The 144,179-nt window shown below is 35.9% G+C and overlaps 1 protein-coding gene across 1 annotated transcript; it reads left to right on the top strand.

Annotated features, from left to right (window-relative positions):
- Positions 1 to 33,354: 33,354 nt before the first annotated feature.
- On the top strand, positions 33,355 to 129,240 carry LOC149575007 (F-box/LRR-repeat protein 15-like). Its single transcript, XM_089814855.1, has 17 exons — positions 33,355 to 35,174; positions 73,449 to 73,695; positions 73,818 to 73,950; positions 74,027 to 74,126; positions 74,278 to 74,475; positions 74,595 to 74,865; positions 75,286 to 75,384; positions 75,476 to 75,564; positions 75,667 to 75,766; positions 75,912 to 76,082; positions 112,036 to 112,188; positions 126,773 to 126,933; positions 127,187 to 127,385; positions 127,503 to 127,999; positions 128,116 to 128,179; positions 128,368 to 128,454; positions 128,559 to 129,240. The coding sequence occupies exons 1-17, from the start codon at positions 34,039 to 34,041 to the stop codon at positions 128,634 to 128,636; spliced, it is 3,783 nt and encodes a 1,260-aa protein (XP_089670981.1). The 5' UTR covers positions 33,355 to 34,038; the 3' UTR covers positions 128,637 to 129,240.
- The last annotated feature ends 14,939 nt before the right edge of the window (positions 129,241 to 144,179 follow it).

Genomic DNA, 144,179 nt, shown 5'->3' with positions numbered 1-144,179 from the left:
AAGAATGAAAATCTAAGCTAAATGCGGAAATGAAATCTAACTTCTTCTTTTTTCTTTTCTTTTTAGGCCTCAAAATAATGCTTTAGAAACTACCCATTTACGAGCAAGGGAATAAATTCCCCCTATAAGGAACTAAGCCTAAAAGTATTTTCTCCCAAGATATCCGTGATTTGATAAGGACCTATCCACAAGCATTGAAACTTGGTATGATTTCCTAGCTTTTCTTTTACCTTATCCCATAATAGAACAAGGTCAAAAATCTTGAATGATTTGATTGTGACCCTCTTGTCGAACCATCTTTTTACAACCACTTGATGTTTAGCCATGTGCTCTAATGTGGTTGTTCGTTTCTTGTCCATTTCCAAGAGATTCATCAATCTGATTTGAACTTTGTTAGCATCTTCAACATACCTACTCATGAATTTCAAAACTAGAATTCTAAGATTGAGTGGAAACATTGGTTCTTGTCCATAAACAAACAAGTATGGAGAAGTCCCCAAGGCATTTTTGAATCTCACTCGATCTATCCATAGGGCATATTTCAGTTGTGTATGCCAATCCCTAGGATTCTCCTTCAAAAATCGTTTTATTGCTCTGATCAAGTTCTTGTTTGTAGATTCTGCTACCCCATTTCCTTGCAAGTAGTAATTTGAAGAGAACTTGATAATGACCTTGTTTTCAAATGCCCATTGGGTCAAGAATGTAGATGCAAAAGTAGGTCTATTATCACACACAAGGGTGAACAACATTCCAAATCTAGTAACAATGTGTTCTTCCAGAAAGTCAGTCACTACCTTAGCAGTGCAATTTTTGAATATGTCTACCTTTGTCCATCTTGTGCAGTTATCTATAGCTGTAAGAATGAATGCATGTCTACTTGATGATGATGGATTTATCGGACCAATGAAATCTAGTCCCTACTTTGTGAAGGGACGCACCTTGTACACCGGTTGTAATGGCATCGCTGGGTGCCTCTCTTTGTTAGCACTGGTTTGGCATATATGACAAGAACGGACATGCTCAAAAGTATCCTTGAATATTGATGGCCAAAAATAACCTGATCTCATAATCATGTGAGTTGTTGCTTCTGTTGAACCATATCCTGTACCATACTTGCCATGGAAATGTTCCAAGACATCCTTAGCTTCTTCACGTCCTAAGCATTTCAGATAGATCCCTTTGTAGTTCCTTTTATACAACTTGGTATAAAGTAACATGTAAGACTCGCATCTCATCTTAAGTCCCCTACGTTGTGAGCTATTCATCCATTTGGGGCATTGGTCTTGTAAGAGATAATAAACAATGTCTTGGTACCACACATCTATCATCACTCCTTGGTTGATATCAACTTGTGATACAAACATCTTCTTTTGATCATCTTCATCTGTTTCATCTTCAAACTTGAAATCCTTTTCATTTTCGTCTTCGTTATCAGCTATCATTTTTGACAACCCTTGACCTTTGTCTAATCTCATAAATTGAATTTCAAGATCAAATTCTTGAAGTATGGCCATCCATTTTCCTCTCCTTTCACCAAGTTCATTCTGCATCAAAAGCATCTTTATTGCTAGATCAGGTAGAATTGCATACACCTTACTTCTATGTACATAGTGATGAAACTTCTTTACCACCTTGATCAATGCAAAGGACTATTTATCAAGGTTTGAATATTTCAATTCTACATTTTTCAAAGGAAAACTCATGAAAGCAATTGGTTTCTCATCTTCCTTCTCTCTTTTTTGTGTTAGGATCCCTGTGCAAGAGTGTTTGGAAGCAAAGGAATAGATTTTGAAAGGTAACTCGTAATCCAGACTTACCAAAACTGGGGCCGTGGAAATGGCAACCTTAATATCTTTGAAAGATTTCTTTATTTCTAGTACCCATTTTGTCTTAGCCCCCTTTTTGAGTAAATCATTGAGGGGGCAAACTATCTCGGCAAATCCACTTATGAATTTTTGCACAAAGTTTATCTTTTCGAAGAAAGACTTCAATTCCTTCCAACTATGTGGAGGTGCTAACTTCAAAGTAGACTCAACTCTATATGGATCAATGGAGATTCTAGCTTTGGAAATAACATGTCCCAGGAGATTTCCTTTAGTAACATCGAATTAACATTTCTTGGGATTGAGGGATATGTCATATTTACGACATCTATTAAATAATTGCCTTAGATCAACAATATGTGTACTTCGATCTTTTGAAAAGATAGTCAAGTCATCCATGTAGATGACTATACACCTATTTATCAATCCTTTGAAAGCTTCATCCATTGCTCATTGAAACATAGCTCTTGCATTAATCAATCCGAAAGGCATCCTTCTGTAAGCAAACGTTCCCCACTTGGTTGTGAAAGTCATCTTTAACCTATCTTCTTCGTCAACCATCACCTAATTATATCCAGAATAACCATCCAAGAATGACATCATTTTTGAACCATTAACAATTTGAAATACCTCATCCAGTGAGGGTAGAGGATAGTTATCCTTTGAGATGCTAGATTTAAGTTACGAAAGTCAACACAAAGACAAATCTCTCTGGTCTTCTTCCGCATAGGAACCAAATTTTCCACCCATGTGGAATGACAAATAGGAAATATGATCTTAGCATCTAGTAGTTTCTTTACTTCTTTCATAATCAATGGTTTGATGATCAGACTTACTAGTCTCTGTCTTTGTCGAAATGGCTTTGCATCAGGTTTCAACAGGATGTCATGTGTGACAATCTTAGGATCATAAGTCTTCAACTCTTCATAGCTCCAGGCAATGACATCCTTATACTCGATGAGTAATTTGAGCATGTCCTCCCTTTCTTGTGAGGTACACGCTTTTCCTATCTGTACCATTCTTTGTTCTTCATCAATACCCAAATTGTACGAATCACATTCCTCGATTCCCTTTTCTTGAGTTTCCCTTCTATTGAGTGCAGATTCATCACGATCAAAGATGTGTTCAAGTTTTCAACCATCCCTTTCAGAATAGTGTTAATTTTTAAATTCAGAATCCCATCTTCATCCTCAAGCTCATCATTTTTAGGCTTGTCATCAGGTGTATCATCAATCTCTTGTCCCTAAAAATGGCGACTACACATAATAAACTCGAGTATATGTTGATCATCCTGAAAGACCTGAAAGTTTGTGATATTATCAGGGATGGATGGAATAGTGACCAATTCTACTAAAAATATTTTCAACTTGGTTCTTTCAACTAGCTACAATGCACTAGCTGAGATGGCAAGAGCATCTGCTACCATGTTCTTTCTCCTTGGAATGGATTTGATGTTTAAGGCCTCAAAGTCATCCAATATGTCCCATACCCTTTTCTTGTAAGCAAGTAATCTTTTATCATTGCAAGAATATATGGATTTTACTTGACATATGATCAATTGGGAATCCCCTTCAATTTTTAGAGCTGTGACTCCCTTTTCGAGTGCAAAGAGGAGTCCTAGGATTAACACCTCATATTCTGCACCATTGTTGGTACATTTGAATTGCAATCGATATGTGGCATAGAAAAATCTATCTTTTGGGTTGATTAATTCGATACCTTCACCAGCTCCCATCTTGCACCTAGAACCATTGAAGCAGAGTGTCCAAATTGCATTTTCCTTAGGTTTTCTAACTTTATGCTTATTCGTCCTTAATTTCTCTTTCACTTGAGCCTTAAATGATTATTTCTTGGGAACCCATTGTAACTTTCCTTGCGCAGGACTTGATGAGTCCCTTTCATAACCTATAGATAGAGGAAGTGTGCATTTTTCTTGTTTTTCTTGAATTTCCCCTATCAACTCTTTGATTTCCTCAAATTTATGTTCAGGATGAATGACTACTGAAGTCCATCCTTTACCTTTCACATATCATCTTCTTCTTTAGACTTTGATCATCCCTGGAAGAGAAGACAAACCTCCAACATCTGAAGAGGTATCACTGTACGATACATTTAGATCTTCACTTTCTTCTTTAGTCTTTTCAACAATGTGGGATGAGTTCACAAAGTCTTTACTTTCTATGAGTTCATTTGTTGAGGTCTTTGTATCCTTGTTTTTTATCATGTGGGTCAATACCTTTGCAACTGCTTCTTGACATGATGAACATTCAACTTCAGAGTGACTAACTTTAAATGTAATCGACAAAATCCCAGAAGGAGGAGGATTTTGGGGTCAACTTCTTCTCCTAAACATTGTAAATTAGTCACCATGCTTTCTATGAACTATGTCACGGTTTCACTTTTGGGTACGACACCTTAGGTTCTTCATTTTGATCTTGAGGTGTATTGTTTGGAACCATATCCAATACATCACATTATATGAACTCAAATCTGATTGTAAGAATGGTATCTCATTCAGGGCATTGTAATCTGTGATCATTGTTTTCAATTTGGGCTCAGCATCTGTCTTGATTTGATTGTTCAATCCTTTCCATGGCAACCACAATTGAGTGAAGTTTGTAGAAAACCATCCTCTCAAACATTTTGTCCATTCTCTACTTAAAAGTAATCCATATGTCTCTGGGATATCAACCACATGTATGTCAATAACATCCTAGATCCAAGGATCAACCGTTAACTATATTCACACATCTTTCAATACTCCAATGACTTTTACCTCTATTTTATCCAACTGTATCACCGCTCAGTTAGAGGGTTGAGGACTAACTCATAGCCTTTGGGCTATTGATAATGGCATTACATTACATGAAGCTCTTGAATCAATGAGGCAATTGTGAAGATTCTTCCCATATATCCTTATGCTCAGCAAAAATGGGGGTACCTCTACTTTGTCTTTGAACATAGTGGGCATCGCTTCTGCAACATTTACTTGTTGCGACACCATCTTTTGAGGGACAACATTTGTATTTTGGGAAACCTTTGTATTATCCAACGTCTTCATGAGCACTTCTCTTTGTTGTGGACAATTCTGCAACATGTCAAACATGGACATATTGGCTTTAGTTTTCTTCAGATCTTCTACTGCATTGTACTTTTTAGTAGACCAAGCGAGGTTCTTCAATATTTTTGTTATGTTCACTTGATTCTGATACTCTTGTCCTCTCTAGGCTAGTCTTACCGGTGGTGGATTGTTATTTGTTCTTGGATCAGGTGGAGTTGGTTGCAAACCAGGAGGAATTACATCTGTCAAGGGATCCTTTCTATTTCTAAGATTATATGTATTTCGATTGTCATTTCAAAAGGCAAACATCTCATCATGTTGAAGGTCAGGTTCTTGACTAAACAGGAATGAGAATTCCTCACTTGCTTGTTGTTATACTTGTGTATTTTGTGTAGAATCATAAGATTCCAATAACATCGCTTTGAATTGAACAGGAGGAGGATTGTCATTCGCTTGTGACCTTTGATTCACCTCCTGATTACCATTATAGTACGAACCATCGTTGCTAGGCACATTTTGGCTATTATCATACTGATTGATATCATCATATTGAATGTTGTTTTTGTTGTTATCAGCATGAATGCTTCCATTATTCAGTTGAGTGTTCCATTGTCAGTTTTGCTTTTGGAAGCCATTGCTGCGTTCAGGAGGATTGAAGTTGTTTCCTCCGCCATTATTTCCTGCATTGTTGTTACTATTATTGTTGAGTTCCTGTTGTAATTCTGACCAAAATTGTTGTTGTAGGGGCTAGCATTATTTCTTTGGAAGTTGTTATTTTGTCCTTGTGATAATCTAAGACATGTCAGCTCGTTGTTCATTTGTGACATGGTCTTCTTCATTTAACCAACTTTCGAAAGAAGATTGTTGCTTCTACAGGAACTGTTGCTTTCTATTCAAAGAAAGCTATATTTGGAGGCTCATACCTTGGATATGTTATCGCTTGAGTTTGTGGAGTGAATGCCCACTACAATGGAATTGGATTCATAGGTATGAACTGGCTAGGCACAATGGGTGCTCTGACGGGGTATGTTGGCATCGTAGGGACTGCTTGTGTCGGAAGCATCATTCCTCCTCCATTAGGATTGGCTTGCTTTGTGAACGTGATCACTTCTACAAAGACTTTGTCTAATGTGTTAATATTTGTTGTAGGAAGTCTTCTCTGAAAGATCATAGTAAGAGGGTCCATAGCATTCAAATAGATATGAATAGTGGCTTCAACCGGTATGGTATATGACGTTTCCAACTTGCGGTATGCCATATGAAAGCAATGATTGAAGTGTGACATTGTCTCAACTAGGTCCCTTTTAATTGATATGAATTGTTGATGTATCACAGCTGGATTGATGAATGTTTTGAATTGTTCCAAAAACAAATTTTCAAATGTATCCCAATCTCCGATGCATCCAGGTGGAAAATTGATGTACCAATTGAAGGCAATTTCCCCCAAAGAGTAGGGAGATAGATGAAGAACCATGTCCTCATTAGCCACTTGCTTTTGGTTGGAAATTTCTTTGAAAACTTTGACATGATCCTTGACAGTTCATGTTTCACCATAGATGAATCTTGGGCAAAACTTCTCAGGATTCTTTTGGAGGTCATGGAGTGCACCTCTCAAGTTTATTGGTGAGTCTACAGCATTTGTGAAAAAGGCCATGGGAGGATTTGGTGGACCTAACGGTGGTTGTCGGGGAGTAGCTATCGGAGTATGTGGTGGTTCACCAGGTGGTTGGAGTGGAGGTGGAGTTGAAGAAGATGATGAAAGTTCGAAAGGGAGTGGTTGAACTTGGGATGTTCCCTTGTCACTACGTGGTTTACAAAAGTGGGTAAGCTCAAGAAATTCGTGTGTACTTGGCATAGATCTTAATGCTCACTGGAATGGGGATTTTGGATCAATATCCTCTAGCTTGCATCAAATTTTGGAGAAAAGTACACCCCTACAGAAGTACACTCTCTCACTATTCTAGATTTTGCACACCACAGAGTTTTGCAGATCTGCAGACCTACATACCTGCGAAGCTGCGGATCTGCGAAGTTGCATACCTAAAATTTTGAAAATTTTAGGAGTATTTTCTAAACTTGTATGGAATGTAGTTTATTGCAAGGGTGCAAAAATTCCAAAACTTTGTCAAATTCTTCTTTGTTTTCGGGAGTATGTTCTTTGGTTTGTGGCCCTCCTTCTAGCTTCACTTCTGTTGAGCGTTCATTTTGCACAAGGTCAACGATAGGAATCCATTGTGTAATTCCTCTCTTAAAAAGCAAATGTTTTTAAGGATCCACTCCAAGGTTTAGTATTTGTCTTGCGATGTACCAAAATTCGCTCAGTAGAAGATAAATGTGAGTGTTCACAAGGAGGCCTTTGCTAGTTCTAAAAACTCTTTTATCTCAGAATCAAAGTAAATCTGTTTGCTGTCTCAAAATATCACACTAAAAGAGAACAATATTTTTATATTTTCTATTTTTCAATGAATGCAACTCTAACAATGTAGCTACTATGAGGTCCTATTCTAACAGGGGGTTAGTAAAGCAGATAACAAAATTGAAAGCAAATAAAATGAAATCAAATGTCTTGAAATTGAAATTCTTAAACAGACATAAGCTACAGAACACAACATGTTGCAAGTTAAACCTTCAAAGAAATTGGTAGGAAACCAATGAAAACAAGAGCAGCTCTTCCTAGAATCCACTGATGCAATCATCGGTGAGAATCTTTAACAAATCGAATGATATTTCACTCTTCATCAAATCACAAGGAAATGAAAGTGTGCTCATGTGAGACGAAAAGCTATGCAGACACAATTTTGTTGATCTCTTCTCAAGCTTGTTACATCAGCAAAATTCGTATACCTATAGCAAACACTAGAACTATAGAATCACACAACCAGAAATCATAGAACAAACTTTTGGCTCAATCACAATTTTGTGAATAAAATCCACAAAACAATGACACATTTAGGCAAGAATCACTACAATCCAAATGCGAGAACCAAAAGCATAATTTTATTGCATAATAATGGTAGCCCTTGTTACATTTTACAATGGGGTATTTATAAGAAATTATCTCCTCAATTTGGGTTGAGAGTGAGAGATATCTTCATGTAATAAAATGATTTTAAAACGTTAAAACAAATTAAATATATAGAAACTAATAATCTAATAGGTGCTTAGAGGGACTCCATCCATATTTTATTCATTAATTGGATGCATGAGCCCTTTAAATGTCAAAAACCAAGAAAGCATGAGAGAGAAAGTAGGAGGAAGCCATTAGTTGAAGTGGAAGTACATGGAGGCACCAAAAATAGAAGCTAGCCCTTCACTAGGCATGTGTCGGAGTTAACTCGCCATCAAAATGTGTTCCCAATGCATGGAAAGTGTTATTTTTGGAACTGGTAGTCAACTATCGGTGCACCTCTGAATTGCAGAGCTGCGGACTTGCAGACCTCGACTGGGTCAAAATCTCAAAATTTTACTAAGTGTCAAAATTGAAATTCTGGCATCTGGGTTTTGTTCATCTTCATCCCAAAACTATGTTTGGATGTTTGCCCTTGAATTTCTCTATCATCTCAATAATCATAACCGCATCTGGAAGATCTAAAGCCTCATAGTTGTCCTTGACCTTCTATCTGTAGTTGTCCACCTCAATTTGAGTCTCTGCAAAATCTCTGAGTTTGGTGTCCAACTCCAACAATGCTTCCTCTGTCCTGAAGGCTTGTCTGATGTCTTCATCACTGGATGCTTCCTCTAAAGTCTTCTTGAAATTCTCCACTACTACCTCAACTAGCAACAACTTCTCTCATTCTTCATCTTCAAAGATGTCCAAGCATGTATCACTATACAACTTTTCTGCTTCCAAAATTCGCTCTTAGGCTTGGTCCTTGAGCCTATGTATCTCATCATGCAATGTTTCCATCACTTTATTTCCATTGGCGATCTTCTCTATCCAATCATCTATCATGTCTAACTCTTCTTTGGTATATACATCAATCAAAATGCGATACCTTTTCCCTTTTATGGCTTGTAGAGTTTGTAAATCTTTGCTCCATGCCTGTAACTCATCCATTATACTAAAGTCTTGCCTCAAAACTACCACGATCTTATCCACATTCTCTTGTGTAGCATGCAACAACTTCAAACTTCCTGTGATTATAGTGACACCTTTATCCTCAAGGTTGTCTTGCCATTCCTGACAAGCTTTCAATAATGGATTGAGTCATTCACCTTCCCCTTCTCTAAGAATGGTATTCAAAGTCTCCTTGGGGCATCGAGGATCAAGAGGAGCAATAACTTCGGCTAGATATCCCTTTAGGATCTCAACTTGCCTACAAAGTGTTCTGATTTCAATCTCATCCTACTCCATGTGCCTAAGAACCTCTTTGACTCCCATAGTCATCATTTGTCAAGATGTATCTCGTGTAGGCTTTCCCAACATAATATCTTTCACTTCATAGTCCTCAAGACTAACAACTTCTACATTTGTACCTTCGAGAGGGTGAGCCACTTGTGCAAATAAGTCTTGGTTCCATATGGAAGTAATGAACACAAATGGCATTGCATCATCTAATGGAGACTTAGGCTTGTTCAAAATCTCTGTAATATCACAAATGTCATCCTCTAAAGCACAGAACTGATGCTTGGCACTTCTCATTATTTCTTTCTGAACCCATCTTGGGATGTGTCTCTCTACAACCTTGGCTCTAGATGATGAAGGGATGTGTTCAACTACCTCCTTCCCTTTATCACTCTTGCTCGGAGTCTCCTATTGTGAGGACTCTTCTTTTATAGTCTCAGTCTCTGTAGATCTTGTAGTTTGATCCTCAACTTCCTGAGAAGGTTGTTGAGCACATTCTACTATATGTGCCTCTTTTGATGGCTCATCAATAACCCTTGGTTCTAGTTGCTCTTGTAATGATGGTTCCTTTTGAACATGTTCCTCTTTTAAACTCGAAGGTGGAGGAGTTACTAGACCCTTATCTACCACCGTGACCTGTGGTGGAGATGGAGTGAAATTAGGACCTTGTGTCTCTGATAGCATATGCATCCAGTCTTGTTATTGAAGTTCACCTATAGGGGTGTCTCTGATCTTATCCCCAACTAACTCTGTACCCACAAGCATGAAATCAAAATTCGGGATGGCGAGAACATCTTCACCTTGCTCTCTTTGCTCATTCACCCATCGTTGCACTTCATCCTCTGAAGAAGAGAGTTCTACAGGTTCTGCTTGGGTGGGTGGTGGGGTACTCATGGCACTCTTCCTTCTCTCCAATTCGGTGGCTTTTGCCAACTGAGTTCTCCTTTATAGAGGCACTTGTTCCTCCTCCTCATCTGATTTTGTTTCTTCCTCCAAAATGGTTTTGGGAATAGATGGATTAGGCAGTAATCTCTTATTGACTCTTTGCCTCTTGTTCATCCTAACCTTGATCCTCTTTTGTCTATTTGGAGCCGTAAGAGAAGCAGACTCTTCTTGCATAGGAGGAATAAAGGTCTATGGAATTTCTCCCTCTTCTATTTGGCTTGGCAAAGCAGGAGGCAATTGAAGTTCAAACTGGATTTGGGTAGCTCCACCATCTTGGGGCTCTTGTGGACTTGGCTCCCATTGCTAGGAAGAGACTTGTTCTACGACATGCTCTGTTTGAAACCTCTAAGGAGAGGTTCTCTTCCTCTTTCCCTTCCTTTCAGGAGGGTGATAATATCCCACTAGGTGATCAAGCTGGTAGACTGTCTTTGGCCTAATAGGAGACTGGAGTGCAAAGATAGGAACTGTGACTTTCCTTCCCTTCCCCCTTTTTGGGCAAGCATGTGCATGAAAGATTATAGTATCAGGAATCAGATCAAGTGGAAAGGGTTTCATAATCCAACTCTTTGTCATTCGAATGACATGTCTCACTCGATGATTAAAGTCATCTCCTTCCTCTCTATCAACTTTTGCATTTAGAATGGGTCTCTCACCAACTTTATCTACATTGAATAGGGGATCCAGTAGTTCCTTAGAGTCCTGTAGCCTTATCTCATTAGGGATGGTCAAATGGAGAACCTTTTCTGCTAGATACAAAGTCATCCTACAATAGTCTTTGATGCAAACATCGTAGTCATTTGTGACATTCATCCAATGATCTTCAATGGCATCCTCATGATAGAACTCATTTCCTGCCAGGTTTTCCACTTTACCAACATTGTCGAAGAATGGCTGAAGAGTTTTGTACTCTTCAAGAGGGTAGTTCTCCCATTCCCACTCGAAAGTCGGGATATCCTATTTTTTGTTCACCTGATATGCTCCTACTACAAAAGGCCAATCCCAACAAGGTCTTTGTTGTCTTTTGATCCTCTCATAAGCTGAATCAATTTGTTGGGATATTTCCATTAGGACCAACTTGTCACTTAGGTACCTTGGGAGTTTCTTCAGATTGATAGATGTACCACCCACCCGAATGTATGTAAATGTCCTGAACTGGATGAAATATGCTCTAAGAGCTGTGATCTGTGCCTTGGCTTCCTCAGAAAATCTCTTCCCATAGTCTACCTTGATGAATCAAATGATGGCAGAGATGAAGGCATCATTTACAATCCTGTACTCTTTGCTCTGTGGTGAGAGCTTCTTCTTCACCAACTAAGGATAGACTATGTATGGCCAAGCATGGAGCAAGATGACCTGCTGCAGGTAAGCCCATGACTCTACTTGGGAGAAGAATAGAATATTTGATGTCATCCTTCATGTATCCCTGAGTCATATCCACTTTGCTGATTGTCTTTCCTCAAGGTGGCTTCTCAATGAAGTACAAAGAATGTATGATGTCGATGGCTTCTTGGTGATGATCTTTATACCATCTTTCAGCCACTTCATAGGAAAGTTTGATGAACTGATCGGCTCTAGGCAGATGAAAAACTCTCTCGATGTTGTCAGGTCACAAATCTAAGACCACTTCTCCGGTGACACTCTTAAGTACCCTCTCACCAGGAACAAAATGTAGAGATAGGGTCATGATCAACTCAGTTGACTGTACCGACACAGGATGTGACGCTACATTCACTAATCCAAATCGGATCAATGTAGACACCAAGGTTGACCTTTGTGTCAGATTATTGTATACTCTTAGGAATTCTCCTAAGTCTATGTGTCTGAGGTCAATATCTTTGATCTTAGTGTACTCATCATGTAATCTTGATTTTGGGGTCACACCTTGAAATTTGTAAACAACCAGTTTCGTTGTTGACCTGAATGTGGACGCCATCTGATTGTGTTACTTACACATCACTAGAAAAAGAAAACACAATCAGTTACTAGATAGTGAAAAACAACATAAGAAAGAAAAAAAAATTATTAAAAAAAAAAAGTCCCCCTTGGGGACCTATTCATTTTTTTTCATTTAAAAAAAAAAAAAAAAAAAAAATTAAATATATATATATATATAAAACATTTTAATCAAAACCAAAATGCAAAATAATAATTTAAAATGCACTGAAGCGCATACAGCGCTTCGCATATGGCGTCGGTGAAGGGAATGTGCATGTTGTGCTCATCGTACGAGTGGTGCAAAGGCTTTTTTTTCTTATGGGAGGTGCTTGCTATGTGAGCGGTGCCAAAATGTAGTCGTGCACAACACTCGCCTCTTGTGAGCGGTGCCAAAAAATGTTATGCCACATGCGCATGCGAAAATGTTATGCCAAGGTTTTAGTAAGTGCGGTGCCAGCTCATGTGAGAAGCGCAAAAAATGTTATATATCATGCAGCACCCGATGTGAGTGGCGCCCAAAAATGTTATACCGCGCGCAATGTCCGCGACGCCCAAAAAATGTTACACTGCGCGCGATGCCCACTCATGTGAGCAGTGCCCAAAAATGTTACACTGTGCGCATAAATGAGTTTTGAAAGAAGGGTGAGGGGTTTTTATAATCCCCACCGCGCACGGCCAGGTATGTGATGTGCCTCAATGCACGCGCTAGTACACGTCATGCACTCGGCCTGAGTGCGCTTGCGCATGTGTTTTGGACTTTATTTTTTATTTTATTTTTGACTTTAAGACGAACTTTCAAATGAAATTTTCCCTCTCCCAACTCTCAAATCGTGAGTCCAGGAATCACAAAAAAATTAGGGGGTCCCCATTCCTAGCGAGGAATGGGGCTTGTGTTGTGAATACCACAATAGGTTCCATGACTTTGAAGCACATACAAAGTTTTATTAAGATGAAATCTGATACATAACAAAATCCACATCATAGAATCACCATAAGTATGAATCAAATGAAATAATATACAAGTACATAAGATGCCACATGGAATAACTAAAATACATAATTATCCCCTGTACAAGTCATAGAGTATGCAATACTAAAAGAATATACACCATAAAAAGATACAACATCTCATAAGATCTCCAATAATCAAGTAGTGTAAATTTGAATATGACCATCGAGCATAAACACAAGATCACAAGAATAGAACAACTACACAAGTACATCTAGCTGTTGGATCTCAATGGTATAAGAAACACTACCAGCTGACCTCATGGAACCTAAATGACCCACTCTCACCGTGTTGAGGAGATAATCTCAAGTCCCATATAGATAATAATCCAACAATCATAACCATCATCTAGGGAAAGGAAATCTTGATAGCTAAGTATCTCAAAAGTACCAAGATGAAAGTAACGTCTAATCCCAAGAGCAACAAAGACACGTAGGAAACCTACTATGTAAGTGGGCAAGTGTCATCACATGAACCAACTCTAAGGTTACCCTGGTAGCCTCTCTAGACTTCACCCTTCTAGTGACTCTATACGGCATCAATATCCTTGCTTACAGAAAAGGCATACTAACAAGGCAAGGTCACAACCAAGCATCTTCTCTACTCCCATTGTAGCTTGTACTAGCACTTGAGGCATGGACTTGGTAATCCACTAACTCTTGTTATTTCATTTTAAACCCATTTAGTGAAATATTATCACTTATTAATACAACCTACAATGGGTTGCCCGAGCAGCCTCTTTAGGGCTTCGACCTCCACTGCAAGTCACTTCCCAACATACATAAAGATAACCTACCCTAAGCTCGTAACATAAAATCTCATAGGGTCACAATGACCACATTAGTCTTATACAAGCAATTGGAAATGAAAAAATATAAACTTCTCGATACCTCAGAGGTCAAATCACATAACCCACGACATTACATACAACATCATCAAACAATAACTCCCACACCTGTGGTAAACATCCAAAACTGGTCAACATACTAAGTTAAACCCAACCCCAACACGAAATAAATCATACATCTCATCAAGTATTTAAACAAGTGTAGTTAAATAGTTTATAAGGTTTGTCTATATATTATCATCACAAAGTCTGATTCACAACATGGGTTCAAGCTTTCATTTTCAAAATGTCACAAATGCTAAGATTTTCTAGATACACTATATTCCAAGAGATCAATCATTCAATAAAAACCACCTCAGTATAAAGATCCGTTTTCATATAAAATAAAATACAATTTAAACAAAATTAGAGTTTTATTAAAAACAATTCCCTCAATTAAAAATTGAATTACAATTTCGAATTTAAAAAAATCTTAATTAATAAATTACAAAACAAAATCTTTAATTAAAATTTACTAAAATTTAATAACTATTAAATTATTAATAATAATAGTTACTAATCTTAATAATAAAATAATAATTAATAATAAATTTTAATGTAAAAATAACAACTTAATAAATTAAATATATATTAATTTATTTTTTAAAAATCTAACAAACCTACATTATGTTTATAGCTCGTAGATTTTTCGACTGCTGCGATAGCTCTACTAACGCAACATCAAAGTATTGCCTACAACAATACATTCTTCTATGGAAGCAAAGTCTATTGTGCAATACTTTAAAGCCCACTGGCAACATTGGATGGTAAAGGAAAGGGGGGGTGGGCAGGGGCGGGGGGGCCCTACCCACCATATATATATATATATATATATATATATATATATATATATATATATATATATATATATATATATATATATATATATATATATATATATATATATATATATATATATATATATATATATATATATATATATATATATATCATCCAAACACAAGCACGAATTGTGATAAATCCCAGTATTAATTACCACAGTAATAATTTTATTAATGTAGTATTAATACATTTACGATATAATATGATAAGGACAATTAATTGAAACAATAAAAATCATAATTAAAATTTGGTTTTTTGTTTTCAAACTCTATCTTGACCTTAATTATCTATAATTCCAATTTTCTAATAAGGGTTTTAAATTGATTTCTCTCACAAACATTTCAATAATGAATAACAATAGTTTCCCAAACAAGGGTTTCAACCAAAATCAATCTCTGAAACAAGATCTACAAACAAACACAAAGAAGACAAGGGAAAAGTTTGAAGCAATCTACTATGATAATTTCAACAACGTTCCTACCTCGATCTAATGCTAATCAAATGTATGCTTGGAGATTGCAAGAATTCTCGTCTCTAGAAACCCTTTCTAAAATTTGTTCCTCTAAGCCTTTGTGTCAATAAATGAGCTCTAATTTCTTAATAAAGAGCTTTCTCCTTTAGTGTTTCGATTTTATGAACATGCCTTTTCCTTTATTAATTAATTTATTATTCTCTTTATTGATTTAATTATAATAAAAAATCACAGTAGACCCACACATCTGAAAAGGAAAACCTATATATAAAACAAAGTATGGATTCAAACTTCAGGGTCAAAATCTGAAGTTCATGTCACTTTGATGAATTCAGAAGGGTGAATAACTCAAATACTTGTCCTCTATTCTAGGAAAATTAGCTTAGGGTTAGGATTTGGACTCAAAAACTATCTCCCCTCTTTGACATTGAGATACTATGATAAGGCACGCACATCCTAGCAATTCAAGGAAGTTGATGCCTAGTACCTGCAATTTACATAAAAGTCGAACATGTACATATGCATATATATATCTAAACTAAATAGGAAATGGCAGGGACTGGTACATTATGTAGATCTTGACTAGCAGGTGATTACAACTCCCTCCCTCAACCACATCAGAAATGTCAAACATAAAGTAAAAGATACATGTACACCATTGATGCAAGAGCATCCCGAGTTTTCTTACAATCCTGCATGTTGGGGGAGTTTGGCTTTGGAGTTGTGGACTCGGTCACCAAAAAAGTAGTGCTTAGTTGTTGTTAGGTATAGTTTATGCCTGGGAGCTTGGCATACTCTATGAGCTTGGTTTACACTATGTTGCTCGGCATTGTCTTGGAGCTTGACATGCTCTATGGAGCTAGGCATGTTCGGTGGTGCTCAGTTTGCACTGTGAGCTTGATGATGCTTAGGAATTTACTAGTGCTCGGCTTGGTTTTGGTGACACTCAGTTTGGTCTTGGTCCTTGTGGGTGCTGAGTTATCTATGAGCCAACTTTTGGCATTTAATTTATGTATGGGTATTTAATTTAGTGTTCTAGTCGACTTGTGGCTTGACCTATATTTAATGTTAGGGATTTAATTTAGCTTGTAATGAGTTGAGCTGACTTGTGGCTTGGTTGGGTATAAGTAAGGGGTTTTGTGGAGTCTTTAGAAAAAGGAGGAGAAGGATGGTCATCCAACTTGATGAAGAGGATGCAAATTTTGAAGAGCTAGGGCTGCGACTTACAAACTAAAGGATTGCTTGGTGGACCTGAGGGTACAAGTGTGGATTCTTCTTGGTGTTCTTATCCAATTGTATCTCTGGACTAGTTGGGATCGAGTTTATAAGTGGATCTTGTTGGATCTTGCAGAACTAATTTTGTAATTGTTGTTTGTATTTGGCCCTAACCCAGAAGGCCTTATAGTTGAGCATATTGCATGTAATCAGTTATATCTATGAATAAAGAGTTTTGATTTGGTATCAAATCTTGTCTTGGTGTTGTTTTATTGTATTATTTCAGCTATGTGGTTATTTGTTGGGAGCTAGGACATCTCCTTTGAGAATTATCCTACCTTATACTATGTTAGATGGTATCAGAGCAAAGGTTTTCCTGAATGTGTGGACAAACCGCCAAAGTTAAGGCAATTTACACCTGGACTTGCAGAGAAGGTTGATATTGTGACTAATTGATCTTTTGGATTTGTGGATCTATTGCTTAGGTTTTGCTAAAATTTTGGAAGATACCTCCAATAAGATTGGACCCTAGGGAAATTGATGATCTTAGTGATGTCGTGGAAGAAAGGATCTCAAAGAAGATTAGAGCAGAGTTAAAATCTGAGATTGCACTGATGAAGAGTGACATGATTGCTAAAGTTGTAAGTGCTTTAGGTGGTGTACCTAGGAATGTGGGCACTAAGGGAAGTTATGAGGAAATTTCTCAAGACTTTGAAGTTGTCAAATGTAGTGGTGAGGATAGAATTGATCGTGAGGAGAAACCTATTGGAACTAGGGTTGGTCGGTTTACTAGACCTGGATCACAGTTGAAGTTGAAGCATAAGATGGAGGTTTATAATTTCTCAGGTACTTTGACTCTTGAAGACCTGATTGATTGGATTGGGGAATTGGAAGACTACTTTAAGCTTAAGGATATTGAGGATCTACTCAAAGTGAGGTTGGTGCAAACTAGGTTGAAAGGACATGTTGCTCTTTGGTGGAAAGAATTGCAAAGAGACAGAGAAGAGGAAGGTGAAATGAAGATTTCTAAATGGAGATTGATGGTGACTAAGTTGAAGACTAAGTTCATTCCTATTGATTATGAGCTCGAGTTGTTTAAGAGGTTGCATAATCTAAAACAAAAAGATATGTTTGTGAAGGATTATACCAAGGTGTTATTTGTCAAAGGAAAAGGTAGCTCGATACATTAATGATTTGAGATTCAATATTTAGGATGAGGTTGGTATGTTGAATATTTCTTTTCTTGAGGATGCTTATCAGTATGCTCTGAAGGTAGAAGATAAGTTGAAGAGGAAAAGTCAAGGTAATGCTAAAGGGAAGGAGAAGTAGGATAGGTTGGCACAAGCTAAACCAAGTGCAGAAGGTGAACCAAAACCTGTTGATCAAAAAAGGAGGATAGGTGGAGGTAGGTTCAGAGGAAATTGTTTTAGATGTGTTAAAGAATGGCATAGATCTTTTGAATTTCCAATTGGTAGGACAATTGTTATTGCGAATGATGTTGTAGTTCATGATAGTTAGCTTGAGCAAGGAGAAAGTTTGTTGGCTTGATGAGTACTAGTTGGTAAGAGGACATTGGAATCTTGTCAGAGGACTAGATTGTTCAAGATTCATTGCAAGTCTAGTGGTAAAGTGTTGTGTGATATTGTGGACATGAATAGTTGTCATGTGTTGCTTGGTAGACCTTGGCAATATGATTGTAGGGTTGTGCATGATTGTGTCAAGAATGCATCTACTGTTGAGAAAGGTGACAGGAAGTTTTCCCTGATTCCTTTGCACAATGAAGAGCTCGGTAGGAGGAACCTAAGTATTGACAGCCGAGTTGAGTTGGTAGATTTTGAGAAGGTTGCAGATCAGTGTGGAAAGCAAACTTGTAGCACACCTATGATGGATGTGAAGAAGCAGAAGAAGATGAAGGGAAAGAGTGTACAAGTTGAAGACTCGAAGGATATGTATGTGAAGAACCAATTTGGGATTTATGTGTTGAATCTCATATGATGTTCTTTCAGCTACTAGAACATCTTTTCAAACATGGGGTGTCTAATGCAGGAGTATCATGGGCTTTCTTGCAATCCCGCATGTTGGGGGAGTTTGGCTTTGGAGTTGTGGACTTGGTCACCAGACAAGTGATGCTCGGTCGCTATTAGGTATAGTTTATGCCTAGGAGATCAACATACTTTGTGAGCTCAATTTACATTATGTTGCTTGGCATGCTCTTGGAGCTCAACATGGTCTTGGAGCTTTGCATGGTCTATGGAGCTCGACATGGTTGGTGGTGCTCGATTTGCATTGCAAGCTCGACAATGCTTAGCAATTTACTAGTGCTTGGCTTGGTTTTGTTGACACTTGGTTTCGTCTTGGTCCCTCTAGGTGTCAAGTTGTGTATGAGCTAACTTTTGGCATTTAATTTCTATATGGGTATTTAATTTAGTGTTGTAGCCAACTTGTGGCTTTGTTGGGTATAAGTAACGGGTTTTGTGGAGTCTTTAGAAAAAGGAGGAGAAGGGTGGTCATCTAGCTTGATGAAGAGGGTGAGAATTTTAAAGAGTTAGGGTTGTGGCTTAGAAACTAGAGGACTTCTTGGTGGACCCAAGGGTACAAGTGCAAATTCTTCTTAGTGTTCTTATCCAATTGTGTATCTGGACTAGTTGGGATCGAGTTTGTAAGCAGATCTTATTGGATCTTGTAGAACTAATTTTGTAATTATTGTTTGTATTTGGACCTAACCTAGAAGGCCTTATGGCTGGGCATATTACATGTAATTAGTTATATCTATGAATACAGAGTTTTAATTTGGTATCAGATCCTGTCTTGGTGTTGCTTTGTTGTATTGTTTCCACTGTATGTTTGTTTGTTGGGGGCTAGGACATCTCCTTTGGGGATTCTCTTGCCTTGCATTGCGTCAACCATATACATGCAAGTATGGGGTAAGTAACCATAGAAAAATGTATATAAATCATCCATCTAACTATCATCATGAAACAATTGAAATTACTATATAAACATACAAAGCATCATCATCGAAAGAATAAACATGAACACATGAAGTAACCAAGAATAAAGTAGTTCATCAAATACATAATCTAAGTATGAAATAATATCCAATCAAATTAGGTAACATAGTATACTAAATCATAAAACATAACCACAAAGTTGGCCTAAAAGAATTCAGCAATATAACATGAAAAGTAAACTAGGGTAGGCACTACATCTAACCCCCTAAACTTACGCTTACTCCTAGAAGCCTATAAACAAGTAGGGATATAAATCCTGTAATCCAGATGCATCCTCCCAAGTAGCTAATGACTCATCAGCAGGGTCCCATTGGACCCTTACCTACTCCATGGTTTGACCCTAAGGGTCAAATCTTGCTATTGAAGAATGCACACTAGTTGTCCATCCTCTACCTACAACGCATTCCAATCAAGAATATTTATCACATCAGGAATATACTGTTTAAGAAAATAAACATGGAAAACATCATGAACATGAGCTAAGCTAGGAGACACCGCAAGATGGTAGGAAAATGGACCTACCCTCTCAAGAATCTCAAACAACCCTACAAACCAAGGTGCTAGCTTTGAACCCTTTCTATAACAAATTGGACTCTTTTATAGATGCACTCTTAAGAAAACTTTCTCACCCACTGTAAACTACTTATCCATCATGTAAGCATCAACATACTTCTTTTACCTATCATGTGTTGTAGATGCGTGCTCATTAATGTACACTACCTATTGCTCCATATCTTCAAGCATCTCAAGACCCAATAGGATGCAATCCTCTAAATTGTCGCAACTCAACAATGTATGACAAGGACAACCATAGAATGCCTGAAGAGGTGTCATCCCAACATAACTGTGATAACCATTATTATAAGCAAACTCTACTAGACATAGATAATCCTCCCAAAGAGTCTATCGGTCCATAACATACATCCTCAACATATCCTCTAGAACTTCATTCACTCTCTCGGTCTAACCATGTATCTTTGGGTGATATGTTCAGCTAAAGTTCAACTATGCTCCAACATCATGTTGCAAGGATGTCCAAAATGTGGATGTGAACATAGGATCCCTATCTGAAATGATCTTTCGAGGAATACCATGCAATCTCATAATGTCATGCATGAAGACATCGGCTACTAAATTTATTGTGTAGGATGACCTCATCATGAAAAGTGTGCCACCTTAGTCAACGAGTCAACAATGATCATGATAGCATCATGTCAATGAGTAGTCATAGGAAATCCCATAATGAAATACATAGAAATAATATCCCACTTCCATGGAGGAATGAGATTAGGCTATAAAAGTCCTGTTGGATGTTGGTGGTCTGCCTTAAACCTCTAGCACTTGAGACATCTAGACACAAAATCAAAAATATCATGCTTCATCCCTATCCAAAAGTATAATCATCATAAGTCTGCATACATCTTCTTGACAACTTGGATGCACCAAATAATGTGCAAGATGGGCCTAAGATAGGATCAATGTATGAAGCTCGTTCAATAGTGGTACATAGATCCTCCTTGTATAATGTAAAATCCCATCTGACTCTAGGACATAACCTAGAAATCTGCCCTCTAAAGGTCTACTCGAATCTATCTCCATGCTCACCTCCCAATACCAAGTATCTATAGGAAGTCCTTGAAGTATACAACTCCTCAAATCCATGCTAAGAGTTAATGCAAATGACTCATGTCTCCTATGACTCAAAGTTCCATCTACTACATTCTCCTTCACCTAAATATACTTCACCTCAAAGTCATACTCGCATAGAAAATCCATCCAACGCCTCTACATAGCATTCAGATTAGGCTGTGTGGATATATATTGCAAATTGTGATGATTGCTATGAAGCTCAAAATGATGCCCCAACAAGAAGTGTCTCTATCTCACTAGAGCATGAACAACTACAACTAGCTCAAGATCATGTGTGGGATAGTTCAACTCGTGATCCTTGAGCTTGTGAGACTCATAGGCAATCACACATCCATCTTGCATTAGGAATACTCTAATCCCTTCCAGGGAAGCATCAGTACACACCATAATATCACTTGTTGGATCAAGTATTGCTAGAATTAGTGCATTAGTCAAAAGCTCCTTGAGCTTCTAAAATGCTTCCTCATATTTCTCTATCCAAAAGAACTTCTCCCATTTCTCTAGAGGGGAAGTGTTGGGTATGCAATTCTAGAGAAGTTCTAAACAAATCTACGATAATATTTGGCCAAACCCATAAAGCTATGAATCTCAGATACAGTAGTGGGTGCAGGCCAATCTACCATCACATGGATCTTTGAAGGATCTATTTAGATACCATAAAGATATGTCTTAAGTAATGTACCTCAGATTGAAAGAAGTCACACTTCATCGAATTGGCATATAGTTGATTGTATCTAAGGAAATGAAGGACTAATCATAGGTGTTCTTCATGTTCTTCTTGGGATCTAGAATATATCAATATGTCATCCAAGAGCACACGTACAAAACAATCTAGGTAAGATCAAAATGCTCCATTCACCAAGAACATGAAAACTAACGAAGCATTTATCAAACCAAATGAAGCCATTATAAACTCATAGTGTCCATAGCAAGTGCAGAAGGTTGTCTTGTGTATATTAGCATCCTGAATGCATAGTTGATGGTATCTAGACTTTAGATCTATCTTAGATAACACTTTGGCTTTCTTGATCTAGTCAAACAAATCATCACTCCTCAGTAAAGGATACCCATTCTTAATCGTTCCCTTGTTCAATAGTCTTTAGTCAATGCACAAGCATAATGATCTATCCTTCTTCTTCATGAAGAACACTAGTGCTTCCAAAGGAGAAACACTTAGTCTAATACAAACTTTAGAGAAGATGTCCTTTGGCTACAAGCACAATTCACTCAAATCCTGAGTGGTCATTCAATAAGGAGCTCTGCTCCTTGGATGAGGTTAATGCGGAAATCAATGTCCCTCTTAGATGGCATACCTAGAATCTCATTGGAAAAGACATCAACATACTCCTATAGGATAGGATAATCTAGGGTATTCCTCCTCAAGTTCACTCATAGTAATGGCGAACACTTGACAACCCTTACAGATGCTCCACTTTAGCTATATAATAGAGATCATCTAGAGGGATATGGGTCTCTAGATGCCTACAATCTCAGAGTCCTTACCTTGGTCATCCTTGCACTAAATAATTTTATCCTACAATCAATGCTAGCTCTATAAGAGCCAAGCCAGTCCATGCCCAACACTACATCATAAGAACCAAGGGGAATAACTCGAAGGTCTATTGAAGTAATGAAACCTCTTAGGTTCAACTCACATTACTGCACTAGAGAATTTGTGGGATCTTAGCTCCTGAAGCTAGTTCCACCTACCAACCTATGCCTTGCTTAACTGCCTCAAGCTTACACTTTACAACTATAGATGGTGATATGAAGAAATCTACAACACCTGAATCAAATAAGATGGAAAGGGGCGTACCTCTAATCACTCCCATAGTCTCAACTATGGTACCCTAGTGATCTTCCTAGTAGTGATCTAGCACTGCAAAAACTTTATGTAATCTCCCAACATCACCAAGTTTAGGCTCAGATGTTGTTGGCCTCAGTCCTGAGTAGTGAGATGTACATTGTGGGAAGTTGATTGCAATATGCCCAAACTGTCCATAGGAGACACACCTTGTACCTCTACCAAAACCTCTCCTTGTTGGAGGTGCACTAGACTGCTGGTGATTGTCTCTATGGGCAAAGGAGTGCTACTTTGTGCAGGTTGATTGTTCTAATTCTGCCTATTGCATTGCGAGTTTTGGAAGTTTCAAGAATTGGAACCACCACCGCTACTCTATGTTGAAGGATAAGATCCCTTCTTTTGTTGTGTTGCTGACCCTAGTTGCCTTTAGAGTAAGGAAGCTTTCTATTATTGCCTATGCCCTCGTTTAGTGTGCCCTTAGACCTTAATGTTGCAGGTGCCCCCACAAAACCACCATGTCCCAAAGTGACATTCTACTCCACAAGAATAGCTTGATTTATCGCATCCTTAAGAGTTTTAGGCTGGAATATCTTTACACCCCCAATGGAATGGTTATTTAGACCCTGAATGAAGTGTTTTACCATTAGTGGTGAACTGACACTGATCCCTGCATAAGGCATGAGCTCATAGAACTTTTGCTCGTACTCTGCCATGGTCATGGTATACTGCCTCATATTATGAAACTCATTGGCTCTCTAATGCTGCCATTGTTCTAGTGATAAGAGATCACATAAGTTTTCAAGAAACAACTCCCAGGTAATAGTGTTCACATCCACACCTAGCCTCTTACCTTCAATGTTCAACCATGCAGTCACAAAGACTTCCAAGTGTGTGATGGAATACCTTTCTTTGACATTAGAGTCAAAGTATTACATCACAAAACATCTATCCAAGGCAATCGACCACTACTCTACAACATATCCTATGCCTACTCCAATGAAAGGTTTGATCTTGGACCACTGTAGCTCCCTCATCTGAGTGACTTTAGCCAACCTCTGTCTATCACCATGGGGATGTCCCAGAGGACTCCTGCATTTTTGCCTCTCCTCGTTCCCAGCATGATGTCATTCCTCCTAATCAACACCCTTTGGAGGGGGTAGGAACTCTAGGATAATCCTCATCATCTATCTCAAAATAGCCTCCTTTGAATCAACTTGATGTTCTCCATTGTGTTCCTCCCTATTGTCCTCTTGAACATGACTCTCATGACTAGTCTCATGCAAGTTGATATCTCTACCTCGCCTATGACCTATCATAGTCAATCTATTTCTAGAAACCATCCTACAACATCCAAGAAAGAACAAAATGCCAACAAAATCAACAATGACATACTATTGTAAAGCATAATCATAAGAACATGTTTTTAAATCAAATCAAGATTTATTCTAGTTTTACTTTTTTCTAAGTTTAAGTATTACAGTTTGAAGTTCAAAGTGGTCAAGTTGCAATAGATACATATAGCTATTTAAGTTTCGTTTAAGTTAACTAGTTGCCATCTAGTGGCATTCCAATATGCCTAGAGCTCCCAATGTAGGAACTTGCGCTTTGATAGTAGATGTAATGCCCCATCAGGGAAACCAAATGAAATCAACCTATTATGTTACTAATTTTGCCAAAAAAAAAAATTTTGAAATATTAAAATGACAAAATAAAAATAGCAAAAATAATAAAATAACTCACATACATACAAAGCAATACATTAACAATTACATCTCTTAAGGGTTTCGTGACATTGAATCACATACAAAGTTTTATTATGACTAAATCTGATACATAACAAAATCCACATCATAGAATCACCACAAGTACAAATGAAATGAAATAATATACAAGTACATAATCGAAATGCATAATCATCCTTTGTACAAGTCATAGGGTATGAAATGCTAAAAGAATTTACATCAAGAAAAGATACAACATCTCATAAGATCTCCAATAATCAAGTACAATACATCAGAATATGACCATCGAACATAAACACAAGATCAGAAGAATAGAACAACTGTACAAGCACATCCAACAATGACATCCAACTGTCAGATCTCAATGGTATAAGAAAAACTACCACACAACCTTGTGGAAGCTAAATGGCCCACTCCCACCATGCTGAGGAGATAATCTCAAGTCCCATACAGATAACAATCTAACAATCATAACCATCATCTAGGTCAAGTAAATCCTAATAGCAATTTATCTCAAAGGTATTAAGACACAAGTAACATCTAATCCTAGAGACAACAAAGACATGTAGGAAACCTACTTGGTAAGTGGAAAAGTGTCATTACATGAGCCAACTCTAAGGTTCTAGTGACTCTATATGGCATCAATATTCTTTCTTATAGACAAGGCATACTAATGAGGCAAGATCACAACCAAGCATCCTCGTTACTCCCATCCAAGCCTATACTCGAGGCATGGGTGTGGTAATCCACTAACTCTTGCTAATTTATTTTTAACCCATTTAATGAAATATTATCACTTATTAATACAACCTACAATGGGTTACCCAGGAAGCCTCTTTAGGGCTCCGACCTCCATTTCAAGCCACTTCCCAATATACATAAAGATAACCTGCCCTAAGCTCATAACATAAAATCTCATGAGCTCACAACAACGACATCAATCCTATACAAGCAACTAGAAATCATAAAATATATACCACTCAATACCGCAAAGGTCAAATCACATAACCCATGACATTGCATAGAACATCATCAAAAAATAATTCCCAGGCCTTTGGTAAACATCCAAAACTAGTCAACGTACTAAGTTAAACCCACCCCCAACATGAAATAAATCCTACATTTCATCAAGTATTTAAATAAGTGTAGTTAAATAGTTAATAAGGTTTGTCTATATATTATCATCACAAAGTTCGATTCACAACATGGGTTCAAGTTTTCATTTTCAAAATGTCGCAAATGCTAAGGTTTTCTAAATACACAGTATTCCAAGAGACCCAACATTTTATTAAAAATACCTTAGTATAAAGACCCATTTTCATATAAAATGAAATACCATTTAAACAAAATCTGAGTTTTATTAAAAACAATTCCCTCAATTAAAAAATTAAATTACAATTTCCAATTAAAAATAAATAAATCTTAATTAATAAATTACAAAATAAAATCTTTAATTAAAAATTATTAAAATTTAATAATAGCTCATAAATTAATAATAATAAATTTTTTTTATACTATTTATAAATAATATTAATTAATTAATAATAATAATAGTCTCTGATCTTAATAATACAATAATAATTAATAATACAATTTAATTTAATAATAATAATAATTTAATAAGTTAAATATTTATATATTTTAAAAACTATTAAAAAAAAACCTACATTATGTTTATATCTCGTAGGCTTTTCGCCTGTCACGACAGCTTTGCTGACACAACAGTAGAGTACTAGTAGCCTACGACATTACTTGTTGCTACGACAACAAAGTTTGTCGTGCGGTGCTTCAAAGCCTATTGACAACATTAGATGGTGAAGGAAAGGGGTGGTAATGGCCCTTGCCCATCATTAATTTTTTTTAATAAAAAAAAACTCATCCAAATATAAAGCATGAATTTTGATAAATCCCAGTATTAATTACCACGGTAATAAATTTATTGTTGTGGCATTAACACATTTTTAAAAATACATTTACAATATAATTCGACAAGGACAATTAATTGAAACAATAAAACCATTAATCTAAACTTTGGTTTTTCATTTTCAACCCTATCCCGATCTTAATTTTTTATAGTTCCAATTTTCCAGTAAGGGTTTTCAATTGATTTCTCTCATAGACATTTTAGTAACAAATAACAATAGTTTCCCAAACAAGGGTTTCAACAAGAAGTGAACTCTGAAACAAGATCCACAAACAAACACGAAGAAGATAGGAAAAATTCGAAGCAATCTACTGTGATAACTGCAACAAAGTTCCTACCTCGATCTGGTGCTAATTAGATGAACGCTCGTAGATTGCGAGTATTCCTGTCTCTCAAAACCCTTTCTGAAATTTGCTCCTCCAAACCTGTGTTGAGAAATGAACTCTAATTTCTTAATAAAGAGCTTTCTCCTTTAGGGTTTTGGTTTTACGAACACACATAACCTTTTCTTTTATTAATTAATTAATTTTAATTTCATGTGCAAATTTTTTTTGTTTTAATTAAAATAACCTTTATTAATTTATTTCCTCTTGCTTTTATGAAATAACAAGACATATTTAAAAGTATATTTATTAACTTAACTAATAATAATATTTAGAGTTCATTATTAAAATGAAACTCCTAAATTAATTATTATTAAATAAAATAAATATAATTACGCCAAATTTGGATGAAAAAGAATTGGCTAAGTTTGATTAACCCTCCACTTGTCTATTTCAAAAAAAATCAAGGAGGCAAGAGAAAAGTGCAAATGGTCCCCTCCTCAAAATGGATGGGCTAAGCTTAATTTTGACGGCACAGTTAGAGGCAACTGAGGAACGATAGGTATTGGTTGTATCATTAATGATGATACAGGTAAATGGATCGCCAAAAAAACCATGTCTCTTTAGCCTACTTCCAATAACCTGGCAAAGCTAAAAGCACTGGATAAAGGTCTACAACTTTGTCATAAGTTAGGTTTATCAAGAATCATCATCGAGGGTGATTCACATATTGTTTGAAATGCAATAAGGAAACGAGCAACCCCCAACTGGGTCCTTACCTCTAAGCTAGAAGAAGTTCTTAGACTCCTAGATCAATTTGTAGAAACCCATATTTGTCACATTTTCTGAGAAGGTTATCAGAAGGCGGATTATTTAGCAAACAAGAGAGCTGATGGTGTAAACTCCTTGATTATCAAAGATGTGTCATAAATATCTCCATCCATCATCATTATTCATTTCTTAGTTTCTCATAAAAGGTTTAACTCTTTTTAAAAACACAAATTAGTCATTATTATAGCATGGGTAAGTCTTTATCTAAAGAATAAAAGGAATAGTAGCATACTATATGGTTTATAATATGTTTTCCACCACATCATTATCAGTTGTGGTTTGGGCACCTCATTATTCCTTAATGGTAGGGTTTGTTGAGGACTGTCCGCAGAATTATTGTTTTTAGTGACATTCAGTCTCAAGAAAGTTGAAGAAGTTTTGATGTGGTTCTAGAGTCTTCGAGAGTGTCCATTTCTTCCCTTTTGTAAAAGCATTGCCACATTTTTGTTGCTTTGCTTGTTGTCATTATAATGGATACCTTTATCTAGTGCCTTCCATACCTCAGAGACCTATACCATGGCCTTCCGAGGCAATATCAAACCTGAAAGGTGGAATAGGGTGTTGAGGCCAGTTGATGGAATGATGCGCATCACTGTTAGCAAGGCAATAGGAGAAGGTGTCTTCAAATATGACTTCACCTAAAGGACAAACATTGATATTATAGGTATTTTCATTGGGTGCATGGCCAGAGCTAAGATAAAGAAATAGGACATGATAAGACTATGCCTGAACATCTTTGATCCCATCTAGCATCATGGCTTGGTAGAAGCGGTCATGAGTTTGGATGAACATTTTAGAGTGCCCCTACCAGAGATGTACGTGGATCATCCACTAGGGAGTCTTGTTGTTGCAAACATACTGAGGCACCCTGAATTGGTGATAAGAGACCAGGTTACTTTCAATAAGGTATGGCTGAAGATGGAATCGTGCTTCCATTTTCTTCTTAGATGGCACAAAATTAAGGAGGATCATGGAACTGGTTGGCTTAACAATTATCTTGGTTTGTTCAATGCATATATTCATCTGGGGATTGGATTTGGCAATTTGGAGGCACTTGACTTTTGCAGACCTAATATTGAAAAGTCAAGCAAGGAGAAGTCTTCCTTTGAATTTCCTCCTTGTTTCAAGTCAGAAAACCCTAATGACATCACAAAAGCAATCATGGTGTTTTGGAAGAAATAAGGTGGCTGCGGTCTTTGTAGGACAACTCTGGTTTTGCTGAATACCCTAGTATGTTCTAGTCTATGTTGTTGGTTGTATATGGGTCTTATGATGCCATTTGTGGTAGTAAATTCTATTGGTATGCTACTTTTATTAGTAATTTTGGTATTATTACTTTTAGTGTTCTTTGGTTAGTAGCCTATATAGTTCAGATCAAATATCTTTCGAGGATTTGGTTGTAGCAATATGTTCTATTTTACGCTCTTTGTAAGGTTTCAAGAGGAGGGTCAGAATAATGGTCTTTTTCTATTAAGCACCTTTTGTTCAATGTATTTATCCATTATGAATATACTAGTAATTGTGGCAATCCAGAGTTTACTGATATGTTGAATGGTCTACTTATCTGATCATAGTTTAGTTATTATGCTTTTCATTCGGCTTTGATTTCAACATTTGAAGATGTTTATTCATGTCTGTATGGCATTATAATGGTAATTTAAGAGCAACATTCGGTGTCATTGCAAAGCAATTTATTATGATCAACTTTCTCAACATCCGTGGCTCAACTTCTTAGAAATTATGGTCGGTTTTAGCTAGGAACTTTGTTTCAATTTTCTTTAACATGTGTTCTCTTCATTGTGAACATGCAAGCTTTTGATATTCGTCTATGCAGAGTATTAAGGTTGGCAATCCCCATTGTGGGGATGGAGTATTTTCTGAATAATTCTAGTGTTTGTAGAGTCTATTAGATTATCATTATAAGTTTTTCTTTGTTTTCTTGAACCAAATCTGGTTTCAATATGTTCGGTTTGGCTTTTGCTTCTTTGGTCTATTGAATTATCTGTAGGTTTTATTGCCCCCTGTATGGTAGCTTGGGTGGTTTTGAGCATTTGATGGTTAACAATAAAACATTTGGGTTTAATCTGTCTTGGCTTGGATGTAGAGCTCGCTACAACTTGTGGATTTTTTAGGTTTTTCTCATGCCATTAAAGGCTATTTCGAGTATTAAGTTTAGATCAGTCTCAATATCTTGTCTAAGATTCTCTTGGTTTTATTCCAATGTTGGCCTTACAAATGATTGTCTTTATGCCCTTTGTTGACATTAAGAAGGGTTCAATAATTTTAATATTGATAAGGAAAATGGTTTCATGTTTATTATCTATTTAGGTGATCTCTTATATATTTTTTGAAGCTTTTGTTTATGTTACTTCTAACCATTATGATGAGCAAGTTTGTAATGTTTCAATGATTTGGACTCTTAGCATTGGTGAAGCGCACAATTTGATTGGTCTAGTCCATAGGAATCGGGTTTTCATATGGCATAAGAGATATTAGACCAAGTTTTCATGAATTGGGCTCCATTTTATTGCAACTAGAACATATCTAGTATTATTCACTAGGGTATGCCCATTTTATATTGTAATAATAAATGACCTTGTTACTAGGCTAGACTGGAGATTTTCTTCTCCATTCTTTCCTACCAGTGCCCGTTTGAACGAAGGTACTCTGTTGTATACTATTTTGTTTATATTATATAATCTTCGAGTGTTTATTGATAATAAAAAAAAATTAATCACTCCAAATCTGGAACTTTAATGAAATATTTTAAATTTAATTATTTTATTTTATTAATTTCTCAATTAATTAAATATAATTAAAATTAATTTTTTCTTTATAAATCTATTGTTAAATTAAATCATTTAATAATCTCTTTATTGGTTTAATTATAACTGAAAATCACAACAAACCCACAACTCTGAATAAGAAAATCTCTCTATAAAACAAAGCACAGATTCAAACTTAAGGGTCAAAATCTTGAATTCCGGTCACTTTGTTGAATTCAGAAGGTTGAATAACTCAGATACTTGTCTTATATTATAGGATAATTGACTTAGGGTTAGGATTTGGAATCATTATCTATCTCCCCTCTTTACTATTGAGATATTGTGATAGGACACACTCATCCGAACAATTCAGGGAAGTTGATGCTCGGTACCTGCAATCTGCACAAAAGCCGAACATGTACACATTAGAAATGTCAAACATAAAGGTAAAACATTAGAAATATCAAACATAAAGGTAAAACATACATGTACACCATACACATGCAAGTATGGGGTAAGTAACCATAGAAAACCATATATAAATCATTCATCTAACTATCATCATGAAACAACTGAAATCACTATATGAACATACAAATCATCATAATTGAAAGAATAATCATGAACACATGATGTAACTGAGAATCAAGTAGCCCATCAAATATATAAATTGAGTATGAAATAACATCCAATCAAATAAGGTAACCAAGTACCACTAAATCATAAAAGATAACCATAAAGCTGGCCTAAAAGAATTCGACAATACAACATGAAAAGTAAACTGAGGGTAGACACTACAAAATACTAAATTATATTAAATAAATACGATAATTAAATGAAATAATACCTTCAATAATATAATTATATAGCTAATGGTTCAACTACTGAAGAATCATGTGAATCCTCCACTAAAATCTTAGGCAAATAACATCCCCTCCAAATATATTTTTTGAAACGTCTATTAAAATAAAATAGATTCTTTGAAAATAATATATATCAATAAAATAATTTTAATTTTTCAGATAAAAATATTAAATTACATTAAATAAATATAATATTAAAATGAAGTAATATTTTCATCAGTTATTTTTTATATATGTCATCATGTATCAATGGCTTAGTGCAGTTATTTTTATAATTTTTTTTTTTTTTTAGACTGCAGGAATCGGTGGAACACGGCCCCCCTATAAACTGCAGTGCGCCTGGTAAACTTTTTAACGTGACCGGTAACACTGGCACGACACGCCCACCGGTACCACGAGGACGGAGGAGACTAGAACCCGTGACCAACCCCCTGCAACAGGAAAGATTTAGCCAACCAAGCTAGGGCCCCCGCCCTAGTTATTTTTATAATTATTTTATTACAAATCTCTAATTTTTTTGACTTACTAAATCTGATGTAAAACTCTTTCGTTATTAATAGATACAAAAAAAATTAAAAAAATTTCAATAATATAATCATTTAACTATATATATTGATTGGTTCAACTATTCAAAAAAATTCATAACTATTGAAAATTAAATACCAAGAAATACTATCATTAGTCATCGTCATGCTTACATTTGCAAAATTTAAATATAGAGTCAAGATTGGTAGCAAAATCTACATCCTTTAACTGAATCAAGATGTAGATAATTAAACTATTAAAATCAGATATCAACAAATTCGATCACCAATCCTCTACATGTTTACATTGCAAAACTTAAATATAAAGAGGCCCAAGATTATTGGCTGTATCTTTGACATCCTTTAACTGTTGTAAATTACATTAAATAAATATAATAATAAAATGAAATAATACCATCAATAATATAATTATTTGATTATATTATTTCATTAATTCAACTACTCATTTGAGATATATATATATATATATATATATATATATATATATATATATATATATATATATATATATATATATATATATATATATATATATATATATATATATATATATATATATATATAAAGAAATGCTATCACTAGTCCTCTTCATGATTACATTTGCAAGACTTAAATATAGAGTCAATATTTGGGGCAAAATCCTTTAGAACTCCCAAAAGGTGATGTTTAGAACATCTAAGCTTTGACATCCTTTAACTAATCTAGATGTACAATAATTAAACTATTTAAATCAATATCAAGAAATGCTATCACCAATCCTCTTCATGTTTACATTTACAAAACTCAAATACAAAGAGTCTCAAGATTACTCACACCAAAATGCTTCTGGATTTTCCAAAATACTATGCTTAGATGTACATCCTTCCATCTCATCTCATCTTATTAATACAATTACACATATGATCTTTATCATCTTTTAGCTACCTCAAATTTAATATTTTCAAAAACATTATTTTTAAAACACATAATTTTCTATTAAAATAAAATTAATTCTTTAAAAATAATATCTAGATCAATAAAATAATTTATAAAATTCTAAATTACACATAATAATAAAATGAAATTACACCTTCAATAATATAATCATTTGATAATATATCTATTGATTCACCTCCTAAACATCCCCTAAAACCTCGACTAACATCCCCTCCAAAATATTTCAAATTCCCACCTTTTTAATAAAAAAATTATCTTTCTTTTTCCAATCATCTTTGATGATGTGAAAAACAAACCTTTAGACAAGTCAAAAAGACTTGCAGAAAAAGTTTTAATTTTTATAATATGATTTAATAATAATAATAATAAATATTTCCTCTCCTCTGTCGGTCTAATAAGAACATTACCATTCTTATACTACACGTGACGAGAAAAAAATTGTCATTTCGTTTCCTTCCATTTTCCCTCTTTCTGTTTTCTTGTCTTCCTTACTCCTGATTTTTGTTCAATTTTTAATCTTATTTTGTCTCAGAGAGTTTGATTTAGCAGGAAAGCATTACAAACTGGTGTTAGATCGCAGAATTTTTCAGCATTTGCTCAGAAAGATCAGTTTCTGCCAAGTGGATTCTCATTCTTTAATGAAGCTGAGTGATTTCTGTTACAGTTGCCATTTGTTTACATAAGGGTTTTTGTTACAGATTTACGGATTTTATTTACTATTATTAGTATTTCAAAATCTTAGTTGCGATGAATTGGAGCAAATAAGAAAACTGAATAAAAATCTCGAATAGTGGTCAGACCCAGTTAGAGCGTTACTGTGCAAATGCCTTCTGCTGTTTCCAAAATATGTCAAGAGTGGGGAAAATGGGAAAACTTTGGAAGTCTTTAAATCATTCTTTGTTCTTGCAATGCTGATGAAACGTTTTCGCGGAGTCTGCACTCTGCAGTGGAAAGGTGGATGCTTTGGGGTTTTAGGGTTTGTAATTATTGAAATATTGTGAGGGGTGGAATTTTTGTTGGGTTAGGGTTCTGATGGTTTGGAAGGAGTGTAGTCTACTGTGCAGGGGAGTTGTGGTTGAGCTAGAGTTTTGAGGGTTTGTAATTCTTGCAATGGAAGATGGGAGGTCCTTTGGGACAATGCGGGGTTTGCACAAGTGTACCGGTGGAGAAGAGGCTGTGAGCCGCATCAGGAGTGCAGAGAATGTTAAACTTGGCTCTGGGGATTCAGATGAGTCCAGGGCGACAGAAAATGGTGTTGGGTTGCCTCAGCGGGGTCTTGATGTCTCGATTGAGGGCGAATTTTGTGATTTTGATGAGCAGCTGTCGAGCGCTGGGAGGCAGACTTTGGAGGGACTGTGGGATTGTGCCGGGCCGTCAATTGGCTTGTCCGTGAATTCAACTGATTTGAGTTCAGGCAATCCAAATTCACCTAATCTGCGTTCTGGCAATTCATCTAGTGCGAATTTAGTTAATTTGAATTCAGATAATTTGAATCCAGACAATTTTGGGTTGTATAGCCAGGCTAGAGCCCAAAGCACGTTTCATGGAAAATTTCTCAGGGATGAAGCAGAACACGACCGATGCTTGAATGGAGCTTCTTTGTCTTCTGGGATTGTTGGTTCTTTGCAATTGGAAGTTTGTAATTCACACGAGGCCAGAGCTGAAGGCAGTTTTGAAAGAAGAATTCTCAGGGAAGAAATGGAGCAGCATGGATGCTGCAATGATGCTTCTTCATCTCATGGTTTTGTTAATTCTTTGCAATTGGATGTTGGTGATTGTCAGGAGATCAGACCTGAACGTATATTTGATAGAGGACTCCTCAGGGAAGAAGTGGAACAGGACAGATGCCTGAATCGCACTTCTTCGTCTTCTGCTGTTGTAAGCTTGCGGCATTTGGATTTTGGGATTACTCGTCAACAGTTTGATCCTGCAAGACCTTCAGATAGATCACTTCAGCGGATATCTCCTTTCCAGTGTTCTCCTCCGCCCCCTGAATTTCAGTTTTTCCCAATTTCAGAATGGGATGGAGGTTCTGATGACGATGAAATGTTGTACTTACCGGATCCTATCCAAGTAAAGGAAGATAGTCACTCGGAGCATTTAAAGGAGGTTGAAAGAGGAAGCTCTATCTCTGGTCTGCATTCTCTGTGTGATCATACTCCCTTATCTTCTATGCTTGGAATGTCTCATATGAATGGTCCGGGTATAATGCAACACAAGCGAGCCAAGGTGTTGGGCAACTCTTTGTAAGACACACTCTCTCTCTCTCTCTCTCTCTCACACACACACACACACACACACACACATTTGTATTGTTTCTGATTCTGCCTGGTCAGTATCTTGTAAGTTATTGGAAATGCTGCATTTAGGTGGAAGTTTTTCACCAAATAGGAAAATTGTCATACATGAAATTAATGTAACAAATTAAGAGAAGTGAATGCTAATGAATATTACATCTTTATTAGTCATATTTTAGTATGCTTTGTTACTTTGAAAAGGAGACGAAATAATTGGTCAGCGAGGAGAGAAAAATAGCAATACAGATATTGTGTTTAGGAACAATCATAACCATCATCCACATGTTCAGGATATGTCTCAATAGACAGTGGAAACACTTAATTGACTCTCAGCATTACCAAGATAAGTCACGTGAATACGTGAATTATATTGAGAAAATTAAGATTGAATACACTTAAGAGTGGGTTTCACCCTCTAGTTGGCTGCACAGGGGAGCATTTATTGTTTTCATTTCACACGCTAACATCAAACATGACATAATATGTCACAGTGTCTACTGTTGCATTATTTATCCCTTATCCTATTTTACCTTTGCAGATTGAATGCATGGATACTAAAAGCACGTTTGGTTTGCTTTTATCATTATGCCTATCTAATTCATTTTTTTTGTTTTGATGTCTATATAATGGATGACATCTAGTATGAGCTGCACTACACCGGTTGGATATCTCACCTCAAATCCTAAGTTACTGGTTTGGGTTTGGTTCCAAGTTCGAAGTTTGAGAACTGGTTCGCAAGTTCGTCAAAATTTTGGAAAGGGGTTTGGGTTCGTTAGTACAAAAACATGTGAAAATTATAATAATTTAAAAAAAAATAAAAATAAAAATGTGTGTGTGTGTGTGTGAAGCATGATTTCAAATTAGAATGTAGCACAGTAGCATAAACATTTTTAAACAACAAAAACACCATAAACTTGTAATCATAGTGATCATACCATCATATAGTTCAACGATTCAAAACATAAAATAAAAAAAACCATGGCATCAAGTTCAAGTATCATTGTTTCACGTTCATTGTTCAACTAATAGAATACAAATCTATTAATATTCTAAGTTCTTCAATACGCATCTTCTTCATCTTTAGCTTCTTCGTCTTCTTCTTCTCCGACATTAGTTGAGCTAATGCCAATGGGATTAGTAGCAGCGACAACATTAGTTGGGGATGCCAAAATATATATTTATGAAGCATGAGTTAAAATTAGAATGTAGCACAGTAGCATAAACACTTTTAAACAACAAAAACACCATAAACTTGTAATCATAGTGATCATACCATCATATAGTTCAACATCAAAGATTCAAAACATTAAAAATAAATCATAGCATCAAGTTCAAGTATCATTGTTTCATGTTTATTGTTCAACTAATGGAATAAAAATCAATTAATATTCCAAGTTCTTTAATATTCATTGTCTTCATCTTCTTTTTCTCCGACATTAGTTGAGCTAATGCCAGTGGGATCAGCAGCAGTAACTACATTAGTCGTGGATGCCAAAATATCATTAAATTTTGCAAAAAACTCTGATTTTCGCTCTCCGCGTGGATCAACAAATAAACGTGTTTGAACTTGGTCCGCCTAGGTTAGAACTTCTTTTCAACCCAATCGAACCCATTGTAAAAAACAGCACCTTGCCCGAACCAGAGTTTGAACCGTACTAAAACTTCTGCCAGTCCGGGTGTGGGAGGGGGGGGGGGGAGAGGGACGAACCATGGTAACTTAGCTCAAATCAGAATATATTATGTAAATTTATTGCCTTTGTAGTGTCTCCTCTTTGAAATAGGATTTAATAAAAAATAGACAAATAGAACTTAATATAATGAAATTTTGACAAAACTTAAGGAAGGGTCAAAAGGCTATGAATGAAGAACTGTGACTCACATAAAAATAAGATACAGATGGGAGAAGAGTTCATTTGAAAGCTATGTTCCACGGAGTTTCCGGGACGGGGACGTTTTAGGGGACGGGGACGTGTTTCCGGTACGGGTACGGGTCGAAGCCAAAATTTAGGGGACGGGACATCAGGGGACGGCGATTAAAAACATAGGGAATTTTTTTAATATAGAGACAAAATTCAAATATGTATATCATAACATTGATAAACCATTCACCATAGACATTTTAGAAGATAAATACGTGGAATATTATCAAATGGCAAATACTAAGTGCTTCCATTATAACAATATCACATACATATATAGCAAAAATTAAAATGCCTAAAGGCTTCAAGTATCATGCTGAAATCAGAATGAAATAAAGAGAAGTCCAACTAAAATAGTTAGTAAATAGTAAATACCGAAAGCAATCTTTCCTCACTAAGCACAATCTTTGCTCATTGCTGCTACTGCTCTTATGTTTTTTTCCTTCCTCTTAGCAAGTATATTAAATCGAAAAATGAGTAGAAGAGTTAGTGTTTTAATGGACCAAATATGGGTTGCATATTGTTATTATGTCTTTAAGATGACTAGGGGCCACACGAACAACAAAAATTAGAAAAAAATGTTTTTTTGGGGATGGTTTGCCTTTACCAGATTGACTGGAAAAAAGGGGACGGCTAGCAGTTTCGAGGACGGATAGGGGACGGGAAAACCGTCCCCGATACTGCTGGCCGTCCCCAAGTTTCCTGCCAAAAAAAATTGGCCGTTTCAGGGACGTTTCTGAATTTTTCAAAAAGGGGACGACTCAAGGGACGGCCAAAATCCGTCCCCGCGTCCCCGTTTCATCCCCGGTACGGGTACGAGGGTAAAACTCCAGGAAACGCGTCCCTGTGGAGCATAGTTTGAAAGGGAATATGGAGGAAGGAAGAAAGGATGGAGTATGGGAATCATGAAAGGATTCATGGAAGAAGAGAGCTATTTGAAGAAAATAAGGAAGTGTTTTTTTTAAATTGTAGAAATGATCAAGGGTTGTAACTCTTTAACCATTGAAGTATAAAAGAGGTCATTCCAATCTTTCAAGGATCAATCCACATAAGTAATCATCGATATCAAATCAAGAAAACAATCAATCAACAAACCACTCTATCAAATTAGTATTCATTCAATCATCAACCACCAATATATATTCATTACATCATCACTTATCAATCATCTAAACAATAATCACTTAATCATCATTCACCAATGCTCCAAATAATACAAAGGAATTCATTTATTCAATCAATCATTCTTAAAAATATCAATAATTTAACAGTAATCAAATGACTGAGTTTGATTCAAATAGATCTCATAAAAAGTGTTACAAGATGTTACAAGATTCAAGAAGAGTTGGCAGATTAACGGATTTCCGGATGATTCATTGATAAACAGAGGAACAAATGTGTTCCTTATAAAGAATTACAAGGACGTTGTTTCTAAAAGAAACAACGTAAATTGAAAACGGAATTAGAAACAAAACTAGAGACAGGATAGGAAACATTCCTATCTAGACTGAAGAAAAAAGAGACAGGATAGGAAACATTCCTATCTAGATTGAAAAACAGACTATAGACAAGTAGTTGACTATTATAGAAAGTATAAGATATTATCTTAATACCCTCCCTTAATGGTCAACATACAAATGTTGGAACATTTTGGGATAATTGAGACCCTCCCTGGATCTACAGAATGTTGAAACCAAGAAGCTTTGCCAGAAGAGTGCTATTACTCAAAATAAGTTGCAATTACAAAACTTCGTTTTTGTGGAAAAAACGGTAAAACCCAGAATCTCACGCAACCTTGCGTATTACAGACAACTTGAAATGATTTTTGAGGAGAAAATCAACAAACCCATAAAAAACAGAAACAAATTCAGAAGGCAAAAAATGCAGCTTCGCCTTGATCAGGACCCAGAGAAGTCGGACGCTGCATAACACCCAGAACAAGTTGAGCGGTGTTGCGATATTTGAAGATTGCGATGATGCGCTGCTTCCAGGTTCCATAATTGCGACCATTGAATTTGGAATTATGTTCGAGCAGAATATTTGTCAGAGATGCCATGGTACGTTTTCCAATGAAAATCTGTGAAGGCACATTCTTTGAAGCAAAAATACGGAAGACCCAAAAGAATCAGAGAATGACCCAGAAGAGAGCTCAAAAAACCCAGAAGGAATCTTCTATTGTTTTTTGGATCCACTGGCTCGAAAATCGAGACACAAAAATCGAGGCACCCAGAAAAAACGGACGACAACCCAGTTGAGTTCTTGAAAAACCCACCAAGAATCTGCAAACAAAATATTTTTTTGACCCCAAAAATTAGGGTTTCGAAAAAAAAGGCCCTAGCTGAAAAAAGCTTGAAAAAACTTCAGATTTCTTGATAAAAAATGGCAGATTTTTCTTCAAGGATCGATGTGCATGGACGAATGGGTCTAGAGTGTGCTGAACAAACACAGGCAGACCCGAGTTCAAGAATTTCTCTAGGCCGAAAACCCTAAGCGGGTTTTAGAGAAATTCAACAGAAATAATTTTGAAAAAAATTAAACAAATAATTTCACGAAGAAATTATAAATTTTTTCGAAAAAATTTAAGTAATAGCTCTGATACTATGTTACAAGATTCAAGAAGAGTTGGCAGATTAACGGATTTTCGGATGATTCATTGATAAACAGAGGAACAAATGTGTTCCTTATAAAGAATTACAAGGACGTTGTTTCTAAAAGAAACAACGTAAATTGAAAACGGAATTAGAAACAAAACTAGAGACAGGATAGGAAACATTCCTATCTAGACTGAAGAAAAAAGAGACAGGATAGGAAACATTCCTATCTAGACTGAAAAACGGACTATAGACAAGTAGTTGACTATTATAGAAAGTATAAGATATTATCTTAATAAAAAGTACAACAGTCTAAAATGTCGTGGAAAGTGACTGGTATGCAATACTATCGTATATAATTGTATTTAATATTCATTTATACGTATATTAGGAAGATGCAACAATATTGATCTCCCCTCATTAAATACCCTACCGTACGTTGGCTTGCTTTTAGGCCTAGGGGTCGAATGACTTAGGGGCTCATTTTGTGCCCTTGGGCTTGGTTGAGGAAGATAGTCCCCAGGTGTCGTAACAAGAAATAAGATTAGTAATTATTTATCCCATTGCTATCAACCAATGGATCCAACAGTGGATCCAACAATACTGGTTCCCTCAATTTTAATAGCCCACCCTAAGTTAGTTTGCACATGGGCAAAAGGGTTAAGTTGACTTCGATGGTTGTTCCACACTCTTGGGCTTACTTGTGGAAGATAATCTTCATACGCCCTATCTTGCTTTCCCATCAAATTTCTAATGATTGGCTGTTGGAATTATGCTATACAATGGACCCAAGGCATTTAGTATATTATTGTTTTCAATATGTATTATTTATGATCATAACATTTGATTGATGCTAATTAATTATATTTTTCTAAGTTTACTTGATGATAACCTTTCCAAAACAGAATATAATCAATGCAATAATTAGAACCTTTAACAAGAAAACACAAAAAAACTAGACACAAATTTACCTTGAGAAAGACCCCCTACTCAAGGGAAGAACCCTGCCATACTCAAAAGATAGATCCACCTTTCCAAAACAGAATATAATCAATGCAATAATTAGAACCTTTAACAAGAAAACACAAAAAAACTAGACACAAATTTACCTTGAGATAGATCCCCTACTCAAGGGAAGAACCCTGCCATACTCAAAAGATAGATCCTTTATTTGTAAATTCAGGACAAATACAAAGTTCTCTAACTTCTAATAATTGATTCCAAGTAATCAATCAATCAATTTGATATGAGGTTCAATCACTTTGACTATATAGAAATAGAATATAAGAGCTCTTTGAGTATTTCGCGGATTCAAATAGTAATGAGAAGGGCTCATCCACCAAAATTTATGGCTTAAAAATTATATGTACTAATGTTGTAGAATCGTTCTCTCTTCTTAAATATAAATCCTTCAAGAATAAATCTTAGAACTCTCAATGCAGTTGTCTCCACAGAAAAAAAAAAAAAAGATGAACCACTGTGATACATACTCAAGAATGAGTACAAAACAAAAAACTATAACCTGCATCACTTCACCTCCCTATGAAAGGTGATGATAGATAACACAAAGCCATGTCAAATCTTGTCAAATCTTGTAAGACACTAAGCAACATGGACCACAAATGCTTGCTAATAATAATGAAGCACAAATGAAATCTCATTTGCCTTGTGTTCTGTATGAAATACAAATTGACGACAAGTAATATGCTAGACACATTTATGTGAGCCACCTCAGATGTGAAAATTACATGATGCCATGTCAAGATGGCACACGGTCACGTTGCCATGTTATTAATGTGGAATAATGACTAGCTGAGCATGCTGAATGATAACGCTTGTACATTTAAGTTTGGGTGATGACACTAGAGACAAGAAATTTCTTCACAAGTCATCCCACAATGCCCAATAATAGCACTCTGAGTAGATGAAAAGAAGCAACAAAACAAATAAAACAAGGATTGAACCAAATGATAAACACGAGTATGAATAACTTCTTCTGTAGCTACTAGAACATTTCACTCCCACTTAGCAAAGAAGAGATTATTCATATATAATAGTGTCTCTCATAATGGTAAGTAAATGGCTACACTTAAAATGTAACAATAACAAAACCTTATCACTAAGTTTTTTCAACACAATAGTGTCATCTTAGCATGACATCCACCATGGCTACTCCCAGGGGGTGAAAGAACAAAAAAAATAGGTTACGGAGTCTCACACATGACTTCCAACATGGCTACTCCTAGAGGGTGGAACAAGAGATTACACCTCGAATTTCTCCGTCCTAGAGAAGAACTCATTAACAAGGAATTGCACCTCAAACTTCTTCCTCACAGTGAAGAACTTATTAACAAGGGATTGCAACTTGAATTACTCCCTCAGAGAAGAACTCATTAACAAGAGATTGCACCTCAAACTTCGCCCTCACAGAGAATAACTAATAAGTAAGGGATTGGACCTCGAACTTCTCCCTCACAGAGAATTCTTTAATACGAGATTGCGCCTCTAACTTTTCCTTTACAAAGAAGAACATAGTAACAAGGGATTGCACCTCAAACTTCTACCTCACAGAGAAGAACTCATTAACAGGGGATTGCACCTCAAGCCTCTCCCTCACAGAGAAGAACTCATTAAAGCACATAAAAGATAATTTGAATGCTGAAACTCCCTCTCAGCGAGACTCCTCAACAGGGGCAACATTCTTATTACTTTTATAACCACAACAAAATAAAGTTGATTCCAATGTTGACTAAACAATGAGTTTTAGCAATCACACTGCCACACAAGCTAGTTGATTCTTAACAAAAGGATTTGGCACTCTCGCTTTGCTACTCAAGCTCCCTCTAAATGTCATTTTTACGCAAGGTAGGATAGAAGAAATCCACTCCCCAATTACCCTTGCTAGAGTTGCACACAAAAGCCAATACAATATAGGAGAAACCACAAGAAATTATAGAGAATTCAATGCAGATATGATGAGACAATATTTATTCAACATGCCAGGCATAAGGCGTACCTGGTTGTAGCCATATACATTCAAATTACAACCTTAGAGCTTAGAAGCTCGGGTTTATAGAGCCAAATCATATTATTTTCGTTCTATCTAACTTCATTCTCTTTTTCCTAATCCTAGATCTCTAAATATATAGCCAACAAGACCACAAGTTGGCTAGTTAGGCAAATTGTTACAAAATATAGGTCTTGCTCCAAAAGAGAAATCAACGACCTTACAATTTAGCAAATTAACATGTGCGGGGACAAAGATAGGTCCACACGTGATCCAAGAAGCAAACCCCAAGGCTGTGGAAAGCCATGATGCTAAACAAAACCTTGTTGAAGCTAAACTTGCACATTACTTGAGCTGCTAGGAAAGCAGCACGCCTTGAACAAAGAGAAGGATAACTCCTGTAAATGATGGAATTAGTTTTTGCGCTCTTAGGTACACAATCCACGATAGGTCCACATTAAGGAGCCAACTGCACAGAAAGAGAAAACAAGAACAACAAACGCCATTCCTTAAACAAAAGACATGAACAACTCAAAGGAAATTGTTTTGGTTGATGTAAGATTGTCAAAGTACCCAAGATGCTTTTGGATCAAATAGGTGGGGTAAATAAGGATTGATGTCCACATCAAGAAGCTCTGATGATTTGAGAAGTATCATGAAAATCCAACTCAGCTTGATATTATGAAGTAATTGGTAAAATACTTGCTTGATATTAACAAAGACCAAGAGGTCTATATATACAAATTTTTCCTTAGGAAACAATCGTAAAGAATAGAAGCATTCTATTCTAGCTGAAAAAAGCTACAACTAACTAAAGCTAACTAGATATTTACAATAGATTACCATAAACTAATAAAAGACGATTATCTATTATTGTAATACCCTCCCTTAATGGTTAATCTATCTAGAACACCAAGCTGTCGTCTGAATTTGACAAACTTATCAGGACCAAGAGGCTTGGTGAAAATGCCCCTAGTTTAATCTGTGGTAGGAACATACTGCAAATGTATTGTTCCGTCTTTAACCAGCGGTCATATGTAATGATAGTAAACATCCACATGGTTGGTTCGTTCATGGAAGACTAGATTTCGTGCTAATTTGATAATGCCTTCGTTATCAACAAAGAAAGTAGTTGGTCCTACTGGTGACATCTGCATATCCCTAAGCATCCGACGAAGACAAACAATTTCACATTCTGCCTTAACAGTCTCTTTGTATTTGTCCTTTGTAGAGGAGAGAGAAATTGCCTATTGCTTCATACTGGTCCATGTAACTGCACCGGATCCCAAATTGAACAGATATCCAGAAGTTGATTTTTTATCATCAATAGTGCCTGTCGAATTTGAATCTGTGAATCCATTGAGTTTAGGATTAGAACTTTGAGAGTACAAAAGTCCATATTTGGAAGTGCCCTTCACATAACAAAGCACACGCTTTGCTGCCATAGGAGCTGTCATAAAGCGTGAGATATAGTTGACTGCGGAGTTGATGTCGGGCCTAGTAGCAGAGAGGTAGACGAGGCTGTCTACTAGTTGCCTATATGTAGTATCATCAATGGAAGGAGAATCAAACTTTGCGGATAACTTGAGACCTTTTTCTATGGGTGTAGATGCAAGCTTGCAATCCTGCATACGAAATTTGTCTATTAGAGCTCTGACATATTTGGACTGAGAAATGAATATACCAGAAGATTGCTATCAAACTTGAACACCTAGGCAATAATGCATGAGCCCAAGGTCAATCATATTAAAAGATTGGCATAAATTCTGTTTGATTCCTTGAATCAAAAATGCCGAACTGCTAGTGATGATCAAATCATCCACATAAATAACCAGAAGGATGATGTCAATGTTAGTAGTCTTGATGTACAATGCATGAGCCCAAGGTCAGTCATATTAAAAGATTGGCATAAATTCTATTTGATTCCTTGAATCAAAAATGCCGAACTGCTAGTGATGATCAAATCATCCACATAAATAACCAGAAGGATGATGTCAATGTTAGTAGTCTTGATGTACAAATTTGAGTCTGAAGAACTCCTCTTGAAGCTTTGATCACTAAAATACTTATCAATTTTTATGTAGCATGCCTGAGGGGCTTGCTTTAAACCATAGAGAGCTTTTACCAATTTGAGAACTTGATGGTCTTTACCAACAACCTTGAAATTAGGAGGCTGCATTATGTAGACCTCTTCGTGGAGATCAGCATTTAGGAAAGCATTCTTGTTGTCCATCTAATGGACCTTCCAGCCAAACTGTGCTGCCATGGTTAGGACTAATTTGATGGTGCTCATCTTTGTAGTAGGAGCAAAGGTCTCCTCATAATCAATGCCTTGACGTTGAGAAAAGCTCTTCGCAACTAAACGAGCTTTGTACTTAACCAAAGTACCATCCGATTTGTATTTGATTTTGTAAACCCATTTGCAGCCAATGAGTTTCTTCCTTGGTGGAAGATCAGAAAGAACCTAAGTGTTATTCTTAAGCAGGCTGTAGTATTCAAATATCATGGCCTATTGCCACTCTAGAATTCTTTTAGCCTCGGAATATGTTCTAGGTTCAAACACACTGTGAATGTTGGCCATGAGAGCAAAGTTAACAAACTCTATAGATTTGCTCTTTTTCCGAGCAATTCTCCCACCAATGAGCTCATCATCACAAAAATCAACAAGTGTCTTAGTCCACAGCCTAGGCCGGAGAGGAGAATGACCAACATTAGTATTAGGAGATGCTTAGTGATCGAGTTTCTCATCAGAAGAATTTGGATCAAACTCAGGCGAAGTATCTACAAATTGAGGTGATTCTGTAGGAGAAGTTGGAGGTGTTTGTAGAGGGACCATTGGTATAATTGAAGCTGCAGGAGTTATTGGAGCCCTCCCATCAGGGGGACCTAATGGAAGCCAAATTCCCAAATCATGAGCCTTCATAGGTTGGTTTGTTGGATTAGGAACAGGAGAAATAGGCGTGAAAGGTCATCGCTACTCATCAAAGACTACATCACGATTGTAGATGAGATGAGATGTCTCAACATCGATCAGGTGGTAGGCTTTGTGAATTCTATAGTATCCAACAAGCACGAGTTTTTGACTCTTGGCATCCAACTTGGTGCATAACGCATCAGGGATCCAAACAAAAGCAAGGGAGCCAAAAACCTTCAGGTGACTAATTTTGGGCTTGCGACCTGACCAGGCCTCTTCTAGAGTTTTGCCTTTGACTGCAACTGTGGGTGACCGGTTCAACAGATAAACTGTAGTGTTAACTGCTTTTGCCCAAAACTTTTTTGGAACATGTCTTTGTTCAAGCATGAATCAAGCCATCTCGGTGATTGTTCTGTTCTGACATTCAACGACACTGTTCCGTTGTAGTGTATGTGGTGTTGTTAATTAGTGTTTGATGCCATGAGTATCCAAGAAGCTAGAGAAAACATTAGAACAAAATTCTCTCCCATTGTTTGATTTAAGAGTAATAATAGATTTCTCAGACTCTTTTTCAACTAAAGGTTTAAACTTCTGAAATACAGGAAATGCATTTGATTTCTTTTAAGGAAATACACCCACATTTTTCTACTAAAATCATCAACAAACAACATAAAATATCTGGACCTAAAAACCGAAGGAGTGGCCATAGAGTCGCAGATATCGGCATGAACAAGCTGAAGTACCTGAGAAGCTCACCTTGAATTGCCACTGGTGAAAGGTGTGCAATGTTAATTCTGTAACTTCGATCTCATACTAATCTGATTTTACAGATTGTACTGATCATGTAATACATGTATGTCCTCATTTGGATTCGCCTCTTTAATCTGTCTTAGATTGTTAACCTTATTGGCGACCTTCCTAGGAGCATTTATTAATATTTCTTTGTATGATTGTTGTTAGTATATTTACTAAGAAATTATGTTAACTAGGAGATGCTGATCTTGGAGTATAATAACTAAGTTATATATAAGGGTCGACCTAGGAAGAGACATGTCCTTTCTAAGTACATGCCTTTTGGCTGCATTATAAATATAAGCTTAGAATGAGGTTAGAGAACACATAATACAAAATAAAGTTTGCATATCTACATTTATGCCTTAAACAAATTATTGTAGAGTAAGAACATTTCGAGAATTGAGATTATACCATTAAAGACACTTCATATAAGTCTGATATGGACGATCATCTTGAGCAAGCAACTAAGAAGGTATAATTTCAGTCTGATTAATAGCAGAATTTGCATAAACTTTACATGGTATCAGAGCTTTGGTAGTTGAACCTAGGCTCTGCAAATTGACAATCAAACTTTATATATCTAGCAACATCCATCTTGAATGGCAAGCACAATCAGACCCGAGGACAAGTTTGATGGGAAAGAACACGTTGCTGGGAAATTCAGAATTATGATGATTTTTGAAGACAATGATGTGAAACAGTTTGTTGATTCAGCATCCAAGCAACCTGATGTTGAACCTAATAAAACTATCTGGAGTGAAGGAAATAGGAAAGCCATGTAGAGCATATTGGATGGAGTGAAAAATGAAATAGTACCTATGCTAATGAAACATCAAACAACATTTTATATGATGAATGCATTATTAAATGCATATGAGGTTGACAATGCAACTAGAACCCTTGCATTAAAAAGGCAACTAAATCATATACAAATAAAGAAGGGAGAATCTATGAACTCTTACTTTCTAAGGGTGGCTAGTCTAAGAGACGGACTTGTAAGTATAGGGACCATAATTGAAGACAAGGAATTAACACTTATGGCTATAGATGGGTTACCAGATTCATGGGAAACATTCTCACAAGGAGTAAGTGCTAGAGACAATCTACCAGATTTTAATAGACTTAAAGGAGAGTGCTTGCAAGAAGAATCTAGGAAACTTAAGAAAGGAGGAAGATTGAAAATTGAAGATGAAGAATTTCATGTTCTCAATACAAATTCCTATAAAGGTAAGAAGAAGCACTTCAAGAAGAAGAAGGTTAATTAAAGAAATGATAAACCTAAGAAAGATCTATCCAAAATAAAATGCTTCAAATGTGAAAAATTTGACCACTATAGATCTAATTGCCTTGAGAATACAAGGCAGCAAGTAAACTATACAAACATTACTAGGAAAGAAGATAACTATGATCTTGAGAATCGTGTATTGTATTCAGCACTATCAAATAAAGTATCAAGCAAAGCTTGGGTAATTTGATAGTGGATGATTTCGACACATTACAGGATACAAAGAAGAATTGGACTCTATATTTGAAGAAGTTGATGGTGAAGGTACCATCGGTAATAGTTCCGCTCATTCAGTCAAAGGAATTGGGAATTGCACCTTGAAACTGAAGTTGGGTAGTTCTCTACATCTCAAAGGAGTACTTTACGTACCAGAAATAAAAACGAATCTAATCTCTGTTACAACACTTGAAGATGATGGACACAATGTTGTATTCATGGACGGTAAAGTAATGACCTGGTCTAAGAACTCTTCATTTAAGAAGTCAAAGTTGATTGGTCAAAGAAAGGGATACTTGTATGAATTAAATACAAAACCTTGTCAACCTATTCAAGCGTTAATTCATGAAGCTGCTGATATAAACGAAATATGACACAGAAAGTTAGGACATTTAAATTTCAAAACCTTATCGACTATGGAGAAAATGGTAACTGGTTTACCTAAGTTGAATAAAGATCATTCAAGCATATGCAAAGGATGCACTTTGCGTAAGAACACCAAAAGTCCATTTCACGATAGCACTAGAAAAACTAACAATGTTTTGGAATTAATCCACTCAGATTTATGTGGACCTATGTCTGTTCCTTCTCTTGGAGGATTCTGGTACTATATACTTTTTATAGATGACTTCTCTAGGAAAACTTGGATTTACTTCTTAAAATGTAAAGAATCAAAAGAAATTCTTAAGAGATTTAAAGAATTCAAAACCTTAATTGAAAACTTATCAGGACACAAAATTAAAAGTCCAAGGACTGATAATGGAGGGGAATATACTTAAGATTTGTTTAAAGAGTTTTGTAAAGAAGCAGGAATTAAAAGGGAGTATACCATTCCTTATAACCCACAACAAAAACGAGGTAACAGAAAGGAAGAATAGAACAATTATAGAAGCAACAAGAGCTATGATATTTGATCAAAATTTATAATATTATCTTTGGGTAGAAGCCTCTTGTACTGCTGTCTATATTCAAAACATAAGTCCTCACTCTTAGAGATAAAACTCCTGAAGATGTCTTTACTAAGATTAAACCTAATATAAGTCATTTTAGGATTTTTGAGTGCCCAGTATATATACATGTTTCAAAAGAAAAGAGAACTAAGTTAGAACTCTCTGAGAGGAAAGGTATTTTTGTTGGGTATAGTGAAACATCTAAAGCATATAGGATTTTCATTCCTAGTTAGAAAAACATTGAACTTAGTAGGGATGTAATATTTGAAGAAGATTTAGCATTCAAAAGAGCCCTAAGTTTTGGAGATCCCTCTCTCTTACCTAGTTTTGAAAAAAATATTGAATTTGAGTTTCAGAGGGAGAACATTGAAGAAATTGAAGATGAAATTCAAAATTTTAATCTTGAGGAAATTCAAAATCCAAAGAAAAGACAACTTTGGGCCATTAAGACAGTAGAGAAAGCACAAGACTTTGCTGCACCATCTGGAACCTTCAGAGAAAGCAAAAGACCCAAAAGATTTTCTAGTTATGCAACAAACATGGTGATTTAGCTAAATCAGAACCAACCAATGTTTCAGATGCTATTAAACATACAGCTTGGAAGGATGCTATGATAGAAGAATACCAATCCATTATTAAGAATGATGTTTGGGAAATTGTTCCAAGACCTGAAAGAAAATCCGTTGTTTCTTCTAAGTGTGTTAAGTTTGTAGTTACAGTCAAATTGATACGATCATGAGTTTCATTATTAATGATGTTATAAATATTCCTTTATATATATATAACGATATATATAATAATGTATATATTATACAATGGTTAGTTATATTATTTTATACTGATGTTTAAACCTTGGAGACATGTCTCTTCAAAAGACATGTCTCCTTCTCTCATACTTATATGAGATCCAAATCTGCATTTGAAACATATCTATAACAGTGGCAATATTATTACATTTGCAGACACAATCCATGTTATTTAACATGGTATCAGAGCCATGCTGCAAATGTAGAAAATGTAAGTGAAAGAATTAATTTAAGCAAATAGATACAAAAGGTAGATCCCACATTATTGGAGATAAATAAGTATATTCTTCAGCGAACCAGGAGGAAGAAATAATTGCGCTCCTATTTTGTACAACAATTAATGAAGAGAACCAATTCATAAACTGGGAATAATTACCTCTAATTGGATGTGACAGACTTGGGTGTGACAAATGGTGATTGCTGCTTATTTCTCTGAAGATGCCACTTTGTAGAACATGTTTTTGAAAATGCCAAGCTTGAACTTCTATCAACATTTTCTTTGTGTGTAATAAGAACCTGGATTGTATGTTTTTAAACACCAAAATGAAGAACAACCCTTGAGGGAAAATGAAGACTGCCAATACCTCACGTGACTCATAAATTGGAATGTCAAACGCTGAAATGATAGGCTCAACTCTGCTGAGTATAACCGTTGGCTCTTGGAAATGAATGTGGGTCCAATCATTAACCCATGGCTCTGCAATTCGATGTGGACTCAGCAAAATAAAATAATAATAATTATAAATAAATAAAAATTGATTGCAGCACTCCCTAATCTATTTTGGCATGGTTGATCATGGACTATAGTTTCAGTTTGCTACAGTTACCGTCGCAAGAGATGTGTCATTTCAAGTAACCATAAACCATTTCAAAATATAACCAAAACATCTACTCGATTAATATCATTGGGTGATTAATTCATTAAAGCATTGAGCGCTGATGTGAATAACAGATTATAAGGAACCGTTTAAATGACAATCTTCATTCTATCTCTTCTGAAGTATGAATTCTCTATAAAATAGAGTTTTTGTCTTTTATCGAATCCTTGAATTTTGTGTCCTTATATATTCTCGCTGCCTATTGGGCTACAAAGCTGACAACTCTCTTCAGAATACCAATTAGGGAGATCCGCTGAAGGAGTTTAAGAATATCATGTTTTGTCTTTTCTAGTCAAATTTTGATGACAAGACAGATTAATTTACCAAACGTATCCGCCAATATAGATGAGATTTGTGCTCTTCTGAAATTTGTCTTCTGCTGACATTCGTATTCTTCTTAATTTCGTCTATAGTCAATACTTCCACTTCTCAGATTATCCCCACATCTTTTGGATTATTGTATAGCCACAGATGTATCAGTGGCTTATCGATTGCATTCAAACGCTGTCAAAGGTTCATGAACATTAACAAATATAGACACTGTAAAAAATTCATGCTGTGCTGCTGCTGTTCATCAGTATGATTACTTTTCTTAGGTATTTACTATAGAAGGAACCTGTGCAATAAATATCAGTGTACAAATAAAATATTCTAACTGCCTGTTTATCATCATCTACAATCTCTCTGTCATAATGTTTCTAGCCTATACGAGGTTTCATGCTTTCTGGCATCAATCTGATCGAGACTGTCTTCTATCATTATTGGAATTCATTATCTCCAGCAAGTAGTACTACCTATCAAACAAATGAGAGAGATAATAATTAGCATCCGCATCAGCACAAAGTATAAGGGAAGACAAGAATCTAGACTCGAGTCTGGAAACCTTTAGAATACATCGACTTAGACACGCTATTTCTTATCTAACCATTCTTGTATCTGTTCATTTGAGAAGGCATACCTTGTATAGTATCAATTCCAACAAATGAAGATTTTCTTCAATATATTCCAGCATTTAGGGATATCAGTATCAACATGTTGCTAAAGAAGTAATTTTTAAGGATACTGATAATCGCTATTGCCCAAAGCTAAGAGGAGTAGAGGGAGTAAAGTCTTACCAAGTCGCTATTAGAATAATCTTTATGTTTCTTTTTAATGCTCACTATTGTATCTCTGTAAATATTAGAATGTTTCTAATATTTAGGTGTAGTCTAGAATAGAATGTTTATATTCTATTCAACTCTCCTGTTTGTATATATAGATCATTTGATCTCTGATTAACAAGTCAAGTATTCTGCCATTTATGTTTGTAACATGGTATTAGAGCTAGAGTAATTTTTCGAAAAAAATTATAATTTCTTTGTTGAAATTATCTATTTTGTTTTTTCAAAATTTCTCTCTGAAAATCGTGATTTCTTTTGTTGCATCTGGTTCTGCAAATCACGGGTTTGACTTTGAAATCCACGGCACATCTCTGGTCCTTCCTTGGAAAAATCGCGAGTTTTCTTCCCTTGCAAAATCGTGGTTTTTTTTTGAGATTCAGTGCCTCGTGGTAGATTTGTCTGCTAATAGTGGTTCAAATCGCATCTGAAAGTCAGGTCTGCAAATCGTCTACAAAATCACGGTTTTTGCCTAGGGTTTTTCGGTCAGGAGAAAATTCCTGAACTAGGGTTGATGAAAATTGCCAAACGTGTCTATACGCAGGTCTGTTCTTGTAGTCGTTTTGCTCCCCATTTGCGCGTCCTTTTTAACAGATTTTGGAGGATATCAGAGGCCAAACTAATCTCTACCTGCAAATCCCGCTCTGTGCCAAAAATCTGAGACAAAAATCGGCCATTTCTTTACAAGAAATTGCCATTTTTTTTCAAAATCGACTCTCCAATCTGCCGGCTAGGGTTTTGCCCGAAACCCTAATTTTTGGGGTAGGAAAAATATTTTGAATACATATTCTTGGTGGTTTTTTTCGAGATCTCAAATGGGGTGGTGTCAAATTTTTCTAGGTGCCTCGATTTTCAAGCCAATAGATTCGGATTTCAACAACATTATTTTTGGATTTACCGAGCTCTCTTTTGGGTACTCCGATTTTTTTGGGTCTTTCATTTTTTCACCTCGAAGTTTGTGACATTTGAAATATTCACATATTATGAGCATCTGTATCAGCAGCATCAGAAGTTAGACTCAATTAAAAAGCCAGCCAATGCTGCCCAACACTTAGAGTAGAAAGAGTCTATGTACCATGCCTTATGGCCAACATACTTGCAGAGCATGTGAAATCTTTTGCCTGGCACAGAGATTCTGGTGCCTCCCGACATTTCACTCACAGGCGTGATTGGTTTGTTAAATTCACTCCTTATTCTGACTTAGTAATCTTCGGAGGCGGCGAAGAATACAATATTGTCGGCAAAGGCAATGTTTAGATTCAGTTCGGAGGAAGAAGACTCACGTTCTGTAATGTTTGTTATGTTCTTGGCATGAAACATAATCTTCTGTTTGTTGGTCAGATTATGAAGCAGTCGCCTCAGTTGGATGTCATTTTCAATGGAAATAAGTGTTCGATTATTGATCGTACGTCTCACACTACACTTGTTCTCGGTCTTGAGGATCATGGTATTTATAGGCTTGTAGATTCAGGTGATTCCGTTGAGTGTGCTTTCATCACCAAATCATCCGCTCTAAACAGCCTCTGGCATCAGCAATACAGTCATCTGAACATTTAATATCTAGCACAACTTGCTTGGGATAATTTAGTCCATGGCCTACCTGATATCTAGACCCAGAACCATTGCATTTGCAGAGCTTGCCAAGCAGGGAAGCAACATAGGACACCATTTAAGGATGGTGAATCATGGCGGGCATCTAAAGTACTCCAGTTGGTCCATGTTGATGTATGTGGTCCTATGAATACTCCTGTTACTGGGAATAGGTACTTCTTACTCTTTGTGGATGATTTCAGTTGCAAAATGTGGGTATATTTTCTTAAGCAAAAATCATATGCTTTTCCTGTATTTCAACAGTTTAAAGCCCTAGTAGAAAAAGAGTCTGGTTCCCCCATCCGTACTCTTAGGATCGATAATGGGGGGAATTTTGTTCTTCTGCTTTCTCTGCCTTTTGTACTACTCATGGCATTAGACATCAGTTCACTACACCTCACTTCCCTCAGCAAAACGATGTTGTAGAGCGTCAAAATTGTACCATCACAGAAATGGCTAGGGCTATGCTAGAACATAGAAATGTTCCCAGAAAATATTGGGTAGAAGCAGTATCCACAGTTGTCCACCTTCTTAACCGGTCACCCACCCTTGCAATTAACCATAAGACTCCTGAGGAAGCCTGCTCTGGTCGCAAACCTAGGATCGACCATTTGAAAGTTTTTGGCTCTCTAGCATATGTATGAATTCCTAATGCCAAACACACTAAGTTGGATTCCAAAGCCCAAAAACTCATGTTTATAGGATACAGTCAGACACATAAAGCCTACAAACTGATTGATGTAAACACTGATTGTTTAATCTTCAGTTGTGATGTTGTGTTTGATGAGGAACTCAGACCATTTCAGTTCTCTGCCTCCCCACCGCATTCCGAGATTCAATCTTTAGCAATCTTTGACTTGGATCCTTCTATTTTATATGAGTCATCTGATGCTACTGATGCACCACCTTAGCCACCTCCAGATAATACAGCTCCTACTCCTGCTCCTCATCTAGCTATTCTAACAGCATTTGATATTGGCTCCCCTACTCTTTGGCCAAAATGGTGGGCTTAAATGATTAGTGATCTTCGTCCTGATGAACTCATTGAGGGTAGAACCTTCAGAAATAAGAGCATTCAACACAACACAATTAATGTTGCTCTTATGGCCAACATCCACAGTATCCCTGAGCCCCATACATATGCAGAGGCCAAAGGAATTCTAGAATGGGAATAGGCAATGGATGCTGAGCTTCAGAGTCTTCAAAAGAATCACACCTGGGTTCTTTCAGATCTCCCTCCTGGGAAGAAACCCATTAGCTGTAAATTGGTCTATAATGTCAATTACCATGTAGATGGTACCTTGGACAAATACAAAGCCAAACTTGTTGCTCGAGGATTCACCCAGCGTGAAGGCATTGACTATGAGGACACCTTTGCCCCGACAGCCAAGATGAGCACTATTCGCCTTCTTGCCATTGTAGCGCAGTATGGTTGGAAAGTTCATCAGATGGATGTGAAGAGTGCTTTTCTCAATGGTGAATTACAGGAAGAAGTCTACATGACGCAGCCCCCAGGTTTCAAGGTTGCCGGTTCAAAACCAAAAGTATGTAGACTCCAAAAGGCCCTCTATGGTCTTAAATAGGCCCCTCGGGCTTGGTACATAAAGATTGATCAGTACTTGGTTGCTCAGGGATTTCAGCGTAGCCCGTCATATAGTAATCTGTATATTAAACACTCTGGTAATGATATTCTTTTTCTTGTTGTCTATGTGGATGATTTGATCATTACTGGGAGTTCAGAACATTTGATTTCAGAAATCAAACAAGATCTATGCAGAACTTTTGATATGACAGATCTTGGATTGCTTCATTATTGTTTAGGTATTGAGGTTTGGCAAACTGACAATAGTAATTTTTTGTGTTAGTCCAAGTATGCCAGAAATTTGCATATGTCTCCACTCCTATGGAGACTGGTCTGAAATTGTCCGCACAATCTGATTCTCTTCCTGTAGATGAAACACTCTTCAGGCAACTAGTAGGTAGTCTCATCTACCTTACTACTACTAGACTTGATCTCAGTTTTGTAGTCAGCTACATCTCACGGTTCATGATGAACCGCAAGACTGATCATTGGATTGCAGTGAAATGTGTGTTGCGCTATGTACATGGTACTTCAGATTATGGTCTTCTTTACACAAGGAGTGCTACTTCTCAGCTCAGTGGATTCACCGATTCTGATTGGGTCGGCTCAGTTAATGACAGGAAATCTACTTCTGGCTATGTGTTCAATATCGGATCTACAGTAGTTACCTGGACCAGTAAGAAGCAACAGGCATAGGCACTCTCCTCTATAGAAGCATAATATAGAGTAGCTGTCAAGGCAACTTCTGAAGCAGTTTGGCTCCATTAGATGCTTGTAGATATGCATATTCCTCAAGCAGGTCCAACTTCTTTGTTTTCAGACAATCAGGGAGTACTTGAACTTGCCAAGAACCTAGTGTTTCATGAATGAACAAAGCACATAGAGCTTCATTGGCATTACATCCGACAATTAGTAGAAGATGGATCTATTCATTTACTATGTCCCTACCTCAGAGCAGCCAACAGATATTTTCACAAAACCCCTTGGTCCTGACAAGTTTGTTAAATTCAGAGGATGTATTGGTGTAGTAAATAGATTGAGCATTAAGGGGGGGTATTAGAATAATCTTTATGTTTCTTTTTAATGCTCACTATTGTATCTTATTGTATATCTGTAAATATTAGAGTGTTTCTAATATTTAGGTGTAGTCTAGAATAAAATGTTTCTATTCTATTCGAATCTCCTCTTTGTATATATAGATCATTTGATCTTTGATTAACAAGTCAATTGTTTTGCGATTTACGTTTGTAACAGTCGCATCCCCTTATATTCATATCATTTTTATGTACAAGGAAATGATGTGCAAGCTAGGAGTCGCGGGCTCTTCTCATATTGAATCCATTGTTTGAACATTGAAGAAACAAAGTGGATGATGCTTTCCTTGTATGAGATTAAGTGTTGCATTGAAAAAAAAAAAAGAAAAAAAAAGAAAAAGAAAAAGAAAAAAATGTATATATAAAATAAATAAATACCTGCAGTGAACGTGTAAAGAGGATCTTTTGTTCAATTGGACAAGAATAATATCAACGCAGCTGAGATGGGAACTATGTGATCCGGTTTAATAATGTTTGCCAATAGGGATGACAATGATCACGCATACATACAATGGGATCACTGTCAGATTACAAGCTCACTCCAAAAGCAAATTGGAAGAAATATTCCAACTCTTAAAACAAAATATGAGTATGTGAGCTAAAAATACTAAATAGACATATTCTGGTTACAAGATGGTTAGAGAATTATCATCATGATGAAGTTGATTGAAAGAAAGACTCTATCCCGACTTTAAGACAAATCAAGTGCTCAACCTGAGATACACTTATGAAGTTATTGATACATGAATTTAGAGAGATTTCTTATAGGCGAAACAGTACCTCAAGAACCTTTAATAAGCATAACATATCTCAGAGACTATAATATAAGAATTCTGATTAACTATCACTTATGGTATTACTTGGATCAGAAATGAGATCTCAAATGGATAAATATATGAAGAATAGAAACATCAACCCTTATATAGTACATCTCTATACTAAATATAATCCTTTTTTGATTCAAATTATAGAGTCAAGTAAGAGGAAAAAGAGGGAGATTGAGAGGGAGACTGACACACACACAAGGATCATCCTGAGAAGACTGGATATGAATATAATTCATCTACAAGTGGAAGTGTTCTAGACTATTTTATGGTTCAAATTAATAGTAATGAAGTATGTGGAAATTCTACATTGTGGGGGGGTGAATGATTACCTTAACCAATGTTTCATTCCCCATTGGAGGCATTTTCTTGTTTGATGTATATGGACCTTCATTGGAGCAACTTGTATCAAGAACATTAATGTGCAGATAAGTATTCATTATCTTTGATTATTATATTTACTTTCTTATTACTTATTATTCTACACATACTATAAGAGTTATTGCCTTGATCTTTTCCTGTGTATGTGAAGTTGGTCTTGCAGGAAAAGTAGAATGACACGTTAGGTAGCTTATGACAGTAACTTAAAAGTTGTGATTAGGCTGGATAAAGTGAGAAAATATCTTTGATGATTGAGATTATGAGAGTCTTCTACATTAAGAGGGAGTATGACACTTCTTCGAAGGCAACGCAAGAGCTTAGAAGATTGATACTCAGAGGGAGTCTAGAAATATATGTGGGTGACTGCATGATGTTGATGGGCCTACTCCTACGTATAACATGAGGAAGTGATGACTTATCACCAGGAAATCAGAAAATTGATATCAGATTCAAGTTGAGTTCAACAGGCATCCTTGGGTAAAGAGAGTTTTTGAGGAAGTAATTAGAGGACCTGACTCCCAGGATTGATGTTCAGAGGGAGAAATTTTGAGATGCAATCCTTTGTGGATAATATCTTCTCTATGAGGAGAAGTTCTAAGTTAAATTCTTTATAATACGCTCTCTATGGGAGAGAAGTATGAGGTGAAAATCCTTTGTTCCACCCTCTAGTAGCAGCTATGGTGGGTCCACCCTTTGACTTGGTTCATGTTGGATATCATGTGAGTTATTATATGATGTTGTTGTAATTATGTCATGAAAGATGATGATCTTTTATTGATGTATATATTTAGAGGGGAGTTATTGAAAGGTGACGATCTTATCAATAATTGGACCTGGTATCATAACAAACTACATTAAGTTGTTGTCTCGATGTGCCGGAAGTTATGATAACAAATATAAGGTAACTATTGTAAGGTGACGACCTTATCAATAGATGACCAACCTTTCAATACCAAAAAGTATTGAAGGTTATTGGTGTCAATGTTATAGGCCAGATTTTGTCGGACATATTGATATCCATCATGATTATAGGCCGGATCTTGTCGAACATCATGAAAATTATTGGTGTCTTTGTTATAGGCCGGATTTTGCCGGACACATTGATATCCATTATGATTATAGGCCATATCTTGCCGAACATCATGAAAATTATTGGCATCATGGTTATTAGACCGGATTTTGCCGGACACAATGAAAATTGTTATGGTTCTTCGAGCCGGATATTGCCGGACACCATAACTTAAATCTATTATAGACCACACTTAAAGTGGCATTCAAACTTATATTGCAGTTATAGTAATTGCTTAATTTCCCTCCTTGCTAAAAGGAAAAGTGTTGAGAAATTTAGTCTCATTATGAATTGTAGCAAATTCCATATATAATATATGTGTGTTGATGGATTTATGTTGATATCCTTAACAATGCCATTCCAAGAATATCATATTGAGATGATATCTCTTCATATACTCAAGAACATAATATGTTCTGCATCAATCCTTCCTAAGTAAGAGGGAGTGTTAAGTTTGTAATTACAGTCAGATTGATATGATCATGAGTTTCATTATTAATGATAATATAAATATTTCTTTATATATATATATAATAATGTATATATTATACATATGGTTAGTTATATTATTTTATACTAACTAATGATGTTTAAACCTTGGAGACATGTCTCTTCAAAAGACATGTCTCCTTCTCTCATACTTATATGAGATCCAAATCTGCATTTGAAACATATCTATAACAATGGCAATATTATTACATTTGCAGACACGATCCATGTTACTTAACAAAGTGGATATTTAAAATCAAGCACATTGTTGACAGTAGCATTGAAAAATATAAAGCTAGATTCGTAGCCAGGGGATTCTCTCAAAAAGAGGGAATTGATTATGAAGAAACCTTTGCTCCTGTTGCCAGATACACCTCTGTAAGAGCAATCCTATCTATTGCAGCATCGAAGGGATGGAACGTACATCAAATGGATGTAAAAACAACATTTTAAATGGAAAAATTATAGAATAGGTGTATTTGGAGCAACCCGAAGGATTTGAAACTCATAACCCTAAAGTCTTTGTTTGTAGGTTCAAGAAAGCTCTCTATGGGCTTAAACAGGTTCTAAGGGCTTGGTATAAAAGAATTGATAAGTATCTCACCAGGTTAGGATTCTCAAAGAATGAAGCTGATCCAAATCTCTATAATTAAAAGGATAAAGATGATATGATAATATTGATACTATATGTTGACGATTTACTAATAATATGTGATGGTCACTTTATAGATTAATGCAAGAAAGATCTAATTAGAGAATTTGAAGTGAAAGATTTTAGGACTCCTTCATTACTTCCTAGGACTGGAAATATGGCAAAATTCTAACAGTATCATACTTAATCAAGGAACGTATACATTAGACATTTTGAAGAGATTTGGAATGTGGAATTGCAGGCCTGTGTCTTCTCCAATGGAGACTAATTTACATAAACTTAAGGAAGCAACAACATAATCACCTTCCATAGATTCTACTCTTTACAGACAAATGATTGGGTTTCTTATGTACTTGGTAAATACAAGACCTAATATTTACTATGCTGTTAATGCCTTAAGTCCGTTTATGTGTGAGCCAAAAGAGATTCACCTAGTTGTAGTCAAACACATCATGAGATACTTACAGGGCACTCTTAATCTTGGGCCCAAATATGAGAAAGTTGACTTTGACTTACATGGTTACACAGACTTAGATTGCGCTGGAAGTGTTACTGATAGGAAAAACACTTCAAGATGCTGTTTCAGTTTAGGTTTAAGAATGATATCTTGGATATGCAGAAAGCAGGCATCAGTAGCACAGAGTTCCACAAAAGCTGAATACATTGCCGCAACAATGGCCTCTTGGGAAGCAGTTTGGCTTAGGAAATTACTTGTGGGATTATTTGGTCAATTCATGAATCCTACTATTATTCATTGTGATAATTAGAGTTTTGTCAAGCTTTATGTGAATCCAGTTTGCCATGACAGGTCCAAGCATATTGAAATTCCTTACCATTATGTAAGAGATATGGTAGATAGGAATATTGTAAAATTAGAATACATTTGCACTGCAGATCAAACAACAGATATTCTTACCAAACCTCTCTCTCTCATGAAGATAGACCACTTCAGGAAAAAACTTGGTATGGTTGAATTGTAATACATTTTGTATTATTTAATTATTAATAATTTTGAATTAAAATTATTATTCTTAGGCTATTAACTATTATGGGCTTCACCATTTGTATTCATTATTTAAGAGGTGATGATTTCTGAGATAATGAACACTTGTATAAAAGAGATTTATGAGAGATGACGATCTCTTAGAGAATGTGCCGAACAGTAGAGAACTGCTGTCAGACTTAGATGAGTTCAAGATCATGTTGTGATGTAGACATTTCTATGTTTGTGAGTCACAACTTGGATAAAGGAAGAATTGAATCATTCTTCGGATTTTATCTTGTGTTTTGGTAGATCTTAACTCAGGATCATGTTGTGATATAGGACTATCGGTACCTATGAGTCACAACTTGGATAAAAGAAGAATTCAATCATTCTCTAGATTTTATCTAGTATATTGCATTCCATGCAATACTGTTATCACAAGTATAAGTGATAAGTCATATCACAGGTATAGTAATATGACATAGTATAATGTGTTCTATGATGTCACATGCTTAGAAGATTCAGATAGATATAGAGTATCAATCTATGCTTATTCATCTTAATTGATGATGCTAGATATGTTACCTCTCAGTATGAATATCAAGTTAAAGAGGGAGTGTTAATTCTGTAACTTCGATCTCATGCTGACCTGATTTTACATATCGTACTGATCATGTAATGCATGTAGATCCTCATTTGGATTCGTCTCTTTAATATGTCTTAGATTGTTAACCTTATTGGTGACCTTACTAGGAGCATTTATTAATGTTTCTTCGTATGATTGTTGTTAGTATATTTACTAACAAATTATGTTAACTAGGAGACGCCGATCTTGGAGTATAATAACTAAGTTATATATAAGGGCCGACCTAGGAAGAGACATGTCCTTTCTAAGGACATGCCTCTTGGGTGCATTATAAATATAAGGTTAGAATGAGGTTAGTGAACACACAATACAAAATAAAGTCTGCTTCTCTAAATTTCTGCCTTATACAAATTATTGTAGAGTAAGAACATTTCGAGAATTGAGATTATACCATTGAAGACACTTCATATAAGTCTGATATGGAAAATCATCTTTAGCAAGCAACTAAGAAGGTATTATTTCAATTAATAGTAGTATTTGTAGAAACTTTACATGCGATGTTGCTTCCTAGCTTGGCATGTATCACAAATTCCAAGTTGTTGAGTCTGAATATCTGGAAATCCAAGAACAAGCTCATTTTGAGCAAGCTATGAGAGATAAGGCACATTTAAGTGCCCATATCGCTTATGCCAAAGTGTGCTAACAGAAGACTGCTGAGCAGGCAAAGCTAAGTCTCGAGAATCACCAGAATCAGTAAGTCTGAAAGGACCATGATCCTCAAGACCCATTGCAACAGTAGATTGAGTCGCCCGATCAGTGATGGTGCATTGATGTGAACTGAAGGTGACATCCAAGTGTGTAGAATGTCGCAGTAACTGATTGACTGAGAGTAGATTTAGCTCCATCCTTGGAACATAGTACACATCGAGGAAATAAGATTCCTCCTAGCAGATTGAACTTGAATGTTGCCTTTGCCGACAACAATGTACAATTCCCCGCCACCAAAAATAACAGAATTTGTGTAAAGCTGGTAATCAGTGAACGTGTCTCTACAGTGGGTGAAGTGACGAGAGGCACCTGAATCAATGTACCAGGCATATGACTTGACATGATTTGCAAGTCTTTTAGCCATGAAGGCGTAAAAGGCAGATTCCATTTGCTTTGTGTGCTTTGCAATGTTCGCTTTGGGCTACAAACTTGATTGCTTAGATTGTGTGGCTAAGTGTCTTCGACATTCTTGTGGCAGTTTTTGCATTGAATATTCTTCTTTCAGGAACCATCTGATGGTGGAGCAGAAGACTTCTGTTGAGATGGCTGCTAAAACTTGCCTTATCCTTTTGAAAGGATTTCACAACAAAGGCTTGCTCTGTGTAGGTGGAACTGGAGTTGCTACGGAACTGTTGTTTCCACTAATCTTGCTGAAGCAGCAGTGTGCAGAGATCAGTGAACTTCAAATCAACACTAGAAGTTATGATGTTGAGAGTCTCGATAAAATGCTCATAGGACTTTGGTAAACTCCGAAGAGTACTAACCACATTGCCCTCTTCCCCCATCTTGTGATCGATGGCAAGCAACTGATCACGGATTTCTTGAATCCGATTTAGGTGTGCCTGGAGCGAGGTTCGCTCATCCATAACAATAGAAAACAAAGTGTTCTTCAAAAACAAAGCTTTGCTTTTGTTAGAAGTCTCATGAAGACCTTTGAGATGTGTCTAAATCTCGACAGGGGTCTTGCCGAATGGAATATGAGAGAGCTGATCATTAGCCACAAATAACTTGAGAAGCATCATTGCCTCCCTATTATTTAGATTCCATGTATCTTGATCAGGACCAAGAGTAGTCGGACGGTTCATAACACCCAGAACAAGTTGATCGATGTTCCGATATTCAAAAATTGTGATCTGTTACTTCCAAGTGCCATAATTTCGACCATTGAATTTGGAGTTGTGCTTGAGTAGAATGTTTGCCAGAGATGCCATGGCACGTTTTTCAATGAAAAAATGTGAAAATCTGTTAAGGCATGTTCTTCGAGGCAAAAAAAGGAAGACCCACAAAATTTGGAGAGTGAGCCAGAAGAGAGCTCGAAAAACATAGAAAGAATCTGTTGTTGATTTCTGGACCGACTGGCTCAAAAATTGAGTCACCTAGAATAAACAGACGACAACCCAGTTTAGCTCAAGAAAAACACACTAAGAATATGAAATCAAAAAATTTTCTAAGCTCAAAATTTAGGGTTTCGAAGAAAACCCTTGTTGGCAACAATGGAGGCAAAAAATTGTAGAAAAAAGACAATTTCAGACAAAAAAAAGGCCGATTTCTCCTACAAAGATTGGTTTCTTGCCAAAACGTCATAGTTTATGAAGAAATCGACACCAAAAAGTGGTGTTATAAGCACATTTTTGAAGAAAAATGTGGTTGTAAAAAACGTCTTTAAAAACACAAGAGGTTGCTTTAGATCATGACCATGGAAAAACGACAGCCTTTGCTATGTATAAGTGTGATTTGTTCTTCGAAAACAAAACCAGACAAACCCTAGTTCGAAGCAAATATTCCGGACGAATAATGTTGAAAATAGCTTCTGATAATTTTGGAAAGGAAAATATTATTTTTAAAAATTTAAAAAACCCTTGCTTTGATACTAACTTAAAAAGTAATTGGTAAAATACTTGCTTGATATCAACAAAGACCGAGAGGTCTATATATACAAAAGAATAAAATGATGTTTCCTTAGGAAACAATTGTAAAGAATAGAAGCATTCTATTCTAGCTGAATGAAAGCTAAAAAAGCTACAGCTAATTAAATTTAACTAGATATTTACAATAGATTACCATCAACTAATAATAGACGATTATCTATTATCGTAATACTTGAGATATCTAAGAACTGTCTTCAATAGGTTTATCCTACTTTTGAATCAAGTACGCTTTGTAATCCTTTCCTCAGGCTTTTACTAATTTTGGTATCCAAAATTCTGTCAATTCCTTGTGTCTTATTCTTAGGATAATCAGATTTTCCAGATGTCTCTTCATTAGATTCATAATATCCAAAGATGTTTGAAATATTGAACATAGGTGAAATATTCATATTCTCAGGCAATTCAACTTCAAAAGCATTACCACTATCATGTTTCTTCAAGATTTTAAAAGGCCCAAATTTCTTTATCTTGAGCTTACTGTATGTCCCAATTGGAAATTTGTTCTTCAAATGTACCATCACCACATCTCCAACTTCAAAAGTCTTATGTTGTCTCTTCTTATTTGCTTTGCCTTTATATCTTTGATTATTGTCATGTAGATTATTCTTTACTTGTTCATGCAAATTCTTCATGAAGTCCACAAATTCTTTTGCTTCAGCACTATTCTTCTCTTTAGTATCCAATTTCCTCAACTCAGTAGTTCTTCTAGGACTCATGCCATTTACAATCTCAAAAGGAGTCTTCTTAGTACTTATGTTCACTGAATTATTATATGCAAACTCCGCTTGTGCCAAAACCATATCCCAATTAGAAGGCTTATCTCCAACCAAATATTTCAAAAGGTTACCCAAACTTCTGTTCAAAACTTAAGTTTGTTTGTCAGTCTAAGGATGAAATGTAGAACTAAACTTAAGCTCAATATTCAATTTCTTCCAAAGTGTTTTCCCAAAATAACTAGTAAACTTAGTAGCTCTGTTTGAAAAAATAGTCTTAGATAATCCATGTATCCATGTAATCTCACAATCTCTTTGGAAAATAAATTTGCTATATGTACTACATCTGATTTCCTTTTACAAGGTATGAAATGTGCCATTTTAGAAAATCTACCAACAGCTACAAAGATAGAACCATTACCTCTTTGAGTTCTAGGTAATCCCATAACAAAATCCATATTGATATCTTCTCAAGGTTTACAAGGAACATGCAAAGGTGTATACAAACCATTATTCCGACTAGTGCCTTTAGCTACTTGACAAATTCTGCAACTTCTTAACGTTTTTTGAACATCTTTATATAATTGTGGCCAAAAGTATATTTCTGCAATCAACTTTATTGTTTTATCAAATCCCAAAATGTCTTGCAAGTCCTCCACTATGTTCTCCTTCAATAATATTATCTCGCATAGATCCTCTTGGTATTACAAAATTGGATTCCTTTAAACAACATATCTTCCTGAATGAAATGATCAACACATTATCTTGCTCATCTGTCATATGATTTTTACAAACTTTCCAAGGTTTTGCAAATTAGGGTTAGTCTCATACAAGTTCTTCAAATCTTCAAATCTAAGCACTTCAATGCTCATCTCTGTCAACAAGCTTCTTCTACTCAATGCATCTGCTATCTTATTTAATTGTCCATTCTTATGTTTCAACACAAAAGAAATTTTTTGTATGTATTCAACCCACTTCATATGTCTTTGATTCAACTTATTCTAAATTCTCAAATACTGTAAAGCTTTATGATCAGTGTACAACACAAATTCTCTAGGCATCGAATAATGTCTCCATTTCTTCTAAGCTTGAATAATTGCATAAATGTTTTGATCATAGACTGAATATTTTCTCTTACCATCATTCAATTCCTCACTATAGAAAGCTATAGGTTTACCTTGTTGACTGAAATTAACTTCAATGACATTACCACTAGCATCACAGTCAATTGGAAAAACTTTGTTAAAGTCAGGTAAAGCAAGCATAGGTAATTCTGCAACCTTTTTCTTAAATGTTCCAAAGCTCTTATTTGCTCCATGTGTACATTTGAATTCCTTTTTGTCACCTCTCATTGTCTTTGTCATCACATTACATATTGAACTGAAATTTCTGATAAAGTTTCTATAGAAACTTGCCAAGCCATGAAATGATCTAACTTCTCCCACATTCTCAGGTGTAGGCCAATCTAGAAGAGCATTTACCTTTTCAGGATCCATCTTCAATCCATCAACAGAAATTAGAAAACCAAGGTACACAATCTCCTACATAAAAGAACGTTCCTTCATATTTATCATCAACTTTTCTTCCTTCAGCCTTTGCAACATTTGTTTGATATGCATTAAGTGTTCTTCTCTAGTCTTACTAAAACTCAGTATGTCATCAAAGTATACAATCACAAATTTACCCAAAAATTTCTTGAAGACCTCATTCATCAATCTCATAAAAGTACTAGGTGCATTAGTTAAACCAAAAGGCATAATCAACTACTCACACAAATCTTCATTAGTCTTAAAAGCAGTTGTCCATTTATCCCTTTCTCTGATCCAAATTTGATGATGGCCACTTTTCAAATCAGTGTTTACTTTTCAAAGCAATCTTTGTAAAATACTTTGCTCCACTCAATCTATCAATGATGTCATCCATACTAGGCAAAGGAAACCTATATTTTATTCTTATTTTGTTTATAGTTCTAGAATTAATACACATTCTCTATTCTCCATTCTTCTTAGGTGCTAATACAACAGGTATTGCACAAGGACTCAAACTTTTTTTGATCAATCCCTTCTCAAGCAATTCTTGCACTTGTCTATTCAATTCTTCATTGTTTGCAGGTGTCAATCTATGTGGTGCTTTATTAGGCACACTAGCTCTAGGTATCAAATTTATACAATGACTTATACTTCTCACATGGAAAATCCATTAGGTACATTATTAGAAATAATGTCTTGAAATTTAGTCAACAAAGATCTAACCTCAGGTACATACTCAAGTTCATTTTGTTTCTCAGTCTTCTTAGGGATCAAAGCAAAGCAAACATTTCGCTTCTTATATCTTTCACAAACCGATTTCCTTGAACCAAGCAGACTCTTAGAGTAGTACAATGATTTTCCTCAGGTTTCTCAATCAAAGGCAACAATACATGTCTTTTCCCACTAGCCCAAATAGTATACTGATTCAATCTACCATCATGTAAAGCTTGTCTATCATACTGCCAAGGTCTTCCCAAAAGAATATGACAACAATCCATAGGCATGATATCACACAAGACTTCAACTAAGTAATTTCCAATCTTGAATCACAAGGCATTGTTCACTTACCAGTAACTTATGTTCATTCTTGATCCAAGCAATGTGATAAGGGTTAGGATGTCTCAATCTCTGCAACCTCAACTTAGATACCAACTACTTAGATGCCAAATTATTAGAACAGGCACTGTCAATGATTACTTTGCAACACTTCCCTTCAATCTTACATCCGGTCTTGAAAAGACTTTTCCTCAAAACAGGTTCTCCATCCAATTATTCATTCTACAAGGTTCTTCTAACCATCTGATTTTCTCCTTTCTCAAGTTTATTAGGTGCATCAACTACTTCTTCTTGAATAAAAGCATTTCTGCTAGTACTTCTTGTCTTCTTACCAGAAAATGTATATGCAAAAGCTCTATGTCCTTAACCACATTTAAAACAAGTACCTTTAAACCAAGACCTATCTACTCTCTTGCTAATACTATTATTCCTAGAGTAGCCAGTATAATTACCTCTAGTGTAGTTACCTCTTCCTTTACTTCCATTATCTTCTTTCCATTCAGATTTGCCTTTATCATTAGGTGCACTATCAGATCTAGTACTTTCCAATAAGATCTTACTCTACTTCGCTGAAATTTTCCACCTCTTGTTCTTTGTCCATGTTCTTGTTTCTTCACCAATTTTTTCTTCAACTTTCAAGACATACAAATATGCTTCCTCAACACTTTCCATTTTTACAAAACTGATTTCATCTTGTATAGAAGTTCTCAAACCATTGTAGTAACTTCTTCAACATCATCATCATCATGTCCAAATCTAATATCTAACTTATAGAATTCTCAAGTATAATCTTTCACAGTCATGTCCTTTTCTCTCAAATTTTGCATTCTTCTCAACAAATTAACTTGATAATCTGCAGGAAGGAATTTCTTTTTCAACTTACTAACCATTTTAATCAAAGTCTTGATCTTTTGTTTTCCTCTTCTTTGTCTATTAGTTTTCAAGTGTTCCCACCAAAGAGATGCACGTCCTTTCAACTTTGTAGCTGCTATCCTCACCTGCTTATTGGCAAAAAAAAGGTAAATCATAAAAGGATACATTACAGCTTTTGACATCCTCGACACTGTTGTGGTGAGGTAACCTCCAGTTCAATAACATTTCGCCTATAACCATTGTTTGAACTACTTAATGCATCTTAAACAGTCTTTGGAGAAGACTTTTAAAAACCAGGAAAGCATATATCACAAAATTTAGAAACTCAACTTTTGAATAGATTCAAAACATAAGTTGCGCTCTTTGAATTTGCCTTTCTTTTTCAGTGTGAGCAGCAGTCAAAAGGAAACTAAATCCTTGGAGACATGTTCATATCATAAAGGAAATATGATATTCAGTAAATATAAATATATTTTTTCTGCATTCTCCCTCCTTATCCTGCAATTTTACATGCATTTTCTACCTCTGTGCTAGCTTGAACAATTTCTTGTATTTTATAGTTTGTTCTTGTTAGAAATTTGTTCAGCGCTCCCCTCGGGATTTGTGACAAGGGCTTAATCACCTCCTGTGTGCTATAAGTTGAGTGGTTGTATTGGGCATTGATAGATCGGTCTTTTGGTGCAACGACAATCCCACAATAACAAGTGGTATCAGAGCTTGGTCACAGGTTTGAATCCTTCGAACATCGAGTAACTTTGAGTGGGAGATTGTGAGAAATTTGTTTAGCGTTCCCCTTAGGATTTGAGAGAAGGGCTTAACCGCCTCCTGTGTATTATAAGTTGAGTGGTTGTATCGGGCATTGAGAGATTGGTCTTTTGGTGCAACGACAATCCCACTCTAATAGTTCGATTATGGTAGACAAAGACTTTGCTTTATAGACAAAATTGGTCTCTTGAAATGTGTTTTCTCTAAGTGTGCCATCAATAGCTTCTAAGTAGTATGGTTCTACAGGACAAGAGATTATTATGTTCAATAAAGAAAATTTCCTACTATTTGTCCATCCATCCATTCATGATGTTTGTGCATTGCTTCTTTCCATGGTTTGTTTTCAACTCTTGCAAGAGGCATTCCAAATTTGAACTTGTTTTGTGCAAGTGTAATGTGGGTTTTTTCATAATTTTGAGATTTGTCAGTTTAGGAACCTCATTTATGGCACATACTATTGCACAGAAAACAGTAAAAGAGAGTGTGTCACAAGAAAAAGCTTGCACAATTTAGGAACCTCATTGACAACACATACAGTTGACAATGGGATTATGTATGGGAATTGGGATAAGTATGGTGGTTTGATAGTTTCTTTTTTAGCCTAACATACCATTGCTTGTTTATAAAAACACTTGGTTATAGGTAAGCAATGGGAGCTCTAGTTTTATGAATTTCGAACTAAATTAGAACATCAAAACTAAAAAGAAAATGCTCTCAATTGAAAATTCTTTTAAAGCAAGATCGTCAATGATGATACATGAATGTGGATTCACGTTTGAAACTGATGACAATGAGCATGCATGGAGGTTGGTTGAGTGGAGATAAAAAAGTTATTTTTTCTTCCCCTTTTTTTGTCTTTTTAGCAACATATTAAGGTGTAGGATAGCCAGTTTATAATTTATTTATTAGGTTTAACTTTTTGTTTTTGTTGGCTTTCTTGATGCTTGAATGCCAGTTAGTTTTTGAAATCGCATGCAATAAACATGCATGAATGTTGGTTGAGTGAAGATTGAAAGTAAGTTTTTATTTTTCTCCTTTTTTCTCTTTAGTGACATATTGAGGTTTAGGATAGTTTTATAATTCATTTATGAGGTTCAACCTTTTCTTTTCAATGTCTTCATTGACTTCAATAAAAAATTGCACGAGTGACTCTGGTAAAGTCAGTGCACAGCTGGTCTGGCAGATCTACAGGAAAATAAATTAGATTCTTCCAGTTCACAATATGGCTTGGAACTGGTAATAGGTTTGGACTGGGTCCGGGTACAATAAAAGAGGAATTTATTAAAATAGGAAAGAGTCCAGCACATTAAAAGGGATGCTGTGGAATTGTGTAATTTGGCTTGTGCACATTCATATTTGGCAAACCAAATTCTACCATAGAGAGAAGAAGACTATGAAACATTGTCACAATGACTTGTGTTATTTAAATTCCTCTCATGTGAAGGGAAGCTTTACGACCTAACCAAGTTTTCTTTGAATGACAGTAGCTGCCCCGAAGTGTTTAATTGTATAGATTGCATTCTTGGTGCCCTTTGTTCTGGCTTCTTATATTGTCATGTATGTCTCTTTTGGGTGCTGTAGAACACTGATACACCTAATATAATTTTACAAATTATAAAATAATATTTTAATAACAAAATTAACAAAACTTAGGAGTATTGGAAAATCTAATAATTGATTAATTGCTTGTCATATTGAAAAGATTGATAGACAGAACTTTAAAAGATAAATTAAAAAAATTAATTCATTGTAAATTAGTAACTAGTTTTGGTTAGAAGACATGAAAATTATAAATTTTAAAAATTGAAAATTAAAATATCATAAAATAAAAAATAGATATTGCTCTTTCAGGTTAACCGTTAAGTTGAAAATTGGAGTTCCTAACAATGAAATCCTAAATTTAGGCTGTCAGGCTATACTTCCCTTTGTAAGTTTGAAGTTGAGGAGAATATTTTAAACCAAGTTAGAAGTGGATTAATTATCTTAATTTTGACTCACGTTCAATCTTTTACTGTGCAAGGAAAATTAAAAAAGTTAAAAACATGAGTTTGTCTCTGCAGCCTTCTTTTATCTGAAGTTCAAATATTTAAACAATAGAAGTATAAAAGTAAAACCTTCATGCAGCAGGTGCTGCAAACAGGATAGGTAGGATAAAAACATATCAGGTAACTGCAGATGCGCAGAAAGTAGTAGAGAGATATGGTAGACCCCTATGCCTGTGTAGAACTAACATTTTTGAGATCAAATCTTTTTTTTGTGGTATTTTTATCTCATGACACCCACATGCTTAATGACAATAAATGTTAAGACATGACCAAAACTTAAGACCTGCAAACATTTCTCTCCCATGCTGCTGGTTTGAGCAAAGCCTTATATGCCTAGCCACAAAACTTCAGACACCAATTGTGGAGCCATTGACCTCAAAGTTAATCAGGACTTGTTAAGCTCAAACTCAAGTTGTGGAGTTTTTTTCTGAAAGTTGAGTATCAGTCATAGCAGTAGCATTGGAAATAGGAGCAGAACACATGATTTGATTTTCTCTTCACCTTTTCCCTGTTTCGAAGTTAAAAATGTTATCTTGTTGGGTGTTTTAATCTGAACTTGGTGCAGTTGGGGTGTGTTACATCTACACATCTGTGTACCTGGTGCAGGTGGTGCTCCACAGTGGCCCATTTTCGGGTTGGGTATGCTCACTTGGACAATCTTGACCAGTTATCTCAGGCTTTTTTCATGAGGCAGTGGAAAAATTAGCCAATGTTTATTGATGTTTGGTGTCATCCTCACATGTCTTTGAGGGAGTGACTCATTACAGATTCAGGAGGGTGAGTATTTGTGGTCAGAGTATGAAATTCTGGGGAAGTATGTTTTGGTGTTTTCAAGCTTAGTGAAGTAGTTATGTACGTGTTAAATGTCTTTAATTCTTCTTAAATAATAATGTCATAAGATTTCTGGGCATTTATTACTATGGTAAATTAATGAATGTGTTATTAAACAAAGATAAAAATGATCTATATGTACAAGTATACACAAGACTGTTTCTATAACAAACAAAGAGAGAGAAGTAGAAATATTCCGAAGAGAGAAAGAGAGTTTCCATAACAAATAGAAGGAGTTTATGGAAACATTACAAAAATAGTGACCATTAGAAAAAGACGAAAGGGAGTAAATAGAAACTATCTAATATCGTAATACCCTCTCCATTAATGGTCAGTCTATCATCAAAAAACAGAAATTTGCATGTCCTCGAAAAGCGTAAATAGCAGCCTCGGGTTGATCAAAGAGGTCTGCATGTTCTACAATGTTGGCCTGTGGCTGAGACCCTCCCTGCTAACGTTGGTGAGAAGCAATGTGAGTCTTGCATTCTTGGATCACATGACCAAATTTGTGGCAATAGTTTCACTGGATTTGCTTCTTCTTGGAGCAATTTTGAGACTGAGCAGATGACTGAGATTGTCATTGTTCTCTGTTTCCAGGTGTTGTAGTTCCTTTTATTGAATTGCTGATTGCCTTCCTGCATAAGATTGGTGAGAAATCCCATTGCACGCTTTTCAGTGAAAAAGTGTGAAAATACTGAGGTGGCACAAACTTAGAGGCAGATTGACAGAAGACCCAAAAAATTTAAAGAGACTTGAAAAAGAGTTCAAAAAACTCAAATAGAATGTGCTGTTAGATTTTGATTCTGCTGGCTTGAAAATCGAGACACAAAAATGATGCACCTAGAAAAAAGCGAGACTAACCTAGTTGAGATTTGCAAAAACCAATCAAGAATCTGCAAAAAGTTTTAAAAAAACGACATGAAAAAAGAGAGTTTCAGAAGAAAGCCTAAACATTTTTTAAGAACAAAAAAAATGGCAGATTTGACTGTAAAAGTGGTGGGAAACGGAACTATTTTGGCCGGAAATCAATGACAAAGGGTTGTAAAAACCCTAGACACCACCCTTTGCTGAAGATGTGCAGAAAAAACAGGTTGAAAATGCCCCCCAAAAAAGGACACAATATTGTAAAAAAATGGGCTCACAAAAAAAAAGTCAAATGTAGGCCAAAAACGCCAAAAAGTCAGTCGTTTTCCAGAGGAAGCTGGTTGTGCAGGCAAGGGAAAGGCAAATGACGCACGAGCTGCAGAAGAAAAGCCGGATAGAGAAAAAAAAATCAAAAATTCTAGACAGATTTTAGAAAATATCCATACAAACAAAATTTTTAAACACACCTAGGCAAAAGATGTTAAAAATCTTGAGTCAAAAATTTCATGAAGAAATTAAAGATTTTCAAAACCTATTTTGAAAAATAACTCTAAAAATTTTAATAATGAAATTACTACTTTTTGAAAAAAATAGCTCTGATACCATATATTGGTAAAATAATGAATGTGGTATTAAACAAAGAGAAAATATGATCTATATATACCAGTATACACAAGAATGTTTCTATAACGAACAAAGAGAGATAAATAGAAACATTCTGAAGAGAGAAAGGGAAAGTTTTTATAACAAATAGAAGGAGTTTATGGAAACATTACAAAAAGAGTGACCATTAGAAAAAGCCGGAAGAGAAGTGACCATTAGAAAAAGCCGGAAGAGAGGCTAAATAGAAACTATCTAATATCGTAATATTAATGAGACATGGTCACATCCATCTATAGAATGCTGGGGTGAGTTGGAGTGATTTTTTGATCTAGTATTTGGTTCATTGCAAATATTATATCATATATTGGTTTCAAGGAGGTGCTAGTTTGGATTTATTCATGGTATGGTTACAATTTGTTGATGTTTTGGTGTTGTTTCCAACTCTACTGATAGTAGAATGCTATATACTCTATAACAGATCAGATTATTTTGCTGCAACTTATCCTTCAGAGGCTGCTGGTCCTAGTTCTTCATCTGTTACCCAGTTGGATTTGTCTTTGATTTTTTCAACTGGAGGGGGCAGTTCACTTACTAGTAATGATGTGCTTGAAGAAGCCATGGGTTCTGCTAGTGGTGGTGATGATGATAATGAACATGAAAGATGCCTGGACCAGGGGGAAGATCTTGAAGTTAGAATGGACCTTACAGATGATTTGCTACATATGGTATGCTTGTATTTCTTTGCACCAACACTTGTGGAAATTTATTGGAGATTTTATAGTGAGAATTTGAAGATCTTTTCATCTAAGGTTTTCAGTTTGCTGTCTAATGAGTTAATTATTTGCAGGTATTTTCTTTCCTTGACCATTCAAATTTGTGTAAAGCAGCTATGGTTTGTAAGCAGTGGTGGGCTGCTAGCACCCATGAGGACTTCTGGAAATCTTTGAATTTTGAGAACCGCAAAATTACCATAGAACAAGGTAGAAATCTGCCTGCCTTAGTTGTATTGAAACACATGAATCTAGCTTGATGATATGAAAATTTTCTTTGAGACAGTTGCTCAAATGTGTCGAAGGTACTCAAAGGCTGTGAAGCTAAATGTTAGGGGCACTCCCTTTTTGGATGAACTTTTATGTGAAGCAATGTACTCTCTTAGGTAAGCATTGCCAACTCATTGAGCTTGTCTGTGAATTTTTTCTTTTCTATTATAAATATTTTCATGCCTGGTATATTATTATGTCCATGTTGTTTTCTGCTCTATTACACATTAGTATGTTTCTTATGATACTGAAATAACTGGCGTCCAGGAATCTTGAAGTACTTGTCTTAGGTCGAGGGGCTTTAAGTGAGCGTTTTTTCACCGGGTTAGTTGATTTCCCTGTATTACATCAATTGAGCATTTCTGACGCAATATTAGGAAATGGTTCTCAAGATATTCAAGTTCAACACGAATCATTGAGACATCTTCAGATGATCAGGTGTCGTGTAATTCGGATTTGTATCAGGTAAGGTGTACATTTTGTTTATCTTTATGTAGCGTTGAATTAGAAAAGTTTGATTTGGAATAGCATTTGATTCAGTGAGATTTAATATACTATATTATGAATTTTGAAATAACCCGCAGGTGTCCACAGTTGGAAACTTTGTCCCTTAAGCGCTCAAGCATGATATCTGCAATATTGTCTTGTCCTCAACTCCGCGAGCTTGATGTGTCTTCTTGCCACAAGCTTTCAGATGCAGGGGTTCGTATTGCGGCAACTTCCTGCCCGCTGTTAACATCTTTAGAAATGTCAAACTGTTCGTATGTCACTGATGAAACACTCAGGGAAATCGCAGCTGCTTGCTCAAATCTTCATATTCTGGATGCATCTTACTGCCCAAATATTTCTCTTGAGGTTATTAACTTTTTTTTTATAAATCACTAATATATATTTGAGGTTTTTGAATGGTAAATCCCTTCATTTTCTATGTCAAACAGATCTTTTTTATACCAGCATGTTTAAAAAACACAATTTGCTAGGTGTTTTACACTCAGTGTTTTCAAATTAAATTTAAACTTCAGATTAGATATCATATTGTACTCTTGACCACAAATTTGAGATTTGTGTTTGTGTTATTTATTTTCAGGATGCTGTAGATGCTTTTAGAATGTTCTTTAATTATGTCTCTTCTGGTCTATTGACTGCTGCATTATATATTATTTTTATTGTGTATTAAGCACATACCTATCCAGTGCAATTAATGGCATTTGGTCATCTGTAGATATTCTTCTCATTATTTATCTAATCAAAGAAGTGTTGTGTATGGTTTTGAAGGCCGTTCGAATGCCAATGTTAACTGATATGAAACTCCACAACTGTGAAGGAATCAATGCTTCATCAATGGGTTCCTTATCACACTGTTTTATGCTTGAGGTAGAGTTAAGTTTCCTTTTTATTGTATTATTTAGCCATTCTGATGAAGCATATATTCTGTAATGACCAGAGTTTTGTGAATCTCATGCAGGCACTTCAACTTGACTTTTGTTGGTTGCTAACATCAGTCACTTTAGATTTGCCCCGCCTTCAAACAATAAGTCTCGTCCATTGCCGAAAGTATGTTTTAATTTTTTAATCTTACTGTGGAATGCTTATACTGTTTAGTAATAACAACATGCTGAAGGTTCCAATGTAGGACTCACATTTTTTTTAATACAGATTTGTAGAGCTAAACTTGCGTTCTCCTGTTCTGTCATCAATCAATGTTTCAAACTGTCCTATACTTAACCGCATTGACATCACATCAAGTGCACTTCAGGTAGTTTTGAGAATGTCTTCTGAGTTTCATGTACTTACACTTTTACATGCAGTTTGTAATTTGTAATTTTAGTATAGGTTCTTTTTTCTTCTTGCCCTATTATGCTATAATAATAAACATTGTGAACTTGAATTTTGATTTTCAGAAACTTGTGCTTCAGAAGCAGCAGAGCTTGACAGCAGTTTCTTTACAATGCATTCAGCTACGTGAAGTTGACCTTACTGAGTGTGAGTCATTGACCAATTCAATTTGCAAAGTCTTCAGTGAAAAGGGAGGGTGTCCAAAGCTAAACAGCTTGATTCTTGATGGTTGTGAGGTATGCATGTTAAATTATGTGTTTATATTTCTCCAACTATGTTGACTATCCAATTATCTTCATTACAATATTAATTTGTTGCTTATTAAGCTCCATGACTGAAACTATGACATAATCTTGGGTGAGTTTTTTCTTCTTTGTGCAAAATGTTGCTGTCAAAGTGCGTGCTCTTGAAACTGTCGGTTGATATGAGGTTTTTTTGACAGATTTGTTTTCTAAATATAATTTCATTTTTGTATTGCTTTAAGTTTTTTCTAGTAGAAGAGAGCAAGACATTCATTTGACCTCAACATGACAAAAGTAGGATTATTGAGGATTGCAAGTCATGTTTGTTTGTATTCCCTAAGGTTGAAAAGGAAACAATAAAATGTATGTTTTCTACATAAAGATTATTGTTCTTTTTACCGTTTTGAATAGGACTTACAGAAAAAGAAATATTTCTTGGGACTTTAATATTGGGACAAGAATATTGTTAAAAAGACATATTGTTGTATATATTTCTGAAACTAGGGTATTTCGTCTTTTGTTTTGAATTTTTTTATGAATTAGATTTATAGAATGGGAATTTTTCATTTTCTTGTTTGCCACTAAGGTATTGAGATCAATATGTTGTAGAAAGAAGTTTGAAGTACTGTAGTTTCGTTTATTGTGGGTCTTTCCTAACATGTTGATTGTTTAGATAGGTCTAGAAACATGTTCTGCTTGGGCTGTTAGATGTTATTATAATGGATGTGTACACTTTTCTTATTTTTTTTTAAGGCTTGTTTTTTTTTTAAAACCACATTTTTGTTGCTCTCCAAGTTGTGCATTGGGGGAAGGGAGTGGGAGGGGGGAGGTTGGCCGAGGGGAGGGTTGGAGTGTTAGTGAGTAAAACCCATCTTATTGGGTTCCTTAAAGTTCTTGATACTTGTTATAACATTGTGTTATTACTATGTACATGTGTACCCGTGGATATGTAAATTGCACCACAGTTTTATTGGTGTTATTGTTATGCATTTCATTGAGATGTGTGTAAGGTTTCAATGCGTATTTTTAATTTACTACTGTCACTTGTAATAACACATGTTTGAAAAAAATCAAATCTGTGCGTTTTAAGATACCTTCTCAGTGAATATGTATATAATATTAAGAGACATGTCACTTTAACTCTCATTAAAACAATATTTGCTTAAGGCATTATCATGATTAAAATATGTGGTAATAATTTGTGTGTATATATAATAATAATATATATATGTACAATATATCTCATACATACATACATACATACATACATACATACATATATATATATATATATATATATAGATATATATTATCAATAATACTAACAATCCATGATAATAATAGAGTAGGATAGATATAAAATGATGAAGGCTGATAGGCCATTCAAACATTTGATTTCATCGACTGGAATCATCTGAACAAAGCTACAATCATTAACACTCCCTCTTAGTTAGGGAGGATGATTTTTATCCAATAAAACAACACAATATACAATTGTTACCTCATGGTAACATTAGGAGTACGGTATGCCCAAGAATATCAACCATATGATATTCACCATACTCATATCTTTTCTTGGTATGTGCATTGACATCACGTCTCATGATGTGTACCAGGGAAGATATCTAACATAGATCCATTATTTAGACTTTACCTCACAATATCATCAAAAGTATGGTCCAACCATGAATATCAATATCAACCATAAGATATTCACCATACTATCTTCCTTAGTATGTGCACTAGCATATAGTCTCAGATGCCTACCTAAGAAAATATTTGCACATGGTGTGTCCATATACTAAGTCTCATAGTATACACAATGCTATATCTTAGTGACTATTAACTCAGTTACATGAAATATGCACTATCATGATCTCCAAGGACATCAACCAAATTATATCCATCATGATAGTAGGTTAAACTATTGTTAAGATTGTCAACTTACAATAGTAATCATAAGTAAACTTATTGGAAGATTGTCACCTCTCAAGAAGTTTCCACAAGATCATGTAATAACTCACATGACATCCACCATGAACCATATCAATGGATGGGTTCACCATGAATATTCCCAGAGAGTGGAACAATGTAATGGGCACCTTGGAAATGCCCAAGAACTAAACCAACTGCTGAAATAATAATAGACCTAAAAATGATAAAATCAATACATAGCAATGTATTCCAAAGGCCAAACCCCAAGGCAATGACGTCTAGAATGTTACAAGAGAGGATGAACGTCCTCTAATGCCAAGAAAGATATGTGACTCACACATCCAAGCTCTTATCAAATACAATTCACAATCATCCGATACAATAATCCCATGCTATACAATGAGGCTCCCACCTCTATTTATACTTTCCCTACCCCCTTCTAGAAGGAAACCAAATATTAATAAATTGCAAGTGCTAGAATCTTCCCCCTTCCAATAATTAATGCACTCTCTAGAAACTCCTCCTTTGCAATACAATAATTAATTGTGCTTCTAGAAAATTAAATTGCTAGAGGCTTCCCCCTTTCCAATAATTAATACATACTCTAGAAGCTTCTCCTTGCAATACAATAATTCATTAAATATAAAGTCTCCTTTTAATTTTAATTTATTTAATGACTTTATAAGAAATTAATTTAATTGCTAAAGTGGGGACATTGCAGTCCGCCCTCCTTGAAATTGCTTGTCCTCAAGCAATCCAACAACTCAATAAACTCCAATCTCCACTTGGATCCCAATTGAAGTAGAATGTGACATCCCTGTGGACATTAAACCAATTGCAAACCAACATCATCAGGACCAACCATATGTCCTGCAGCCTAGCACCCAAAACTTGTGCTGAAATGTCACCAGAAGGTGGCTCCATAGAAGATCTATGAAACCTCTTCTTCCTAATTGCTGCAACACAAAACTGAATCTTCGTAGATGGTGAAAATTGAGCCCAACTCCACTTAGGTGAGTGATCAACATCAACCTCAAACATCAGATTGTCATAAGACAATGTTGCATCCATGTTGAACATAGTACTATCCTAGAAGTGAACATCAACACTTTGTTGATCGATAGTATAATATGACTCTGTCACTATATCACTCACCTCATTAGCAGTAACAAATGTACTATCATCAGAGCACACATCTACAACCTCATGCATACTGCTAAACTCCTCGTTGGATGGTTCAACTGACACAGAACTACAGAAGTGGCTGCTGATATGACAACATCCTCGCATTCTCCTAATCCCACTATTGCTGCATTGTCATCCCCTAACAAAGCTTCATATGTGGACTCTTGACTCCGCACAATGACTCAACACCAGATTGAGAATCAATAATACTAGAGCGTAAACCCACATCTGCTGACTTCCTTGAAATCCCCACATCACCAACATCAGAGCTGGGTGGCTCTATACTTGTCTTGATCCCACTGGAGGAATCAACTACCTCTTGCACTGGAGGAACATACAAATCATTAATATTGATGCCCATCTGTCTAGCCATAAGTTGCAACATCATATCCATTCGCCTATTTTGCTCCTCTAATGTACCCAGTAACCTGAACATTACATTTTCCTGATCTGGACCGATATACATTTTTTCAAACACTTTTCCCTCTATTCGGCTGTCCCAAATTCCCTATAAGACCTCCACAAGATGGCACGACGTATAGCTCGATACCACTGTAATGGACCCTTGTTATGAGAACTCTAGAAACGACTCTGATACCATTGTAATGGGCTCTAATACCATTGTAATGAACAGCTCTGATACCACTGTAATGGGCACCCTGGAAATGCCCAAGAACTAAACCAACTGTTGAAATAATAATAGTTCTCAAAATGATAAAATCAATACATAGCAATGTATTTCAAAGGCCAAACTCCAAGGAAATGACATCTAGAATGTTACAAGAGAGGATGAACATCTTCTAATACCACTGTAATGGACCCTTGTTATGAGAACCCTAGAAACGACTTTGATACCATTGTGATGGGCTCTAATACCACTGTAATGGACAGCTCTGATACCACTGTAATGGGCACCCTGGAAATGCCCAAGAACTAAACCAACTGTTGAAATAATAATAGTTCTCAAAATGATAAAATCAATACATAGCAATGTATTCCAAAGGCCAAACTCCAAGGCAATGACATCTAGAATGTTACAAGAGAGGATGAACGTCTTCTAATGCCAAGAAAGATATGTGACTCACACATCCAAGCTCTTATCAAATGCAATTCACAATCATCCGATACAACAATCACATGCTATACAATGAGGCTCCCACCTCTATTTATACTTTCCCTACCCCCTTCTAGAAGGAAACCAAATATTAATAAATTGCAAGTGCTAGAAGCTTCCCCCTTCCAATAATTAATGCACTCTCTAGAAACTCCTCCCTTGCAATACAATAGTTAATTGTGCTTCTAGAAAATTAAATTACTAGAGGCTTCCCCCTTTCCAATAATTAATACATACTCTAGAAGCTTCTCCTTGCAATACAATAATTAATTAAATATAAAGTCACCTTTTAATTTTAATTTATTTAATGGCTTTATAAGATATTAATTTAACTGCTAAAGTGGGGACATTACAAACAAGGGTTTTCACCTCAATTTTTTCTCTCATAAAGAAGGATGCATTTAAGATACATCCCAGGAAATCTTTGATGTGAGTTCCGTTCTTAGTAAGGGGTCTGAACCATAACTCTGAGCTTGTCTTTAACAGTGTGCAAACTTTACTTTGACTCAAGGCTTTGGAGAAAAAAATTGGTTGTCCAATCTTTACTGACAATATACTTTGAATGAATAGCATTCCAGGTATTCATCTACGAATGAGGCATTCTCATAAAGGCCTTTCACTTTACGCATATTGAGCTTCATCTAATGAATCACAGTTCTTTGATTGTTATAGTTTCTTGATCACTGGAGAATCCACTTGACATGGTCTACTCCCTCTAGATCAATATGAGCAAGATCCTCAAAAGTCAACTGAAGCATATCCTCTATCTACCCCCTCTATAATGAAAGCATACCTTGATTCATAGTGACATGAATGAATGTACGAAACTGTGAATTTATCCTCAGGCATGGCAACATTAGATTTAAGATAATGTGGCTCACTTAATTGCATGTATTAACCCCCTGACCTCTTCCTCCAAGATTGCTTGAAATTTCAAGCTTCCCCTTGATATAGAGAGTACTTATAATCTCAATCATCAAAGGTATCTTGCTTCAAGAGTTTTTTATTATCTAACATGATTTATATGTGGTTGTAGGTGCTAGATCCAAGACCACTTTGGAGTTACTATCATAAAATCGATTCCTATATCAAATAGTTATATGACCATCTTGATATTTGAGCAAAATCCCATCACAGTGTGCTCCCTCTCATTGGAAGAGTTTATCACTGACAAAAGATGCCTCAGCAGCATTCCTAATGCAGCATTCTTCTCTTCCTGGAAGAACATCCCTACACATCAACATCCTTGATGCAAGTTGCTCCAATGCATCAAATCAGAAAATGCCTCCATATAAGCATTTTTCAAACAATTTGAGTACATCGTCTGTGCTCCCATTTGTCATTATGAAGGTTTCTAAAAGACATTATTTGTGATGTAAACACGCTCTCAAATTGTTTGAGAGACATCTCATCTCCTCTAAGGATGGTTCAAATTGGAGCCGTAACAGTGTTTGTTCTCTGACATCTCCCCTCTTAATGATGGTTCAAATGGGAATGAAACATTGGTTATTATTCCCCCCACCTCCCCAATTTAAATTTCTACTCTTACGTCGTTGAACAATTTTTGAATCACATCAAATATGGCAAACTTCTTTCTGTTCTTTTTCTTCTTTGCAAAAGTCATCCTGGGGGATCAAGGAAGAGTACAAGAGCATGGTAAAGAAATTATCTCATATTACATGCAGGGATATAGCTAAGAGACTGACTATGGTATACATATAAAAGTAGTATTCAAGAGGTAATAACCAACAATACTTATCTCAAGGTGCTCATTAACATCCTTCCTATGGATCACTAGTGAGAATGTCAATTCCTACATTGTAACCAATTCTGGGTCGAATGCATTCCTAGTGATCCAAGTACTCCTTGTTCGAAGTACCACTTGTTATTTCTACCCTTTGTTGAATGTGTCGCCTTGCTTCAAAATCTTGAGGATAGATCTCACTGTTATACATGTTTAGGATGAAGACCCTCTCATTATTAATGAAGTCTGTTTAATGCCCAATTCTGATTATCTTGTGTCAATAAGTTACCCCTTGACACTTAATATTATGTTTATGAAACTCAACCTCCAATTTCCGTTAGTTGTTAGTTGCTTCTAGAAGTACAAGTAGAGAAGGAAATGGAATGGTCATCCTTAATTGTGTCAAGACCACAAATCTGCAAAATTGAGCTGGACATGATTAATGCATTCCCTTGTAAAATGTCCATGTCATGTAAAGAAATCTAAACTCTTTTATTGCCAGCAATTGAATTATTGCCTAGAATTTAAATCTGTGATGCAATCACAACCTCACACCTCTGTTTTGTATTGTCTTCGACACAATTCTCTTACACAAGCATGTTGCCTTTTTATGTGAACCTCTATCATAAAATGCAGGCCCAACCACAAAGGTCAACCTGGCCACCAAATTGTGGATCCTCCATGCCAATTTTGTTGAGTACGTGCTTGAAGTCATTAAGTCAAGTGCAAGTTGAAAATATCTCCATTGTGTTGTCCAATGAATGGATCAGATGCGAGCTCATAGCAATGGTGACGGAGCTTCCAAAATGACTTGAACACAAACAAACATAATGTTGCCAAGGCAAGTGTATGAGGCACTAAAGAAAAAAACATAGTAGGGTGATCACTACAGATAATAATCAAGCATATAATTATTCTCCATGTTTTTCTGGAAGCATAGAAGCCCAGTTAAAGATGTTGGCAATGATTCCATACTTCGAAGGACATGAGTTTTTTATCTCCAAGTTCCAACACATCTCACATGGAGGGGTGCATAGTCTTTGTTGACAGTAATATTCTTCCCTAACTTCAACATTTGCAGATTGTTGGCTTGATGAACTCAATTTTCAATGAAAACTTCAAAGCCCCTTTGTCCATTTGTTACATCCCGTTTCATTAAAGTTGCAGCAGCCGGAGGCTAGGGTGACATGGACCATTTGTCCTCTTTGACGAGGCCAAAGGAGAACAACATTTAAGTGGATAAGATTCTTTCACAACTCTATTGCCAAATGATGATTGTCGGCAATTTGGTGAGCTATACCAGCTCTGAGAATGAAGAAGAAGAAGAGGAGAAAAAGAAAGAAGCAGAAAACAAAAAGAGAAAGGAAGAAGAAAAGAAAAGGAAAGGAGAAGAAGAAAAGAAGAGGCAAGAAGAAGAAGAAAGGAACAAACCTAAGAACATAGCCAAGAGGAATTGGCAGATAGTAATGCAAGAATCCTCATTCTTACCTCAGCTCAAGGATACTGAGAATGAGTTTGACAAAGTAGAATTTCAGCATGAGGAAGATATCTTGTTGAAGGCTCCTGAGAAAGGTAAGACACCTTTGGAATCAGCTTTGGAGAATTTATTCGGAGATGTTGATGATCAGTTAGGCCTGATATCATCTTTGAGCAAGCTATTTGAAAAGAATAAGAAAGTAAAAAACTTGGAGAAAACCTTGGAGAAGTATTTGATAAGTTGTAGGAAATTGTATCTGTTAGAATAGCGGAAACTGATCCCCAAAAGAGAGCAGTTGTGCTAATGAGTGCATTTGACAGTGAATTCACTTAGTTAGCAGAGGTAGCAACAAGTCAAGCACAAATAAAACATGATGCACAACTATTTGATACTGTGTGTACTAATGTGAGAAATGATTTGCAGAGACATGATACTTGCATCAAGAAGCTAAGGAAATGTTTAGAAGAAGGAAGGAAATTGTATGGACAATGTACCTTCTCATACAATTATGTCAAGGACATAAATGATGAATTTGGTGCTAAGTTGAAGGAACTACAAGTTTTTACAGACAAACTTCGGCAGTCGGATACTAAGGTAGAAGATCTTGAGGTGAAAATTGCACAAGTTCATGATGATATCAGAATCATTGAACTGAGGAAAGAGAAAATGATAGAGGTTCTCTTTGCTAAGAGAGCACCTGACTTTGAAAATAAGCAATGTACAGAAGCAACTTGAGAAATGTCTTGCAGCCAAGACATGATATGAAAAGTTTGTGCATACAGATTTGAACGTAGTAGAGGTGGCATCCTATGGCCTATGTGCATTACTCAACATATCAGAAACAGTCAAGGACTGGCATAAGGAATTTGAGAGCTTGAAGACAAGCTTTACAGATTGTATTTCAAGAGTTACAAACTTAGCATGAGAGGAAGGTAATACAATTTTGAACTATACATAAATTTTGACACCTTTGTCATTGATGTCAAAGGGGGAGAGAAGAGTAAGGAAAATTGTAGAAAAGGATAATTGTATAGATGCATATATGTAGAAGGATAAGGAAAATATATTATATGTATGAAAGGGAGAATAGTCAAAGGGGGAGTTCTATAATGTAATTAGGAGAAATAAGGAAAGATGGTTAAAATATAATGGTCCACAGCTTTGAAATTTTGTTAAGGCCAAGTTTTGTAAAGTTTTGAAGTTAGTCCTTTTGGTACTTAGCCAATTTTCCCATGTGTTGCCATCAATGCCAAAGGGGGAGATTGTTGGCAATTTGGTTAAGGTAGACATTAGACGTTGTCATTTATGGCAATATATCTTCAGTATGATGTCATTTATGGCAACATATCTTTAGTATGAAGAGGGTAGATCATGAAGACGAAGGTATGACAGTTGTACTTAGAAAATTGTCTAATTATCACCTAGCTTATTTGGCAGAATAGATAAGAGTTTTGATCAGCGCAATTTACCGTGGAAACATAGGCATGTGGGAAGTTGGGCACAGATACTTGAGGCAGCAAGGATGACATGTTCAAGTCCGCAAGTCAGTACAGACAGTACGACAAGAGTTATGGACAATTTACTAGGTACGACAGTAAATAAATAGAACATAGCATAACAAAGAATTGGGTATTTTGGGTTAAGGAAAAGAATTACTTAACTAATTAGGGATGACATCCTAGATGTTAACCCTAAGTCAGTGTTAGTAAACCATTTGTTCCTCACCGTGATTTGATTTCACATTGACTCCTTATGCCCAAGGTGATGAGAAACAAGCTATCTCTAATAGATTGGATTAGTGCACTCCTATGTCACTAATCTTTGAATTGAAGGGTACAATTCCCCTATGTGTAAGATATACTTGGAATTATGTCTTTATGTGATCAAATGGGTAACTAGGGGCATGCTCTTAACCTGAGAGCAGAAGAGGCTAACCAAGATGCTCATAAACATAAGCAACCTAGGCGTGGTTTTATGTCTAACACTAACTCTACTCCTACTCCTAAATGCATATAAGATAATGGGATGCGATGAAAGAAGAACATCCATGGCCCTAAGTGGCTCTCTAACCAGTCAAGGTTGCCCAGTGGCGAATTCCCAACATACTTTAGTCCTAAATTCACATTACAGATGCTGAATGTTATGCAGCTTTGGAAAAGAGTAGAAATACCTATGAAAGATAGCACTCTGACTATCCATACTACTAACACTGCACTAACACTCTAATTAGCCCAAATACTAGTAGCTTCACAAGTACTTGTCCTCCAATTCCAAAAAGACTAACCTACATGCATGTTAGCTCGACAAACAGGAGACAATAACAGGAGAAACAGTCACCAGACATCATCAAATCCCTCCCTACAACCCTTCGAGTCTTACTCAATAGTCTGTGCTATGGGGGAAGAATAGCAGGGTAAATTGTCGATCCGATTAACTTCTCAAAAAGTTACATATATAGGCCTTCTCAAAATGGTCGATTACGATAGATGATTGCATTTACAAAGCATCTCTGAACATAATAAGTTAAAAATAGGACAAGCTTGAATCATTGTTCGTTACAAAGACTGACAAAATGCCATAAATGGTTACAAAAAGAAGGAGAAGGAGAGAAAGATAGATGTCTGGAAAAATGATAGAACATCATGCCTTTTTGGGAGTAACTGCATTAGCTCTATAGGTTTTCATAACATCTGTTACTTTGCCAAGTCCTTAAAACCTGAGATGATTATTTTGTTAGTTTGAATCATCCATTGGTCATGCATCTCTATTAGTTCATCTATTTTGGTACTTTTTGATTGGAACTTCTTCGATGCCCTGGGCGCTACATGTTGCAATATGATAGGCTAGAACTGCCATCATATTGCTTTCGCCACTTCTCAATTGTTAGACGTATAACACCTTTGAACTGTGTGGTGGTGCGATAGTTGTTTTTATTTAATTGTTAAGTTGTCTTCGTAGCTTCGCAATCATAAAACTTAACTGCAACCTTGATCTTGCGAAGATGCGAAAATGAACCTTTCGCTACCTCGCCACCTTTGTAAATTTCGCTTTGTCGAGATAACAAGATATTGCTTCCTTCAATCATCTAACTCATTATCGCCAAAACCTATAGCAATGTAAGATTTCTCATTGCCATTCGCTAGAACATAATATCATTTCGTCGATCTCCGATGATTCATTTTGCCATAACATATAGCGAAAAACTTCATATCTGGCTTCCTTTACCCATCGTCATAACTATTATCGACAACATCGTTGGCCATCGCCACAACCAAATCCATGACATCCCGACTGTTGATGATCACCATAAGTTACAGCGATATATCTTCCTTTATCACTTGTCGCCATATCGAAAATGAGCCTTCTCCGCACAACAATTAACCCAATCACTATATGCTATAGCGATATCATACAAATCCATGACATCCCAATCATCAGTCATTGCCACAACGTATTACTACTTAATCCGTCCTCCGACAGGGTCATTGCTATAGGATATAGCAATACCCTCTCTTTTGTGTACCACAGGCTCGATCTCCACATCGCTATGACCTATGGCGATATTTCTTTCGCATCCTAAATAGCCTCCTTGCTGTCGTCGTAGGACACATCGAAGTAGCAACCTTTATCGCCGTAGCTATAGTGATAAGAAGAAAAACTTAAGGTCATTCATGATCGACCAATTTCTAGAGTCACCAGGTATATTTGCAGCTTAGTGGACATTGCTTGATGTGGGAAACTATAATATGACAACAGTCAACGAAAGATAATAATGTATTTTGTAAAGTGTGTAAAAGCATGAAAGCCAACTGGGTAGTAATATTGTAATTGTAAAGGTATAAAGGAAAGGTTGCAAATGCGAAGTTTTGGAGTGACATGTATGTATTATGTGATGTGTGAATTCTGATGTATGATAAGAGGAATGTGAATTTTGTGAACAACAAAGGCAGTATCAGATATTGAAGATATTAGCAGCAGTGTAAAGAGATTTTTGTATCTATCCCTTTGTATTAAAGGAACTACATTGTATATTGCATGTTTGGGCAGTGGGCTCATCTTGCATACATTTTGTATTTGTATATAAAAACTCCTAACAGGGTCAATATCTTTAACCAAATACTTTTGATTAGTGGGTCATTTTGTGGGTACCATCCCCACTAGGGTTTTCCCTTGGCCAGGGTTTCCCTAGTTAATAAATATGGTGTTATGAGTTCTCTTATTGCATGTTTATGTTTATTGTTCAGCATAATTAGTTTACTTTCATATGCAAGTTATAAGATAATTGAGTTTTTAGACCAAATTTGGGGTTTTTAACTAGGGTATATGGTTAGAATGTGAAAGGGGGATTACTACAACATCCTAAGGCGCAATCGAGAAAGATGACCCATTTAGAGAATTTTTTTTAATGGCTTAGCAACAAGTGGTTACAAATGGTCAAAACAACACATGAAATTTAAGAGAATTAAACAAAATAAACTTGACTCCCAATCGATACAACATTATATTAAAATAAAGAAAAAAAGATGCTTTATATATATATATATATATATATATATATATATATATATATATATATATATACATGCACACTTTATTATCAATATTACTAATTCTCCATGATAATAATAGAGTAGGATAGATATCAACATAGTAGGCCATTCAAACATTTGATTTCATTGATTGGAATCATCCGATTGAAGCTACAATTATTAACAAGATGCAACTAAATAGAGCCAATGCTTCTCACCCTTTTTATTAATCATATTATTTTTGATTAATTTGTAAGATTTTATTTCATTTTGATATTTTTAATAACATTGTGTGATTACTATGTATATGTATAACCTTTGATATGTAAATTGCACCACAATTATTATATTGGTGTTACTGTTATTTATTTATTTGAGATGCATCTGGAATAGTGCGAGTGCTTCTCATCCTTTTTATTCACCATATTCTTTTTAATTCATCTGTAAGATTTTATTTCATTTTGATATTTTTTTCTTTCCATTCCTTGACATTACAATATGCATTGTCTCTACTTGCTTGTAGAGTTGATTTGATTGATGACATTAATCTAGCAAACACTCAGGCATAAACATGCAAATCTGATTCACACTTTGTACATATCTTGACATTGTGTAGTTACAATCCATTTATGGACATCTGTAACATCTAGGACCGTTAAGTGTACTACATGATTTAAAATTTCAAAATTTGATATAAGAGACTTATCAGCTATCTTGTAAGTCTTTGGATTTAAAAAAAATTCTTAGTCTTGAAGTTTTTATTTTGGCCACACCTCTACATAGAAGTTATGGAATATGTTAGATTTTTTACCAATTGTGCTATGGCCAAGTGAGTGAAGAGAAAGCGAGCAATTTTCACTGCTTTAGGGTTTGGAAGTTAACTTCTACGTACTTTCAAGTTTAGGTTTACCTCTTACTTCTTAATAGGTGTATCAATTATGACGATAATAGATAATCGTCTATTATTAGTTAATGGTAATCTATTGTAAATATCTAGTAAGCTTTAGTTAGCTTTAGCATTTTTTAGCTTTCTTTGTTAGAATAGAATGTTTCTATTCTTTGCGATCGTTTCCTAAGGAAACTTCATTTTATTCTGTTTTATATATTGACCTTTCGGTCTCTTTTAATAACAAACAAGTATTTAACCAATTACTTCGTAATATGGTATCAAAGCCAATACTTAAAAAATTTTCAAATTTTTTATAATTTATTTTGAAATTATTGTTATTATTATTTTGAAATCATTTTTGAGTTTTCTTTTTTCACAAAAACTTGGCTAGGGTTTCCGTTCGAATCTTTTGGAGAATCATCAAAAACAAATCATCGAATCTGTTTGAAAATTGGATGATCTCCAGTTTATAAATGAAAAGATTTGATTACAAGCTTGTGATTTTCGATTTTTCGTAGAGCAATTTGCCCTCAAAATTGCGATTTTAACAACTTGCGTTTTCTTATTGCTCCTCTTTTCACTGGTTGTGGAACTCGGCTTTGCTACAAACTACGAGTTTCAGCTATCCTGACCTTGTTTTTGCAGTGGTTGAGGGGCTCGGCATTGCTACAAACTGCATACGTCTTTGTTTTGTAATATGTTTTTGAAAAAACGTGCTGTTTTTGCCATGGTTACCGGGAGACCCGTCTCCCCCCTAAAAGTTGCGTCTCGGAGACTTCTCACGTCTCCGGAGACCTCAAAAAAGGTTGGAGACTTCACGACAAAGTCTCCTGAAGTCTCCCCGTCTCCTAATCCAAAAAGTCAAGTCTCCCCGAAGTCTCCTAGTAAAATATAAATGTAAAATATAATATTAAATAATTTTATATATTTTAGCCCTCATTTTAATGTTTTTAATACAAAAATTAAGACCATCGACAATTTAAATGATTAAATCATTTAAAATATATTATTTAATAAATTAATAACTTTAAAAACATTAAAAACACTTTTAAAAAATTATTTTTATTCAACAATTTAAATGATTAAATCATTTAAAATATTTTTGGAGAGTGATGATTTTTTGGAGAGCATGATAGCTGAAGACCTTGAGATGGATGATCACAACCTTGTGGAGTAGATGATAGTACCATCGACATACTAATACTAGACATTTGTGTTTTTTGTTTATTGTACAAAGTGTTCATTTTTGTTTGCATATTGGCAATTCAACATCAAACTATACTTTTTTGAATTTAAAATTTGAATATGTAATGATAATCTTAGTGATTATCAATCTGATATGATGGTGATCATATGCAATATTCGAAAAACAAATGTCTATGAGATACAATATTGTGATCATGTGAGTTTTGAAATCTTTGACTCTATGAGTCTATTTTAATTTTTAATGTGACATTACTATTATTATTTACTTTAGTCTTAAAGTATTACTATTTTCAAATTTTGCATTTACTTTTAGTATTAGACACTTTAGACTATTAAAAAAAATTAAAATAAAAAAAAATTGCCGTCTCCAAGTACCCCCCCGTCTCCTCTTTGAAAAATTGCCCTACCCGTACCAGTACCAGTACCGGAGACCTCGAAGTCTCCCCGTCTCTCGGTGACCTTGGTTTTTGCAAATAGGTTTTTGCATTCGAGTCTTAAAACTCACGCCTGCTACGCCATTTCTTCGGTGTTTGTTTAGCATTCTCCAACCTTGTTCGTCCATCCTTGAAGCAAACTCAGCGGTTTTATCAGAAAACCTCATTATTTCTGCAATTTTTGACCATCCATGGCTGCCAACTACGGTTTTGCTCGAAACCCTAATTTTTTTTTTTTTGATTTCAGATTCTTGGTGGGTTTTTTGAGAACTCAATTGGGTTGTCAGATTTTTCTGGGTGCCTCATTTTTGTGCCTTGATTTTTGAGCTAGCATATCCAAAAAAAATTAGGATACATAGGATCTGAATAATCGGGAGGTAATGACGCTTCTCAAATTATTCGTGGTTGATGATCAACTTTCTCAGATTTAATCCGGCAAGACAGTTGCCGAGATCTGGGCACATCTTAAAGGTCTTAATGAAACTTCTAACAAAAGCACTTTTGAAAAACACTCTATTTTCTATTGTCATGGATGAGCGCACCTCGCTCTCGGCACACTTGAATTGGATTCAGGAAATCTATGATCAGTTACTTGCCATCGGTCGCAAGATGGAGGAAGAGGATATTGTGGTTATCACTTCAGAGTTTACCAAAGTCCTGTGAGCATTTTATTGAGACTCTCAACATCACATCTTCTGGTGTTGATTTGAAGTTCACTGATATCTGCACATTGTTGCTTCAGCAAGATTGGTGGAAACAAGAGTTCAGTAGTAGCTCCAGTTCCACCTCCATAGAGCAAGCCTTTGTTGCGAAATCCATTCAGAAGGATAAAGGTAAGCTTCAGCAGCCATCTTAGCAGAAGTCTATTACTCCACCATCAGATGGTTTGCGAAAGAAGAACATTCAGTGCAACTACTGCCACAAGTTTGGACATATGAAGGTTGAATGTCAGAAATGCTTAGCTGCACAGTCTAAGCAATCAGGTTCGCAGCTTAGAGTGAACAATGCAGAACACACTGAGCAGACAGAGTCTGCCTTTTACGCCTTCATGGCTAAAAGACCAGCAAATCATGTGAAGTCGTCTGCATGGTACATTGATTCAGGTGCCTCTCGTCATTTCACTTACCGCAAAGACTGGTTTACTGGCTACCAGCCTTATTCAGACTTTGTTATTTTTGGTGGCAGAGAAGAGTACGTTGTTGTCGGCAAAGGCAACATTCAGATTGAGTCTGCTAGGAGGAATCTCATATTCCGCGATGTGTACTACATTCCAGGGATGGAACTAAATCTACTTTTAGTTAGTCAGTTGCTTTGACATTCTCCACACTTGGATGTCACCATCAGTTCACATCAGTGCACCATTATTGATCAGGTGACTCAATCTACTGTTGCAGTGGGTCATGAGGATCATGGTCTTTTTAGACTTATTGATTTTGGTAATTCTCAAGACTCAGCTATTGTTGCTTGGCGGTCTATTGTCAGCACACTTTGGCATCAACAATATGGGCACTTAATTGTACATTATCTCTCACAGCTTGCTCGGGATGAGCTTGTTCTTGGATTGCTAGAGATTCAGACTCAACAACTTGGAGTTTGTGATGTATGCCAGGCTTGGAAGCAACATCACTCACCTTTCACCAGTGGCGATTCATGGCAAGCTTCTCAGATACTTCAGCTTGTTCATGCCGATATCTACGACCCTATGGCGGCTACTCCTGTTCTTGGGTCCAGGTATTTTCTGTTGTTTGTTGATGATTTCAGTAGAAAAATGTGGGTGTATTTCTTTAAAAAGAAATCAAATGCATTTCCTGTATTTAAGAAGTTCAAGCCTTTAGTCTAGGAAATCTATTATTACTCTTAGATCATACAATGGGGAGGAATTTTGTTCTAATGTTTCCTCTAGCTTTGTGGTTACACATGGCATCAAATGCTAGTTAACCACACCCCACACGCCACAACAGAACAATGTAGTTGAATGTCGGAGCCAGACAATCACCGAGATGGCTCAATCTATGCTCAAACATAGACATGTTCCAAAGAAGTTTTGGGTGGAAGTAGTTAACATTGCAGTTTATGTTGAATTGGTCACCCATAGTGGTGGTCAAAGGTAAAACTTTGGAAGAGGCCTGGTCAGGTCGCAAGCCCAGAATCAGTTACCTGAAGGTTTTTGGCTCCCTTGCTTTTGTTTGGATCCTTGATGCGTCATGCACCAAGTTGGATGCCAAGAGTCAGAAACTCATGTTTGTTGGATACAGTAGTCTTCACAAAGCCTACCGCTTGATCGATGTTGAGACATCTCGTCTCATCTGCAGTCGTGATGTAGTCTTTGATGAGCAGCAAGGACCATTCATGCCCGTTTCTCCTGTTCCTAATCTAGCATACTAGCCTATGAAGACTCATGATTTGGGAGTTTGGCTTCCATTAGGTCTGTCTGATGGGAGGGCTCTAGTAGCTCTTGTAGCTCCAGTTATACCGGTGATACCTGTACAGACACCTCCAGCTTCTCCTGCAGGATCACCTCGCTTTGTAGATGCTTCACCCAAGTTTGATCCAGATTCTTCTGATGAGGAACTTGATCACCAAGCATCTCCTGATACTAATGTTGGTCATTCTCCTCTCCGACCTAAGTGGTGGGCTAAGACACTTGCTGATCTTTGTGATGATGAGCTCATTGATGGGAGAATTGCTTGGAAAAAGAGCAGACCTACATTGTTTGTTAACTTTGCTCTCATGGCCAACATTCACAGTGTGTTTGAACCTCAAATATATTCCGAGGCTAAAGGAATTCAATAGTGGGAACAAACAATGACATTTGAACACCAGAGCTTGCTGAAGAACAACACCCAGGTCCTTTTTGATCTTCCATCAGGGAAGAAACTCATTGGTTGCAAATGGGTTTACAAAATCAAATACAAATCGGATGGTTCTTTGCATAAGTACAAATTTTGTTTAGTGGCGAAGGGCTTTTCTCAGTGTCAGGGCATTGATTATGAGAAGACTTTTGCTCCTACTACAAAGATGAGCACCATCATATTATTCCTAGCCATGGTAGCACAGTTTGGCTAGAAGGTCCATCAGATGGATGTCAAGAGTGCTTTCCTGAATGGTGATCTTCATGAAGAGGTCTACATGACACAGCCTCCTAGTTTCAACTAGCAACCATCAGGTTCTCAGATTGGTAAAAGCTCTCTATGGCTTGAAGCAGGCCCCTCAGGCATGGTACATAAAAATTAATAAGTACCTTAGTGAGCAAGGCTTCAAGAGTTCTTTAGACTCACATTTGTACATCAAGACTATTGATAGTGACATCATCCTTGTGGTTATTTATGTGGATGATTTGATCATCACTGATAGTTCGACATCTTTGATTCAGGGAATCAAACAGAATTTATGCTAGTCTTTTGATACGTCTAACCTTTTGGCTCATGCATTATTGCCTAGGTGTTGAAGTTTGGCAATAGTCTTCTAGTATATTCATCTCTCAGTCCAAATATGCTAGGGCCCTATTAGATAAATTTCGTATGCAATATTGCAAGTCCGCATCTAAACCTATGGAGAAAGGTCTCAAGTTATCTGCAAAGTCTGATTCTCCTTTCATTGATGATACTACATATAAGCAACTAGTAGGCAACCTCATCTATCTCTCTGCTACTAGGCTTGACATCAACTTCCTAGTCAGCTATATCTCATGCTTTATGACAACTCCTAAGGCTGATCATTGGATGGTAGAAAAGCGTGTGCTTCATTATGTGAAGGGCACTTAAGATTATGGACTTCTCTCGAAGTTCTAATCCTAAACTTAGTGGGATCACAGATTCAGATTGTGCAAACTTTGTTGATGATAAAAAGTCAACTTCTGGATATGTGTTCAGTTTGGGATTCGGTGCAGTCACATGGACCAGTAAGAAGCAGTAGGCAGTTTCTCTCTCCTCGACAGAGACTGAATACAGGGGGACTGTTAAGGTAGGATGTGAAGTTGTTTAGCTTAGTCGGATGTTTGGGGATATCCATATGTCACCAGTAGGACCGGCTACTTTGTTTGTTGATAATGAAGGCGTTATCAAGTTAGCACGAAATCTAGTCTTCCATGAACGAACCAAGCATGTGGATGTTCAATGTCATGACATATGATAGCTGGTTGAAGACGAGACTATAGATTTTAAGTATATTCCTACCACAGAGCAGACTGCAGACATTCTCACCAAGCCTCTTGGCCCTGATAAGTTTGTCAAATTTAGAGGACAGCTTGGTGTTTTAGATAGATTAACCATTAAGGTAGATTATTATGATAATAGAAAATTGTCTATTATTAGTTAATGGTAATGTATTGTAAATATCTAGTTAGCTTTAGCCCTTTTAGCTTTCTTTTTTAGAATAGAATGTTTCTATTCTTTACGATCGTTTTCTAAGGAAACATTGTTTTATTCTTTTTTATATATTGACCTTTCGGTCTCTGTTAATAACAAGAAAGTATTTTACCAATTACTTCGTAATATAAATAATGTGGGAATAAGCTAGTGCATTGATTCTCAAAGATGATCTTTCTTGATCTAGGAAAGAACATTCACTTAGCTCCAAAGACTACTCAATTGCATTTTCAAAATGCTATGGCACAATTTAGGTTATCATGAAGTTTGACTATTGTAACCAATGTATGCAAGATTAGTGAACACTTTCTAGAAAGCACTTTGGGCTGATGATGGATACACAATTGACACAATCCATCTCACTACATACTTATTTTGATTGACACACGAGTAGTGAATTGGAATACATTTAGGTCAAAATGTACACTTCTAAAAAGCATATCACTTTGGATGAAATTTTTTCTTGTTTAACAAAGCCACAATAGAGCTTATCACAACTATATGCCACACAACTCCTTTAGGTTTGCCTGGGTTTCCATCTACCGGGAAACAAAAAAACAATGACACAACCCACTCAACCAACCTCTAGACATCCCTTATTGCCTATGGCTTCGAGGGAGGATGAAGAAGTAAAAGAATCACCACCTGCAAGAGAGGCCCATTAGATAAGTCATTTCAAAATGAGTTAAGAGATATTGTTGGTAAAAAAATGGGACGTTGCCTCTATGGGAATGATATTCCATTCAACTTAGTGAGAACACCTTATTGGAGGGAGATAGTGCAGGCAATAAATAATGCACCTTCTTGTCACCAAGGCCCTGGATATGAAAAGGTGCCCACTACTTTATTGCATAATGAGAGAAAAAATGTAGAGACCTTACTAAAAACCAAAAAGAGATTCTTGGGTTCAAACAGGTGTGTCTATTGTTTTTGATGGATGGAAAGATTGCAAAAACTATGCACTAATCAATATAATTGTTGTATCCCCCAATGGGGCAATGCTTTTGAAGGAGGTTGATTGTGAAAGAGAAGTAAAAGATGCAAAGTTTGTTGCTAAAATGATCATTGATTCTATAGAGTTGATGTATCATGACAATGTTGTCCAAGTAATTACGAACAATGCAAAATTTTGTAGGGTTGCAAGTGCTTTGATAGAGGCTAGATATGATCACATCTTTTGGACACACCTTGTTATCTGCGTGTGTGTAGAGGGATAATAAAGCAAAACTAGTGAGGGGGTCAAGCTCTCTTCGGTTGAGGCCTTCCGATACACTTAAAAAGATACACCTCGACCTATCAATCTTAAGGTAGTAGCGCATCTGTAATATCAATCACTTTTGCCGGTAGCTTATCATATGCTACTATTAACAATAACGATTCATTTAGCTCTAAGGAAGTTCACAAGGCTGCTAGATTTGTTGAGCACAACCAAAACATACAACAGTAGATGCAAGCTATTACAAAAGCCTAATGCTAAAAGTACGAGTGGTGTCAATATTAGTGTCGAGTGCTTCGTATCCACAAGATTAGTAGTAAAGTATGGATTTCTTTGCTAAAGGAGGACTCAAAGCGAGATAATTGCAACAGACATCTTTCATACTATGACCTTAGATTATTCCCTTTACAAGGTTGAAGGTACTGTCTTTGATCTTTTGACTCTAAAGGAAGTTGACAAAGTTGCTAGAGTTATTGAGCATGTTCAACACATACAAGAGTAGGTGTAAGCCATTGCAAAAGCCCAACGCTAAAAGTACTAGTAGCACCATGATTATTAATGCTTGAATTTATTGGCTAAAGAAAGTACTTTATGCTAGGTTACTGGATTCCCACCTTGGACCCTTGAACTGTGTTTGGGTTTGTGGAATGGTCTGGGCAGGGTCCGTGCCCAGCCTTGTGGGTTCTCACAGGTCCAAAGTCAAATAAAAAACATGTTTTAATTTTTTTTTTTATCCAAAACACTTTTTTTCACGTTTGCTCTCATTTCGTAATTCAGTAATTCAAAGTGATGATTTTCTTTGGAATAGTGACATTAATCAATGATCAAACATCATAGATTATTACTATGAAATGATTTAGTTTTACAATTATGTATATTACTCATATTGTTTTGTGTGTACACACACACACACACACATGCGAACCCATATGGACCACAAGGGGAAAAAATCATGAACCCACGAACCGGGTTATCGTACTTGAACCCATCCCTGAACTTGAACCGGTAATTTAGACTTTATGGCAATATTCATCGTGACTCATATTATTCCCTAAAATGGTTGGAGGTATTGTCTGAGAGCTCAATAATCTAGCTAAACTTGGTGTTTTACTTGTCTTGCAGTGTAGAACTCATGTGCCATTACTTCACAGCTTTGATGGATACACCGAATGGAAAATCACGTAGGAGTACTCAAGGCAATATAGACTAATCATGGTTGCAGCATGCTAGTAGAAGCAAATGATGTCATCAGTTGCATGTGAAACACATAAGGAATCAAAAGATTCACCAAAGTAGCTCACATTCCATTGCAATGAAAATGGTTCACACATCCTTAAATTGCACACAACTTTTCACCTCTCCTCAACTCATTGCAATGGGGATCATTCTGTGTAAGGAGAGGTGCGACTAATCCAGGTTGATTTGGCCCTTATATCAATGCCAAATGTCATCTTTATTTTAATCATCTGCATCTTTCACATGATCATACCAATTACCAATTTACCTACTTCTGTTGTCCTATTTTGCAGAGTCCAATATTCGCGGTAGCTTGTTATGGGAAACTATTTTGCAGAGTTTGTAGAAAAAGTAAAAAAAGAGAAGACATGATTGCATTTCATGTAGCTCACATGTTGTTCTCTCACTTCTTACACTTGTATTGATATATCATAGTTATGTTTTGGAGAGAGAAGCATGATCATATACATTCTGTAGCATATGTTTGGCTTTCTTGGATTTTGTACTTCACATTATACAGCTTTCCACTTGTAGTTCTGGCATGGTTTATTATTGTGCTTGTATTTTTTAATCCACTTGAATGTGTTGCCTCTGGGGCACACCCTGGCCCTTGATTTTCTGCTAAGCCTCCTTGGACTGCAAAGTTATGCAATGCATAGTTTTGTAGAATTTTTAGTAAATACTCTGTCATTTAACTTGTAGTGAATCTAAGTCTTATAAGATGAAATCAGTCAGAGTCAAATTGACTTGCAAAATTGACTTTTATATGTTCTCTCCTTTGATTACATATTCTTTCCTTAGATTACTCTTTTGACTCTAATGTGGAATTTGAAAGGGTGATGTCTTGAAAATCTGTGTCTTGTTGTCTTCTCTCCAGGCTATTAATGAGAGCATTTTGCCCATCTTCAAGTTGATAAGCCTCAAGTGAAGTCCTTACTCATGAAGCCCATAGTAGAATTATGCCATTGTTTTGCATGGTTAGAATGGTGCTAGAAAATGTTACTGTACTTGTTTTCCTTGTACATTACAAAACAAATAAATCGGATCAATGTGGGAAAGTTAGCACACAATGCTAGGGGTTTAGACAGAGCAATCAAATCTGTCCATATTTGAATCACCTAAAAAGTACAGGACACATCTCCATCCTATGATCAGGGAGAAGATCAGAACAAAAAAAAAAGAGATGTGCAGGTGGCAGCATGACAATCTTATTTACATTTTGTAATTTTACCAGTCTGAAGCCTGGTGCTGATATCTGCTGAGAAACTATTAGAATATTTTTACTACCTTACATTCTCGCAGTATTTAGCACATCCTTCTAGAACCTTAGCTAATGGTCATTTAGGCTTTTTTATAAAGTTTGCATACTAAGTATTTAGACTACTTTTCTTTTTTGTTCATGCTATAGTTAGCGTTTGTAACTCTATTTAAGACTCCATTGTTAATACAATTATTATCCCGTTTTTAACAATTTAATGGTATCAGAGCAGATTTTCTGGGAGATTATTTTTCTATAATTTGTGTTTGTAAAAAAAACACACAAGAAAAAATAAAGTTTGGTCCATTTACTTGCAGTCTGCTACTAAACCTGAAATAGGGTTATATAGTGCAAATTAATATTTGTTCCAGCCAAAGTTATTTGGGATGTGTGTGTATTTTTGACTGTGATTCCGACCTTCACCCTCTGTTCTTTCGAGCCCTGCATCCACCTCGCATGATTTCTGGGGTACACACACAACACAACATAGTGATTTTTCTGCTAAGTCCCACAATCTTTGTCTTTGGTGTTATCTGGCACTACGGGTCTGAGGATTTTTGGCTCGATTGTTTTTCCTTATCTGACAGCGTTCTTTCATCTGCCACCCTCAGAAGACAAAAAATTTTTGTTTGTTTTCTTTTGGCATTTTCCCAGGCCCATGCCTTTCACCTGGCAGCAAATTATTTATTTTCAGCAGACCAAAACAAATTTTGGACCCTCGCGATTATCAGCCCTTGCCCAATTGGTGACTGCTTGGCATGTTTTCGGTGTTTTCTTGATTTTGTCCTATTCCACTTTTTAAATTTCAAAATTTCAGGATTCCTTCTGAGATTTTTTACCAGTCAAACCTAATCTTTCTTTTTGGGATTTTTAACCTTAAACCCGATTAGGATTGTCTGATATTTATCAAAAAAGATCTTTTTTTTGACAATTTTTTTTGTAGATTCCTTCAAGTCTATTTTTCCAGTGTGTTCACTAGGTTGACCAACAACCTCAATTTCGGTGATGGCCTCTTTGGCCAACATTATGTTGGAAGGGAATCAATGGTTGAACGGCTGCAATTACAAAACCTTGATGCAGTGCATAATGACGATATTTGAATATCGTTGTCTTGCTAAGGTCTTTTTGGGTACGAAAATCTGTCCTACGACAGTTCAGACAAATTGTGATAAATGCGATGAACATAATCGGGAAGTTGTCATGCTACTCAAACTTTCAGTTATAGATGATCAGCTTCCTTAGGTACCTTGCAGTAGAATATCTAAAAAGAAATCTGGGATGTCTTGAAGGATCTTTATGAGACGTCCGACAAGAGTTGTGCTTTCTTTTTGAAGAATTTGTTGTTTTCGATTACGATGGATGAGAAGACATCTCTCCAGGCACATCTGCTGAAAATCAAGTATCTATGTGACCAGTTAGAGGTTGTTGGCCGCAAGATGGAGGAAGAAGATATGGTAGTGATTGTAACATCAGGATATTCTACATCTTTATGTAACATCAAGTTATTCTACAATTACAAATCAGCTGAATTTAATATTCTAATTATCTGATGAGATATATCTAAACTAATACTGAAGTTAATCTAAAACTCTAAATCTATTTTTATTACTGATTATCAAATTTATTCTAATGTTTGAGAATACTGAATTTTAACTCTAATCTAAATTATTGTAAGGAAATTGCATCTAATATACTTAAAGAATCAATTTATGATACATCTAATTACAGGGAAAGAATCTTTCAGTTATATACATATAGAAATATAGAAACTTAAATAAAGCAAAGATACGTACTGATTTACTTGAAAGACTTTTCCAATTAATTGACCAAGCTCTGACTTTGGTGAGAGAAGAAGCATTAACGTAGGCTTAACCTCCCAACTGCGGACCTTTTTACTTATCCCCCACAAGTTCTAAATAAATAGAACGGCCCTCCCTACCCTGAGGTCAGGCTTGGGATGTTCATCGATCCAGTCATCGGAGTACTCAGGTGGGTTGAGGTCCCAACAACTATTCGATTGAATAGCTGAAGTATCAGGACAACAACGTGATCATTTTGTTGTGGCATGTTCGCCCTTTTATCGCCTTGGCCAGGGATTTCAGAGGTGGGTTTTTATAACCCGATCTCCACCGCTCAGCTTGACAATTAATTCTTCAAAGTGGATTTACATGAGCTAATCAGATTATTTATTTATTAACAATTATTGATAATCTTTCTTATTTTTCTTGTGACAGATTCATCTACACCTTTCACCATCAGCAGATCTTTAGATCGGTGATTCCTCGGTGCCTGAATCCATTACATCTTATACTTATTCATAAGATTTTGGTTCTACCTTCTCAAATCTTCCTTAGTACTCAGACTTGATCTTCATTACTGGTTTTATGGATTGATACAGAACAGTTTATAACATAACTCCACAGATTTATGACATGGGTTGATATTGGTATAGTTTTACACAAGAAAGAAATAACATTGAGGTAAAATCAGACAATAAAAAGAGATCAGAGGTCTTATTAATTTCTTTATCAACACTGTCTTAGACATTACTTACTGTTATTGCTAAACAACGTTTGCAAAACTCGGTTGATATTATACTAATGTGATAAGCACAAGTGTGGAATTATGACTCAATCTGTACATTCATCCTCTTCACAATGATTCAACCCGACTCAGAAAAGAGGACAGGAAAAGAGATGGAAATGAAACGTATGCAAAGGAGATATAAACATTTTCAGTTCACCCTTACTTGTCTGTAGTATACTGTGCGTCCTACTTGGAGAAGTCTTCAGCCTACACTAAAGTCTGTAGCTCAGATAGTATGCAAGGATGGCTTCACGTAATTTTAGATGAATGATTTCGTGGTGGAACAAGATATTAAGGCAAACGTTGGAAGTTGAATAGAGAGGTCGATGGATATTTAGAAGGAAGACCCATGACCTATTACTCACAGCAGAGACTTTCTTTATGCACTAGCTCGGGTTACAGAAAAACGATATCTCAGACCATGGCAAGAGCATGAATAGGCGGATTTCTTGTTGTTGCCCGAAAACGACAAAGACCACATATCAGTGTTACGGGATTCAAACTTGCCTCTGACTCGGAAAGGTCAAAATCCGACTCGGCGACCGGACTCGGCAAGGACTTGGAAAATTGAAAAACTCATGAAATCCAAAGATTTTTAAGGATTTTAAGATTGTTTCTTGCATCTTTTAGTCAATTAACATCAAATACACAATAATTGATATAAATAGAACCTACTTAATACACATACACAATTTTGCATAGATCACATAAGTATAAAAGCGAATTTTTGAAGGAAAAAAACTGAATAACCACAATATAAAGTTATAAACTATAAAGTAATAAACATAGTGTCACTCCAATATCAAAGACTCAAATGTCTACAACATTCATGGATTACAAAATCCATGGTATCAAATTCAAAGGTTCAAAACATATATCAAAATAACAACTAGAGCTATCCTCTATGTCCTCCTACGAGTGCGCCTAAGATAAGTCATGGAAGACTCTAGAGCCATCCTCTCTGCCTGTGTCTTAGGCTGACCCTGAACCTCCTCCTCATCCTCATCATCATCATCCTCCTCACGCACATAATCCTCGTCATCAGCCTGGGATCCATCACTCCTAGCCTCAGGGTCCACTCTGTCTCCTCGTGCTCTAGCCTCCTCAACTGCCATCGCTACTGCCTCAGCCTCTCGATCCACCTGATCTACCCACTCCACATCTTCATCACTGAAGACAGGATCATCCACCTTTGTGTTCCACTCTGCATGAGGATCAACATTCTCTAATACAATCGGAGTTGTATCGGTGCCAAGGATCTGTCTATGGCGAAGGCGAAGGTTGTAGTGAACAAAGACAAGATCATTTAATTTTTGCACTGCCAACCTATTGCGCTTCTTTGAGTGTATGTGCTCAAAAAGACTCCAATTACGTTCGCATCCTGATGCACTAGATGGCTGGCTCAAGATGCGAATCGCAATCCTCTGTAAATTTGACACCTTTGTGCCAAACATCTCCCACCATGCATCGGAAACAAGAAATTTTTGAGTCATATCAATAACTTTGAATTTATCAAATTAAGATGGTAATAGAATTACTATTAGAAATTAGGATGTAGAATCAAAGATTTTTAGTGTTTACCAGGCATCAATGCTGTCCTATTTCTTTTGCACAACTCTCGTGCAAATAAGTCCCCTTGAGCTTTCTTAAATAGCTCAATCTCACGGACTATATCTGTGCTAATTGCTGAATTAGGTGACATTCTCTTTATAACATCGTAGAGGCCGCACCACACCTCATCATCAGCCTTGAAATGTGGGCTGAACTAGTATGCTGGATTAAGGAAGTAGGCCGCTGCATGTATAGGCCTGTGAAGTAGATTGTGCCATTGTCTATCAATGACATCCCATATAGGCCCATACCTATCTCGATTCCCTGCAAAAAAAGTGCGAATGGCCTCCTTCACCCTATCCATGCCCTCATAAATGTAGCCCATTGAGGGCTTCTCTCCATCAACTGTTTGTAGGAGAACAATAAGCGGCTTTACAAACTGCAATCATTATGAAAGTTGGAAAAGAAATAATCAGCTTTAAGTTTTTTCTTTAAAAAATGAACAATAATTTATAACATAATTTCATAAACAAAATAAAGTTGAAATGAGGACAAAAAGGAAAATTACCGTCACAATATCAGCAATAGGTGTCCAAAAAGAGGGCTCGTCAAAAATATGATCAGCTGCAGCAATCCCTGCAGTGGTCTTTGCATATGAGGATGGAAGCCACTCCTCACTAACAAATATACGTCTCAAACCTCCCTTTGAATCAAGCAAGGATTTCAATGTGAGGAAGTTGGTTGCAAATCTAGTGACCCCTGGACGAGACAACTCTCTTTGCTAATTGTGTTTCCTCATGAGGTTGAGGACCCATGTATGATTATATATGAATTTGCATACACTCCTTCTTCGCTCTATAACTGTTTTGATCCAAGGGAGTTTACGAAGATCCTCTAACATGAGGTCAATGCAATGAGCGGCACAAGGGGTCCAAAATAGGTGAGGGTGTCTCTCCATAAGAAGCTTTCTTGCAGCAACATAATTTGTTGCATTATTAGTAACTATTTGCACCACATTCTCCTCACCTACATCCTTTATCACTTCATCCATTATCCCACAAAGATATTCAGCATTCTTTGTTTTTTCCGAGGCATCAATGGATTTCAAAAAAACTGTGGCACCTAAAGAAAAAGAAACAAATTAGTATAATGATTAATGATGAATCATAATTTATAAATTCAAAACTTATAAACTTAATCACTTAAGTACAAGTTCTACTTCTAAATTTTTAATGTCTAAGACTCTAAGTACAATTAAAGTTTACCTGATGAAGAAACAAGAAAGTTGAGGAGTGTTCTACTCCTTCTATCAGTCCAATCATCAGTCATGATGGTGCAACTTTTTTTCTTCCACACCTCACGCTACTCCGTGATTTCAACTTGTACATCAGCCACCCTTTGGTTCAAAATAGGGCCTCCTAGCTCTTCAGCACTAGGGTCTTTGAACCTCGAAACACAAACAACAACAACATCGATTTCAATTTGCCAATAAGGGGACCTAAAACAAATAGAATAAAATTTAAAGTTAAACAAATTAGTATATTATAAATAAATTTGAAAACAAAATACAAATTAAAATAAACAAAATAAACATATTATTGAAAGCTGAAACTTGTAACTTTGAAAGCAAGAGAAGACTTAAATTTAAATTTACATAAATAATTACCTTGCTGCATTGAATGAAATGTTGTTGTAGATGAAGAAGTCCCCAAGTGCCAATTTTGCATAATCATGTTTATCCTTGTTCCAACTCATGCCCTCAAGCGATGGCTGTGAACCTGGAGCCGTGCGTGGAGCAAACATAGAATCAAGTGTCGATTTTTGCTTACGAATGCGAGGCCCAATGCTCACACTCGTAGAAGCAGTGGTATCCGTAGGTGGAGCAGTGGATAATGGAGAGCGAAAACTAGAAGACCCCTGTTGGGCTCCGGCTAGTTGTGCCGTTTTTTCATGTTGCTTCTTTTTCAATTCTTTTTGCTTCATTTTTTCCTCCAGAAGAGTTTGGATGTCTCGCATAACATCTTGGGGTACATCTTTGCATTTTTTAGCATCACGTCTAGGTATATGTGCTAGGTGATACTTCAATGTATTTATTCCTCCCACATTATATACCACACCACAATGCCAACATGTAACAACTCCCTTTTTGTGCCCCGGGATGGCATGTTTCCAAGCCCTATCCCTTGCTATTGCACTTGGGTCTGCATTAGGGTTAAATGGAGGCCTATTTCAACTTCCCTCACCTTGTTGTTGAGACATTATATCAAATTTCAATAAGTTACTGTTCGCTGTCAGCCTGCTGCACTATGAATGTAAACAAAATGAAAAGTAAAAAAATAGTAGACTAGTGGTAGAGAGTAGAGACCAAACAAATTTAAACAAAATGAGAAGTGAAAATACTTAAAAAATATGAATGTAAAAGTTTAAAACATAGTATAAAACAACACAAAGAAATGCAACAACAACTTGTAGCTTACCTCTTCAAATTTGCACAAACAATGAAAATGCAAGTTTGTAGAAACCTCCTCCAAATGCTCCTTCAAGCTCCTCTCAATGCTTTAATGCAAGCTAGAAAGATGCACAAACCATTAGCAATCAATACGGGAGAGCAAACTGGTTTGTTGATTTCTCTCTCAAAAGCCCAATATTCTTTTCTAACTCTTTCCTTTCTCTTGTGAGCACAAGTAAATGGTGGAATGATCTTTTTAGGTCAATAACATGTTATACAAACCAAAAAAATCCAATTAAACAAAGCATTTTATGTTTTTTTTTCCTTTTTACTTGTTACCCGCCGGCGAGAGTCCTGGCATCGGGACTTGCTGAGTCAGACTGGACTCGGACAGGACTCGGCAGAGTCCGAGTCAAGAGGTAGTCTGCCTCGGAAAGGTGGACTCTGCCTTTGACTCGCCGAGCCCGAGGCTGACTCGGCGAGTCCCGTTATACTGCCACATAAATTGATATTGCACGGCTTTACATCTTCTGCCGTTACAAGATTACATTGCGATTTGAATTTCCATCGATTGGAATATGAATCGTTGGAACAAAAGGTGGAAAAAGGTTTTACTAATATAATTTAATGTTGTATTGGTTAAATTATAATTAAGTATATATAAGGTGACATTATTGTATTATAGATCTAATATAATAGTGCCACTTTACAAATATTTAATTATGATTTTAATCAAAATAATAATATATTATTAAATGATATTACTATCAAATAAAGGTAAGAATTTTCCTATTTAGTTTTTAAAATCTTATATTATTTTTAGCTCATGTAACTTCCCACTTTGTTATTTGTTGTCAAGCTTTAACAATCCTGCCATGGCGACTTTTGATCAAACCTGATATTCCTGATAACTAGGTCATATGATCATTCCATTTCCGTATGACCTCATTTCGTAATGCTTCCCCTCCTTCTTGAGTCTTTATCGTGCAACCTTCAAAACGATCATTCTCGCCAAAACATTAATTTCATAATTAAATAATATCGTTAGGAATTTCATCATAAATAATAACTGACTGAACATCGACTAAAAAAATATATTTTCATGATCACAACGGCTAGAAACTATATTCACTTCACATGAACACAACAGCTAAAAACTATATATTCATTTAGTTCTTTAAAACGATGCAACACCTTAAGATAACTGCTTCAATTTCACATGAACATGAATAAATAAAACAACGGCTATAACTTCCATGATAGAACAACGACTAACTTCACTTGAACTTGAAAATTTATTCTGGTTGAACGGCTAATTTTAACTAAGAGAAATTAGGGCAAAAATTGGGATGTAATAGTGATCATGTTGAAAAGCCTACCTCGGTCTTATGAGCATTACATAGAGATGCTCAATATCACTTCAACTAGTGTTGCCCTGACATTCTTTGATCTCTAGAACAAGCTTTTGCAATAGAATAGATGGAAGTGCCGATTCCTGTTCTGAACTCATCGCCTTTACAGTCAGCCTATATCAAGAATAAAGGCAAACCTTCGTCTACTTCGCAAAAAGGATCAGGTAGCCTCCGACTCCTTAAAAAAAGAGTGCCTAGTGTAATTAGTGTCACCAGTTTGGTCACTTGAAGATATATTCTGGTAAAGTGTTAGCAACCACATAGTCTTCAGAGCGAGGGTCTCAACAAAAAGCTCAAGCTGCTACGTATTTTGATCAGGAGCCTCCCTCTTATGCACTCATGGCCGCATGCTCATTAGATCATGACTCATCCTTAGCCTAGTAAATTGACTCTGTTTCCTCTTAGCATTTCAAAAATCGTTGGAATGGTGCACAGAGTTCATGTCTTTAGATCTATATGTCTTTAAAGGTGGAGAGGAGTTTACAATTATCAGTAAAACAAATTATGGATTTTACATTGTGGGAGGGATTTGACATTTCTCAATGTATGGCATGAAGCTCAATCTACTGTTAGTCAGTCAAATTTTGTTTATTTCTCCTTAGTCGGATGTTTTCAATGCCCGCAAGTGTACTACTATTGACAAGGAGGCTCAATTTACAGTTGCAGTTGGGCATAAAGATTGATTGTTTTCTTTATAGACTAGTTGATACAATTGATTCTCTTCAGCAATCCATGGAAGCCAAGAGTACTTCCATCAACAATCTTTGGCATTGATGACATGGGCATCTTAATATCTACTCTCTCTCTCTCTCTCAATGGACTTGAGATTCATACACATAATTGTGGAATTTGTGGAGCATGTTTGTGGGTCCATGAACACTCCATCTGTCCTAGGTAGCAAGTATTTTCTCTTGATTATGGATGATTTTAGTAGGAAAATGTTGTCCTATTTCCTTAAGCAAAAATTAGAGGTGTTCAACATGTTTTAGAAGTTCTAGGCCTCAGTGGAAAAAGAGTTTGGTTGTTAGTTTGTCACTTTTAGGTCCAACAATGGTAGAAAATTTTGTTCATCTGAGTTCTCCAACTTTTGTGCATCATGTGGGATTAAGCATCAACTTACTACACCTTACACCCAACAACAGAACAATGCTTTTGAGCATAGGAATCGTAGTCACTGAGATGGCCCAATTGATGTTGCAACATCGCAATGTTCTGGAGAAGTTTTGGGCCGAGACAATCTTTATAACAGTTTGTCTTCAGATCAGTCACCCACATAGGCTATTAAGAAGATGACTCTAGAGGAAGCTTGGTCTGGACGAGAGCCCAAAGTTGGTCATTTGAAGGTTTTTGGTTCCACCACATATGTTTGGATTCGAGATGCCAAGTGCACCAAATTGGATTCCAAGACTCAAAAAATGTTTACAAAGATACACATAAGGATACAAAGATAATGTATTACCTCATATACAGCTGTGATGTGGTGTTTGAGGAAGATAAAGTTCCATTTCAGCCATCTTTCATTTCTAGCGCTGAGGGTCAACCTCCACAAGCTTCTGAGATGGATATTCATCTTCCATTTGGTTATCCTAATAGGAGGGATTTAGTTCACGTTGTGCCACCAATCCCTCTGCAGGTTATTAAGGTTCCACATCCACTAATTCTAGGTCATATAGTTTTTCCTGCAGTGGATGTTGGTTCTAGTATTTGGCCTATATGGTTGGCCAAGACCATTGGTGATCTTCATGATGACGAGTTAGTTCAGTGTAGATCTGTTTTGAATAAGAGAAAACAACATACCACAATCAATTTTGCTCTTATGGTCAATATTCATAGTATTTTTGAGCCCTAGGCATGTTCAAAGGCTAAGGGTATACCAGAGTGGGAACGAGCTATAAGGTGAAGGCTGATGACATACTTGAACATTAGAGTCTCATGAGAAACAACACTTGGGTGTTGTGTGATCTTCCACTAGGGAAGAAACCCATAGGCTGCAAATGGGTCTATAAGGTTAAGGCTGATGACATACTTGATAAGTACAAGGCACGATTAGTTGCTAAAGGGTTTCATAGAAGGAGGGCATTGACTATGATGAGACATTTGCTCCTATTGCCAAAATGAGTACCATATGTCTTGTCCTAGCCCTTTCAGCTCTGTTTGATTGGCGCCTCCATCAAATGGATGTCAAGAGTGCTTTTGTTAATGGTGATTTGTAGGAAGAGGTTTGCATGGCACAACCTATTGGGTTTCCTGTTCAGGTAAAGAATGGCAGGTTTTCAAATCGGTGAAAGATCTGTATGGCCTCAAATAGGCACCCTGTGCATGATACATCAAGACTGATAAGTATTTGATTGATGAAGGGTTTCAACGCAGTCCTCATTTTGATTTCTATGTCAAGCATGCTAGTGGTGACATTCTTATTCTTGTCAGTAATGTTGATGATTTGATTATTACTGGTAGTGCAACACATTTGGCTGAGTAGGCCAAACATTATTTGTGCCAGATATTTGACATGACAATTTTGGGACTTCTCCACTATTGTCTTGGTGTAGAAGCTCGACCAACAAATACTTCCATTATCATATCTCAGTCAGAATATGCCAAAATTTTGTTGGACAAATTTCGGATGCAGTATTGCAACCCCATCTCTACACCTATGGAGAAAGTGGTGAAGCTTTCAGCTAAATCACATTCGCTAGTGGAGAATGAGTCATCATTCAAGCAACTGGTGGGCAGCGTTAACTATTTCACTGCCACAAGACCTGACAACAGCTATGCTGTTAGTCATATTTCTCGCTTCATGATAGCCCCAAACGCTGAACATTGGGTTACTGTGAAGCATGTGCAGTGATCTGTGAAGGGCACTCCTGATTTTGGGATTTTGTATGGAAGTTGTCAAGATCCTCAGCTCATTAGTTATACAGTCTCAGATGGGGAGGTTTTATTGATGATCGGAAGTCTACTTTTGGGTATATTTTCAGTTTGGGCACATGTGCAGTCACATGCACCAACAAGAAGCAGCAAACAATATCACTTTCATCTACTGAAGCTGAATACAGAGGAACACTTAAGGCAGCTTGTGAGGTAGTTTGGCTTTGCCAGATGCTTGCTGACCTGCATATGCCTCAAGCAAGCCTTACTCCCCTGTTTTGTGATAATGAGGGAGTCCAGATGTTAGTCAAGAATCCAGTCTTCCATGAATGGACAAAGCATGTTGATCTTAATTGTCACTACACTTGCCACCTTGTTAAAGATGGAACTGTGTTGTTGCAGTATATACACATTGAGGACAACACTACAGACATCCTGACCAAGTTGCTCAATCCGGAAAATTTTATCAATTTAGCGGGGCAACTTGGTGTAGTTGATAGAATGACCATTAAGGGAGGGTATTATAATATTTTAAATATTTTTAGTATCATAGTTGGTTAACGTGAATTTGTAAATTTGGTTATGTGAATTTGTATTAATTGCATAGTTGGTTATGCAAATTTGTATTAATTGTTTATGTATAACCTTAGTCTCAATGTTTGAGTTTGAGATCGTTTTTGACAACAAAACAATTTGGATGAAGTTCATCAAGAAGAAAAATTTCAGAAAAAATTTTGTAATCAATTTTGCTTTATAATATATGTAAGTTAAAAAATGTTTAGAATGAAAATACATAACAAAAGTCAATATAAATGTTGTAAATACTAAATATTTTCAAGTTATATTATTTATTATTTGAAAATCTAAATTAATTATTTCAAAATATCAAAACTAAAAAAATAGTGATCTTGATAATATCTTATATGCTACATTCTAGGAAACATACGAAAGAAAAATAAACAGAAAGAAAACCTAAGCATAAATAATGAAAAAAGATCAAAATATTAATTGACAAACTCCAGCGATTGTTGAAGGGAAGAGAAAAGCTCACATTTCATCTATGGAAAACTAAAATATAAATAATGAAAAAAGATTAAAACATCAAGTGACAACCTCCTGACTGTTGAAGGGAAGAGAAAGCTCACAATTCATCCACCTGGCTGGGTACTCCACTACAGGTGATATGTTACGTTGAGATTTATCCATGGATTGCTTTGCCCCTCTGGTTCTATCTCCCACTTTCTCAGCAGATACCAGGCCTAAGATAGTTAGCACTAGCAGGGATAAAGCCACTGACATCGCGTTGGGTGAATTGACAGGATAAAACAATGAAGCCCAAAATGAAGCTCGTGATACAATTTTTCAGCAAAAAATCTATTGAAAACATATTTTTAAAATGCATCTTGATAAGAAAAACTGTAACCCTCTAATGTATACATATTTCTTTTGGGGTTTTTCGTAAATTTTATGGATTTTGAATTTCATGGATGATACTCGCCGATTCTCGTGAGAGTGTCAAACCAAGGTAGGCTACTTGAAACTTTTTTAAGGTGTAAATGCTTTTGACCCTGAGCTATGAACCAGTGAGGTCACAAATGGGGGATCTCATCCCCAATTGAAAACATGTTTTTAAAATGCATCTTGATAAGAAAAACTGTAACCCTCTAATATATACATATTTCTTTTGGGGTTTTTCATAAATTTTATGAATTTTGAATTGCATGGATGAAACTCGCTGAGTCCCGTGAGTGTCAAACCAAGGTAGGCTATTTTAAACTTTTTTAAGGTGTAAATGCTTTTGACCCTGAGCTATGAACTAGTGAGGTCACAAATGGGGGATCTCATCCCCAATTTAAACATTCAATGATAACACTTAAAGTGTGGTTTGAACCTTGAATGGCGAGAACAACGCCATTACTCAATCATTTTGTAATGTCAATACTGGCAATTGTAGGGTACTTAAACTATTACCTTATAATTTTCTGAATAGTTCGAGCTCTTCCACATAACGGTAAATTTTCCATCAAATATAGAGTTTTTACAGGTCAGATCTTTTCTATGTGAAATATTGCTTTGGTTTTCCAATTTGGTGGATTGTTATTTAGATACACATTTATTGTCACTGTAATTTAACATAGCTATGCTGTTTCTGTTTTACTTACCAAGTGCAGAAGTCAATGTTTAATATGTGCAAGGTTTTTATTAACCATAGCCGAAGATCTATTTATTTTCTTTCCTATAATAAACAAACAAAATAGCGATTGTTGTATATAGGTTATTGATCTATCGATATGCTTAACTATTTGCCTCATGAGATCAAAACCTTTGAATAGTGTGTTTTTTAGTACAGTTGAACAAAACCTTTGAATAATGTGTTTTTTAGTACAGTTGAAATTAGGTCAATCATTATTTCCTTGAGTGGTATAATGTCACTCTTCTTTGCAACGAAACATGAATGTGAATGTTTACTGTATGATTTGTTCTTTTGCAGTCCTTGACAGAAGTTCAGCTCAACTGTACGTCATTGAATACACTATCTCTTGTTGGTTGCCGTGCAATGACTAACCTTGAATTAGCATGCCCAAATTTACAGCAAGTTATTTTAGACGGGTGTGATCATCTTCAGGAAGCATTGCTTCGTCCTGTAAGCTTTCCTAGATCCTATAGTTGTGTAAGCTTTGATTTATTTGTATTGGACTTTGACATCCTATTACCTTCTGTTATTGAGCACTATATTGTATCATTTCATATGGCATGCAATTATATAGCTAATATGGAAGTAGCAGTTTGCTTATCAAGATCATTGTTTGAATCTGTTCTTTTGACAATTTTGAATTATTACATGGACTTGCAGATGTAGGTTTTAGTTTCAGGCAACTGAATTTGTGTTTAAATTGTTCCTTTCTCAAAGACGCAATCTGCTAACATCATGATGCCAGTTGCTGTAGAGGCCTTAATTAAGAGGACGAAAATATGATAATGTGAATTCAAAAAATGAAAAGTTTGGCTCAACAAAATAAATATGGATATTTCTGTATACAATAACCTTGCAAAAATATTATGTAAACATAAACTCTCACAAAATTTCATTTGTTTTCGTTGACTGGTGTAAGTTGGCAGGGGATAATGAAAAAATATATTGCAGAATAGAAATCTCACACAATATGAGAGATGCAGGAATAGAGAAAACCCTTGAGCTTATGTAACACCATACAATACTCCTCATGGAAGAAGCTGCTTCACGCAATACCATACTTGACATGTACTGTAATGCCTGCCCAGAGATCCTTGGAACACAAGGATAAAACATGCAGTGAATAAATTTTTTCTCAAGATAAGTTACTTAGCAACAACATAAAGTAGCCTAGTTCAAGAATGAAACATCTAATCAAGATGATAAAATAGGAAACATGGTTAAACTCACATGTCCACCTACACCAGCAGAAGTCTTATGAACACTTCCAAAGATCCCCTAGCACTAAATCATAACTATAACTCAAAGATCACACGAATCATGAGAATCCTCAAAGAAGATCTGGATAACATCCATGGATTCCAAGAGGAAAGTACTGAACTAACAATCCCAAACAAGATGTTCTTTTTAAGCCCAAAGTAAAAGTTCCTAGCATGGTTAAAAATACAAGTTCATTTCCAACTAACCATAACATAATCAAGAATAGTAAGCAGAGACCGTCAAACGGTCCTGCACGAGACAAGTGCTCAAGGTCATAACCAACCATCTACTGGACACCATGCTGAAAGACAAATGCTGAGTCTTGAAATTGGCTAAGTCTGAAGTCCTGAAACCTTGAAAAAAGGCCAAGTCTAAAATCCTGAAGCCTTGAAATTTTCTAGAATCTTTATCTTAACTCTTGGAGGGTTGGAACTTATCTCAAATGAATCATAACATACATAAAATATATCTTAAGTATAAGAAAGAAGAGTATATTTTATACACCTTATACTTAAATGGTATATTTTATACACGGTGTAACTGATCTGTTTTGATCCAGGAAGATGCAAAACCCAAAAGGATGTCCAAAAGTATAAGTTACATATTTTCGAAGTGTGTGCAAACACTAACTGTTTGCCATGCGACAAATCAGCTTGAATGCTCGCGTGAGTCAGAATTGGCTATTGGGTGAGTATTCTCCACAAACCAGGTGAGACACCCAACCAAGCTCACGTGAGACTTCGCCCTTCCATGCGAGTATATACATACTGGTTCGAGAGAATGCTCTTCCTAGGCAACATAAAATTGACATCAAGAAAAGAAGTAAAGAAGGAACGTGAAACACATGAAACCTCCAAATTGGGGAGTATTGGATCCGCATAAATCAAGGAATGATCACTCGAGAGCATGAAATTAAATCTAAGAACTTAAATGAAGCTGGAGATACTCATCTCAATACATACATCCATCAGATCAACCTCATTAATAAATGAAAAGTGCATAAACAACATTACAGTGAAACAAATCTGTGAAAAGAGATATAACCGAATAAAATCAACCGTGCTTGTTTCCTCCCTACCATAATGGCATCATGAGATCTCAAGGATCCTAACCATACTCCCGAGTATGAATCTCAATTTGCCAACAAGATTGTTGGAGTTGTTTAATGAGATCTTTCTTACCCATAACCATCAATTAACATCATAAGAACAAGTACATTCGACATGCTAATCTACTAATAGCGTCACTAATCCAAAGCATTGGTAAGAAACATCAACTAAACAATAAGATACTTAATCATGATAAAGGAATGCATCAAATAACATACTAAACATCATCTAAAGATGATATCAAATGCATCCAAAGTAAAGCATAAATCACAAGAGAACATACTTCGGATACACCGAAGTACCAAGTGAATATCCAACACCGGCCTCAAACTAAAAGTAGACCATTTATGTACACCGGTCCCCAGCAGTGGTATAAGTAGCTATGCTTCCCAACCATATGGTACCTGTAGGCCCACACCTGTCGTGCTCATGGAGACGGTGACCCAACCACAATCACATAGGACAATCACCCATGGCTGACACACGCACCAATCAAGAACACGATACCAACATTTGTATGATCATGAAGACAATGTAGTACATCAGCTCACTGGTCAAATCCACTAAGGATAATTATGTAGGGACTCAAGTGGAGTGTCATAGGTCAGGTGTTTCATAATCTTAATTTATTTACCCATTAGTTAAATTGGTTTTCACTTATTAGAACGTCTTCACGTTACCTTGTCGGCCACTTTCGGGTCAGGGTACACGAAAGAAGCCACTCTACCGCCTACCCTACATACCCATGCTCATCACACAATGAGTGCCCAAAGGCAATGCAAGTTCCCAACCCAACCCCATAACGAACAATCTCTCAGCTGGCCTATATCTAGGAGTTTGGGTCTTGCAAGATCTCGTCATGCGCACACGCATGTGCTCGTGTGTGGGCACAACCAACTTTACAATGTAATCACATAATATCAATACAAGAGTTGGATATGAGAAATGCAACAAATGATACAAGTACATCAATCTCACTCAACCGACCTGTATTCGAGAGTACGGATTCAACATGAATCCCTATGAGGCAACAAAACACCAAATAACATGAACTCACTCAACCGGCCTAAATCCAAGATTGTGGATTCTAGATGGATCCCAAAGAAGACAAAGTGAAAATATGGCTGGATTGGAAATCTAGCATACATTGCAAATCCACGACCAAAACAAGTGCTAAGAAATACCCAAGAAATTGGGTGGTGCACAAAACAAGGCGATGTGAAAATCGCTCAAAAATCAATGTTGTCTAAAATCGAGAAAATTAAAACCCATTAGCCAAATGGTTGCCAAACTTCCAAAAATCAAATAAAAATCAAGTTCCAAGCTCGTATGCAAAAAAAACCAGCATAACGACATAAAACTTCAAATTAAAATCCATGAAAACACTCAATTGTTTGTACCTTCCCAACCAGGTAGAATTAGCATACCAAAATGGAGGGGAACACTAGTTCTCAATGTCTAATTAATTTACTATTGGAAATGGGAACTAAAATGGAGCCAAAATAATAAAACGAGAGAACCTTACCTCACAGCGAAAGGGGCTAAAACAAGAACGGATGCCACAAAATAACAAGATTGCCTACAACGATGAAATGCTCGACAAAGTAGTTTCCCACTCTGAATCCAACGAGCCTATCCTCGCGAAAAGCCCATGAGTGTAGCTCTCACAACGAACAAATTTCCAAATGCTCACAAGAGGGTTTTAGAGGATTTGCTCCAAAATCTTGAATTTCCAAAGTGAGAAGTGAGAATAAAGTCATTTTTAGCCAATAAATGCACTTTTTAAAAAGTGACAAATTAGATTATTTAATTAAATAATCTAATCAGCTCTCTTAACCCAAATAAATTTGGCAATTCCAATTACCTGGAATTCAACAACGACAAATTAGCCAGTAAATTAAAATAAATTAAATCAAATATAAAATTCCCATTAAACTATTAAATCACAATATTTGAATTACTTTCGTGACCATTGTGGATTCCTAAATGCATAGACATGTTCACGAGTCTAATTACAAATGCATAATGAATTTGGATTTTACCAATTAACCGACAAGTTTATTATTTTAATTAAAACAAATACATGACCCATACAGTGAAAATATTGGCTCAGTATGAACAGCCAAATCACTAACTTAACATGCCACTACTGGGGATATAAGTCTTGCACAATAAACAATCCGATCAAGTGTAGATGCACGATAATAATATAGCCAAAGCCACAGTGAGTCAAATCACGTAAATAATCATTTAATTAATTTCATTAGAATAATCTATTTAAATCATTTATTTGCACCATAATAAAAGTTTATTGCAAGAACGATGTACATAACCATAGCATAAACACATTACAATAAATCCAACAATATCCATCGATAATCCTGAACCATAATTTGATCAATCAGGCATAAGCATAAACAATCAACTAGTGCAACAATAATCAAATCACCTCAATGGCGTAGACCACTTGTGGGTCCCAATCATGATAACTTGTGAATCAAGAGTATCAAAGTTGCATCCATTAGGATGACTTACATGAATCAAATGGGAGAGGCACTACATGTACCTTCATTTAAATATACATCCTTGTAAATTCCTAATAATTTAACGAGAGCAAACCCTTGGGGTCGGGTAAACACCATAGGATACTCTTTAAGGAAGAACCCACTTTCCACTAGCTTCAAGAGATCCCAAATACAATATCATACTTCACACATATCTTACAATGATAGTCACCTTCATTTGAATATACCTCCTACTAATACAATGGAATGGTAAATCCTAATGAAAGCCTACTCAACTCTTGATATAATTAGCTATACAAATTATTCACGTGACCCAATATAACTTAAGGGATGTATGCCACATGTTGGCAGCTCCATTCACTGAAATAGCCTATAATATCAGACCCCTAGTTGCATAACAAGGAGATTGGGTTTGTAGTGGAAGAAAATTATAATTTTAAACAAAAGTGTTGAGATTTGTGATTGCTGCAAATGTAATAGCACTGCCTGATTGGTACGTGTTTTCCAAAAGCAACAATCCCTTGTATTTATATTGAGAATTAGCCAACAAGAGACATGTCCCTTCATGGGACATGTCTATTTGTTATTAGATAATTTATATAATGACAAATTTTAATAATATATATATATAATTTCCATGAATCATTATTATTTTTAATTTCTCGCACATAATAATACTTAGATATATATAAATTTATATCTCATATCTAATGAATATATATAAATTATATCTCATATATACAATAGTATTGTCTAATGGGTTTATCTGACTGAAGGTATCAAGCATTAACACTCCCTCTTAGCTAGGGAGGATAAACACAAGATATGACATTACCTCAATGTCAAATCAGGAATGACAAGTTTTAAGGATATCTTTGATCAAAGATTGCCCAGGGATGCTAGTTCATCAGTAGGTTATAAATGCAACCAAAGATATTTGTTCAATTGTTGAAGCACAAAAGGAATTGTGTAGGCCAGCTTCTTGTTTGTCAACGTCAACAGACCAAGATGTAAAAGGTTTTTGTGAGACGAAGGAATAATGCCCACCAGTTTGTTATGTGTGTCACAGGGCTAGGTTTTTAGTGAACTAGAAAGAGGTTAATAGAGAACTATAGAGAGGTACAACTAGATAGAGGTAGATAGAATTATTTACTTGAATAGTAATATTATTGTTCTTTATTTACCCCCTCCTCTTGATATGTTTTTTAATAATTGATCTTTAATATATCTTCAGCATACCCATTGTACACCAAGGTGTGATTTCTAGTACGTATAGAAATACAAATGATGAGTAGATAAATGTAGTAAATACGTATCTCATATGCATTAAATCTTAAACTGTCTCCATATGTGTCAAATCAGAAAAAAATGCCTAATATTTATCTACACATGCAAGTTATCTTGGGTTTCAGACAACTCATTCTACTATTCAATATTTAATCTTGCTTATACCATTTGGTTCATAATATCAAATTATTAAATAACATTCTTTGGACTAATATAAATTTCCCTTAAAAATAACATTCTTATAATAAATTTAATATATATGTGCAATTATATAAATATGCTCCTACATATAAACATATTATATCATTTTCATAAAGTGAAAATAAAATTAATAATTTTTCATACCTTATCGGGCCCCATTTTGTTGAAGTATAGCATCAGTCGAAGTAATATACTCATTACATTGAGTATTTGTATTCATGATTTATGTGTGCATTGTTTATGTCACATATTACTAATAAGAATATATATATATATATATATATATATATATATATATATATATATATATATGAGTGTATGTATGTATTTTTATGACTTACATAAGCTACAGTACGTGACTTTGTTGTAGCCTCTGTTGGATTGAGTTTATTAAAGCTACGTCATTGATGATAAATTGTCCTTGAGATAAGTATCTTATATATATAATATAATATATAATATATATTATGCATTATATATCTTATATATATAATAAATATGATATATGTAATATAATATGTATTATATATATATTATGCATTATATGGTTAATATATTAATATTATATATATGTTAAAGGTGAGTTATACATATAGTTATTTATAAACTAAATGGTGATTAACTATAGAGACATGTCTCTTCATGTCTCTTCAAGAGACATGTCTCCTCTTCTCATATTTATATGAGATCCAAATTTGCATTTGGAAATCATCTATTACAATGACAATGATTATAAATTTGCAGAAATGATCTTAGTTACTTTAACATGGTATTAGAGCCAACTGCAAATGTATCAAAGATCAATTGTAATACAAAATTCTGCATAGTGAATGTGTTAACGTTGACCATGTTTTACCCTGGGAATTCTGAAGGGAATTATTGAATGAACTAGAACATTATGGAACTTGGGAAATGAGGAGAAGCATTCGGACAGGAGACAATTATTTGAATATCACTGATAGCAGCAGCAGAGGATTCAAGCAACACATCCAATGTAGAGATATTGGGAGGATGTAATATGGACGTAGCATCAAAACTACTATGGAAAGCTGAAGACCAAGCGATTATTCATCCAAGCAGAAATACACTTCATAGAACCAAACTATGACGGGGATATAAAATAAAGAAGAGATAATCTAAGAAATCATCACAATTATATATAAGACAGGGGCTAGCGTTAGAAAGAACACACCCGACATATACAGGAAAATTTATATCTTCACAAATATAGATTAATATTTCAGTCTCCCGTAATTATCAGATGTTTGGGAATGAGAAATTGGAGGCAGAGATACACAACTATTAAATAATTTGATGGAGGGAAAATATTAAACCAACAAAGCATTGTTAGATATTTTGAAGTTCAATTCAAAGCCAGCAGTGTCTAAGAGAAGAGACCTCTCTTGGAGAATGAAAATTGATGATTTCATGCTCGTGTCAAACCAAGTCAACAATATATAGACTATAGTGATTTGATGCTTCATGCATAAAAGCATGTGGATGGAGTAATTACGAGATTATAAACCTAGATATATATGTCCACAACAAGCAATGATATCATCTTTACTATCTTGGATGTTTAGGTTGAGACCAGCCGGCACAGATAAAACACACAAAAATATACTTGGAGAAAGGATAAATGTATTCCTCAGCAACGACAAGTTTCCACAACACAACACCTCGATGTATTCCGGGGCAATGTCTTAGTTAAAGAAGAAATGATTATAGTGAATTGAAATCCGTATATTGCTGAAGAACTTAGGCCCTGATGCTTAAGATGGATAAAGTGAGGCTCTTGAAGAAAACATCTTTGATGATTAAGATTATGAGATTCTTCTACATTAAGAGGGAGTATGACACTTCTTCAAAGGCAATGCTGGAGCTTAGAAGATTGATACTTAGAGGGAGTCTAGAAATACATGTGGGTGACTGCATGATGTTGATGGGCCTGCTCCTACGTATATCATGAGGAAGTGATGAGTTTGACAGGGATCCTTGGGTAAAGAGAGTTTTTGAGGAAGTAACAAAGAGGACCTAATGTCCTAGGATCAATGTTCATAGGGAGAAATTTTTGAGATGCAATCCTTTATGGATGATATCTTCTTTAGGAGGAGAAGTTCTAAGGGAAATTCTTTATAATGTGCTCTCCTCTATGAGAGAGAAATACAAGGTGAAAACCCTTTGTAGCACTCTATGACTAGGTTCATGGTAGTTACTATTTCACATATGATATGTAATGAAAGGTGATGATCTTTCATTGACATATATAAACAGAAGGTAACCATTATAAGATGACGATCTTGTAAATGGTAGACCTGTTATCATGGTTCTTTGGGCTGGATTTTGCTGGACACCATGATAACGAACAAATAGAAGGTAATTGTTTGTAAGGTGACAATCTTGCATATAATAGGCATGTTATCATGGACATCTCTAGATATTGCTTCGGGCAATTAGAGATCATAGATAACGAACCCATTATGTTATCATGGACATCTCTAGAAATTGCTTTGGGCAATTAGAGATCATAGATAACAAACTCATTTGTGTTACCATGGACATCTCTAGATATTATTTCAGACAATTAGAGATCATGGGTAACGAATTTTTATGTTATTACTATAGACACCTCTAGATATTGTTTCAGACAATTAGAGATAATAAATAACATATTCATTATGATTACTCTAGATATTGTTTCGGACAATTAGAGATCATAATGTATGTTATGATAGTGTTCATAAAATTGTGATCGTAGTTATTTGACAAGTCACAATTTCAGAGTGAAAAGTTAGATAATATGTTGTGTATAGAAAGTCAGATAATATGTTGTGTATAGATATCCTTGATTCTGATGTCTCATAAAATATTTTTGTTACTTCTCCCTTGCTAAGAGGGAGTGTTGAAGTATAGCATCAGTCAAAGTGATATACTCATTACATTGAGTATTTGTATTCATGATTTATATGAACATTGTTTATGTCTCATATTATTAATAAGAATATATATATATATGTGTGTGTGTGTGTGTGTGTGTGTGTGTATGTCTATGACTTACATAAGCTACGGGACATGACTTTGTTGTAGCCTCTGTTGGATTGAGTTTATTAAAGCTACCTCATTGATGATAAATTGTCCTTAAGATAAGTATCTTATATATATTATATATATAATATAATATAATATATATTATATATTATGCATTATATATATATATATATATATATATATATATATATATATATATATATAATGCATTATATGTATTATATAGATATTATGCATTATATTTTATTATATGTATTATGCATTATATATTATTATATAATAATATAATATTATATTATTATATTACATATATGGTAAATATATTAATATTATATATACGTTAAAAGTGAGTTATACATATAGTTATTTATAAACTAAATGGTGATTCACTATAGAGACATGTCTCCTCCTCTCATATTTATATGAGATCCAAATCTGCATTTGGAAATCATCAATTACAATGGCAATGATTATACATTTGCAGAAACAATCTTAGTTACTTTAACACATTGCCCAGTACTTTAGTCTTCACCTTATCTTGGTAAATTCAATTTATTTCGGGGACCTTTCACGTGAATCTTCTTATCCTTCTCTTATATTTGAGGGTTGACTTGGAGCTCCACTATATATGATATGGATCTTGTCTTTTTCATGACGGTATGCTTTAATAGACTCTTGGACATACTCCAAAATAGTGAACCGACATCATACAACTAACTTTCAATTAGGTGGACCCGTCACCTGAACTTAAGCCATTATGGCTGCCTGATATCATACTTGTCATCAACTTGTAGCGCACACAAGGTTGAATAAATAATTTTTTATTCTTATAAGTTACAACTGTTAGAGACGGTTCACAATATTATCAGAACTATTAATTAAAGTAGCCTATTTTAGTTTTTTCGTCAACTTCTACAAAGGATATTACAACCTAAAAAATATTGAACATTTCAAGTATTTGAATTTTGCCTTTATTGAGTGTAGAATGCAAAGTGCCTGCCATGCATTTACTGCTATACTCTGTTTTCTTTTCCATTGTAGATAAGATAAGATAATAATATTAATGTCCAACAAGAGACCAACTAGGGTCTAAGGGACTGGAGGATACAACTGTACAAGAAAGAACGATACATTTGGCACGCCAAATGGTGTACGGGAAAGCGTTAAACAAGAAACCAACAAAAGGGAACAAAAGAAAAGAAGGAATAGAGATCCTTGCTTGGTGAAAAGAAGTCAAGACTGAAGGATAAGGCTCAATACAAAAAGGGGTCCGAGCCCAGCTCAGGGAAGCATTGGAAGTAGGGTGTTGTCTTTCGAGAAAATTGTATCGAGGTCTCACTAATTAGGTATTATTGGAGATGGGTGTAGTGAGCTGTTGTTTCATACCTCGCGAATGAGACAAGGATGAGAAAAAGGCTGTGATGAGCTGATTGGAGGCCTGACGTTGAGGAAACATGAGTTGTAAAGTATGGTCCCGTAGCTGCGAGGTCTCTCGAAGATAAAGAGCTAAACACCATTGGTTGGAATAGCTGAAGAAGGCCGAAAGGGATACATAGTCTCTGAAAAGGCAATAGAACCTGCCTCTAATCTCATAGTAGAATGAGATGAAATAATTTTATGTTTGATGTCGAATGATAACTATGTGTCCGTTGGCTTCTCCTTTGAATTGTTCAACGGGATTCGACTCAGTTATTTTATACATACATGGTTGTCAAGAGTTCCAACATGCACTAATTATTACTACTCATCATTCAGATTTTAATTTCATCGACACATTATATTTCTATTGCCATGTTCCATAATTTGATGCTATATTTTAATACATTTTCATAGTTACACCACCCTAGGGGACGTGGGACGACGGAACGGGGGACAAGTTTCCGGGACGGGGGGAACTGAGGGGCCTTAATTTGGGGACGGTGGGGGGACGGTGGCAAGGGATAGGAGGGGGTGTGTATATATACACACATGGTACTTTAAATGCTAGTTATGAAAAGATGTATTGCAATATAAGATATAAAGATGTCAAAGAGTAAATACTTGAACATTGGATGGAATTGGAACATTGAACATTAAACATAAATAGTCGAATCAGCAAATAGTCAACATTGGGATGTCCCCCATCCTTGGTGCCCGGTGCGTCCATGTCTCCGGGACGTGGGGCAAAAAGGGGGGGATGTGTCTCCGTGTTACATGTACATTTGCAGCCTGGCTCTGATACCATGTTGAGATTTGTGATTGCTGCAAATGTAACAGCACACTCTAGTCGGTATGTGTTTTTTAAAGGCAGCAATCCCTTGTATTTATATTGATAGCAAGAAGAGACGTGTCCCTTCATGGGGCATGTCTATTCATGATTGGGTAATTAATATAATGCCAAATTTCAATAATAGTTACACACACACACAATAGAATTCTCCACTGGGTTTATTGGACTGAAGCTTTCAAGCATCAACAAAAAGAATAAAGTAAAAAATATATAAGTCACATTGGAACTATCTTGAACATCAGAGAATTATGTAGGGCCACATCTGGTGGGATTTGATAATGTTAGAAATGAAAATGTCAGATCTTGGCTTAGTAATAAATAATGTAATTGTAGCAATTTACTCCTTAGATCATATGGACTTGTGACATTAATGTTCAAGTTGTTTTTGTGTCTGGATTGGATAGCCAGAATAAATTGACAAGAATTTAATTTGCATTAGGTGTGGATGTGCTTGTCTAATGAATCTACAAGTCAAATGAAACAGTACACACAAGTGTGCAAGAGTAAGAGACACATAGTTTCTTTTATATCTTCTTAGTGCTAGTTAAAAGGGGGCAAATTAAACAGTATACACAATTGCAGAAATAAGGGAACGCAAGGTTTTTATATCGTCTTAGTGCTACTTCAAGTGGTACCCCCCACTAGAGCCTACATTCCAATTACTAATATTCCAAGATACCTTCCACTTGGGAAGTTATTACAATATAGAGAGTCTTGGCAAAGAAAACTAATACCATCTCAGTCATGTGGGACAAGGACTTTATACTAAGTGGGATGACTTACATGACATTTGCAACTACATGTTTATTTTAGATTACCTATGGGTGCCATACAAAGCATAGGAACCTAACTAATACTAGCAACTATATAGTAAAATGGGAATCATAACATTGCCTAACCCTTAGAAAAGCTTTATTTTAAAACCGGAGATGAGGAAACTTGGAGTGAGTGTTGACGAGCTCACATGTTATCTTCAGGTTGCAGGCCCTTCTGTTACACTAGAATGTCATCAATAGAATGGACTGCGAAGGTGCTTGATGCACTTGTCTAGTATAGCCTTGGGTTCCAAAAAAATGAATGTTGGTAGCTTTGTTGGAATTTAAGTTGTAGACCTAAACTTTTTTATTGTGTGGAACTTAGAGAGGGCGTGAGTGCTAACTTTCATCCCACCTCACCAATGTGTTGGAGTAGCTAGTAAGGGCCATAAGATTTGGCACCTAATTCATGAACTTACTTGTCTGATAATGAAAGTTAGTTGCAGGGCTAGAGATATGAAAACAATTCAATCACCAATGTCAATTCATTCTTTCTGATGCCAATCTATCTGCTTTTTCATGTGATTTGTGCCAAAACTAGACTGACCTTAAGGAGCTAGGACATATCCTCATAGTTGGCTAGAGTATTTTGAATTGCCACAACCATGGAAGAATGTGGAAGACCCTAGAATAGAAGTACCCGAGGAAGGTAGGGTAGTGCCATAGAGGGCATTTTGGAAACACTATGATAAGTGGCATTATATCACCACTCAGCAAGAGGTAATTATTGGACCCATTGTTTGTCAGCTTCACACCAAGAGTAAGCTTCACACCATTTAATGAGAAAAATTATATTTCAAAATTAATGATGCACATTTCTTTAATTTACTTCTTTCACTTTCTGTGCAATGATTATACCTTTAAATATAAAAAAATATAATTATGTTATGATAAAATATTACAAATCCATATTAATATTTTACAAATTTATTCCAAAAATAAAACTTCTAAGTGATTGTGTGGGTGCCCTTAAATTGGATTGTGCATCTATTGCCGTGGGAGGATGTTTTGTGTGGGTTGGCAAATTTTCAGGTTAGATTGTGAATAAGAGGGTGATTTTTTTGGGTTAAAAAATCTCACTGATTATTTTCAAAAAGTTGCCTCAGTTTTTATCATGTTATCTGGTATTATTGATTGGTAGCAACAAGTAATGTTAAAGATGTACTCAGGATTGTGTTGTGATCATGATATGATTGTTTGTACTTACCTATGATGCGATTGTCTTGTATTCATTGAAGGCAGAGGATCGAAAGCATTGTACCATTGGAATGATTAAATTGAATCAAGGTGAATTGGACAATTATATTTTCGTTGTTTTAAAATTTTTTCCCAGGTAGGAAATTTTGGTTGAGGGCAGAAGTGTTTTCTTTGAGCAACGCAGATGCAATGGGCATGGGGACTCTAGTCCATTGAGAAATTGTAACTTGAACATGAGTGTTTTGGGGTTCACAAGTGGTTGTGGTGATTGCTTTCACATTGTAGAGCTGACCTTGGAAAACCTATGTGGGTCATAAACTAATGCTATTACAATTCATTTAAGAATAAGAATAAAAAATGGTGGAAAATTCTTTGACATTTGATAATTATTGGCATTTTTGTCTTGTTTCTGATTAAATGGTGAATTTTTAAAACCCAATTATGACAAAATGTCAGCAGAAAAATAACTAACATGAAAACAGGAAACAACAAATAGATAAGAAAAGACACGACAGACCTGAAAGCAATTTATAACTTCTTTAGATATCAACAGCTCGCAACTCCTCTTTAAAGAAACTTTCATGTAAATCAATTAAATCCAGTATTTCCTTCTAAGTTTTCACCTCCTGCATTCTACTCCGCCCTTGTATTAGGTGTAACCTGCCCATTTGTATACACATGGAGAGGAGGAGAATTAGGATCCCTGCTCATCTGCTTAAGTTTTTTACTCAATATCTTCAGCCTCACAGCACTATTCACTATTCTTGATAGTGCATTTACTAACCTCAATTATTCTATAATATGTCCTTTATTTCCTTCATCTTCTCTTCTAGATTGGATGTTCTAGCACTGCATTTCCCTCTCCCTTTCGCTGCATCTTCCATGACATCCAATATTCTCTTGCAATCAATCCAAGTGCAAAGTGTCTGGCTTAGAAACTATAAGAAGGTAATTCTTATTTGGAAGATGAGCTTGTTGTCCTTAGGATTCATGTGTCCTCCGATCCTCTGTTTATTTTTCCACATGGCCATCTTAATGTTACATATTCTGATTTCAACAAAGAATTACTTGGTAAAGGTGCTTTGAGCTTCAAAGCATCCTGGACAATGCTCATTTTGCATATTTTGGTTAGTTACAACTGCTATTGCAAAGAATGGAGCTCCACCAAAGTGATTCTCTGAAAATTTGTATTGTTGAGGAATCTCTGTCTTGTTGATATTTATTGCTTAGTTTGCTTCTTGTTGAGAATATTATTTTGTAATAAAGAGTTCTGTACCTAACATTTGTGAGTGCTATCTAATTGTGAAAAAGCTTGCACTACAGGTTGGGCTTCACTCACTCAATTTGGGCATATGTCCCCGCTTAAGCAAACTTGAGATGGAAGCGCCATTAATGACAGTTTTGGAGCTAAAAGGATGCGGTGTCCTTTCTCAAGTATCAATAAATTGTCCTCAATTGCTATCTCTCGATGCATCATTTTGCAGGTAATATTAATGTTTGAATGTTCTGCACGAGTTGGAGTTAGTAGCAGTATCATACATGCCCACAATATGCAAGTGATGTGGTCTATTGAATTTTATTTCATATTTTAATATTCTGTACAATTTGGAAATAGTAGTGGCATCGTATACACTCTTTCATCCAAATGATGTAGTCTATTTAATCGTCATCTTTATTTGAGATCACGTATATGCTCACTTGACTGCTGTTGCAATGTATCTACTTCACCATCAACAGCCAACTTCAGGATGATTGTGTGTTCGCTACAACGTCGTTGTGTCCAAAGATTGAGTCATTGATACTGATGTCCTGCCCCTCCATTGGAGCCAAGGGCCTGTCTGCATTGGAACTACTTTCCAATTTGAGGTTGCTTGATTTATCGTACACTTTCTTGACAAATCTGCAACCTGTTTTTGAGACTTGTAGTCAACTGAAGGTAATGTTGGAAATGTGTGCTCTTGAATCCAGCTCTATACTGTCATATAAATATATCATTCAATGCTTCTTAATTAAAATGTCAGATTTCATTTTTTCCCTTCTGGATGTCTGTCAGGTTTTGAAGTTACAAGCCTGCAAGTACCTCATGAATACATCGTTAGATGCTCTTTATAGGGGCCAGGCACTTCCAGGTCTTCATGAGTTGGATTTATCGTACAGTAGTCTCTGCCAGTCTGCCATAGAAAAGCTCCTTGCATGGTGTCCTCATCTGACTCATGTTAGCTTAAATGGTTGTGCAAATATGCATGATCTTGATTGGGGTTTGGAAGCTGCCAGACTTTATAACTGCACTGGCATCGACAATGCCGTTGGTGTACATACAGAACAAACCAACACGAGTGAACTTGAAAGCTCCTCTGATTGGATGGATGATGAAAGGATGCAAGATCGCTTGCTTGAGAACCTCAATTGTGTGGGATGCCCAAACATTAAGAGAGTTACGATCCCTGCATCAGCTTGTTGTTTGCACCTTTCTTCATTAAATCTTTCTCTCTCAGCTAATTTGAAGGAGGTTGCTTTGGGTTGTTGCAATCTTATAACATTGAATTTAAGGTCAGATTTTTTGCTTGTTTTGTTTTGTATTGTAGCAATAACTGATGATATTTTGATATTTATATATTGAGATGTTTCCATTGGACTGGTAAGTAACACTGTGGGATTTGCATCAGCAACTGCGTAGCTTTGGAGGTCCTGAATCTGGATTGCCCGCGACTAACAAGCTTGTTTCTTCAAGTACGTTACTTGAAATCATAATTATCACCGATTCTGTGTTTATTTCATGAGGTTCCCTCTGGATTCTCTTCTGATTTTACGCTGAACCAATATGTAGTTAGCAAACAATGGATTTGCAGCTTACAGTTCTCTCTGCCTCTGTTTATAAGAATAATACCTATGCCTCTGTTGATAATTTCTTCTTCCAGGCATGTGGAATTGATGAACAAGAAGTTGAATCGGCTATCAGGAGCAGTAATTCACTTGAAACACTGGACATTCGGTTTTGCCCTAAGGTTAGCTGTTATGTGCAAACCATTATTGATTAGTTAATGAGATTATCTTTCAAAGTTTTAGTTCTGTATATCAGATAGACTAATATCTATGCTTTTTAAAATAGATTTCTTCAACAGGCATTTCAAAGTTGCGCATGATATGTCTGGGCCTGAAACGCCTTTTCAACACAGTGTCAGTATAGCTATCTCATTGGCTATGCTGTACATAATCATATTCTAGTTTAGCTACTATCGATTTGGATCAAAATTTTATTGGTAATTGAATTTGTAAATGCCTAAGCTCTTTCACTGGTGGCATTTGTCAAATTTGTTGGGATTGTAGCTAGTATCTGTAATTTTTTGAATCTGTCTGTTTGGCCAGGGACTTGCATTCAGAAATGTTTGTAATAGATGTGGATTGTTTGTTTATTTAGTGTAGTGTCTCGTATTGTATTTAACAGCTTAGGGAAACTTCTTTGCAAGCTTGCCCTTATTTTGCAACATCAGAGATTTTATTTGTAAGTTTTTTGGCCTGGAAAAATCAGTCTAGCATTCCTGATTCGTACATTATGTGGGCCAGTGAGTCCAACCATGTAAAGAAAAGTTACAGTTGCAGATTTTGGACGGAGAGTTGAAAATTCCATTAAGGAGTTGTGCTCGGGTGTCTGTGAATGTATAGATGTTGTTTGTACGTAGATATCTGTTATGATATCTTGGTCATATTCATTGCAACCTTTAAGTTAAATCCCAGATAACTGGAGTACCTGGTTTAAAAGATGCAATTTATTCTTTTTTTTTCCTCTTAAACCTTTTTAATATGTTATTGAATAGGTGGTCACTTATGCATCAGATTCATTATTGTAACCAAAGATCAAAGATCTCAGGTGACAAGTTCAATCTTTACTCGGATCATTTTAAGGTTTGGCATTTTAAGTTGTCTTGTATTTTAGTGTTTTTTAAGAGAAATGACATTTTTAAAAGTTCAAATGATCTCACAAGTTTCTGTAAATTATTAGCAAGATACAGCACTAACAATTTATATTCAGCTTTATGGGAGCTTGTGTATGGGCTGCTGCAAAACCTGTCTTACGTTAAAACCACCAAACCTCCAATATCAGAAACCTTGCTCAGGTTGATAGTTGTTTTTAGCCACTGGCTTGTATCGCACACTACAAAACTTTGAACGTACATATTTGCAGAATTCCATTAGGATGCACAGCTACGTCGGAATGCCTTCCACAACCCTCACTGTTGAACAAGAATGAAATAGATTGGAATAGATCTGCGGAACATTGTTACCTCTGCCAAGTTCATATAACTTATGCCATGGGGATAACGAGCCAATGAGAGCAAAGAACATACCTATTTAATCTCTACAGTGAGACGAAATTAATCACATGTTTACATACCCTTGATAGACATCAATAGAGATTCATCAGACAGTGATCACAGCTCGATCCAAGGTCATTCAAGGCAGCATGCTGAATTCCATGGTCGGATTTTCCATTTTCATGGATGAGAAGGATTTCAAAGGTCATCCATGTACACCATCTTCACGCCCTCTGCTAAATCAGAAGAACACATTTGACTCTGTTCAGAAATCTAATAAATCTGATCAACATTGAAATCCTTTGACAACTCCAGTGCAGGATCAATGGTATAACAAAAGTAGCCAGAGATCCTATTCATTGCATACAAGGAAGCTGAGGTTTTGCTCTCATAACTTCTCATTGCCTCCCTCAACATCGAAGAATTAAACTCTCCCAAATCTCTTACCAATCTAGCAAAATCTGCAATTTTGCTCGTGCTCGGCTTGGCAATTTCTGCACCAATTTCAAATGGGCAATACACATTTGTGATTTCCTTGCCACGCACCAAATTCAACCCATCAATCATAATGCCCTTTTTGACTTCATTAATTGATTCAATAGATGCAAGGCCCTCAGAGCAGATAACAGTATAAACATAACTTTCATGTGTCCATAAACACATGATTACTCTGTTCTTGCAGTTCTTCACTGTTATTCTGCTTCTGTTCTTCATAATTGTGAGAAAAAGTGGTTGGGTCAGTGTCCTTACCTTCACAATTCCCCTCACCAATTAAATTACTTGGAGTAATGGACATGTTGGTCAGGCTGGAACCTAAACCATGACCATTTCTTTTATTGTTACTCTGCCCCTTTTCTTGAGAATTGTGAGAAAATTTAGTTAGGTTAGTGTCTTTACCATAAAAAATATCCTCACCCATGGAGATTCTCCGAGTAATTTTCATGTTGGTTAAGATGGAACTCTTGCTTTCAATGCAAGAGGGCTTCTCTAAAGGTAATGAACTCTTCACATAAACATCATGAACATTGTCATCAGAGCTCAGACGCTCTGTTTCTATCTTAACTTTGGACTTCAGAAACTGATTCCAGAGACAATCTCATCCTGAATCATCAGAATTAGAGAGCAAGTGGGGATTAGAATTAGGGTCCATAGTATTGTTTCTGGCATTCAAGGCAACATGTTCGAAGGGCTGTGAGCGCACCATCTATTTGAGTTGCTTACAACCCCAAGAAATGCTAGCCCTCTTGTTAAGACGTTTGGTTTATTCCTGGGAGGACAACTTTCACAACCGCTAGGAAAATCACATTCACTATAGCTTCCTCTTGTGTCAATCATATGGACAGATGCAGTACACAAAGCTAGGAGTCTGGTTGTCTTCAGTGGCATTGATAAGGAATTAATTAGTCTGGTCCCTGCATAGATTTACTGCTATGATCTAAGTAGAAAGATATTTATGGAAGAAATTCTAAAAATGCAAGGCTAAACAAATTTAAAAAATATTCAGAGTTCAACTTTTAAAAATAAGTAGATTTTCACAATTACATTTGTGCGAAGAAACAATTATAAACAAGATGAAAACGTGATTACATGAAAACAGAGTCTAACGAGAGTGCAATTTGTTACATTTTATTTTATTTTTGAAACTATATTTTATATGAAAGGATATTAGATAGAAAAATATTTGAAAATAATGTGAAAGTGACCTCTTTAATAAGGTAATTATCAGAAGTTCTTAAAGGACAAGGTGCTCTTTGGCAAGGAGAAATTGAAGACATTTGTTATCTTCAATGTGTAAGAATGTCAACTAATTTGACAATTGGATGGGCTTTAAGAGTTAATCTTACTAGTTTGAAAATATTCAAACCCTAGAATGTGAAAAACAAATCAAATTGTTAAAACTTATATTAATATCATTATTAGTAGTATGTTACAATTCAAACAAGTGTCATGTTATGGCTTGTATTTGTCATAAGTTGCAATAGTTTAATTGATAAAGATTAGAAAAATTATCATTGCATTTTAAAAAAGTATTTTAGAGATAATATATTTTTAAAATATATATTTCGTATAAGTATTTTAAAAGTAATATATTTTGTATTTTTTTAAAACTATATATATTTAAATGTTCTAGAAATAATAGAATTATAGCATAGTTGTATGTATTTGGCAGGATACTATAGCATTTAGTGAAATGCTACTTTCCAATTAAAGTATCCAATCATATTCTTTTATTTTTCAAAAACTTTTAACTCTATATAGTTCTAAAATATATTGATATTTTACTAATTTGCAAAAAAGTATTTATTTCTAATCTTATTGGTTGCATCCTTGCTACAGTCATGAGTTAGCTTTTATTTTTTCACTTTAATTTTTTTTGGGTTGAAACTTTATAGCTAACATTAATATGATAGACAACTCACTCAAATGAAATAAATAAGTTTGACAATATGTAAGAATATCTTTGCCACCATTAATATGATAAGACAATTTGCTGAAATGAAATAAATAAGTTTGACAATATGTAAGAATATCTTCTTCATGTTTTGACATATGTTTTCTTGAAAAATTAAATTAAAATATATTTCTCCTTAACTTTAGACTTTAAAAATGTAGTTTTATAATATGAATTAGTTTAACAAATAAAGGAATAAAGCTTTATATCATTTTTTTCTATCTTTATATTTGTTAATTACAAAAATTAAAAATAACGTTTAATAAAAGTCATAAAATAGTAGTATAAACATATAAGTCTTAGAATAAAATTCTTTTGTAAAAGTTGCCAATTGAACATTGTAAATTACAATTTAATTTTGCTTAAAGGAGAATCTAAATACTTGAATTATATATGACTTAAGCTAAACATACATAAGTACTAAGAAATCATTTGACATTCTACTAAGATGACTGGTTGTATAATGTATATAATATATAAAATGGATGCCCTCCTCTCTATAAGCCTGGGTCAGAATCTGTCTATCCCCTACTATTGAAAGGGCACGAACATAAGAATTTGGATCTTTCTCTGTAAAGGCAATAGCGGAAGCAAGATACAACTACGAGACCTAGCTATATTGCATACATTTTTAATATTTTAATACTTTGATCTTACAAGCTTTCGGCAGGAACTTGATGCTATGCGTCCTTGTTGTATGTTACTTTAACATTAAATAATTTATGATTTATGTAATAAATCATATGTATATTTTTTTAATGTATAATAGTTGTTAAAGTACACATCTTCGATCTAACAATAACTGTGATCAAGATCCATATGTACATATGTATATATATACCAATATGATTTACATACTGCTTATATATATATATATATATATATATATATATATATATATATATATATATATATATATATATATATATATATATATATATATATATATATATATATATATATATATAATCTCAGTATATGTAATTTTGCATATGATAGATACAGTTGAACCGATGAACATATTTGTATATTATTTGAGATCACTTCTTAGCCATTATCGAAACTTATTGTGATTCCTTTGATCTGAAGATCATTATTGATCTATATAAATATCGTGTTGCATATGAGTCGAGTTCATTATGATTAGTTAAACATGTTTAGACTTGTGTTAAATCTAACTAAAATCTGGTATGATAAACTAACATTGAACCAGTGTGATGATGAATGGTCATGTCTCTATTCAGAGACATGCCCATTCATCCTCACACCACTCTGTTGAATATGTATACGCGATCTCCCTAACATAACAAGGCATTGAAATCTATTAATCAAAGTATATCAAAGGATTGATAGCATCTCAAATTCAAGAACATCTTTGTCATTTTTGTTATTTTTTTGCTAACCTATATAGATTCTGGAGCAAATCAAATTCAGCGACACCAACGTTTAAACTTGCAACCAAAATTGTGCATTAGTTAGCCTCACATTGAAATTTGGTAAGAAACTCTACATGGTATTAGATCCTTGTTAAGGAGAGATCTCATTAACTTTAAGATAACAATTTTCACATTAAGTTGTAGTCTTTCATTACTCTTCAAGATGACAAATATGTTAAGATTCAGACACCACCTTACAAGTGCTAATAACTTCGAATCTTGGAACCTTCATATAATGATACTATTAAAAGAAAACAAATTAGAATCCTTTGTAAAAGAAGAAAAGGAAGAACCTAAAGATGATCTAGAGAAAACTCTATGGATCAAGAATAATGAGAAGGCCATGAAGATAATTGTGGATGGGGTTCGAGATCACATACTGCATATCGCAAAATATGCAACAACATATTGCATGTTTAAAGCTCTTGAAAATGCATTCATAGTAAATAACATTGGTAGAAAACTTGCTCTTAAAAGACAAATGAATAATATCAACATGAATAAAGGAGAAACAATAAATGCCTTTATCATGAGAATCACAAAATTGAGAGATCAATTATCTTTAGTCAGTTATGAGATTGACAACCAAGAGTTATCCCTAATAGCATAGGAGTACCAAATTCTTGAGAGTCCTTTGTATAAAGTATAAGTGCAAGATCTAAAATTCCAAAACTAGATCGATTGAGATTTGATTGTCTTAAAGAAGAATCGAGATTAATGATTAAAGGAACACATAAAACCTTAGATGAAGACATTCGTGTTCTTAACACCAACTCTCATAAGAAGGGTAAGAAGAAGAACACCAAAAAGAAAAGAAACTTCCATGGGAAAGGACAGCCAAAACAAAAGAAAAAATAATCCAAAATTCAATGTTTCAAATGTGATCAATATGGACATTATGCACTAAATTGTCCTGATTGATCAGAACTTTAAGCATCATTTGCCGAAATTGATAATTCAATCGAAGGTCAAGATTTTGAGAAATACGCCTTCTACTCAGACTTGTCTAGTCAAATATCAACCAAGTCCAAAATCTTGGATAATTGACAGTGGATCTTCAAGACACGTCATTGGATATCAAGATAACCTAGAAAGCATGCAAATAGCAACAAATGAAGTTACAATTGTGGATGATTTTGCACATTCCGTAAAAGGAATTGAGACCTGCACCATAAAATTGAAATGCGAAAAATCTATTCAGCTTTTTGGCGTTCTATATGTACTAGGTATTAAAAAGAATTTAATATCTATATCAACACTTGAAGATGATGGTTATAGAGTTACATTCATGGAAGGAAAAGTACTAGCATGGGCTACGAATTCAACTACAAAGAAGGCTCAAACAATAAGAATGAGACAAGGACTATTATATGAGCATTGCACTAAGAAAAATCTTGCACATGCTCATGAGATTGCAGATTCAAATGAAATTTGACATAGAAGATTAGGTCATATCAACTTTCGTGCTCTAACATCTATGGAGAAGTTGGTAATTGGAATGCCCAAATTAAGTCAAATTCACAATGAATCTTGCAAAGGTTGAGCCTTGGGGAAAAACACTAAAAAGTCATTTCCTCATAGTTTGAGCAAAACAAAAGATGTGTTAGAACTAGTGCACTCTAACCTATGCGAACCCATGTCTACACCATCCATAGGAGGGTTCTTGTAGTATGTGATATTTGTTGATGACTTTTCAAGGAAGACATGGATATACTTCCTTAAGTGCAAAGAATTTGAAGAGATTCGTTCTAAATTTAAAGAAATCAAAACTATCACTAAAAACTCCTTATAAAAGAGAATTTAAGTTCTAAGAACAGATAATGGGAAAGACTACACTTCTGAAATATTTAAAGAATTCTACAACCTTGTTGGGATTAAGAGGGAGTTTAAAGTTCCCTATAATCCTCAATAAAATGGAGTTGCTGAAAGAAAAAATAGAACCATGATATATGATCAAAACTTGAGCATGTCATTTTGGGTTGAATCATCTAATACAATAGTCTATATTTAGAATAAATGTCCTCACTCACATTTGGACAACAAAACTTCTAAAGAAGCATTTTCACGAATGAAACTTGACATTAGCCATTTAAGGATATTTGGATGTCCTGTGTATGTTCATGTACCTAAGGAGAAAAGGACAAAGTTAGAACCCACTGGAAGAAAATGAATTCTTATTGGTTTTAGTGAAACAGTAAAAGGGTACAAAATCTACATACCTAGACAGAAACAAATAGAACTCAATAGAGATGTCATCTTTGAAGAAGATATTACTTTCAAAAGAGCCATAATTTTCGACGAACTAGATACAAATGACTTATCCTATTTGCTAGAAGAGGCTCATGCCCCTGAGATTGAGAGGGAGTACCCTGAAGAGGCTGCAAATGAAAATGAGATCCTTCCAGAGACTTAAGAAGAGAGTCTTGATAATAATTCTAAAAGGCCACTTTGGGCAAGGAAAATTATAGAGGAAGGAGATGAATTTGCAACACCTTCAAGGACATTCAAAGAAAACAAAAACCTCAAAAATTAACATACAATGCATTCATGTGTAGAATTCGAAACTCTGAACCTTGTAATGCTTCAGAAGCACTTAAACATTAAGTTTGGAAAGATGCAATGGTGGGAGAGTATTAGTCCATACTAAAAAATGATGTTTGGGATATAGTTCCTAGACCTAAAGGAAATTTGTTGTTTCATCCAAATGGCTCTTCAAAGTTAAGTATGCTGCATATGGTAGCATTGAAAAACATAAAGTTCATTTTGTGGCTAGAGGATTCTCTCAAAAAGAAGGAATTGACTTTGAAGAAACTTTTGCACCAGTTGTTAGGTTTACCTCAGTTATAACTATAATAGCCATTGCAACAACTAAAGGTTGGAAAACTCGTCAAATAGATGTAAAAATTGCTTTTCTAAATGGAGCAATTGAGGAAGAAGTATACTTGGAACAACTAGAAGGATTTGTGACTCATGATGCTGCCTCCTATGTATGTAAATTGAAAATGGCTCTATATGGGCTCAAACAAGCTCCCTGAGCCTAGAGAAGACCATCTCATTAATCAGTGTAAGAAAGATTTGACTTTTGAATTGGACATGAAGGACTTAGGGATTCTTCATTACTTCCTTGGATTGGAAGTTCAATAGAAGTATGAGAATATGTTCTTACATCAAACGAAGTATATTGTCAATATTCTGAAAAGATTCGGAATGTGGAACTATCGACCCATGTCAACACCTATGGAAACTTACACAAGCTAAAGGAAGCAAGTGTTGAATCTAGACTAGTTGATCCCACTTTATATAGATAGATAATTGGGTCTTTGATGTATATTGTGAATACTCGACCTGATATCTATTATGTTGTGAATGCATCAAGTTAGTTCATGTGTGAACCTTGTAAAATATATTTTGTTGCTTTGAAGCATATATTAAGGTATCTTCAAGGCACTATTGGGTATGAACTTAAATATGAGATTACCAGCTTGGAGTAACATGGATATACTGATTCTGATTGGGCCAAAAGTGTAAAAGACCGGAAGAGCACATCAAGATGTTTTTTCAGCTTAGGACTAGCTATGATCTCATGGATCTTCAGGAAGCAAGCTTCAATTGCTCGGAGTCTATTGAGGCAGAGAATATTGCAACAACTATGGCAGCTAGAGAAGCAGTGTAGCTTCAAAAATTGCTTTCTAGTTTATTTTATGAGCCTCTAACACCTACCATTATTTGCTGTGATAACCAAAGTTGTATCAAGTTATATGTGGATCTCGTATTTCATGATAGACCCGAGCATATAGAAATTCCTTACCACTACATAAGAGACATGGTGGAAAGAAGAGCTATTCAATTGGAATATATTAATACAAGTGATCAAACATTTGACATTCTCACCAAGACTCTTCCTAAAGTGAAGGTTGATCATTTCAGAAAGAAACTTGGTATGGTTGAAATGTAAGTTTATGAGATTGAGTCTCAACTTTGTAAATTTGCATTATTTTTAATAAAGATGTTTAAAGTGTAAACTCTTTTGTCATATGTATGACTCTATGACTTATGGGCTTACCCTATGTACATTATTAAAAGGTGACAATGTTTTATAATGAAATGTTGACTCGAATGTTATAAGTTGACAAATTTATAATTATTATATTAGTATCATGATGAATATCATGTGACTTGATATTCATGGACAAGTCATGATAGTTAGAAGGACATGTTTATAGATATCAAGAGACATGATATCTATAGAAGATCAATATGTTCATTTTTATCATGGTGGATACTATATGACATAATATCTACGGATATACCATGATCTCTTATGGTAGATATCATGAGACTTGATATCTATGTACACACCATAACTGGAAAGAATATCACTATCTAGGTGATATCACTTTTCAAATAAAGATAACTTATATATATGCACTCTGTCTTCCCTGTTGGAGTTGAGGAAAGCCAACTCCGAAGACGCCAAGATCACCTGCATGCGAACCTGTCAAAGAGAAGCCAAGAAGGGGAAAAGCATGGAGCATGGGCAAAAACCCTAAACGGACATGAGAGCCAAAAATGCAAACACAATAAGAAAATGTATTTACAATAAGAAATGGCTTCACAATATATTACAATGAGAGAGAGCCCGAATATAAAGAGCTCCAGGAAGCTTGTAGAACAAGCTGGAAGGAGGTAGAGGACAAAAATGACAACTCAGCACATATCCACAAAAAATGGAATATGCTAAAAAAGGAGAAAACTCCCGAGTTGTCAACAACTAACCACTACATGCATTAAATATGAAATATTAAATAAATGCATGACCTAAGTAAGCTTAAGCAATAGAATAAATAATTAAATATTAATTATTTACTCTAACACCCCCCCTTAAGTGCAACTTAGGGAAATGCCTTAAGCTCACAAAGCTAAGATGAAATGCATAATGGGTCCCGGCAACGAGGCCATTTTAGGTACCCAAGTACAATGCAAGAAAAAATGAAACCTCTGTAAACGGGGAAAGAGAGAAAACCACATGGGAAAAACCCTCCCCTAAAAAGAGGTAAGAACCCAGTGAAGAGCTGAAGAAGTCTCCAACTAGGGAAATTGTCCCCTAAAACAGGAACAATGAATGATCATGAAGAAGCAACATCACTGAAGCATGAAAAGCCGCAAATCTGTCAAACTGCTGATCTGAAGAAACCTCCATGGAAGAAGAAGGCACGAGCCGAGCATGTCTATATGGTAGATGATCCATCTCACCGAAATGCATAGGTAGCCAGCCACTGCAATCGCCTTGTATGTAGGATCAACCACTGAATACATAGTTCACACTATCGAACCATCGAACCATGGATGCATTAGAACACAGCATAATCCCCCCTTAATGCAGACGGGGTGTGATGACAGGCAACTGAGAAGGTGAGCCAAAATCTTCTGCAAACGAACCAAGAACGAGGAGAGAGGGAAAGAAGTACAGACACCGATAAAGACACGGTCTAACTGACTCTGCATGGGCTAATGTCGTGGAAGGGACGCTCACTTGACAAAGGGAGAATGCCTAAAACAGCAAACAAATAATCCCCCCCATGGTGCTTTATGAAAATAGTGCAAGTACACCTGACTCAAAACAACGTTCATGACTCCCAGAATGTAAAGGTGACAGTTTATCTCAGTGCGAAAAAGAAAAGTGCTTCAAAAAAATAGCTACAATGATCAGAACTAAAAAAGAGCTGAACCAAAAGAAAGTACAGCCTAAAAGAAAGCAAACCATGCCAGGAAAACGATCCTCGGGCCTAAAACGCTCAAAATATCAACCATAGAGCAAAAACGCCAAAACTATGATAGAAAGAGAAGAGGCCAAAAGTGAGGAAAAAAGATGACAGTTCTGAAAAGATGAGAAAACCAGCTTTCCAAAAATATAAAGTTTTCCAAAAACAGACATGGGACGCAAAAGATATGCATGCCGGAGTCAAAAACAAGACTTCGGACTTTAACAGAAAAAACGAGCAATAAAAATGCATCAAAACCTAAAAATACCTGCACCAAAATCTCCGTCTCGGAACCAGCTTTCCGGCGCTTCTTTCGGATCGGAAAAATACCTCCGTATGCAAGAGTTATGGCCAAAAAACCACAAGTAGGTCCAAAAGCAATCGGGAGAGGTGCATGCAAGGATGATGCAGTGCTGACGTCAGCAAGTCAGCCGATTAAATTTGACGGCTTGGAGGCCGTCGCAGCAAAAAAAGAGTGCCACGTGGCATTGCCACGTGGCAGTACGGACGATGACGTGGCAGGTGCCACGTGGCAATGTGCCACGTGGCAGGCCTGCCACGTGTCACGCACAGACTGGTGCTGACAGTGCTGCACAGCTGGCAGGCGGAGGTGGCCGCAGGGGCGGCGGAGGCAGAGGAGCCGCCAGCGGAGGGCGGCGGACGGGCGGCGGTCGGGCCGCGGTGGTTCGCGGGCGGCGCTGCCTGCTGCGGCCGCTGCGGGCGGCGCGCGGGTGGCGCGGTGGCGGCCCCGCGGTGGCGGCGCTGCGGTGGCGCGGCGGTGAATATATATTTTTTAAAAAATTTTAACGCCCTGCGTCCGTACGATCCGTACGACAGCGAACCCGGGATCCTCAAAAAATTGCCAAAATTGCCCTGTCTCCAAAAACGAAAAGTTTTATATGAATCCTGACTGCAAACGGCCTTCCGGATCCAATGGTGATGTTCGTTTGGGCTAAAAGTGCTCCGAAAATTGCAGATCCCCTGATTTGAAGAAAAAATGCACAAACAAACTAGGGTTTGTGACTTCAAATCACGGCTTCAAAATTTTTTGAACGAAGCTGCAGCAGGAAGGCTCTGATACCATGTTGGAGTTGAGGAAAGCCAACTCCGAAGACGCCAAGATCACCTGCATGCGAACCTGTCAAAGAGAAGCCAAGAAGGGGAAAAGCATGGAGCATGGGCAAAAACCCTAAATGGACATGAGAGCCAAAAATGCAAACACAATAAGAAAATGTATTTACAATAAGAAATGGCTTCACAATATATTACAATGAGAGAGAGCCCGAATATAAAGAGCTCCAGGAAGCTTGTAGAACAAGCTGGAAGGAGGTAGAGGACAAAAATGACAACTCAGCACATATCCACAAAAAATGGAATATGCTAAAAAAGGAGAAAACTTCCGAGTTGTCAACAACTAACCACTACATGCATTAAATATGAAATATTAAATAAATGCATGACCTAAGTAAGCTTAAGCAATAGAATAAATAATTAAATATTAATTATTTACTCTAACATTCCCTAGCTAAGAGAGAGTGTTAAAGCTTGTAGCTTCGGTCTGACAATAACTATGATCAAGATCCATACATACATATGTATATATATACTAGTATGATTTACATACTATTATATATACATATATAAATATATAATCTCAGTAAATGTAATTCTGCATATGATCAATATAGTTGAACCGATGAACATATATATATATATATATAAAAAATCTGAGATCACATCTCAACCATGATCAAAACTTATTCTGATTCCTTTGATTTAAAGATCATTATCAATCTATATAAATATCAGGCTGCATATGAATTGAGTTCATTATGATCAGTTATACATGTTTAGACTTGTGTTAAGTCTAACTGAAATCGGGTATGATAAACTAACACCGAACTGGTATGATAAACTAACACCGAACTGGTATGATGATGAATGGTCATATTTCCATTTGGAGACATGCCCATTCACTCTCACACCCCTCCGTGTAGTATGTATAATTGATATGCCTGACATAACAAGACATCAAAATCAATTAATGCAAGTATATATCATTATACAAAATTATCCTCGAGTATTATCTCAGTCTCTCTCTAATTCTTTTATTTCAATACATACCATAAGAGCTATTTGCCTTAATCTTTTTCGAGGATGCTTTTGCAGGAGAAGGAGGATTGATATCAGATTCAGAGGGAGTTTGGTGCTCCATTAGAAGCATCATTTGATGGGGAGCTCAGATGATTGCTATTCAAAGGAAGTTTAGAAGTCCATATGTGTGACTATATTTTTTTAATGGGCCTGCCCCTTTTGTACAACATGAGGAAGTGATGACTTCCAAATGATTATTACTTGCATTTGCAGAAGTTATTAGAAGGTGGCGATCCTACAATTACTTAAACCATGGTATATATTTTATGTAAATGTTGAAACAAATCATGATAAATTATATCTTGTAAATCAAGAACAAACTAAGTATTAGATGTCATTCACTTGACGGTGTATGAGTTGTTTGTATAGAACACCAATGGCGCATTGGTTAACCCAAAGGGTACAACTGTGAACTCATAATGCCCATATCATGTATGAAAAGTTGTCCGATGAATGTCGGCCTCGTGAATACGAACCTGATGGTATCCTGACTTAAGATCAATCTTTGAGAACACTCACGCTCCCTTCATCTAATTGAACAAGTCATCTATCCTCGATAAAGGATACCAATTCTTCACCGTCACCTTAGTGAACTACCGATTGTTAATGCATAAACATAATGATCCATTTTCTTCTTCAAAAAGATAATTGGTGCACCCCACGGGGATACACTAGGACAAATATGGCCCTTGGCCAATAACTCATCCAACTGCAATCTGAGCTCACTCAACTCTTGAGTAGTCATCCAGATAGGAGCTTGTGAAATTGACTCTGCTCCTGGTATGAGAATGATCTAAAAATCAATGTCATGTTGTGGTGGCATACCTTGTATCTCATCGGGAAACACATTTGCATACTCACAAAGCAGTGAGTGATCATCAAGTGTCATCGTATGACTCTCGCTTTCCTCAATATCACTGACAGAAATAATAGACATCTGACAACCCTTCCGCACACTCCACTTTAGCTGATTAGCTGAGACCATCCGAAGTGAGGCTAGTCTTTGGACCCTTAAAAGTTCCACCTGCCCACTTGTGTCATCAACACATTGTATTGACTTATGATGGTAATCTATATTTACCTGATGGGTGGCTAACCAATCCATGCCCAACACAATGTCATATGATCCTAGAGGTAGGATATGAAGATCCACTATGGTGTTGAAGTTACCCAAGTTCAAACGACAACCACTGACCAAGGAGTCTACAACCACTTTGGATCCTGTGGCTAACTCAACTTGCCACCTATCGACTTGACATGCTGCCACTAGCCCACATTGCTGAACAAGAGATGGTGGAATAAAAGAATATGAAGCACCTAAGTAAAATAATGCTGAAGATGAAATACCATGCAATGTACCTGTAGCCTTGACTATGGTACCTTGATGTTTAGCTTGATGGTTATCAACCTCTGCAAAGACTCAATGACTTCTACCTACATCTCCCATAGTAGGCTCTGATCTAGCTGCACCTCTACTAAGTCTTGAAGATGGTTTAATAGGACAATTTGCTACTTTATGGCCAAGCTAGCCATAAGAGTAACATAATCTTGCAAAGTTGGAACCGGGTCCACGTCCACCTTGGGTAGCACTAGAATATGGTGCACTACCCTTGCTAGAGTTTTATTGACTACTTTGAGAAGGGTGATTCTATTGAGACTTCTGGCCACGGTCTTGGCCTCGTCCCTTCCCTCTTGTGGTACCTGAACTCTATCCATCTTTCTGAAGAAAATGCTAGCATCATCACTGATGATGTTTGTTACCACCTTGTGAGGGTGTTGATTGGGCTTGGCCCTTTCCATAGGATTGAGTAAACTATGCATCCCGCCCTGAAGTCCTGGCACTATGGTTTTGAGAACCTGATTTACCATTGAACCCTCTAGCCAAATTACTGTTTGCAATTTGTGCCTTCTCTGCAGCAAGGATAAGAGTCCTAGGTTGGTGCATCCAAACCTCTCCAATAAGGGAATCCCTCAGGCCTTGGACAAAATGCTGAGTAAGGAGTATCTCATCATGATTATAGCATGAGTACTGCCTAAGCTCAAAGAATTTGATCTTGTATTGGTCCACTGACATATTCCCTTGTCTAATCTCATGGAACTCATCAGCATGAACCTCTCTGAATTGAGGAGATAAAAATCTCTCTCTGAACTTCTCCTCAAAGATCTCCTAGGTGAGATCTGTGATGTTGATCTAAAGTTTTTGCACCTCTATATTCCACCAAATGGATGCATGGTCCCTCAGCTGCATAACTACACAATGGGCCCTCAGATTGGTTGCATAAGGATATATTGAAAAGCAACATTCCATGTCCAATAACCAAGTCTCCACCTTGAGGCCACCTCCCTTACCATCACAATATGGTGGTTTGGACTACTAAAGAGACTTCATAATGTCCAAACAGATGGAATCTTCACCATCCTAGTCCTTACCACCTCGATGGTGCCTTCTGCCACTAGGTGGTGTATGGGAGTGTTCATGCTCACATTCCTCTTCTCTATGCTCAGACATGTGGGAATCTCCATGATGAGATCCCTTTTCTTGGCCATGGTTGTGTTGGTTTTCCTCTACATGAGGTCCTAACCGAGCTATGATCTCTTGGAGCAACAACATTA

Source organism: Cupressus sempervirens, chromosome 2 (genome assembly GCF_028749045.1).
Source record: "Cupressus sempervirens isolate cs-2001-9-10 chromosome 2, ASM2874904v1, whole genome shotgun sequence".
Classification (NCBI taxonomy): Eukaryota; Viridiplantae; Streptophyta; class Pinopsida; order Cupressales; family Cupressaceae; genus Cupressus; species Cupressus sempervirens.
This window is presented reverse-complemented; position numbering and strand designations above follow the sequence as displayed.

Bases quoted from the DNA above. Each gene is read 5' to 3' on its own strand.
- LOC149575007 (XM_089814855.1), top strand. From the start codon at position 34,039: ATGGAAGATGGGAGGTCCTTTGGGACAATGCGGGGTTTGCACAAGTGT. The intron at 75,767-75,911 runs GTAGTTTTGAGA...TTTGATTTTCAG, and splicing joins TCACATCAAGTGCACTTCAG to AAACTTGTGCTTCAGAAGCA. The intron at 126,934-127,186 runs GTAATATTAATG...CACCATCAACAG, and splicing joins CTCGATGCATCATTTTGCAG to CCAACTTCAGGATGATTGTG.